This window comes from Pyrgilauda ruficollis, unplaced genomic scaffold, assembly GCF_017590135.1.
Source record: "Pyrgilauda ruficollis isolate IOZ18807 unplaced genomic scaffold, ASM1759013v1 scaffold34, whole genome shotgun sequence".
NCBI classification, from domain to species: Eukaryota; Metazoa; Chordata; class Aves; order Passeriformes; family Passeridae; genus Pyrgilauda; species Pyrgilauda ruficollis.
This window is the reverse complement of record NW_024524822.1, coordinates 4,158,955-4,302,803: the sequence shown is the minus strand read 5'-3', so window position 1 is coordinate 4,302,803 and position 143,849 is coordinate 4,158,955. Positions and strand designations below refer to the sequence as shown.

Below are 143,849 nucleotides of genomic sequence, written 5' to 3'. Positions count from 1 at the left end.
CAGAGAATGTCCTGTGTGCCAGAATCTGCAGATTCTGGGCCTCTGGGGGTAAGAAATGCTTCATAATGGGATGGCAATGGGCTCAATTCAACTAATATAAATAGGTAACTCCACAGGTCAATAACAGGCAACTGAGCCTTTTTCCCCCAGACCCATTTGGAAAGTGTATGGGTTAATTTTTATGCATGAAACAATGACATTTCCAGCTAAAGAATGAGCTGGACAGGCTTTTTGTCATGTGTACAGCAGTTCTAGTTCTTATTAAAAACAAAACTCCTCACCTTTGCAAGGTGGCTTTAAATCAGAACTGAAGGATTAGTATGGGGGGAAGGGGTATTTTCAGGGGAAATAAATTATTTTCAGATAAAGTAGTGTCTTTGTCCAGTAGGTTTTACTTTCAGATAGTTTAAAAAGAGCAGGGAAATACAGTTTTCTGGTAGAAAAATAAAGAAAACTAGTTCATCTGTCTCAGACTGGGTTCTCAGACTGGAATGGATGGATAATGCTCTGACTGGGAACAGGGATCAGGGTTAGGATTGAGGGACAGGAAGAGCTGGTGTCACCACGATGCCAATTGTACTAATCAGGAGGTAAATCAAAGATGCTCCTCTGTTGTGATGTTGATCCATCCATTCCTGATGCCTTTTTGGGACTACCTAAAAACAGAGCCCAGACAAAATTAAGGCAATAAAAGCAGGTATAATTATTGAAGGCCCTTCAGGTACATTTCAGGCTGATGAAGGCCCCTCCAGGGGCTACACCCAAAATGGATGATGGGTCACAGGTTTTCACACTTTTATAACTTTTGTCCATTTGCATATTGGGGGTTCATCTGCCAATTACAGCTTCAGCTAATGAAGTCATTTACCCCAAATTTGCTCCTCCCAACTCACTTTTGTTTCCATCTCTGGGGCCTGAGGCAGTGAGGTGTCCTTGATTGCCAGGCCTGGAGAGGAATTGTTATGTCTGACCAAAATGGGAAAGCAGCAGCTCACACTGTGTGTGGAGTTTAGAGTTATACACAAAAGAATTGCAGGATTACAAATAGATGGAATACATAAAAGCTGAAATCTTAAGGCATCATTTCCCTCAGCAGAAAGCTCCTAGTGGGAAGAGCAAGGAGGGGAATAACAGTGTTTGTTTGTTGAAAGGGAAGCATATTCCTGTTGACTCAGGCTCCATTAATGGCTCTCATTATTGCCCAGGGTGAGCTGTGGCACTGTCACCCCACTGCCATCTGGAAAAGGAAGGGAAGGAAAGCAGGGCAGGAGGGCCTGGGTGTCCATCCCTGTTCACAGAATTCACAGAATCACCAGCTTGGAAGAGACCTTCAAGATCATCAAGTCTAACCCATGCCCCAACACTTCAACTAAACCCTGGCATGGAGCGCCATACTCTTCCCAAACCTCATCCCTGAGCTTGTCCCGATCTGGAGGAGCAGTGCTGTGCTGGGAGGAGCCGGGAGCCCCGTGGCTGAGCCATAAATCTCACTCAGTCAGAGGGGAAGATTTATGCTCGCAGCCTGGGAACGACGCCCGCAGCGTTCGCGCACACACTCCGACACGCACACATTCCCTCCCGGCAAAACCCAGCAGCTCTGCCAGATCGTCGGAGACTGAGGAGAAGGTGCAGTCCCAGGGACAGCTAAATTGCTTTCATGACTTTCCAGCAGCATTTGGAAGACAAATTGGGGGCTTGTGTTTTAAATGTATCCCAAATTTGCATTTTGATTGGCTAGCAGGCCATGCAGATTCCACAGTAAAGTACTGATCTGTCAAAGGCATCTGACAGTTTTCAACAATTGCTGAAATGGCTTTAAAACAGACCTGGGAGAGCTGAAGAGAGAAAAAAAAAAATCAAAAACTTCTGCCTGATGAGTGAGTTCTTTCATCTGCAAAAACTCTCCAAGCCCACAAGCCTGAGGCTGACTTTAAATAGAGTCAATGGAGAAATATCTTCTAGACAGGGAGATGATGAAGCTCTCCAATAGTTGTTCTCCCTTTTGTTCGCTCTGTCCCTCTCTCTCTTACACCTATTTACCTTTGCTCTCCTCCTCCCTCTAGAAAAAGTCCTATCCAGGCTGGTGCTGGGTGTCCTCACTTCTCATGGAAGTCAGAGAAGAGTCTCACACTCAGCATCTGAGCTTCAGGTTGGTCCTGTAACCACAAGGTCATAGGAGCTTGTTCAGATGTGAGTGACATGGATGGTTTAAGGGAATTTCTGTAATAATAAAGGGATTTGTCCACCTATGGTATCTTTAAATAAGCCACAAGGGATTTTGCCACTGGGTTGCTTTTCACACACAACCTGGATTTAACCAAGAAACAAGATATTTCCTAAGGACATGTCCTAGAGAGGAATGAACAGCACTGAAATAGCACTTGACAGTGAGGGATGGAGTCAGTTGCATTTACAAGAATGATGGATACGGAAAACTAGAGTTTCAAGCTATCAAGACTCCAAACTGTTTCTGACTCCAGAGATTTAAAGATTTTATCCACTTTTTCATGTGAAAGGAGTGAGCTCATCTTTGGGTGCCTTTTAATGGATCAGCCCACTGACCTCTGCAGAGCCTTTGGGCCATCCCCATGCTGGGTGACATAATAATGATGGATAAGCATCATTTACCATGTTGGGGGAGAGACAGAGAAAAACATCAATGTTTCCCAGGCCTGTCCCAAACTGTGGAGCCTGGCTCTGCACCGACCTGCCCCCTTTCCCAGAGCAGGGAGCAGCTTCTCACCCCTACAGCACATTCCTGTCCCTGCCCCACAGCTCAGTCCTAATATGCCAGCACTTCTATCCTTTTGACCTCCTCAGCATTGCACAATCAGCCCACAAGCCTGTTCCTCCTTCTGCTTCAGCTCAGCAATGCAGCATCAGCCTTAGGCAAAACTCAGCTGTGAAGAAATGATTTCGCCTTGAGGCTGCAAACCTTTGGAGACAGACACGTAGGCTCTACAACCTCCAAAAGATAGATTAATCTGCTTGGTTTGGTTCTGCTTCTCTGAGGGGAGCTGACCTTGGCTGGACAACAGGTGCCCACCAAGCCTCTCTACCACTGCTCTTCTCAGAAGGGTGGAGAAGCAGGGAAAATAAGAGGGAAAAAATCATGTCAGGGTAAGGGCAGTTTAATTAAACAAAAGCATATGCCCCAAGCAGCAGCAAAGAAAAGGAAAAGATTCATTCTTTTCTTTCCATCAGGAGGGAGTAGGGGTTCAGTACATGTAGAGGATGTGCTGGAAGGCAAATATCATAGCAAATGCTCCCCTGCTTCTCCTTTCTCTAAGCTTTTACTGCTGAGCAGACATATAATATGGACTATCCATTTGGTCAGTTTGAGTCAGCTGTCTTGGCTGTGATCCCTCCCAAAATCTTGCCCATCCCCAGCCTGCTGCTGAGGGGGGAATGTTGGAGAGACTGCCTTGGTGCTCAGCAGAACCAACACACCAGTGTGTTACCAGCACCTTCCCAGTTACAATACACAGCCCAGCACTGGGAGGGCTGCTGGGGGAAAAATGAACTCCATCTCAGCCAAACCCCACTCACTCTTACTGGTTTCAGGTGAGTGCACTCCCCCAGCATGGCTCCTAGCAGAAATCCTGCTGGGTGCTGCTATGTGTCATAAAGCGATGTCTAAAGTCATCATAACGTGGTGGCATGTGGAAAGAAGGTGGGCACTGAACTCATGTGGGCTGGGAGAGATCGGTGCTACCCCTGGATTAGCCATAATGAGGTAATTGGCTGTGGGACATCCCAGGGTGTGAATTACAGGCCGAGAGGACAGCACACCATGATCCCCAAGAGCTGCAGGGCTTGGGCCCTCTGTGGTCTGTGTGTGTGGTGAACGTTCCTTTCATGCTTGTTCTGTGCTCTGTGTGTGTGGTGAACGTTCCTTTCATGCTTGCTCCAAGAGGGATATCCCAGGATAAGGAGATAAAGGAGCTGGTGTGGAGGTGCAGAGGAGGAAGAGCTGCAGCCAAGGGGCTCCATCCCAGAGCAGATATCCCCAAAGCTGGCTCCAGCCCAGCTCTGCACAATGATGTGTGGCTTTCCCAGCTTGTGTAAGCCTGGCATGAGCAATGGCTGATGAATCTCTGCACCACTTGTCTTTGCATGCTCTGGAAGAGGCCTGGGCAGATCATCCACCCCAATCATCCACTTCTCCACACAGCTCTGGCCTCTGCATGTCCCTGGGCAGCTCTGCCCCTCTTCTGCTCAATAAACAGCCCTGTGTTCCCTTATTCACTCCTTCCTCTGCTGTTCTTTACCATCTGACCCAGGCATAATTAGGGACTTTGCTCAACTATTTAATCCCCAGCTAAGGCCATTGCAGTTGTATCCTTGAGAGAGGAAGGTATTTTTCTCACTGCTTTTCCCCTTTCCCCAGGCCTCCCTCCAGAAGGATTTTCCTTTGACCTCAGCTAATGAAATGATCCAGATCAGTGACTGGGGAAAGCAGCCTCAGGACAAAGTTCAAGCCTTTTTCTTCTCAACAGGCTCTCTGTGACAGTTCCTATTCAGCACTTAGCAGGTATTTATTATTAATTTCCCATCTCTGTCAGAGTTGGATGCTCTTAGGAGCAAACTGGACATCTCAGTGGGTTAAACACAAAGACAAGGAGGAGGTTGGCAGGAGAAGACAATGTGACTCCCATGTGCAACTCAGCAATTACAACTAGATTGTTCTTTTCTTGTTCTTTCCCATTCTCCCCTTGTGCCTTGGTATGGTCATTGGTAGCAATTTGTGTCATGGCATCCTGGGCTCCCAGGTTCTACAAATCCATCCATTACTCCCCCAGAAACAAATCCCATCAAATCAACAGCTTATAAACTGCATTTCAGATATGTTACATGAGCACTGATTGCAAATCTGAAGACATTTCCATTTTGCCTGAGGCCAAGTTTTTTAATTTAAAAAAAAAGAGTGTTGTCAGGGTCTGTGCAAAGGCTCTTTAGATATTCCAACCAGCAGAGTTTATTTAAAAATTCAATAAGGCAATTTTCATGGCAGCAAGGAAATAGAAACAGTGCTGGTGTCTGTACACTCAGTGAAGAGGAAGAGGCAGCCAGGATTTCATCTCCCAGATCCACTCAAGCCAGACTTTGCTGCTGCCTCATTCTAACAGCCAAAAACTGAGGAACCCTTCCTGCTTGACAATTAAATTTTCTCCAACAGCAGAGCAAGGATTAGGGAGTGACAAGCAGGAATGGCCTTTTTAGAACAATCTGCTGCCCACGAGTCCCATTAGCTGACACAGAACGAGTGTTATCAGACTCGTTTCTTCATGAGGCTGCAGAGGACATACCTTCCTCTCTCAAGGATCCTGGGGCTCCCCCTGAGGCACCCCAGCAGATGGTGGAAGTCCTTTCTTTGGTGAGGGAGGGTGTTGGCAAGGTCCCAGTGCGAGGCTGCTCTCAAGAGCAGAGCCCCACTCATGGTAGAAGGTAGCAGAAGACAGAACCCCACAGTGGTGGTGAATTCTTGACTGCAGCCTCCTTCCCCTGTGGATGCTGAGAGAGCAAGAAGGAACCAGCAGCTGCCCCAGCCCCTTTTTTCCCAGCCCAGTTCTTGGGTATCTCTGTTCCTCAGAGAGAAACCTTCAGGTAAGAAGAGTGCAGCCAAGTGCCCTCCTCTCCTGAGCTTGGCCACTTCTGTCTCTCCTAAGTACCTGGTGGTTATTGTCTCCTAGCCACATGTGTGGGAGAAAACTCCCTGAGAGAAAGAAACAAAAGGAAGAATCCTAAACCCCAACAGAAAGGGAGGGGTTAACTCTGCATAGACATAGCCCAGGGAAGAGGACAGAAGGTAGGTAGGATGCACATCAAAAGTGGTTGTTCTCTGCTTCTGTGAACCATAAGGGCTCCTTGGGAAGCAGAGACAAAACTGAATTGCTGCTTTTAGACCAGAGGTGAAAAAACATCCCTGGCTGCTCTAGACCAGTAGCAAAGGCATTTCCTGCTGCCTTATGGCCACTGCTGTCTTCCAATCTGTCCTCAGCCAGGCACAGAGAATCATGCCATCCCCTCTCCTTGGCTTGGCATCAGGACACAGCTAAGTCCAGGCTTTGGAGGTTTGGAAGGTTCCCATCTCATGGAGAAAAAAATAAATTATCAGTGCTTAGAGGAGAACAGAGACTTCTGTCAGTATCCATTCCCTGGAAACCTCAGCCCCAAAACTCACCCCACCCCAGGAGCAGAGGCACCTCTGTAACCTCCTTCACCTTAAGCATTCAGGTCCCAGCTCCCTGCCAGAGGAACCAAAGGACTTTCTGAGCCTGCTGCTAAGGAGATCATTAAAACAAACACATGAACCTTTCCAGTCAGAGGGATGAGGTGGGGTTTTAATTAAGGTAATTATACTCAGCTGGATGGGCTATTTGCCGAGGCATTTAAAATCTCTGGGAGAGTTTAAAGGCAGTAGTACTGATAGAGCACAGGAAATTTACTGTTTGTGTGGACCCTTGGATTGGGGCTGCCAGCAGTGCTGGTGTCCTGCTCGAGAAACCTGAGGCTGCACTGGAGAGTGAGGTGATGCTTTGCCAGTGGCAAAGTCAAGGATGTCCATTCCTGAGAGGACATGGCTCTCTCAGGTCAGGGGAGGGAGTTCTCAGAGCATCAGCATTTTTTCTCTCAAAAGAGGACAAAAACTCATAACTTCAGAAATTTGAGGGCAGTAATTTGTGGGGAGTGGCTGGTATCTTTGTCAGGTCAGTTGGCATTTGGTGTTTGAAATTGAGTGATTTGGGTTGAGGTTTTTTTCCCCTTAAACTCTCACAGTGCAGCAATTTACAATTTCTGTATGAAAAGTCATTATAACTTGAAATTGGGAACTCGGCACTTCGATATTGTCACACTTGTGACAATTCAAAACTTGTAGAGGAAGGGTCAGAGCTGATCCAGGCCTACAAGAAGCTGGGATTTTGACAATCCAATGCTTTCCTATACAACCTTCCACGTGAATTTTCTAAACAACCCTGATTGAATCTACTTAATTCTCTTTTTCACTCTTTCTGGCTAAAAGTCACACCTGTCACCCCTTGCCAGAAGCCTGTGCTTCTCTTCCTTTGTAGCAGCTTTGGGGAGTTCTGGGGGTCTCCAAAGCTCATTCATTTCATTCTTTCCTCCTCCTCAGTGAGACAGAGCAGATCAATGTGACTTCCACTTCACCCCTTCCCATTGGGTGCTGCCTCTCATTTTGTTCTCCTTTTAATACCATCTTTATTGCCAGGCTGCTCTAATGCTGCTGTTTATTTATGGCTATTACTGAGATGATGCTTTAATTGTCGGATCAGCGCCTCCAGTCCATCAGGCAAAGGAGCAGCTCTTTATAAACATCATTTTTTTCTTTAGCTCTGCCACATGCACACACCACACACACACACAATTAGGAACAACAATGGTGCTATTCCAAATGAACCCCTGTGCAGCTCTTTGTGATTTTACCCCGTCTCAGAAAGGACAGCCTTTGAGTCTGTTTACTGTTCTTTCTGCACTGAGCATTTTGCTTTGTAGATCTGGAAAAAGGAAATTCAATTAGAGGAGTATTCAGGATGGTTTTTATATATATTTTCTACCAATTAGCATTTCATTAAGGCAGTTAAATTGCATTTGCCAGAGACAGACACAACCCATTGCAGAGCATTATTTTAAGATCCCATTTTTTTTTTTTTTTTTTTATCTTGCAGGCTGAAAATGAAATCAGGGAGTGATTGATTAATTATTAATTCATTACTGGTGATTGGGTTGAAACTGGTCAGAAGGGAAAAGTGCTAAGACACAATCTTGGTTTATGTCTTCAGACAACTTTATAGGGGTTGCCTGTGGTGGATAGATATCCTGAGGCCAAGTGGAGATGCTGGGGTGCCTTGGATGCTTGGTTTGCTTGCATCTGTTTTTGAGGACTGTAAATCTCATCCATCTCCAACCCCCCTGCCATGGGCAGGGAGAAATCTTTCACTAACAGCCTGGTCTAGTGGGAGGTGTCCCTGCCCATGGCATGGGGGTTGGAGTTAGGTGATCCTTTAGGTCCCTTTCACCCCAGTCCATTCTATGATTCTCTGATTTCCTCATCCTGACCTCCCTGCAGGGTGGAGGAGGTTGATAGGGAGTAGAGATATCTCATCAGTATCATTCCAAAAATCTTTTGGGCAAGAACCATCCTACTCCTTGGTTAATCCCCCTCCTCACCGTGATGCAGCTGATCAGGGGGATGAGCAATTGCTGCTGATGGTAGAGGGCACAAGCCCACGGGTGGCACAGGCTGCTGCCTGTTCCCAGCTCTCCAGGCTGCACCTTTGCCTGGCTCTAGCAGGTTAAGCTCAGGTTTCCTTGTCGTTCCTGCTCTGAAGGCTCCTCTCCATCACTCCTCCTGTTTGCAGTGTGGCTTTGTCTCTTCATTGCTCTCAAGGTCACCATTGATCAGATTGTGTGCACTTACATCTGCAGCCTTGGACGGGCAGAGGGAGGAATTGATTGCAGTCAATTCAGCTGCAGATTGAACTGTATTGACTTGTCCCCTATTCATGCAGACTAGGAGCTTTGCTACCTTTTAATTACCACACCAGCCCTGCCCTGCATCAATGGGATGGATGGGGTGTGAATGGGAGTGTGGGGGGATTGTATGGCCTTGAAAAAATCTTTGTGGGGTGGTGGATGTAGGGATTTTTTTTCTGTCAGGACCACAGGAGGAATCCCTGTGCTGAGGGAATAGTGCTGAGGGAATCCCAGGGACAGTGTCATCTCTCCTCTGCCCACAGTGGCTCTTCCTGGAGGAGCCTGTCACTGGAAGTGATTTATTCTCCACAGTGGGAGCCAAGCATTGCACAGAGAGGAGCACTGCAGAAGGAGGTGAGGTGAGGGTGCTGCTCCTTTGAACAAGACACACTTGGCCAGGCAGGCAGATGCTCAGCTGGCAGAGGTCACACTGGGAGAAACATTTTGCCTTCCCTGTCCCCGAGTACAAAGAGGTGCTGCTACAAGCTCCCACTGATCTCTGGATGAGCCCCTCTCCTCTTTAGCAAAGTGCTTTTCCCAAATCCTGAGTCCTCTCGTGGGGGAGGAAGAGCTGTTTTTGTGATCCTTGCTTATACCTATGGATCAGAGGAGGCTGGGGTGTGTTCAGCTGGCCCTTGTGGCAAACGAGCTGTCCATGATTGATTTCCATGGAGCAGCCCAGGCTCCCCAGGCTGGATTCTGCTCTGTCCGTGGGCTCCAGGCTCTGCCTGCTCCAGCTCAGTAATTCCCTGCTATCACAGAAAGTGCAGTTGGCATTTCTGAAAGGTGTGGGATTGGCATCTTTAGAAGACTGAAATCCTCTGTTCGTCTACTGAATTGATGCCAGTAGTACCAGCACTGGGAGTGAGGGAAGAGAAGTGATTCCAGCAGGGCTGGTGAATAACAGCTTTCTTAGCAAATTGAAAAGTTAAAAAAAAAAAAAAAAGGCAACCAGAACAACAAAATGACTTCTATTTAGGGTCAGGGAAAGTATTGCACTTATTTTTTTACCACTGGAACTATTTTGAGTAAGACAACATTAAAGGAAATGTCAAAAGAGAGTAATTTTCAAACAACAGCTAAAATCAACATTTTAAAGACAAGTGGGGGAAAAAAGGAATTTTGTTGATTTTCTTTTTTTTCTTTTTTTTTTTACTTCTTTCTTCCCATTTCCACTGTTTCTACAAAGAGATCAGAAATTCTTTGCAGTTTCTGATGTGACCAAGTAGTTCATTTACCCTCCTCCCTCAGACTGATGTCCAACACACTTTTCCTATCTCCAGGATTAAAGTCTAAACATGGCTTTTTTTATAAGGATGCTGACCCCAGGCTGGGTTTGTGCAATTCCTACCCAGTCATGGGAAACTGAACTAAGACAAGCAATTAATTTTTACATGAACTATGAAAACACCATCAGCTGGTGACCAACACAGGCCACAGCTTCCCTCTGAACCCAGACTGACAATCTGTAGGACCCTTTCCGAGCCTTCACCATGAAATGTAGGGGGTTTATTTTTGACTGACAGCGTAGGGAATGGTGTCCATTCTGACTTTGTAGGCTCAGATGAAATAAGGAAAAGGGCTTCTCTTTTTCAATTACCTGACAAGAATAGTAATACTTTATTTTAACCTTGCAGCAGGCAAAGGTACTTAGATGAGATATTGAATGTGTATGTGTGTGACTATGGTTTTAGTCCCTGCTTTCCAAATGATGTTTACATGGTCAGAGTTAGGGGGTTAGGGTTAGGGTTTATATGTTTTGCCTTAACAAAAATCCCAAATCCTCTGGACAAAATATAAACAGGCTCAGCCTTTCAGCTTCCATGCTGCAGAGATGGGGTTGTCACTGTTTGCAGACCAAGGACATCTCTTGACTATTGCAATCCAAATTTCAAGCTAACAGAGACACCAGCTCTCAAAAGCCCTTCCTCCTGCCCTTGCAGAGACCCTTCCTCTCCTCTTTGCAGCATCCCAAAGGCGAGAAGTGAATTCCAGCAGTTTACAACTCCCAGGGAGGGAATGTGCTGTGCTAATCTCCCCCGGTTTCTCGCTGTTAAAATAAATTCTTCCCATGTTAGTAAGACTCCCCCGAGGCCTCGGCAGAACAGGTGCTCACTTGACCCAAGTGTCACCTGCACCTCATATATCACATCAGCCCCAGGGGGGGAAAATGCAGCCAAGGCTCCCTCCCCACAGCCGCCCAGGGGAGGTCTGGCTCAGCACAACCACAGATGGAGCCCTGGGTGTGTGCTGGGAGCTGCAGGGAACGCTCCTCTCCCAAGAGATGGGATTTGCTCATTGTGCCACTTGGCCAGCCTGTGTGCTGCCTGCCTCCAGAGATGGATGGATCTTGGGATGCTCCAAGGGATTGCACACAGCTCCTGGCTGTCCAGTGTGATGTGAGGTGAGGCATCTGTCCCAAATGTCCTTCTACCAGGTGGCTGTGCACTGATTTTTGGAGAGGACCTCTGGATTCTTATGGCATTAGGCTGCATAACTACTGCTGCTGGTCTTGGCCGTGGAGCTGAGCAGCTTCCTCTGGCTTTGGTGAATCAGTGTTTTCTTGTGCAGCTCTCTCAGAAGTGGAAGGAAGTCAAAAATTGAACACTTCCATCCCTAGAAATGTCCAAGGCCAGGTTGGACACTGAGGCTTGGAGTCACCTGGGATAGTGGAAGGTGTCCCTGCCTATGGCAGGGGTGGAATGAGATGAGCTTTCAGGTCCCTTCCAACCCAAACCATTCTGTGATTTTCGGTTTGAAAAATTTTCTTCAGGGAGTGTGTTCCTTCCTGCAAAAACTCCCTCTGTCTTGTCCCACAGGAACCACAAGGTGTAAAAGTTTGCCTGAATGATGATGCATCTGGAGAAAAACAACTCAGCACGGGAAAGCCAGGACTAAGATGTGATTCTGGAGGTGTGAGGGGGAATATTATGGTGAAAACTATGGGGAACATCCTCTGTCCATGCGGTCCTGGCTGCCCACCACTGCCTACTGGAGCTGGGTTTACAGAAAAGCAAATCCTGCCTCTTCCACAGAAATTATTGGAGGCAGAGATGCCATAAAAAGAAATTAGGGGAGATTGCCTCAGCATTAATCAACAGGGGAGGGTAGAGAAGTGAGAGAGATGTAATTTTATCTGAATAGACCCACATTGCATCATTCCTGCAGTTTTCCCAAAGTCTCCCAGCCAGGTTATGCAATGATGGCTGAAAGCTTCGTTGACATTCCAGCCTTGCTCACTATGACCCAAACTCCAGGAGCACATGTACTTAGGCTCTCATTTTTGTCAATACCTAATTATGTGTGCTAATTATTTGGCAGGTTATTAATTATTTTGCTAATTATTTAGACTCTGCATGCGACTGGTCATTCCAAATGATGTACAACATGGATTGATTTCACACTTCATGCTGTGTTTATCCCAAAGTCAAAAGGGTTTATTTATATTTTTATTCACGATCAGAGACACAATTGTGGAACACTTGTTCAACACAAGGATCCTGGGAACTTCAGCTGGAATTTCTAAGGAGACAGCTCTCATTGTGTTGTTCCCTTCCAGGCTGTATGAGGCTGAATGGTTCTGTTTTGCTGAATGTAATGTTGCATGAAAACTTGCATTCACTTTTTATGAGCCCCTAATTGCAAGTGTTTGTGAGCCATCATCTAATATGGAAACAGGTTCAACAGGACCTTATGGTCTAAGTGACCAATCCTGCCTGGTATTGTGAGCATTCCTAAGCATCTGTGAGGATGGGAGTCTGGATTGCCATACTGATGGATTTGCACAGCAAAGATGCTTCAGAAAATTAAAATCTATTCATGGAATACTCTGGCAGCAGCAAAAAGAGTTTATATATGGCTTATAAATTCTTCACCAAGCTCTGAGAATAACTGAGTGCTTGCAGGAAAAAGGATTGGGAATGCTCACACAGGAATATGAGTGGAGAGGAATTGCTGCATTTATTTGGGGTGAAATGGTGAACACAAGAAGCAGATAAGAAATACACAGGTGCTTTCAAAAAGCTTCAGGATGTTTTTTCTGAGTGGCTGTTGGTAATTTATTTCTCTGCCTCACTTCCCATGTCTTGGCTGATGTGATACTCAATTCAAGGATGGATGTCCACTGGGGTAGGTGGGAAAAAGAGAAGGACAGAAAAGGGAAGTAGCTTTGTGTCTAAGCTGTGTCATAGTGCACGCTGAGGCACTGGAGAAGGGAGGACAGCCAGCTCCAGAGCATGGCTTGAAAAGTTATGGAAAAATTATTTTTTAGGATCTTTATTTCACTCCCATTACTAAGCCACAGGAAAAACAACCTCGTCTGTGTGGAGCTAAAAATCTATGTGTGGTTTTTTTAACTTGGAGCAGCCTTGCAAACTTTTCCTGAGGGCCACCTGTCAGGCAAAGGCTCCTCTCTGCAGCCACTGGAGGCAGGCTCGATATTGATATTATTTATTTCTCCCATTGCTGTAACCAATTAAACAAAAGCTTACTCAGTCCATAAAGAGCAACAGCCTGGGGAGAGTGGGAGGGAGAGGCATTCCAAACAGGCATTTTATCTCTGCCACACACTCCTGGGCAGGGGATTGAAGGTCAATGCATACACATCATCCTGGGCTGATTGCAGTGCTGACAGCCACTCGCTTGGTTTTATGAAATTATCAATTGATCTGTGATTGCAGAATCTAATCAAGGCTTGGGAAATACAGGTGGGTGGAGGAGCCAGTTGGGCTGGATTGTTCTCCTGCCTCTGGTTCTGTGGGAGGGGCTCTCCAGGAACCCTGGGACAGGGGGTCATGCACAACCTTTGCTATCAGCTGCCTTATTTGCAGATCACCCTGGATTTTGTGGTTTGTTTTTTTTTTTTTTGCTCACTCACTACTGAAATGACATAAAGTTGTGTCCATATTCACGTGATGAAGACACTCACTGGGGTTTGGTTCTGGCTGAAAGGTTTGCATACACAAAAGGAGTATCTGGCAAGTAATTAAAGATCACTGGATATTGGTAATTCCTATCCCCAAGAAGAAAACAGAGTTTTCTGGGGCCTGACAAAGGAGTCAGAGAGGAAGAGGGAACATCAGCAAGGGGAAATCTAAGAATTTGTATTACTTGAAAAAGGATGAAAAGTGCAAGGTTTATCACAAGTCATCCTTACAAAATATGGAAAGAAGGATTTCATTAGTGATGTGCACTGATATAATTTTAAGTGAGTTATTATAAATCTGATAATATCAATTGCTTTCAGGAAAAGACCCATATCCAGGTGCCATATTATAATTTGGATCGTTCATCTTCCAGCTACCTTTAGAAATCAAGTTTTCATGGCAGGAGAAAAAATAGAAAATGTCTTTTGACTATTTCAAATGATCAGAAAATAGAAGTCAAAATATCCTTTTCTAGAGTTAATGTTGTATTTTACACAAAATACCTTGCACAGGATCTAGAGGAAAAAAAGCTGCAATTTTTTAGTGCTTTAACTTAGCAGAACTAAACAACTTGTGTGGTATAAATTAATGGACTTTTTTCCCTGGAGCTTTCCCTTCTCAAGGCTGGACAGACCTGCTCTATCACCACCCTCTTTCCAGCAGGATATAGTATTTTCTAGCCATCCATACTATTTTCTAATCTAAATGCACAGAATTTTCCTTTCACCTCCATTGCTCTACCACTGAAAGTGCAGCAGTCAGAAGCTGGGATCAGCATGGACCAACCATTAATTAAAAGAATAATGGCAAAGATGTTATTTCTACACATTCCTGCATGCCTCAGCCCTCCAAAGCTGGGGAGCTTGACATGACCCAGTACTCCAGGTGGGGAAATATTGATATTTTTTCCTGCTCTGAATAACCTTCAGAAGACAGAAAGAATGTCCATTAAAGCCTTAGGAGCATTCTCCACATTTATGTAGCAAGCAATGGAATTATTCCATCAGGAAAAAAATTAACATTAACTGCAATAGGAGAGAAATTCAGAATTGCAAAGATCAGGGTTTTGTTGTACCAGGAGATGTTCAGACACATAAGTAAAGACATATTTGATCTGAGGCGCTTCATGTCTGAAAGGCAAGAAGAGCTTTTGGAATCTAGGATGTCCTAAAATGAAGACTCTGTTCTTAAAAGTAACAAAGAAACAATAATGACTGAAGACTACAAGACTTTTACAGTCAATAACAAAGGAATTTGGAGCAGTGGACTGTGCTGTGCTCTCTCTTTTGCTAAATAAGACATAGATTTTTTTTTTCTGCTGGTGTAAGGAGCTATGGACAGATTTTTTTCTCTTTTTTTTTTTTTTTTGCTTTATTTTTTTTCCCTCCAAATGAAGGAAGCAAGAAAACAGCTGTATTGTTTAAATCCCACCTCTTCATTTCCAGGACCATGGATCTAGCCAGAAGGCAGCAGAGATGGGAGAGGTTATCCCTGATCTAGCTGAGATGGCTCCAGCAAGCACATGTATTCCCTTTCCATGCACCTTTTAAAATGCTTTAATGTTTGATAAAACAAAGTCAAACTGCAAGGGAACAAAATGATTTTCATAAACATTGCTGTGGGCACAGGGGCCCTTTGGTAATAGAACTTTTATCTCTGTTTTTGAATCTTCAGGCTGCCCTAAATGCACACAATAACAGTAAGTCTTTCCCAACATGCACATTCTCCCAGAATTACTGTATTAAACAACTGTGTTAAACAGGTGGGGAGGGAAGGTATATCTCCTTTTATTATCCCTGCACAGAGAAGCTGACTGGGAGGAGCTGGCCTTGCTGTCAGGGATGGAGAAGGTCTGAGCCTGTGGAGGTCAGCTCGGACACTCATCATTTACACTCCGAGGCACTGTGCTGTGCTCACATAAAACTGCAGGTGCAGGGATGGGAATAAATGGGGATTTTTGGGGAGCTATGGTGGGGGAAGGGGCTTTTTATTTTAAGGGTAGAGATTTATACTAACAGGCTGCAAGAAAAACTGGGGAGTCCTGGGGATGAGGTTTCACTCTTGCTTAGAAATGCTAAAAGAAATCCTCCATCAGCAGTCTCTGCACAACCTGTACTGCTAATAACTAAGGTCAGGCTTTGGCTAAAGCTGAAATGGCTTTTTATCATCCCAGCTGAGTCACAGAACTGAGGAGAACTGCATGAGGATGGGGTGGGACAGCTGTCCTCAGAGCCTCTCCTTGTCCTGGCTCAGGTTCCTCCTGTAAGAGGTTGTGTGCAGGGGAAGGGGCTGTGGCTGTGGCTGTGCTCCAGGGGTAAAACATGGACATTCCTTGATGGCAGCCCCTGCTGGGGGAGTGTGCAGAGGGCTGGGACAGAATCCCACTGCAGTGCCACTCCCTGCAGCAAAGAGCCCACAGGGTCACACAGGGACCCAACTGGAGCCTCTGATCTCCTGCACATCCCAAGGCTCCAGACTGAAAGTTCCCTTGTCTTTGTTTCCAGTGTAAGTAGAATCCTGTGATTGAGAAGTGTTATTGAAACAAAAGCCTCTTCCATGTAAAGTTTGGGGTCAAAATATTGATGCTTTTAAATAAAATCCCATTCCATCAGGGAGTATACATCCACCTCTGTCCTGTAGAGATGAGTCTCTGTTTAAAAATGCTGCTGAGATGGGACATCACATGCTGGAAATATTTCCTGCCACATTGACAACTTTTTAGTAAAACTTCGGTGGAAAATAATTTTTAATTCTTCCTTTTCCCTTACAACGTAAAACTTTTGCTAGCAGACCCTCAAAAAAAAAAAAAAAAAAATCACTGGCAGAGCTGAGGTGAAGCAAATTGAACAAGCAGTTATCTCCAGGGCCTCTTCCAGACTCCCTTTATACAGAAAGCCATGATAGTTCATTCTTCACTTATTTCTGGTGATATGAAGTCAAGGGTTTGAGGTACTATGGACTGAAAGCTTCCATTAGAAGAAGGTTGATCCAAGGGTTAGGAAACAGGGGTGATATTTTGAAAGCAACAGCTAAATTTGCTGTCTGGACACATCTTTTCTATGTTACTTTACAGATAAGTGCCCTCAGTCTGCGAGGTTCTCATCTATAAAAATGATAAGAATATTTCCACCTTATCCTAAATGCGTTAGGAAGTAAATCTAGAAGATTGAGGCTTTCTGTGTGAGCACATATATCTACCTGCAGTTCCTCCTCCCTTTCCACAGAGACATGACTTCATTCTTGCAGCAGATTCCCCAGTAAGAGGCAAAAGTGTTGGCTTTACCCTGAACCTCCTTTTTAATTTGCTGTGCAAAATAACGTTCCAAAGATGACAGAAAATTCTGCCACCAGACGTGAAGTTCATGGTGCTCGCTCTGGCTGAGGCACTGCCTGGGTGAATCTGACTGTGAATAAGATCAAAAGAGGAGTTTGTCTGTCCACGTTGTGTGGATCAAGTGGTGCACAATGTAACAATGTGGGTCACACATCCACTGACTTTATCTATTAATTGTGGTTATAGATAATAGTAATGCATTATATTTAATATATAATTTGATTAAAACCTGGGCATTATCTATGTACTATTAATTATCAATTATAATTATTATTTGAATCTGAAGAACAATAATGTCTTTTGGCCTAAACAAAGGTACTTTCTTCTTTTATTCCAGAACAAGCTGATATTTATTTCTACATGGAGAACTAAAGTCTGAGATTGCAGAACTGGGCGGGGAAAGCTAAAATCTATTCCAGTGATCCGTGGGGCAATTCTGATTAATGATCTCACAGGTTTTGCTTGAGTTTCCCTACCTGCTGAAGTAATACAGAAACTCATAAGAGTGCAGATAAATTTATGTTTAATTGCCTCTAGAACAGAGGAGTTTGGAGGTGCACAAAGAAAAGTGTGCATCTCTGCACATTCTGAGGGCCTGGAAGAGGCTGTAATAGGATACTTTGCCCAGTCAGAGGATTTGAAACCATCTCACCTTCAGCATCAGGGTCAGAACAGCCCCATGTCCTACATGGTGCCCTTGGACAAGGCTTGGGAACTCCTCACTCTGTCACCCAAGGGACCCTCAGGGTGCCCTGGAGATATCAGCAGGCTCAGACCATGCTTGGAGTTATCTTTTGCACAATTTACCCCTTATCGTTTTGGTGTTGAATGCACCAATCGGGAATTTTGTCTGTGATTAGAAACCCACTTGAAATCAATGGGAGTCTTCCAGCGAGCAGAATTCAAGTGCAGGAGTTTGTGAGACTGCTCAGGCCTCTCTGGATGAAAGGCACAGCTCTGAAATGCAATTCAAAAAAAGTTCATTCTTCCACACATTCCTATTTACAGGAATATACGTGCCTCCACCTACTTCAGCACATTGAAAGGAATCTGCTGCAAGAATAAAGCTTATCAAAGCCTAAGCACATCACAATCAGCCTTCTGTGTAGATGCAAAACCTTACTGAGCAGCAGCAACACGAATTAAACTCAACAGAGGAAGACAGAGACTCATTAAAAGGCCTTATAACAAATCAGTTATCAGACATTTAAACTTGTTAGAATAAACCTGTTAAAGAAATCCTCAGCAAAGCTAATTAGGTCGTTGTTGCAGTGGCACAATGGTTCCCTTCTTCCACAGAAGACTTAATGGCAGCATAAGCCTGTTAAAGGCATACACTAAATATACAATAAGCCAGCTATTTATAGGATGCCTCAGTCAGTTCATCCTCTAAACCTGACCTACCTACAAATTGCCCCTGGTGAGAGAGCTCTCCTGGGCTCCAAATGCCTATTGAAAACCCAGGGCCATGTGCCTTGTTGTTTGTGAAAGAGACATCCATGGATGTGCCCCTTTTCCCAAAAAAAAAAGGGACTGGTGATGGCTGTGGAAGAGCGACATGATTGAGGGGTTTTTGTTTTCCTTTCTCTCTCTGTTGTACCCAAGGCACAGATTAACCAACAGAACCTATTCTCAGAGCTTTAATGACAATATTGATCGAGTATTGGTGAAGCAGCAAGGAAAGAAAGAGAATAAAAATAATTACTTTGCCCCTATAGAGTGTTTTTTGTCAACACATGTAGAGATGGATGATTTTGAGATTAAAGACATTTAACTGAGGTCTGGGACTGTGTTTTTTCCAAGTTCTGCCTCTGGTTTTGTGTAAAACAGGTTCTTTCTACATCCCTCTCATGAAGAACAGGGTCGGTTCTGCTTCCTTTTAACTTCACCTGTTGCTATACTGAGGTTTGTGAGGCAAACCTTAGAACTTCCCTCAGGATGATCTACAGAGCCCAAAGAGGCTTTGGTAGAGGGAGTTGGAATTCCCATGGAATTCCCATGGAATTCCCATATCCACACCCTGCTGGTGTTGATAACTGCAAACCACGGTGCTCTCAGTTGTAACATTGCCCATAAATACCTCAATATTTGGCTGCATTTGTGCCTTTATGTTGTGTAGGCAAAAAAACCAAAAAAACAAAAAAACAAAAAAAAAACCAAAAAAACTGGGTGGGCAACTGCAGTTAGCTCAGTCTGGCTTCCAGGTGGAAGTTACACAAACACAAATAATCCTGACAAGAGTATTAGATCTGTAATTTATCTCTTGTATTACACAGATGCAAGGAGAAGTGAGGAGGAGTAATGTGAGTCCCTTGAGAATATGTGTCTATCAGCAGCAGCAGAACTAAAAATAGATCCCAGGTGTCCAAGTTGGTCCTGAACATTTTATACAATAGATCACTCCCTCCAGAGGTGAGCTGGGTGATTTTCCTCAGGAAACATTGCAAGAGTTAAATGCTGACTGGCTGGGAGGGAATTGGTCTATAACAAACAGGGAAAGAAATGTTTATTCCTGGAGAAGGTGTCACAAGTGTAAGAAGAGCTTGAAAACAAGAACTGAGCACGACAAAAAGAAACACTTGACAGCCACAGCCCTTTCAGCTGCCTTGAGTGTGCAGAATTCATTGCTAGCAGAGACTGAGCTCAGGGTATGAGTCTACTGGGACACTGGGGATGACAGTGCTCTCCAGGGGACATCTGGGCTGGTTCAGAGCTGGCACGGGCAAATGGATACCCAGAGGGGAAAACAGAGGGAAAAAGAACCTCTAGTATTCCCCAGACTTGAATTTCTGCCTAATGTTTAACCCACAGAGAATGAAGTGATTGGTATGGAAATCTGAAACCTGCTGGTACCAGGGCAGATCTGGGCAGCAGGAAGTGAAGAAGGATTGAGGCAAAGTTCCTTGTTAGGAAAATCCCCATTTCCATGGAAAGGCAGCAGCTGAGTTCAGGACTGCTCAGGGAGAGGTGTGCACACACAGAGTACATAGCAGTCTTTGCTTTGGGAAGCATCCAAATAAAATAAAAGAACTGGAGTTTTTATACTTGCTCTTCAACATGCTGCTTGGGAAACAGTGCCATAAAAGCTGCATCTAAACAGCTGTGTTCCACACAAAGATCTTGGTCCTAGACACCTGGATGGGGTACACACACCACGGCTCCTGCTTGGTTTACCTGACCATGTTTCTGTAAATAGATTCCTGAATATTTTGATTTGTCCTTTCCTGCTCTGGCCACTAACCAGAACAGCCCGAGGGGCTGCGTTTATGCAGAGTTTTTTGTGAAGCACTTTCAACACAGTTCCTGAAAATCGATGGCATCACTTTGTCTTAACCAGATAAAAAGTCCCTATTGAAGGTGAGAAATAATATTGCTCAAGGCATGTGGTTACTGTGAGGTAACAACAGCTCCACTTCTCAGGGTGCTGGAATGCACCAGCCATCAACCTGGTGACTCATTGCATACCTGAGGCAAAATGCACTTATCTCAGAGTAGCAGCATGCTCTCAGACATGGCATTCCTCACTGATTCAGATTTTCTCCCAAATAAATAACAAATAATACCCAGTGGTGGGGTGGTGGGCAGCATGCTCTCAGACATGGCATTCCTCACTGATTCAGATTTTCTCCCAAATAAAACAAATAATACCCAGTGGAGGGGAAGGAAAAAAAAAAAAAAAGTTACTTTTTATTATTCTACCCCGTATGTTCAATACTTGCCAGGTATATTGGTTCGGGGAAAAAAAAAAAAAAAAAAAAAAAAGGAGTTACTTTTTATTCTATCCCCTATGTTCAATACTTGCCAGGTATATTGGTTCAAAGGGTGATGGTCTATTCTGACCTGGACTTCTGTTGTTGAAAAAAGTGCATTTAGGTTGCATGAATATGTTGGAACATGCTGGACTCCCATCCTGGAGATTTGAACCTTAGGCTCCAGAAAACATAATTTCCCTGCTGTGTTGTGTGGCAGAAAGCCAGGTGACTTGGCTGTTATTTATAATCCGGGGGAAAAAAGACAAAGCCACCCCTTCCAGATGCTGAAAACAACAGCCCAGAGAGTTACATTGGATCAGATCAATTGAACAGTCATGCAGTGGCAGTGGGATGTGTGTTTGTGGCATGGTTTGGATTTCTCCTGGGGGTGGTACCATTATTCCATGCCACATCCAATGTAGGGCCTTCCCTGCTGGATAGGGAAATCAAGAACAGAAGCACTGACCTTCTCACTCTCATCAGAATTAGCTCAGACTCTGGATGATAGTTGCTCTTCTGCAACTCTTTTAATCAAGGGAAACCCTTTTTTTCTCATGCCTGCTTCATAATAAACACGCCTCTTGCTTTGCCATCTCCTTGGCAGTGGATTTTATGGGGGCTCTGTGAGATATGAAACAGTTACAAGAACACTGATATGTTGGAGTGAGGAATAAGAAAAAAAATCCACTGAACATTCTAGTCCCTGCATTTGACTGCACATGGGTTTCATCTGCCAACCTTTTTTTTTTTTTTTTTTGAGTGGTCTGAAGTGCTGAGTGATTGCAGATAGAGGCAGAGTGAAGCTTGAAGCCTTCTGTGCAGCTCATGATGGGCTGGGAGTTACAAGTAGTTCCCTTTTGAAAGTCCTAGTCCAAGTTCAGAAGGAAACTAAACTGCAGGTGATGAATACTGATGACTTGTGCTTGGTCCCACACAATAGTAACAATAGTGAATATGAAAGACTGCTAATAAAGAATATGGATTTGTGCCTAAATGGGAAAATCAGCAGATATAAGCTCTAAAGGAAAGTATTCAAATCCTCTGGCTTCATCCTTCTAAAATTTAGGAATTCATCTAAGCACTGATTTGGTTCCCTTTAGAGTCAACACAGAGAGAGACAATTTCAGAAGGAAATTCAAGCCATGTCAAAGACACTGTCTAAGATAACAGGAAGATTACACCTGTAGAGTTAAAATTACCACTTTCTGTTAACTGCAGAGAATGTTTAGATGAATACCTGAGACCAAATGTCTGGCCTGTTATAATTCCCCACGAATCCAATGGATCAAATCATTAATTTGTATCATCTAGTCTTGGCCAGGAGCATATTGATGACAGGTGAGAAACAGTCTTTGGAGCTGGGAAACAACCAATTCTCATTGCTCTTTCTGCCCACTATATTTTCCTAGATTTGACCTCAGAGTGGTCACTGCCTTATTTTAAACTTCAATAAAAGGCACATCATTATTACTTCTTTCTCACAAGGCATCTGCTAAGAAGCAGACTAGCAGGAAAAAATATAATGAAAGCTAATTAGAAAGCTGGATCTCATGAAATTGAAAATATAATGCTGCAACCCCAGAATGTCATGGTGGTCAGAACAAGTGTCCTGAAAGGTGGATGCCCAGGACAGCTGAAGTTCAATTCTGAAGTTATGGCATTTCTGCCTTTGTTAGTTCAAACCTGGAAAGGGATTTTTCTAAATGGATACATTTGGGATATGTTAATGTAGGAACAATGAAAAGATGAGGAAGCACCTATTTGGAAAGATGAGTGAGTTCAGAATTTTTAAGATATCTAAGAATTGCACTGAGAATGATTATTGAGTTTAATGCAGGGGAACTAGAAACTCCTGTTAGGAAAAAAAGCCCAAACATTTCCCAACTGCTTCTTCCCACTCTGTTGGGACCTGCCTGCATTTTGTCTTGGGCAGGGATTGGGGCAGCCTTTCCCCAGCCACTGCAGAAGATTCAACTTAAACCTTTAATTCTGCATTTGGGGGTGAATGGAAAGAGGCTCTGCATGCTCCTTGCCTCTTGGCCTCACCCTTGAGCCCATTCACAGCCTTCTTGCTGCCATCCATTAGAACAGCCTGGTAGAGCCCTCTGTGTCACCCATCCTGCCTGGGGAACACTGGGACACTCCTCCAGGTGTTCAGGGATGCCAGCAGCAGGTGGATCTGGTTGGTGCACAGGATATCTCTGCAGCCAGCACAAAGCACAGTCTGGGTAAGATCTCTGCTTGCTGCGATATTGTTTGCAGAGGAAAAAGAGGAAATATATTTCACAAGAGAGTGGGAGAGCACCAGAATATCAATACAATGCTCACAAAGCAAGTTTAATCCATTTTTAGCCTGTAATAAACAATGAAGTCTGTGAAACCTTGACAAGAATACATTGTGCATCCTCAAGGAGGACAACACAACAGGATATGTGGGAAAGAAAAGTTTGCCTGTAGCATGAGAAGAACACAGAGTGGAGTCTGAATATCTTCACCAGCTCATGGGACTCTGGAGTGAGCTTTGCTGTAGAATCACAAACAGAAATGAAGAATTCACTATGTGCAGCTGGCACATACAGCTCCTTTTGCAAGAGATAATAATGGCACTTTCGGCTGGCCTGTTCGGGGTAGAGTGAATTTCCCCTCTAGCAGCTCAAAGGATCCTGTTGTAGGTCTGTGACCAAAATGTTTTTTGTTAACACACTGATCATTTCAATAATGAACATCTTGCTTAGCAATAAAAAGGGGAAAAAGAGAATATAGTTAGATTAGTCATCTTTTGTTTGAGATGCAGCTGGGTATTGGTCTACCTGTGGGACATGGTGAGTGGTTGCCTTTGTCTCACTTCTTTTGTTTTCTTTTAGTCATCTTCTACTGCTTCAATTTTGAAATTTCTTTCTCTTGATCATCAAGTTTTCTTGCTTTTATTTGCCCTTTCCTCTTCCCCCCAGGCCCCTGGAGTGCAGGCTGGAGGGCAGTCAGGGGATGACTGTGCTGTGTTGGGCTGAACACTGGGGTTAACCCACACCCACAGCACACCTGGAACACACCGTGGAAACCTCTTTGTCCATCATTGTGGCAGCTGTTAAGTGATCAACATGGACACTCCTCTAGTTCCATGTGATTTCTTCCTGAACTTCTAATAAGGAGTCCAAATAACTGTTTCCCCATCATCATGACTACCATAATTTTTTGTTTCCCAGTTGCATGCAAATTGGAGACTCTCTTTTCACCCCATGTGTTGTGAATTTCTGTTCTTCTTCATATCCTCTGCTGATGGACTGGTTTCTATTTTCATCATGGGAACAATATTATACTTCAAAGAAGTCCAAACATTGCTTTTAAGACATCTGTGGAAAGAAGAGTGAAAAAAAGTGAGGGCTGGATGTGCTAAAATTGTTAAAAGCTCAAAAAAAAAAAATTCCTCACTGGAAGAAGAAATAGAAATCCTTGTTCAATGGAGCTTTGCTGATTTGGGTGAAGATCGAGGCTTTGTTCATTGTACGGAGAAGGTGAGTTGAAATACTCAAGACTAAAAAGAAGAGACCACTGAAAAGAGAAAGCTACTGAAGTGAAATAATTTTGTTTTTAAAAATGGCATCCAGAAACCTTATCTTTGACACATAAGAACAGACACATAGCCAAATATGCTGTAACCTGCTTAGGTTTCCAAAGCAGCAAATTAAACCAGTGGACTATGCAGTGAGTGTCCATTCAGATGAGCAAAGCTCATTGAACACAACAATACTGTAAGAGAACATGTTGAATACTCAATGCACCAAATAATCCGCTTTCGATACAGAGACAGTCACAGCTTTGGGAACGAGGCAGGAGCGGTGGTTGTGTGACTGGAGGGGGGGAGACAGGGAAAACATTCTGGACTGGAAAAGCATAAGCAAAACTACTCTTTTTACATGGTTTTATGTTTCCTCTACTTATATTTTTATTATATTGATAGAAAATCTTATTTCCAGGAAGGACATCTGCCCCAGGAGTTGGTTGACTTGGACTTTCTGGATGGAAGTGTTACTTCATAGAGAGTTTTTATCAAAGAATTACAGAATCACGGAATACCCTGAGTTGGAAGGAACCCACCAGGATCATCCAGTGCAGCTCCTGGCCCTGCACACACACCCCAACAATCCCACCCTGTCGTTGTGAGTGTTATCCAAGCACTCCTTCAGCTCTAGCAGCCTTGGGGCTTTGCCCATTCCCTGGAGAGCCTGGGCAGTGCCCAGCACCCTCTGGGACAAGAACCTTTCCCTGATATCCAACCTAACCCTCCCCTGACACAGCTGCAGCCCTTGGGTGATGAAATGTTCCATAGGTCTGTGAGACCTTTGGGTGCCTGAAGAGAATCATCTCTCTTGCTGTCTCTCTCTCCCTCTTCACAGGAATATGAAATATCATTCAGGGTGGTGCCAAACCCTGCTAGACCAAATCACAGAAACCTTCTCAGGTGTAGTGAGGAAAGACACCCAGAACTGCTGCATTGGTTGAGTTGGCAAATCCCATGTGGCTGCACTGCAGCTTCATGGAGCCTTTGCTTTAATTTCAAACAGCCTCATGCAGGACACAAGGCTTCCCCTTCTACTTCTGGTAAATGCCAAGAGCATCAATGAAAAAACACACTGATGATAACCTCAAGTGCCATTTATTTGTTTAAAAAAGGGCTTTGACCTTGTTTATATGCTCTGTGTAAGACCCAGTTCCTGAATTTTCCCTGCTGTGGAGTTTCCTCTGTGGCCTTGCACCAGGGGAATCTATGAGAATCATTTCAGTCTTTTGGTTGAGCCAGTGTGACAGAATCTAAGGTGGCTCACTAGGAAGTGTGCTTTGTGGCTGAACAGTCCCTTGGAAAAAGGCACAACTCAGGAGATTTTGGTTGATTGAGAGATTTGGGTACGTTGCCATTGACATAAGCTGAGCTTCAGCCCCGTCAGAGCAGCGTGGAGTTAACAAAACAGCTTCTAATTCTGCTTAGGAAAGATTTGCTGAAGATTTAGCTTAAGACAATGTTCTGTAGCCACAGGGGATGGGTGAGAGAAGGACAGAGTGTCCTTGCAGGCCAGAGGAGGGCTTGTCCTTGCAGGAAGGAGGGCATCTCCCATTGCCCTCCTTGCCCCACATACCCTGCACGGGGTGGCTGATCTTTTCCCCGCTGTCAGCATCGCCCAGCCCAGCCCAGCCCAGCCCAGCCCCACCACTGCCTAGGGGTAGTGTCTGGCAGCCTCGGGGTCCCTGTCTGGAAGCCTCACATCACAGTTTTGTTAAGCTCTGCCCCTACCCTGGGCTGCCTTTGCTGGCCTGCTGAGGTTTATCTGGGTGGGTCATGCCCTTGAATCAGCCCCATCTCCATTCCTCATCCCAAGCCATCCTCAAGCCCAGCGGTGGGACTTTCAGCTGGGGGGCACAGCCGGGCCGGGAGAGCAGCCGGCTGCATCCTGAGGTAGTTCAGCTCGGTCCCGCTCGCCTCAGCTCAGCCTGGCTCAGCTCGGCTCGGCCCGGCTCAGCCTGGCTTAGCGCGGCCCAGCTCATCTCGACTATGCTCAGCTCATCCCGGCTCAACTCATCCCGGTTCGGCTCGACCCGGCTCAGCTCAGCCCGGCTCGGCCCGGCTCGGCTCGGCTCGGCTCGGCCCGGCTCAGCTCAGCCCGGCTCAGCTCAGCCCGACTCGGCCCGGCTCGGCCCAGCGCCCCTCTCCCGGCACGGCCGGCGCTGTCCGCGGTGCTGAACCGCGCCCGCCCGGCGGGGATGGGGAGCGGCTCGGCCCCGGCCCAGCTCCCCCAGGAGAGCCGGGATCCCCGAAGCGCGGCCGGGAGCTCTCCCATCCTGCTCTCCTACCAGCCGGGAGCTCTCCGGGTCCGGGAGGAGAAAACTGAAGGCGTGGGGGTAGAAAAAACGCAAAAATTAAATAGATGGGGGTCTTCCTGGAATGGCAGCCGGCCCCACCGCAGCCTCCTCCCCAAACCCCCTCGATCCCCCCTCGGCGGACAAGTTTCGACCCCGCCCGCAGCCCCATCCCGCGGCCCTTCCCGGTCTCACCCTCCCTTCCCACGGGCCAGGCTCCGTCTGGCCGGAGCTTAAGTCCCTCCTTTTTGCCCCCGGCCCCTCCCCTTCTCTAATTATGTACAAAACACTTCTTAGAATAAAATGGCCAAGCTGGGGCTCCGCCTTGCTTTCCTCTTCCCCATTCATCCTCTCTAGCCCGCTCCAAGCCCCTCCCCCGGTGGCAAGCCCAGCCTCTCGCTTCCCTCCTGGAGCTCTTTTCATTTTTATTTCTAACCCCCTCTCCATTCTCCCTGCTGCCTCTGCTCTTTCCCCCGATGGCTACGAACTGAGCAGCAGAAGAGAGGGGGGGCACAGGAAGGGGGGAAAAAAAGCAAGAAAAAGGAAAAGGAAGAAAGGGAGAAGCGGAATTTTTTTTTTCCTTGCCTCTGCCCTTAATGCCCGCGATCTGGATCAAGGAAGGGGATTTTCTGTCTGAGCATGAAAAGGACTGCTAGAGCCCCAGGATTTTCACGCCTGCAGTATCAGCCCCGCACCCAGTATGCGAGCTGGACAGAGAAGCTCTCCCACAAGTTCCTACCGAGCCGAATAAAACCCACGGGCGAGCCGATCTCCGCCACAGAGGGACATTAGCATCAGGTAAGGCGAGCGCTGCGCTGCGGCTGCGGCGCTGCCCCTGCCCGGGGCCGGCTCCCCCGTCCTGCCCGCGTTGTGTAACAGCCCCTGCGCCCCCCCTGCCCGCACCCCCGCCCCGGGCTGACCAGGGGCATGGATGGCCAGGTCCCGCAGCTCCGCCAGCCGTTCTGCACGCGTGGTGCTGGGCGAGGGGCCGAGATTCGCGCACTGGGAAGGATGGGAGCGCTGCTTTTTACCGGGGCAGCCCCCGCGGAGGATGGCCGGCAGTTGGGGTTCAGCCCCGGCCGCTGGGCTGGCGGCGAGGCGGGGTGGCGCTGGGGGTGGGAGGCAGCCAGGATCCATCTGTATTCCGGAGTATCGATACATCCCGGAGCAGGGGGGGACCGTCCCCGAGGAGATGGTGTCATCTCCACTTAATCCGCTGCTCCGCTTTCGCAAGTGACAAGCAAATCGCGGAGGAAAAGGAAAGTCTGTCGCCTCGAATCCCACACTGGGCTGATTGCCTCCACTTCCAGCGGGGATGGGAGACAGCGGCAGAGCCGGGGGAGGGTAGGCATGGCGGGGAGCTGCACCCCGCCGTGCTGGAGATGGGTTTTCCCCACATTCATTTCCCCGTTCGGTGCTGCTTGTGAGGCTGGTGTGGAGCATAACTTTGCCTTTTCCCAGTCCTTGTGGAATGGCGGGACGGAGGGCATCTCCATGCCATTGCATCATCCCCAGGGTCCAGCACAGGCTGGGTCTAAAGCCCCAGAGACCACCTGGAGAGAGGAGGGGGGTTATAGGTGTGTGTGTTTTGGCTTTGGAGAGTTCCCCCGTGCTGGTACCAGAGAGTGGGGAAGGGGAGGAGGTGTCACTTGGATGCAGTCTCCTCTTCATAGAGGGAACCCAGCAGCAGATGAAATGCTGGCAGAACTGGTGTTTGAATTTAGCCGTGTGATTGACATCTGCACTAGGCAGGATAGAAGGGTCCTTCATGCTTTACTCTGGCTGCTCATCTGGCTGCATAATAATAATGTGTTCATGGCAGTAAATCTGCTTTCCCAGGAGTTGTAAAGAAGTATTTGGGAGACAGTGAAAGGAGGAGGGGGCGAGTAAAGAGGAGATGTGGCTTTGGTGTAAGGAACATGAAAGGCTTTTGAAAAAAAAATTCCTTATAAAGGAAAAATATCGATCTGCTCTGCTTGCGAGTAGCAGACAGACAGCCCTGGACTATCTCCCTCCCACACACCCCAGACAAGCCACCGTGGTCTCCCTGGAGCATGTACACGCCAAGCACAGCCAGCACATGCTGTGGAGCTCACAGCCCACCCCAGGCTCAGACACAGCACCTCGGGCTCGCTCTGCTGTGGAGGCAAACCCCTCTCCAAGCTCTGCAGCCCCGCAGCTCCCGCACGCTCAGCCGCACAGGTGGGATCCACACACCCTGAACGGGCAGAAATAGCTGCATTGATATTCTTATTATGTAAATCAAACCTTCAGAAGTTCACACGAGCACACACATGCTGTCTTCTTTGCAGGGCTCGCAGTAGGTGGCTTGTTCCTCCAGTGTAGCTTTCTCTCTTGTAGTTGGCTCCAAGCATTGATTTGGGGTTTGTCTGACTCCAAAGCCCTTTGCAACTCAGCAGAAAACCCTCTACATTTGGTGTGTCTATGTTTGTTTTATGGCTCTTTGCAGATTCCCAGGACTCGGGAATGATTTCACTACTGGAAAGGCAGATGAGCAGCAGACAGGGAAGCAGGGAAATGGCTGGGGGAGCAGTGGCATTTCCATACTCATCATGCCTTCTCTGATCAAGAGCTGGAGTCTGAGAGTATTGGAAGAGCTCTGCTGGAGTTACATAGCTTTTAAATGTGTGTGAGTGTGTGTGAGCAGAGCCACGCACACATCTATGGCTAAAACACACAATGCAAGGCTCCACTTCAGTCTTACCCTGGTTCAGAGAAAAACCCTCCCATCCTCAGGGGACAGATACTCCCTTTGCATGCCCCTTTGATCAGAAACGACAGAGCGGGCACAGGGGAGATGATGTCACTGGTGTTAGAGGTGTTTAACATCCCCCTCTGACCTTCCTCCTCTTCCCCTCTTTCCATAGGGCCTAGTGAGGAGACAAGCCTCCAAGAGCAGGAATATAATGAGGGTGACCAAAGTCTGTGTTAAAACTTTGGAGAGGAGGAATATATGGTGAATTGGCTTGGTTTAGGTAAAATGTGTCCCAAAAGAAATGGCATGGGATTTGTCTCTGTTCCCTCCTAACCACCACTGTTTACTACGTTGCAAGTATGTGTAAGGCGGATGCTAAACACTCCGTGGGAATGGGTCTGCCAGCAGACAATAGTCATTGTTGTGTGTGTGACAGAAATAGTTCAAAGCCAAATCCTCCCATCTTTGCGCAGGCAGGAGCCCCACCACCTTCTCCAGGTGCATTGCTCAGGAGAGCATGGCAGGAACTGTCTCCAGAACCAGGGATCCGCACCCAGCTCCCTGCCCACCTCCAGGAGTGGATAGGGATTTCTAGTCTTTGCCCAGGACTTGGTATTTACAGCTGATGCAGAGATGTTGAGAAAGCAGGAAAAAATTGATCTGGGAGGGCTGGGAAAAATCGCTGAAGAACATAAATGAGGGTGAAGAACACCCAAGCACCATGAGACACGGCGTTTGAGGGTGGGAAATCAGGGAGGGAACCCCCAGGAAAGGAAACACACCCTGCTCAGCCCCGCTCAGCCCCGTTCAGCCCGGGTCAGCCCAGCTCGGCCCTGCTCAGTCCGGCTCAGCCTGACTCAGCTCGGTTCAGCCCCGCTGAGCCCCGTTCAGCCCGGCTCAACCCCGTTCAGCCCGGTTCAGTCCCGTTCAGCGCGGTTCAGTCCCGTTCACCCGGTTCAGCCCCTTGCAGCCCGGCTCAACCTCGCTCAGCCCCGTTCAGCCCCGTTCAGCCCGGCTCAGCCCGGCTCAGCCCCGTTCAGCCCGGCTCAGCCCGGCTGCGCCAGCGCAGCGGGCGGGCGGTGCCGCCGGGCCCCAGGAGGGGGCGCTGTGGCTCCACGCAGCGCCGGGCGCGGAGCGGGGCTCGCCCGCACCCCTGCCCGCATCATCCGTGCCCGCATCATCCGTGCCCGCAGCACCCTCCATCCCTGCCCGCATCATCCGTGCCCGCAGCACCATCCAGCCCTGCCCGCAGCACCATCCCTGCCCGCATCATCCGTGCCCACATCACCATCCATCCCTGCCCGCACCATCCTTGCCCGCAGCACCATCCATCCCTGCCCGCACTATCCTTGCCCGCAGCACCATCCATCCGTGCCCGCAGCACCATCCATCCCTGCCCACATCACCATCCATCCCTGCCCGCATCACCAGCCCTGCCCGCATCACTATCCGTGCCCGCCCTCAGCCCTGCCAGCATCATCCCTGCCCGCATTCCCCGGCAGCATCCCCTGCCCGCACCCCTGCCCGAATTCCTGTCCTCACCCCTGCCTGCATTCCCCGGCATACAGTCATCCTCGTCTGCATCCCTTCCCGCATCACTGCCCGCATCCCTTCTCACATCCCTGCTTGCATCCCTGCCCTCAGCCCTGCCTGTATCCCTGCCCGCATCCTCGCCCGCCTCCCCCGCCCCCGTTCCCAGCCGCGGATAAGGCGGAGGGGCCGGCGGTGGGCGCTCGGTGCCGGCGGGGCTCTGCTCCCGGAGCCCAGGTGCGGCTGGACGGGTGCGGGCCGTGTCCTCCCGCTACGGAGCAGAGCCTGCAGGGAGCCGGCCCGGTGCGAGCAGGGATCGTTCACCCGGTGATGAAATGCAGCTACTTCTGGGACAGAGCCCAGCAGCTTTTCCGTGCCAGCAAATACTACAGGGGAAGTGAAAAATCACTTCATGCATTGGAAGTGCAGAGATGAACTTAGTGAGGCAGAATATAAATTACCCAGACCGAGGAAGCTTGTGCCCAGTTGTTTGATTTACACCATCCTGCTTGCAAAAGTATCATGAGATTTTTAACAACTGTAAGGACCTTGGCCCATTTCCTTCCAGGCCACATAGAGCAGCTTTTCAGAAAGGGAGAATATCCACACACACAGATCTGGCCTCTAAACAGGTCCATGGACTGGGGACTGGTCCTGCTGTTCTCCCTCTCCCCTGGAAGATGGCTGCCAGAGCAGGATGCCAAGTTAGGGAATGGTGCTGAGCTGAGTCAGGGTAAAATATCTCCTCCCGGCAATGTGTGTACTCCAGAGTGTTCTTGGATGCCAGGGAAGGTTTTCCCCTGCCTGCTGTGCCTCTGCATGGCCATGGCCAGCTGATGTGCTGGGCCTGGAGCACGTCTGGCCAGGGCTGCAGAGGGCTTGTGGCTGCAGGTGGTGTGGAAAAGAGAAATGTTATCAAGGAGAGAGACCTGGAGAAGCAAAGTGGATATACCTACCAGGTACTTTTGTCTGGAGAGAGGATGGGCAGAGATGGACCAGACAAATGAGGTGACATTCCCAGGGTTTGGAGTAGGCACAGGACAGTTGTTGCTGGCTTGATGAGCTAAGCTATGCAGTGCCAGGGAAGGAAAAGTCCTGACTAGTGGGAGGGAGGAATGGGAGAAAGAGCAGAAATCAGAGGAGCAGCTGATTTAGAGTGAGCTGAAGGCTATTGAAGGACTTAAGTTTATTTCAGGAATGCTGGATCACATCCCAAGTGGAGGTGGCATAAACTGGGTATATGAACATGTAATTTTGGAAAGAAAACAAGAGTCAGGCACAGGATTCCCCTGGGCCTGGGCTGGGGAGTTTAACACAACATTTACAGCCCCCTGCTTGGGGTGTTGTTTTCCTGCAGCCTTGAGGCAGGACCTGCAAGCAGCTTCACAGGAGAAAGATGCTTATTTGTTTTTGCTATTTGTTCTTCTGAAGTCATGTGTTCTACATCCATTTTATTGTTGCCTGCACGGCACAGCTGGCAGAGCTCAGCTCGGCACAGAGCTGCTGCTGTGTCTGCTGCAGGGCTGGCTGAGTGGGACCCACGGTGGCACCCGTGGTGGTGGCAGGTTTCTGGGTGTTGACATAGCCTTCCCCAGTGCTTGAACTCTCACACATGTGATTCCTGGCTCCTGTTCCAGAAAAACAACCAGTTGCACTGCTGATGGATCACCTCTTCCAGTGGCAATAGGAATAACAGTAAGTCATAGAGGAGTGAATAATCTAGAGAGGGTCACCTGCAGAGGAGGATGGAGTGAGTTGCCTTTGCCAGACACACGCTGTTGTTCACTGATGGAAATGCTGGGCAGAGGTAGAAACTGACATGCCAGAAGCACCAGCAGAGCTTTGCAGCCCTAGAACAATTCTCTGTGTGCGTGTGTGTTAGCAGTGGGCACTATTTGGTGGAGTATTTCCATCACAGAGACATCTTCCCTTCCAGACAGTCGTGAATTACAGCAAAGTCAGCTCAGAGCTGACACACCAAGCTTGCAAACCAAGCTAAGAGGGGTTCTCACACATAAGAGAAGCTCCAGAAAACCAACAAAACCCCAACAATTTGCTTCAGGACTTTTGGTTGGATATCAAAAGAGAATATAGGAGTAGAGGGAGCTCTCCCTCCCGTCCACTCTCCATACTCCCAATTTCCAGTAGAGTAGCTCCAGATCCTGTAGTCTTTTCATGCCTGGGACCTGTCTCATTTCTGTCCTGACAGGAAGTACATCCTTTACCCATATTTAGAGAAGATACATCCTGAAACCTATGACAGGTCTTCTTACAGCCTGGACTTTAATACCTTTGCATATTACAGCTGGAATATGTTGTACAGCAAGTTCCTGTGAAAGCTCGCAGCCTCTTGCTGTAAATCACTGCAGCCTGTCGAAGCCAGGGCTGTTAACTGGCTCTGTGGTGAGTGAGGATCTCTTTCTTAGGCTTTGATTTAGAGTGTGATTTAGAACCTGGCCTGTGCTCTGGACTCCACTGTGTCCATCATGGTTTTGGATGCAGTTTTGGCCAGAAGTCCTGAGTCGGCACAACCGATCCCATTTAGCCATTTCTTTGCCCTGCCCTAGCTGTGTGTGTGGCTGTCAGATACATTGCTAACACTGGAGACCTCTGTGGTAATTTATCCTCGCAGCTTAGATGCTGACTTGCTAAGCAGGTGGAAGACAAGTAGGGTGAGCTTTAAAACCATCACTTTGTGCAGGCAACGCATTCCAGGTGAGGCTATGGGACCAGAAAAATAAATAAAAGGGATTTGTGGAAAATTACAAAGCAACTCAAACTAACCGGGGAAGAATGAACAGAAATGAGCTGTGGCCCCAGGGAGGAGGCTGGGAATTCAGAGCAGGCAGGAGGACCAGAATGAGCAGGTGTGCATCCTTAGCTGGACTTCTGGGATCAGTGGAACAGACACCAGCAAGGCAGGACGCGGGTGCTGGAGCAGCCGGGCTGCTCTTGGCGCGTGGCTGCTCTTCAGGCAGGTGCAGATGGTGAGCGGGTAAGCAGAGCCCTCAGACATATGCCGGGGTACATATGTGGCTCTGGGTCCCTCCTGGCTCAGACCACCTTCCTGCCTGGAACAGGAATGTTATTCCAGCCATTTCCCACACTGCTCTGTGCTGAGCGAGGTTTGCAGTCAGAATCAAAGGCGTGTTTTGAGGGAGCAGCGAGAGCTCAGGAGGTACAAGCTGAGACTGAAGAATGCCTAAGAAATACTGAGAAAGTCAAAGGGAAGAACTAACAAAGACAGCACAGTGTTTGTGCTAAAATTGTGAACAGAGAGAAGAAAGCAGCAACAAGGATCCCTATAACATAGCCTTAAGACGAGCAGCTATTTCTAGAGTTGCTTATTGCCATGTCGTACAAATTCGGAGTTGCTTCTGCAAAACAACTCCAGGCTTTGCTGTTTTATGTTGGAGAATGCTGATAATGTATTTATCTGCCATTTCCACTCTCCTAAAAGAAAATTGTAAAGTATTTGAAAATGATGGACCATGTTTTAGGCCAGTGAATAGATAAATCTGGTCAACCATGGAAAAGAGACCAGTTAGGATTTTCCCACAATATTTACCTAAAGTAACCAAAAAGTGGAAATTTGAGTTTAGAAATATTTAGATAAAACCCTTTTTGTACAATTAGAGATACATGTGCATCAATCCTTTTTGCTTTTTGGGGGAAGAGTTAAGGTGAAAAGACTGATTGGAGCTGGAAGTGTTGCTCTGGGAATTTGCTGGAGGATGAGGGATGAAGGAGGGATCTATTTTGCTGATGAGGTTGGATTGGGCCTTGTTAAGACTGGAAAAAACTGAGAAGTGTTCTAACCACAACAGTAGGACACTAAAGGGATCAGAAATACATGGATGAGCGCTGCCACTCCTGGGATGACCTTTCAGCTGTGTGGGGACGTGCAAAGTCAGTGATTGTCTGAGGACTGTCATCTGCAGTGCCAGAGGGAATATCCTGTGTGTGACTATTTCTTTATTGATTCCTTTCATGCTTTGTGTTTTCATAGCATTCTGCAGTAATGGAGTAAGTTACGAGTTATCTGTGGAAGTATTTTTTGGAGGGGGTTTAGATCTAGTACCACATAATTTCTTTGGGTGTCTCCCAGCTTTCTATGAGAAAGAGAAGGGGTGAATAACCATATCTCAATTTTCTCCTCTCTTTGTGACTGGATAGAGGTCAAAATCACTCCTCTTTCTCAAAGGCCTTGCTGCTGCAGGATCTGTCACTGAGTTCTCAGATATTGCTCAAAGTTTATCAAACACAGACTTTTTTTCACACCTGGGCTCAATTGCCACCGACCCAGAACAATCAGAACCACAAAGAGCCTGATCCTGCAACTGGAATCACACAGACAAATTTTTAATTACAGCCCCATGGACATAATGAAGCTGATTTCCAAGACCAAAGCCTAAGCAACAGCAAATCCATACACATGCTGAGTGCAGAGTGAATCATGTTTATGGTTCATCAGTATGCAGCTTCTTTGTTCCAAAATGCTGGTCAGGAAGGCAGAAGAAATATTCCCTGGGATATTATAAAGACTAACATATCATCAGAGGGAGAATCAATGGAGATTGATGGCAAATTAGATGGACACTTGAGACATTAAAAGGAAGGATGGAAAATAGAAGTGATATTATAATTGAACCATATTAATACATTTTAAATTGCTTTACAAATATTAACAAGTTAAATAAGGGAAGCCTGGAAATTATAGTTCATGTAGTCTGGGAAAGCTGGGAGTGAGGAGGGACATTCGGGTTCCAGTACAAAGGTAAATGAAGGTTAAAATGAAACGTGATCAGAAGTATTTTAACACTTTGATGACAGAAGAACAAGGGGACACATTAAAATTAAAGGGCACAACTTTTAAAGCAAATTAAAAGGAAATAGTCCTTTCTTCAGTGTATAGTGAAGGCACACAATTCCCTGCTGCAGGATGTCGCTGAGATGAAAGTCCGGATGGATTTGAAGTGTAAAAGGCTACATAACTTTGTAGCAATTAATAGCATTTGCAGCCCTGCAATCTGGGACAATGGTAATCAGGTCTCAGGCTTCAAAGCAAAGGATGACCATCTTCTGGGGTCAGGAAGGACATTTTTTCTCTGCATAAAAAGAACATAATATGGTTGGCCAGGTAATGTGACTGCCTATGGTCGATCCTGCTGGAAGCTAAGTCAGCAAGAGATTAGCAAATTGCTTCTGTGGGTGCTGGATTAAGGTATTATAAAAAGGTTTTCATCAATGCCAGACAGAATATCAATCCAGCAATCTCTTCTTCTGTGTCAACTCCCACAAAAGTAATTTCAGTGATTAGAATAGATATTGAAGTGGGACGTGAAACGGGTGGTTACAGTCAGCAGCAGTGACCCTGAGCTGCACAGCTCAGTTTCCTCTATCAGCACCAGCATCTGCAGGATGGCTCAAAGCTGGGATGAGCCTGGAGTCTCCCAGCACCAGGTTCTGTAGGGATACAAGCTCCCTGTGCCCAAGGACAGAGGAGGCCCTGTGCTGCCTGGACAGAGGAGGAGGAGAAGAAACAGGGAATGCAGTCACCTCTGCTCATTACCAGAGGAAATGCAGCACAAGGCTTGGAGAACAATTCAGATCCTCTCAGTAGAAGCATTTCAGTTTGCAATCTTGCCTTGACAGATTTTGAAAGTAGTTGGTGGCAAAAGGTAGCAGGACATTATAGAAAACAGGACCTTAAATACTGCCATGGGATATGGGGAACATTTGGAAAATCAGCCTGCAAAGTGCTTGTAAGATGTCATCTTAAAGAATCTGTCCAAGCTGATGAAGGGGTCTGTGACAGAGACAAGTGGGTGCATGAAATCCTGAGACTTAACCAAAGCAGCTTGGTAGGAGTGACAGGACAGAGATCAGCTATGGAGCCGTGTCCTCTCCCCATATTTTCCCCACAGTCCCATCCTCCTGAGGGTACCAGGGTGGCTCCCTGTGTCTGCCTTGTACTGGGCACAGTCCTGCTCAATCATCACCATGCTGCTGGGAGGGAAGAGGAATGTGCCTTTCTCCATAACTTTCCTGTCCCATCAGCCATTCTGTTCTTGTTGCTGGAGACAGAAGTTGGGTGAAGAGAAAACAAGGCTGTTGAGTACAGACAGGGAAGTTCAGCTTCAGCAGGTGACACTTGCTGAGGGCCACTTCTGCAGTGGCCGTGAGCATCTCTGGGTGAACAGAGAAGAAACTGTTCTCCCATGGTCAGGTAAAAAAGCAGTGCTGCCTTCAGAAAGGTGGGAAGGATGGGCAGCTGGTGGCTGTGAGGAACATCAATATCTTTATATCAATATCAGTATCAATAGATGGGATAAAGTTCTGACAGCTGTGTGGAGGGGAGGGAGGAGGGGGCAGCTGGTGCTGCAAACACAAAGTTCGCTGGTGGGACAGGTGTGAATGCTCAGACAAATTGCCACATCGGGAGAAACTATTCCTTTGTTTCCTGGATGGTAAAAAGAGAGAGAGAGAGATGTGAGTGGCAGGTGCAAATCTGCCAGTGAGGTAGTGAGGTGTTGTGGAAGTGTGATGGTTATTGTGCTCATGGCCTGGGCTGGGAAGGATGGATGAGGGAGTTTTTGTTCCGCAAAATTCACCAGAAAGATGCATGCATGTAAAAAAAAAAAAATAGCTGTAAGGTAGGACTGCAATTTACCTGCATTATTGGAAGATTGATTTCTGATGAAATGAGCAGAGAAAGGAGGGGAATAAAATTTTATGGATAGCAAGAATGAGGATCAGAGGTCTAAAATGGCAGCTGTTAGTATTCTTGAAGGATTGGTTCAAATGAGACTGCAGAAACCAGTGCAAGCTTCTGATTTCCAACCATCTGCATTTAGGAAAGAGAGGGAGAGCAGCAGGCTGGCCTCGGTGCAATTCTGCTGGATTTCCCCCGAGAATCAGAATCATCCCTGCATTTCAAGTTCCTGAAAGCCTTAAAACACTGACAAGGCTGAAAGGTGAGGTGAGGGTCGGATGCGAGAAGGGCTGACAGGAATAAGTAGATTGTAGTCTGGGCTGGATAATTCAGGGATCTGTAATAAAACTGCCCAGTGACAGTGAATAAAAGACTACAGGTATATTATGGTTTACGGAGCACAGGACAGATGTGTCTCTAAGGAGGATGAGATAAGGAGAGGAAGGCAGCAGTGGCTGCTTTGGGATGCAGCAGCACTGTGTGAATTAAGCAGTGCTGTAGTGAGATAGTTCAATCATGGTGCTGTCACTGACATGTTATATATGACCTTGAGCAGGTCACTTAGGCTGGGAGCTTTGCAGAAGAGCTTTTTAAATGCATGTGTTTCCATGCACAGGAGCTGAATCCCTTCAGTACTGCGGCTCTGAGCCCCAGCTCGCACAGCGGATGGGAACTACCCAGGGAACTTGGATCCAAGTTTGGCATGAGGGAAAATCGGGATTTTTTAAAGAATTCAGCAACCCCTGTCCTCAGGAAATATAATCCCCCAAAGACTGGTAGTCAGCTATGCTGACTCTTTACATTTCAATTGCTGGGCAAAAGCAGTGCTGGTTTGCCTCTCTCTCCCCTCCACCCCAGTAAAATGGCTCCTTCTTCAGAAATCTGGTCTGAATTAATCTCTCTCCTCATTGCCTAAGATCACTGGCAGAGCTGGCCTTTTACTGGAATAGATAAGGGAAGAACACACTAATTGCATCTGTTTGCCTCCCTTGCACACAGAAATGAGTATTTTACATACACAGTATATAAAATGAAGTTTGCAAGTGCACACACACAGAGAGACATGTGCATTGTGCTTTAAGAATGCTGAATCAAGGCTGCTGTTTAGTAATAATATTTTTCCCAACTTCAGCATTTGCAGTAAATAGCAATTAATGATAAAGCTGCCTGCATTAAATAGAACAGCAAAAGAGGCTGATGGGTCCTTCCTACCAGTGGATCCTCCTGCAGTGCTTCTCATTACTTTGTTAAGTTTGAAGACGGAGATTTTGTCCGTGGCTGCTCTGTTTGAAGACGGAGATTTTGTCACTGCTGCTCCTCTGAGGCAGCTCTTCTGTAAAGCCTTGACACGGGTGAAGTGCAGTCCCCAAACCCTCGTGTGTCACATCACAGGGACACACCTTTGATGCTGGGGCACGACCCTCCCTCGGGTGCAGTGGCAGTGGTGGATGGAAGGGCTGGGGACAAACACACTCTGCTGCCCTTGCACAGCTCTGGTCTCCAGACCTCCATCAGGAACGTTTGGACTCGGGAAAAGGAAATCAACAGGAGAGCTGAGACACACTCTGGATTTTATTTTTAGGTGTGAGTTTAAAATTCCAGGCACTTGAAGGGCTATCAGGACTGATTCCCAGCTCAATAATGCAGTATTTTTGTGTTCAGAGACTCAGGGTGCATTTTCCATGCCCCACAAGCAGAGTGTTGAAGCGTGCAGCATCTGCTGGGACAGTGCTGCAGGACTGTGGAAGATGACAATAAACCACTGGAGGATTTGTGCTTGCTCATATTGCCAAAACTGATGTTAATTAAGCAAAATATACCCAGAACTGGGTTACTTCTGAGGGGAAGCTTGTTTTCTCCTCCTGGAGAAACTCCAAGAGCAAACTAATACAGGGAGCTGAGATCTTTGGAAACATCCAGAGATATTTAGATGCTGAATTCCTACACACATACCTAATTTTCTTCAAATCCTCTGCATGCAGGGATTGAGCAGGTGCTGCTTCCCTGAATACCTCCAGGACCAAGACTACTGTGAGCAGGGTCCTGTGCTGGATCTTTTGGATCTGTCAGCAGCCCTCAGACCCTCAGGCAATGAAAGAAAAATGGGTGCAGACACTGCCTGAGGAGCAGGATCCCTGGAACAGGCTGTGCCTGTGTCTCATTTTGAGTGCTCTTCAGGGGTTTGAGTCAGGGATGGAGGGAGCTCTGCTGGTGTTTTTTTTTTTTTTTTGGCTTGATGTCACAGGCACTTGGACATCACATGTTCCAATTTTCTGTAGGGACTTTGTGCCTGTTTGGTTCTGTGGTGATTGGAAAAAAAAAAAAAAAAAAAAAAGGAAAACCAGAAGAAGTGAAAAGGAAAAATTCAGAAAAAAAGATAGTGAAAAAGGATGGTGTCACTGTCTTAAAATAAACCAGCAGCATATGGCAATTTCTAATGGAAAAAGTAAATTCACTTTCAGATTATTTCCTGGGAACTTTTCACTCATTTTTGATACAGGGCTTTGCTCATCTATTTTGCTGTAAATCTAATTATTTCATTTTAGGTTCTCTGTTGAATGCAGGTTTAGACTAGAAGACAGCAAAGGACTCTGAAAGTCACCAGCTTAAGGAACTCAGAGAAACTCAGCCTTGCTGAGATCCCTCATGTTGTTATGAAGATCTGGCAGACAGTTATTAAAATTCCTGGTAGGAATAGGTGAATAATGATTTCTTTCTATTTTTTTTTTTCCCCATCAGTTTGGTTCTGGAAGAAAAAATGAAGGGAAAAATTACTTTTAGGTATTCAAATATAATTAGTGTAGCAGGGGAAGAATGAAAAAGATTTTATATTTGAGACTAAAAGGAAAAGAGAGTAGAAAATAATTTCAAAACTTGAATTTTGTATAAATGAATAACCTTTTTTTTTTTTTTTTCCATAACTGTATTATTTCACTTTTGGTCGGTTTTGTTTTTTTAACATTTCCTTCTAGATCCACTTTATAGAAATCTTATCATGAAGCATTTACATTAAGAAATAATGCAGTCATGTACTTTGATTATTTTAATTTTTTCCCATCCCACTTTTTGACAGTAACTATGTAATGAATTCAATCTGAATTAATAAACATTGGCAGACAATCCCCAAGCACTTTTCTGAGCCTAATTTTAGGATGTGTTAAAAACAATGTCTCGCATCCTTTAGTGCCTATGATTGCAGTTTCCTTTCTGCTGCACACAGTTAAAGACAATTCCTACCTCAAATAACAGATACTCAAAGGGTCCAGAGTGATGGGAGATAAAAGGAGAAAATAAAAAGATTTGTCTGAAGTCAAAGTAAATCAGGAGCAGAGCCATATAGAGAAGAGTATGGTCTTGACTTCATTCCCTGATTTCTCACCAGCCTGAGGATTAATTATAAATCTCTTTCTCACCCATTAGATTTGTCTCATACTCCTTCTACTCCTGCACTTTCTCATTCACACCTTCAAGTCTTTGCTACTCTTCCTTTAATCCAACTTTCCTGACTCTCCAGTTTTTACACGCTTTCCTCTTTTCTCCTCTGCTCCTCCTGGAGAAGATTGCTAACGAAGTGGCAAGTGTTAATAACGTGTCTTGGCTGTGCCTGCTGTGATGGAGAAAGGAGGAGCAAGGTGGGTGAAGGAAAGCTGCAAAGAAGGAGGAACAGGATTATCTGAGCTGATTTCAGGCTCTGGATGAAGGTGCAGGAAGGCAGAGGAAGCCCCTGCACGCTCAGAAACCTCCTTGCAATGGGAGCAGAGTCTGAGCTGAATGTCTCAGGAGAACATTAACGTATCTGCAAGGTGGGACTTGTCTCCTCTGGGATACAGGGGCCAGAGCAAAGACTTCCAGGACTGGAGATGGGTAAGGGAACCAGCAGACCCCTGCCCTGCGCAGTGACAGGAGCTCGGACCAGGGCACCCTGCACCTGATTTGTGTGGCTGGGTTTGTGCACAGGGACGTGGGGCACTGGAGGAACATCAGCTGTGGATGTGCACATCCAGTGAGACTGGGGTGATGGTGCTCCCTGTGCTGGCTGTGCTGGCAGGGGTCCCCATCTGCTCCGGGCCACAGGGCCCCACCTGAGCCCGGGGTGTCACCACACCCCTGCCAGCCTCCTGCAGGGTCCCCTGTTTGTCACTGCAGCCTCTGCCGCGTGGTCCCTGGGAAAATCTGGGCAGAACCTGTGGGTTTAGGGGACTCAGGTGTTTAAGGGGGACATAGGAGAGCCCCTGTTTTGGGCTGGCAGCTGCAGCTGCTTGAGGAGCAAGGCTCAGCCCGCAACAGCTGGTGGGGACAAACTGTGTTGGTCCTGTGGGAACAAAGATGTTGTCTAGTCTGCAGGAGGAGGGACAAAACAAAGGTGTACATTAGAGGGAAGTTTCCTTGAGCTGCTCTGATCTGAGAATATTATACCAGGAATAAAATGTCCAAGAATAGCTGTCTGTCTTTGTAAACAATCACATAAGCCATGATAGATAACTTCAGGCTATGTCTTCATGAGCACAGCAGACTCTAAATACTCTTCTTTCTTTGGAATCTCCTTCCCAACACCTTTGATTTCACAGGGATAAGCCAGCTGTATTCCTGTTCTGCATTTAATTTAACACTTATACAAAATTATGTATCTAGCCAGCTATTTATTATCTAATTCGATGTCTGTAGTTGAGGAAAGACTATTTATCCTTTCCCACAGCAGTATCTCTTTCTCTGGCAGCTCTGACTAGCTGCTAGGTGCCCTGGGGAATGTCAAAGCAGAATTAATTAATCATGACCAGCCACTGAGGTATTTTTCAGATTTGGATTTGGCCAGCTGATTGCACAGGATCTTTCTGGGAGTTGGGCTGTTGAAGACACAAATGTGACACTCGCTCTGGATTGCTTTCAAAGTCACTTTGGGAAGCTGCAGAGGCATGCTGGATCCATCCAGGGTGAGGAGTTCTAGCAGGAGAATGTGTGCAGGCTGGTGGAGGGGACTGCTCACTCCCTTTGGCAGGACACCATGCCAGGGAAACTTTAAGGTACCACTCAGCAGGTCCTGTCCTTCCCCCAGCCCACAAAGGTGTGAATCTCTCAGCATTCCCGTGGAAGCCTTGTAGGCATTCATTCTGAATGTCTCCCTTGGAGCAGGAGGAGCTGTGATGGCACCTGGCATTTGCCAAACTGGAAGTCACCCCTGGGCCTGCCCATGAGTGATGGCAACGCCGGCCAACTGCACAGGCTGTGCTGAAACTGCACTGTTTGTTTTACAAATAGCTCTCGGTTCTTCCAGACCTTCTTGCCTCCCTTTGTAGAGCCTGGTTGAGCATGTGCTGCTTTTCCTGGTCAGTGATCTCGTCCTGGCACTGAGGAAAGGTCAAGTGTCCATGCCAGTTCTTTTGGATCTGTCAGCAGCCCGCTGACCCTCAGGCGATGAAGGGCTCGCTGTGATTTGCAGTGTCTGGCACAGATGGGCAATATCTCCCTGCAGGGGCATTCCTCCTTTCCAAAGACACTCCACAGTGTAACTTGGACTAATGAAGCATTTCCCTCAAGGACTCTTCCAGGGGGTAACTCCCTGCTCAGTTGTAGTGTTGCTGTCAGAGGGATGGGGCTCCAATACTACAGATGTGTTGGTGACAAGGGGTAAGGTCAACTTTCAAGTAAATTACCCACTGTTTTCAAAATTGATCATCCTCAAGCCTCCTTTCCTGCCTTTGACTTGTTCCACTGTTGCCTAACACAGAGACAAATTGAGGCACTTTGCTCCTTTCCCACCCCAGAGATGAGGCCATGAGCACAGAACCATCAGCTGGGATGGGATGGAGCCATTTGTGGGGCGGGGAGGTGGAAACATCAGCTTTTAATGGAAGTCTCAGACTCCAGCAGTGCTCACTATTACCAAGAGCTGTAATCCATAGTGACAGGCCAGCTGGAGCACGAGGACACTTCCAGGCAGATCTGCATTCAGAGGTGCTCTCCCAGCAGCTGCGTGGGGGAATTCAGATTTCCAACCACGGAGCCTGGTGTACCAGGCATGTCCCGCTCAGAGGAAAAGCAGAAAAGCCCCTCTTCCACTGTAAATAAATCTCCAGAAGTTGGGGATGCTTCTTTTTATTCCCACTGCTCTCCCTGGGAGAGGTGGTGAGGACTGATCCCTCTCTCCCAGGGTGCTGAGCCTTCCTTAGGAAGGAGCAGCCCTTGGTGTGTATTGGGACTCCTTTAACCCTGCTGAAAGGGAGGAGAAAGGTCGTGCATGGCCACAGTCTGCTCTCTCTCCATCCCCATCCCAACAGCCTGGCTGGGGTCCTGCCTCTCTCCATGCTCAAAATGGGCTCTGTGTCCTCCTCAGTCTCTTACCCAGCCTGTGGCTGCTCAGGGGACCTCAGGGACATTTTCCTCCCTGCAATGAGGAATGGATGCAGTTGCCTTGTTGCAGGCTCAGCTCCTCGCCCTCCCTTTTGTCTCTTGCTTTGCCCCTCTTTTCAACCCGCTTTCCCCACCACCTGCACAGACGTGGCAGCAGAAATTCACAAATTCACAGGGAGTGATTCCCCTCTGCTACATGCAGGGGAGCAGAAATGTGGTTTCAAAAAAGGAAAAAAAAAAGAAAAAAAATCAGGTAGACTTCCAAGAAGGAGGTGGAATACATCTTTTAAAAGTACGTAAGTGGTTTGGAAGACAGAGGTCCCAGGAGGTCAATGGTATTCAGACTTTTAAATTCCTTATGCTCATGAAAACATTGCATAAAAATTCCACTCTGGGAAAATCTGCATCTTCTTCCTCTTCTATTTTTTTTCCTTTAACAAGTAAAGGAGTTAGTTTTCTGGTGTGCAGAAGGGAGAGGAGCTGTACTTTGCTGTCATTGAGCTGACAGAGCTGCTTGGAAAATGGACAATTTCCTTGGGAAATTCTTGCCTTTGATATGTGGTGGTTTTTTTATAAACTTCAGTATGAAGGAGAACCATGATCCCACAAGGCTCTTATGACCTAAAAATTTAAAAGCAATAATAATTTGAGATCATTGATATCTTCTGTTCCTTAGTGCTGAAGCACTAAGATGCTGTGGGAAATATTTAGCATTGTATGATAATACATAAAACAAACAGCATTATGCAATGCATAATGTATTCTAAACATATATCAATACAATACACAATATGTAAAAATGTCAAAACACATTAATTGAAACAATACAAAAAACAATGTGTTTATTTCCTCAAAATTAAACATTTCAATATGACTGAAATGAAGAGAGAAAATCAAACGGATTTGTTTTGACACTTTAAATGTGAAAAAAGTTTGTCAAAATTGACGTTCCCATGCAACATTTCGATTTTGAGGGAGCTGCATTTTCCTGCGAAAAACTGTTCTGTCAAAATTTTTTGACCAGCTCTACTTAGAGTCTATCCAAACAGACAAGCATCACAGCCAAGACTCTCAAACGCTCCAGGTGGTCAGGAGATGGATTAAGCACAGAGCAGAACAGTCTCAGAGAAGGAAATAAATAAAGCTCCCAGCTAGAGGTGGCCTCAAATGTGGGTAAAAAAGGGCTGCAATGTTTGAGATGCTCAGACCTGGATGGTGTTGAACTTTAATCCTAGAAAGGACTGAATTCCTCCAGTTTTTAATTTTTTTAGCGTATCTGTGTCGCAGGACTGGTGCACTGATGGGAGAGGGTGTTTGTGATGCCAGTGCAGATCCTCAAGATCCTCTGGGATTTTCTAGTTCTTGGCTTTGGCTGGAGTCAGGCTGGTACCAGCCTTCTGTGCTTGACAGATTAATACTGGTAAGGATGAGATGGCTTTATTTTCCACATATCCTTCTGTCCCAGTGGAAATCCCAGGCTTAGGGCTCGGGGGATAGGTGGAAATGCAGTGCTGCAGGTAGATTGGCTCTGGGATTCAGGGCTGCTGACAACAGCTTTGGGTAGGAGTTCTCCCACCTTCATGATACACAGATTTTAAATCTTCTCATTATATAAATGCAGTTCCAGGTTAATGTGAGTTTCTAATTTAATACGCTGTTCCAAATTAAGAGTTAATATGGTATTTGATTATCTTTTTGCAATGAGATCCAACCCAAGGCTCATTGACTTCAATAGACTTTGCAGGAGAACCTGCAATGGCAGAGCCTGCACTCCAGATTTCCTGCACTCCAGATTTCTGACTTCTGCTGCAGAAGCTGCCCATGAAATGCTGTTATTTGGGGCTAATACTCATTCTAGCTCACTTTTCTAGCCTGAATTGAAGTGCAGTGCATTTAACTTCTCCTCTGTGTGTGGCAGGGCTGCAGAAGGGGCTGACCCTGGGTGTTTCCAGACTGAGCAGTGCCCTGCATACCTCGACCAGTGATTTGTGTAACTCTCCTCTAAGTCATCCCCCAGGCAGTTTCAGGGATATGGAGCCCACATCAGGGGCCAGCTGTGCTCACCCTGGCCCTACCAGCAGCTCTGCTCCCCCACAGAAGCCTGAGCCGTGCCACCCCTGGGAGGTGCCACCCTGCTTCCAGAGTGCCCTGGCAGGGGTGAGACAGTGGCTGCAGGAGCCAGGGGGACTAAATGCACAGAGAGTTTTATGGCCACTGCAAATTCCTCATCCACTCAGGGGGATAAGGAAGGTGGAGCTGCCCAAGGCTGGAATTTGCAAGTGACAGCTCAGAGTCCCCTTTCTCTCCCCTCTTCAGCTGCCCCTGCTTCTCTTGGCTCCATCCAGCTGAGTGGTGGTGAAATGTGGTGCCCAGAGGAAGCTCCAATGGTGCCTTTCATCCTGGCAGGCAGGCTGGCATTATCCAAGCAGCAGGAGATGTAGCAGGAGAAGGAATGGCCTGTGGATTTTAACCCCTTCTGGTCCTCCACTCTTAGAACACAATAAGCCAGCCAAAGGCTAAGCTCCTTTTAGAGGGACAAGACAAATGGGAAGGTAAACCAATTACAAGGATTAGGTAACCTCATCTTCTTTTACTGGAAGAAGAAGTGGTAGTTTGCATTTCCCAAGCCCTGTGGAGTGGGATCACTCCATGTGGAGCTTAGGTGGCAAAGTCTCTTCCCAGGAATGAACGTGGGAACAGAAATATCGCACAGACTGTCAGGTGTGGGATATGAGTTGACTTTCTTGGATTGGATATTACATTATTGCTCTCCAGAGAAGTTTTGGCATCACTTTTTTTTTTTTTTCCTTCAGCTTCTCAGCTTACAGGTCCCAATTGTTGCAATGGAATATTTTAGAAAGTCTGGCACCAGGGTGGAGCAGTTCTGAAAGCAAAAACCACGATTTCTGGACTCTGGCACAGGCTGCATTAAACTGAGCATTCAGATTCCTCTTTCCTGAATTTCCAGTAAAAATTGCAGGGAATAGTATGATTTTTGTTCAGTTTGTTGTGTCTGGTTTGCAGGTGTTTGTTTTTCCAAATTGTATGAAAAGTATTAAATGAATTTGGATATTTCCTCTTGTGCATAAATTACAAAATCTATTTCGACTCAGTCAAAACACACAGCTTAAGAAAACACTTGATTTTGATTTTGAATGTATGTTACTCAACATGTAATGAAAAACAAAATACAATCTTGAAGCGATCCCTTCCAAACGGAACACTCAACACATTCTGTTCCAAAGAAAAGCTGACTTTATCAAAACGCCTTTTTTTCCCCCCTTAAATCAACAAATTTCTACAAAGTGTTTTGCCTCTGATGAATTGGCATTTTCCTGACATGAAATGAGCAATCCAAACTAATTCTAAGCAGCTCTGTGGCAAGTCCCAGCTAATTCTGGAATAGTAGCATGAAGGTGCGTAGGAAGGGTTCTGCAAGGAGACGTAGCACTGAGCTGAGACGTAAGAGATTTGGGTTGAATTCCTGAAGCAGTTATAAAATGATCTGGGACAAGCCATTAATCTACCCTGTGTCTCAATTCCCATCCTGCTGAATGGAAAAAAGCAGCATTTCCCCATCTCCTAAAGCTACTGCAAGGATAAAAATCTATTAACACTTGTAAGATTAGTGGACTTTGATATGAGGTGTATAAATACTGAGGAAGACAGAAGATAGAGCTGCATTTTTGTGTAACTTAAAAAGAAATTATGGGGAAGTGGACTAACTAGGACAATACTTTAATAATAGTAGGAATAATTTCAACTTCAGGGCAATGCTTAATAGAAATCACTGCTCAACACCCGCCATTTTTTTTTTTTAATAAGCAGCTCAGAAAAGTGCAATTTATCATTATTATTATTATCATCTATATTCATTCTATGTCTGCCACTTCACAAATGAGAGGAGTTCCTCACAAACATCTACAAAAGCGAGCTCATTATCCAGTCTCCCTATTTTTAACTCTCATTTGTGACAATAGCTATCAAACTCTTGCCAACAGTTGGGCTGCTGGTGTGCTGACACCGCTGCTCCACAGCCCGCTGAGCGGGATTAGCTCACTGTTCCCTTGCCTTCCCCCATCTGTCCCCAGCCATCTGCTGTCCTTGCTCTCCTAAATGGATTCTGAGCTTTTTGGGGCATGGACCGCCTTGCTGGTTGCTGTCTGTGCAGCACCCACTGTTCCAGACTTGGATTCAGCAGGATTGGCTTCACAATCACAGAGTTGTGGAATGTCTTGAGTGGGAAGGGACCCACACAGACCAGAGTCCAGCTCCTGCCCAGACCCCCCAACAAGCCCACCCTGGGCATCCCTGGCAGCGCTGTCCAAAGGCTCCTGGAGCTCTGGCAGCCTCGGGGCCGTGCCCATTCCCTGGGGAGCCTGGGCAGTGCCAGCACCCTCTGGGGGAAGAACCTTGCCCTGAGCTCCAGCCTGAGCTGCCCTGGACCTGCCCCAGCTGTTCCCTCCAATCCCATCACTGGTCGCAGAGAGAAGAGATCTGTGCCACCCCTTCCACCTCCCCTTGTGAGGAACCTGAGTGCCACAACTTCTCCTGAGTCTCCCCTTCTCCAGTCTGGACAAAGCCCAGCAGCTCCTCCTATGGCTTCTCCTCTAGACCCTTCACCATCTTCACAATCCTGTGACACTTCACCATAAACCTGTCCCATGCATATGTGTGCATGAGCAAAAGTTCATTTTAATTATTTTCCCAGCCTATGGAGCACTGTGAGAAGGATCTCCTTTCCATCCAGAGCTCTGACCCAAGTGCCTGTGGAGCCTGGAATTCAGAGCAGTGGCTTTGGCACCTTAGCCAGTAGATTTATGATCAGGACTTTTGGGGTTTGACTCCCCCTGTCCAGCACCACCTGATTTTGTGACTTGGTGGAGTCACCTGCTACTCTTGCTTGGTTTGAAGCCACCTCTCATCCTCCTCATCATCACACCAGGAGTTTATAATTAGCTGAAGTGTGGGGACAAATGGGCTGAGAGCAGGTACAGAGCTGTTGCCATTACGATTCTTGCCTCCTTACAGGCAGGGAGTAATTGGAGTTTCTGCACAAAAACTGCTCTCTTTAGGCTGCAGTACCTGGCTGAACTACCTTAATAAAAGAGGGTTTGTGGGGTGGTTTTGGTTCACTGAATATTCTGACTAGATGTAAGCAAAGTGTTGATTAATTGAAAAGAAAAAAAAATATCTTTTCTCCTACAAATCATTTGGGGTCAAAAGTGATATTTTTATCACTGTTCCAACTTAAGGGCATGGAAAGACAAATCAAAAGGAGAAAAAGCTCCAGTAGTTTCAAACTGAGATTTGGAAACCCCCTTGGAGCACTCACAACCCAAACACTGACATCTCCCAATCATTATTTTTTTCAGCATGAGCAATTTGGCAAAAGTGAAGTGAATTTGTGGACTCTGTTGGTATTTTTGGAGAGGTATTTCTCATCTTCTCTCCTTGCCTTTCCTCACCCAAAAATATTTTGGCTGATGAATATCCCACAGGTCTAACCACTCAAGCATATTTAAAACTGGAGTGGTTAAAGAATAATGTAAATTCCGACACTGATCAGAGCAGAATTACTGAGATTTGGGGATGGATTAGCCAATCACTGCCTGAAATAGTGAAATCCCAATTTCCTAAGAAAATAGCTTTACAACCATTCGGGATTTTACGGTGTTGTATGCCACAGTCACCCAAGAGTCAGAGCCACTGCTGAGTTGCAGCTCCAGCCTGACTCAGTCAGATATCAGTGTCTGCAGTCTGAGCTATAAAGACATCTAGGTCAGAAGTGCCCAAATTCTGTTTTCTCAGAGCTCAGGTTTATCCACAGCAGTTCATATGACTTAAACTGTGACAGATTGGCTTCCCTTTCCATCCACATTGCCTGAATTGCTCTGGCCCTGGCAGAGGAAATGTGTCCCCTGCTTGGCTGGGTTGCTGGGCAGGGTTTCCAAAGGACAAGCAGGGCTGCTCCTGGCTGTTGTCTTTCCAATATTTTCATGGGCCATCTCTCAGTTAGGGGCAGGACAGAAATGTTACTGCTCCACAAGTTAAATCCTAAAGGTGTGGGGCAGCAATTAGCTGTCCAGGAATCTGAGTGCACAAACTCAAAGCAGGCATAGCTGAATAAAAGCCAGAGTAGCACATCCTATACTTAAAATTAAGGGTACCCTTAATCTGTTGTCTGAAATGAGGTCAGACATTCGTCACTTTCCAGGGTTGAGCTCTAAACTAACATAAGCTGTTTCATCTCTCCCCTGACACTTCAGTCTCTTACTAATTTATCAGCATCCTAAAGCCCTGTGTGAAGTTGCTGAAGAGCAGAACTGTTTCAGATACAAATAGCAATTGTTAGCCTCTTCCCTCTGGTAAATGGCAGCAGGCAGAAACCTCTCTCAACCTGCCAAGAACCAAATGTGGGACACAAGGAAGAATTATTGGTGCATGAAGCTTAAAGAGACAGGGGACTTATTCCTGTACTGCAAATAATGTGTTCAGTAATTTCTCTTTCCTGAGTCTGCATTTCTGGTGGAAATAGTTCACAACAACAAGCATGGGAAAACAGAAGGGATGTGTGTGAGATCCATTTGGATCTAATAGAAGAGATAAATGAAAGGTACAGGGGTTAGGGGAAAGGTAGAAAATCCCAGGAGGCAGAGGAGTGTTCACAGCAAGAGATGGAGAGTTAGAGCACCTGCATCCTGTCTGCCTGTTTATAGCAGGGATCTGGGGCTGCACAGCCTCCCTTGGATGAAACAGACCTTGCAGTATAATTTTGTGCAAAATCTATCACTCTGAGCTCTCCCACTGTATAAAAATTACCTTTTAAGTGGCTAAGTAGACATCCAGCTCTATTCTTTTCTTCTTATTTCAAGAAACAATGGGAGTAACAGCACTTGCCTGCCTTACTAGAGTGCTGAGAGCTTTAATTAATGTCTCTAATTCAATTTGAACTCCTTGGATAAAAGGCACTGCCTTGTGACAGCGAAGGTATTGCTGAAAATAGAATATAATTAACACACAGATATCAATCACAAAGAAATTAAGTGTACATTCAAATACAACTTGCACTTTACAGAAAATTTTTCCTCCAAGAATCCTGTAGACTCATAAGATAAGGAACATTTAATGTTCCAGGCTGAATTGGTATTAGAAAAAGGGCATCTTAAGCCACCTAACAAACTCCAAGGGGCTTTAAGAGGGATCTCCATATGCACTGGGGGATGTGCTTCCATGCTGGATGGTGCTGGAAAATGACTGTAGCATGACTCAGAGTCAGCACATCCAACATTTTCTTCTCCCACTGCTTGTTTGCTGTGAACTGGAGCCATGTCCTGGCTCACCCACGGATCATGTTTATTAACAGATGTGATGATTGCATGATCGTGTTTGTTGACACGAGCCAGAAGGACCCAGCTCCCTCCCTGCTCTGCTGTGCTTCTTTCTTGTGGAAATGGGCTGCAGAGCTGGGTTTTGTTCACTGCTGCCCTGCAGAGCTTGCTGAAATGGTTGGCATTCGCTGCAGGACAGAAACACCTTGGGAGCCACGTGGGCAGTGGGTTTGTGCTTTGGGAGGTGCTACAGCCCAATTCTGGCCTCCCCAACAAGTTATTGGTCTAAACAGTCCCACAAAGCCCATTGTGACTCCATGCTGATAACTGGAAAGTGCCACATGTAATGGCACTGCCCAAGGTCATAGAGGGAGTTTGGGACAGAGTTGAGCAAAACAGTGGATTCTTGGATCCAAACCCAGTGTCTGGCTCCCCCAAGCCTACACTTTAGTCCACAGGTTGCCTCTGTGCCAGATTTAGTTAGTTATTCTGGGGTCTCCCATCCCAGGGCTCTAGACTTGGAGGCATCCCCTCCCTGCTTCTTCCCTGGTTCCCTTTGCCAAATCCACAGAACATATTTCACATCAGTGGAGCCTCATAAAGACACCTGAAAGATTAATTTCAGATTCAAACTTGTTAGGAGGTTGATTGAATGCACCTCACAATATTGTCTTAGACACAAGGTAGTCCCACTTTAGTAAGCTTTATAGCTTCCATGGGGACCAGCCCTGTGGAGCGGATTAATCTTTAATGTGAAACAACATCTCTACAGCAGCTACAGGGGGGAAAAAGATACTACTAAAAAATTAAAGTTGATGGTGTGATAGTAGTCTGGACCCAGTTGTGCTCCACCATCCTCCATTGCCTCGGGCACCACTCCCTGCTCTCAGAACTGATCCAGGCAGCTTCCAGGCTGGAGATGTGATCATTTCTTCAGTGGTCTCAAGGCATGTTCTGCCCATATCTTACCTCCTGGATGAGAACATCACAGCCCAAATCATCCTGACTCCAACTGTGCCCCAAAGGAAAGGAAGAGAGGATGAAGAGTTGTGTGTGGGGATTTAGGGACTATCTTCTCTCTTTCACAAGCTGATATTTCCCCAATGTATAATATTCACGTGTAGGAGGACACACTGGGATTCCTCTGAGGCCCATTTTGTTCGGCTCCTCTCATATTTCAGTTCTCACTTGCACTGTGCTGGAAACTGGAGGGGGGCTGTCTCCCACTTGGGTACATAAGAGCTCCCTTCCTCTCTCTGCAACAGAAATTCAATAGACAGTGAAATATTTAAGGGAAAACTGATCCAGGCTGGCAGATGAGGGGAATAACTGTGGGTGAGTTTAATGAGCAGACAACCAAGGAAGCTGGGACGACATGTACAGAGCAGCTGATTGTAGTCTGCACACCCAGCTCATGGCAAATATGCTGAGTTTGCAGCTGATGGGACACGAACAGCCAGGCAGGGAGGGAGCCTGGGTGGAGAAGCAGTAGAAATGCACTTCTGAACTGGAATTTGGAGGTGCTGAGGGTGGGATGTAGCTGGGAGCTTTCCCCAGAAATCACCTTGGGCTCATGAGTGAGTGGAAGCAGGGATGTTCTGTGGCCCACTTGGATTGTGTTCTGTTGCCCTCAGGATGGGGCTAGAAACTCCCCTGTTTTGTGAGGTAAAGTGGAACCATTCTGTGTCTGGTGTGAGGGACTAAGCACTGAGAACTGCCCTGTTTAGGTCAGGGCAGTTTCACCCTGTTTAGGGGTGAAATAGGAATCAGTGGTGAAGGCTGATGTTAAAAACATGTCTCCAGAAAAGGACCAACAGGAACTGCAGGAACCATCAGGTTTAATAATAGTAATATTCCATCTGCAATTAGAAAGAATTTTATATGGGCTTAACAGAAAAATCAAACTTTGGCTGACTTTTCTATACCTGATTATTTTTTTCCCCATTTCTTCCTGTAATGCAACAGCTGAGTGTCATCTTTATGACTTACACAACTCAGTTCTGTAGAGTGCTGCTGAGCTTACTGCAGCTCCTCGAGCACATGCTGTGCCCACGTGCAGGCTCCCACTCTCTGGCACACAGAAAGGGCTCCTGAGCTGCCCAGCACATCCAGGGCTCCAGCCCACCTGCACAGCAGCTCTCACACTCATTGCCACGGGATGCAGCCCTGCCTTGCTCCAGGGAAAGCTCCTGGAGAGAGGGATGGCCACGCTGACCAGCAGCACCTCTGCTCTGTGCTCTGCTGCTCCCACCAGCCGAGGCTCACACACAGTGCTGGGAGTGCAGGTGCACCCCTAGCACACCTCTCCTACACTCCCAGCAAAATCTTTTCTTTCTGGGAGTTACAAACTTTTAGAGGACTCAGGCTCAAAACCAGAAAGTTTTCTGGAGATGTACAAAGAAGCCTGACGTGAAATCTCACTGTGGCAAAGCTTTGAGTAGCCTCATTTCTCCTGCTTTAAAAAGAATCTGCAGTCTCTCTGCACTGTGTTTTACAGAAACAGGTGGGTATCACCTGTTCTGAGCACAGCTTGTGCTCCCAGAGTCAGGGAGCAGCCTCAAGATCACTGCCAGCCCACACTGTTGGCACACCCTCCACAAAACCCAGAAGGCAGGAGGAGGAACCAGCTGTGAGCATGGAGAGGACTTTTTCCAAGCAGCTCCCAGGGGCGAGGAGCACAGCCCAACAGGCTGAGCTGCTGCAGCAGCCACATTGTGCTGGGAGAGCAGGAGGGGACCATCCTGGGTGGGAGGTGACAGCTAAGCAGGCCCCTCACCTGCCACCTGGGGCACAGAGCCAGCAGTGCCACGGTGCCAGCAGTGCCACGGTGCCAGCAGCCTGGCTGGGAGGAGGATGAGCCAAGGGCTGAGATGCTGGGAATGGGAGTCAGGAGAGCAGGGCTCTGTTCCAGCTGTACCCATGGCTTGCTGTGTAACCTTTGGCAGGGCACCTTACCCCCTGATTGCCTTCCCACTCATCATATGTCTTGTCACATGCCTGGGAGAGGAGCTGGCTGGCACGGGGCTGTCCCCAGCCTTGCTTTGCTGCTCTCCCACCATGGCAGTGAGAGCGTGCCCTGCTCCAGGTGCTGGGAAGGATCTCCCCAGCTGAATGTGCATGTTCAGCTGTCACCCTGCAGAGCCTTGATCTTGGGAAGAGCCTCGAGGTCCCCCCATAACTGAAATAGCAACAGACCCCATCCCCTGCACCACACACACTTCCCCAAGTCCCCAGCAGGAAAGCAGGGTGAGGACATTTTTATCTGTCAGAGTTTGGCAGGATTTCATAGTTGTGTGTGTCTGTGTGTGCCTGCGTGTCCGTGTGTGCTCGTCGCCAGACCTGGGTAATTATTTTGTTTTATTTCTTTTTTTTGGCAGCACTTAAAAGTAAGAGCTGGGTCTTTATAGATTGCTCAGGTTGCACAGAGTATGGATTACAGATCATCAGAGAGACATGAAAGCAGAAGACACGTTTCTCTGGCACAGCATTAAAGGGACAATAAAGGGGTAATTGTAGCCTAGGGTGCAGCCACCTCTTGTGCCTGGCCTTCACTCGCCTTTGCAGCACTGCGGAGAACTTCACGAGGGAAATGATGGAGGAGCTGGGGTGAGGATGTCTCAGGTCAGGACCTGGTTATTTCAAAGGTGGTATATGCTCAGGAGGTTAAAGGCACCACTTAAATACATGAATAAAACACTGCCAAATACTCTAAGGTGTAACACAGGCAAACCAAAGTCTTTTAATGCTTGATTTTTCACATCTGTTTTCACCTCGAGAGAAGGCTGTCAAAGGATCAGAGCATTTTTAATCTCTCTCTTTCTCTCCCTCCTCCCTCTCCTCCCCTCCATTTCTCTTTCTCTCTCTCTCTCTCCTTCCTCCTATCCCCTCTCTCTTCCAACAGGACTCCACAGAATGGAGCAAGAATGAGAGGAAAAAGGCAGACAGAAAAGCATGAACTGGAGGCTTGTTGAGTTCCTCTACCTCCTGTTTATATGGGACCATATACTCATACAGCCCTCCCACCAGGACCCAGCTGCTACCAACCAACATGTCTCCAAGGAGTTTGATTGGCTTATTTCAGACAGGGGGCCTTTCCACCACTCACGGAGCTACTTATCCTTTGTGGAAAGACATCGTCAAGGATTTACAACCAGATATAAAATATACAGGTATGTCACCTCCTGCGCCTTGGATGAGTTCTTGGGTGCTGGGAGCTCTGCCAGCTCCCATGGGCTGCAGGCTGGGAGTCAATGGGAGCTGCACCACTGTCCCCATTCCACCTGGAAATGCTGCTTTGGTTCCCCCCGGCCCCCAGCTGGCAATGCAAATTGCTTCAAAGGCTGGGGTGGAGCGCTCTGATAGTGAGATGAAGGCACTGCAGTGTCACGGCAATGTGCACAGCACAGAGTGAGATGAAAAGGAGCTGAGGGGGTGGGTGTTCTTCATTCGTGGTGACAGACAGTTCACAGGCAGGTTCCCAAGCAGCTTTTTCAAATCAATGGAGCTCTGGACAGCCCAAGCCTCTGTACCAAACTCATACATGTGAACTGCCAGTAGCTGCAGGTTCACATAAAGATGTCACCACGCACATCAGAGTGACAGTTCTCACACTGCTGTGTAGGAGCCTTGGCTGTGTGCTGCCTACCATGGATCCTTGAGGATTTATCTCCATGTATAAGTTGGACTTGGCCCAAGAACTGTGATCTTGATTTAAAAAACTGCAGAGAGTTAAAAAAACCTACAGAGAATAGGCAGAATTTGGATTTTATTTTGCCTTCTAGGTTTTAAAGCCTTAGTTGTTGCTTGTTTCAAACTCTTCTTGCCAGCTGTGCTATCTAGAACCACCCTTTTTCCTCCTCATTTTAATCTGAAAAGCTGGGGTGCTCACATGAACGCCCTATTGAAGCAGCAAGCACTTTGGAGTGAAGGGGAATAAGCCAGCAAGTGTCAGGAGATTTGTGCTGAAACCCAAAGAGACTGAAAAACTCTCCCAGCCACGTGTGCATTTACATAATTATATGGTCCTGTTGTGCTTCAGAAAGACACTTGCAAACACAGCCATGCAAAGTGGTGGGCAGGGAAATGCTGGTGAGCAGCCCGTGGCACTGTGCACATGGAGCCATGGACATGGGGAGGGGGAATTACAGGGAACCACAGGGAATCACCTGTGTGCAGGGAGTGTTGTCCCATGGGCACGGGGTCAGAGGCAGAGCAACAGAGATTTGTGAGGCATCAGCTCTGTGTGGGGAAGAAAAATGATTTGTTCTTGTCCTGCAGCCTCCAGGGAGTGCAGAACCCCCTCCCCTTGCAGCAGCAAGGGCAGGTTAAAAATATTGTCCTGGCTTGTCCTCTTCAAAACAGTTCAGGGGGAAGACAGCCCCAAAACCTAAAAGCTGTGCTGCTTTGCTTCCGCTGGTGAGGTCTCAGTGTCTGTGCACAGAGCAGCAGAGAAGATGCCTTTTCCCAAAAGCCTTTTTCCCTGGCTGTGCTCTGCCCAGCTCCCCTCCTGCCCTGCCTGCCAACACACACAGTGACCCAGCCTGCAGATCCCTGCCCTGCTCCTCGCCTCTGGCACTGCCTCTGCCCTTTGCTAAAGAGCTGTGCAGCCCACGATGCCACCACGGAGTCTGCAGGGGCTGGAGGGAGAGAGCCACACGATGGATGTGTTCAGACATAGCTACGAACTGTCACTGTGGGTCAGGCCACAGATCCATCAAGCCTGGGATCCTGTCTCTAAGCATCAGGGAGAAACGGGTCTGGAAGGACCTTGAGAGGTCATTTAATCTGTGCCTTTTCCCCAGGGCAGACTCAGACATACCTGTGTCACGTCTGCCAGAGGTTTGTGGGGAACCTGGAAGGTTTCCTGTGATGGAGGATTCACACCCTGAGCAGGCAGCCTGTGCCATGGCTGTGCCTCCTCCACTTTTATAAAGGAGCCAAAGTCTTGTTTACGTGTGAAGCTTGTGATTTGTTGTTTTATCTGTCAGGGGGTAAGGAAGAAATTCCCTTTTGGTTTGTAGGAAACTAAGATGAATTTGAAGTGTTACCTCAGTTCAGGATGAACTTTATCTATGGGAAGTGGAAAGGGATCTATTTTCTCTGTTTCTGCTAAGTGTTGTTAAACCATTTATGAAAGACATGTGGAGCAGGTGGAGAACACCACACCCTCCTCCCAGCACGGGAGGAAACAGGCATCAGCATTCTGTGGGCATGGCAGGTGCCTGAGAGGGGTCTTGCAGATAATGAGCATGCTGGAAAAGTCACCATTCCCAAAAAACCCCTGGAAATAAGACACAAATCCAGTGGAAGTGGTTAGGGTGAAAGTTTAGAGAGGACTGCAAGGGTACTGAGAGCATCTCATGGCCAAACACCACACACTGAGCTGAAGGAGGGGGCTGAGTGCTTGGGAATGCCACTCATGTGTGGTGCTTGGAGCTGCTGGGAGCTGAGCACCTTGGAAATACAGGTCTGGGACAAAGCTGCTCCCACTGTAGTCAGCTGAGGAAGAGGGAAAAGCCTCACGTGCTCCAGCAGAGCAGATGGAATAATCAGGTGGGAGTCTGGCTGGATGCTGGAGGGCTGTTTGTTTTTAATATCTGGCCCTGTTGGCAGAACTGGTCACTTAAAAACTGAGCCCATGCATTTTTAAAGGGATATCAGACTCAGCCTGGCTATGGAGAATTAGTGGAGCCACAGCCAATTCTCGCAGTTAAGAGCTAGACTGTGCACACACTCTCCCAGAACATTCCGTTTTACTGAAACCCACAGGGGTAAAATCTCATTTTGTGGGCTCCTTAAATTGACTCCGAGAATCTGTAAAGCTGTTGGGATTTTGTCAACTGTTTAATTCCGACAGAGAAGCCTCTTTCCTACCAAAAGATGTCTCTCAATTGCTCTTTGCACTAGGCTAGCCCAAGGGAGGCACATATCCTGCATTAAGGATATCAATCCTTCCCTTAGAAAAGCAGCTGATATGGAGCATGGGAATTTTCTGTGCAATCTTCTCCTTCAATGCCCCTTTCCTCCCATACTTTTTTAGGTTGGCTGGTTTTTAGTTTGTTGCTCTGTCAGGCAGTTCCTTGGGGCATGTGTGATTCTGCTGAGTGAGGTTTGGCCTGACCCCTGCTCTTCTCCCAAGGCTGATGCCAGCAGATCTCAAACCAGCCACAGTGACCAAGGGTTTGGAGAGGATGGGAAATCAGGCCAGAGGACTTCACCCAGCCCTAATGGAAACACTACTGGCTGTTTAGTGGTGATTTCCCTGGTGTCCTGCTGTGTGGGAACATGGACACATCACATTAGGGCCGTGTCATTTACGCTGGAAAACCACCAAGGCAAAGCCACTGGTGGTGCTAAGAGCAGCATAAGGCAAAATGCAGAATTTTCTCCTTTTTGCAGGTGATGCTAAAAAGGAAGGAACATAAAATCATGGAATAATCCTCTTTCTACCACTACTGAAGTCCAGAGCTTGTCAGAAGCAAGCACAGAGCCGGTTGCAGTGAGCAGGGTTATTTTATATTCTACATAAGCAGAATTGCTGTAGAACCTCAGAGCTGATGATATCTTTCATAGGAAGTCTGGATCCAGGTCTAGCATGGACAGACAGTTCACTGTTACAACCCCAAAAGTCTTGTTACCTCCTTGCATGCGTTTCATTTCAGTGGATTTTAGATCTCTTTCTTGTAAAACTTGGATTTTCCTGGTACCTCAGTCAAGGCTTGCACCTTGCATGTGGCATTAGGAGGAAGGCAGGCAAAGGGGGAGATGTTTTATATTAAATCATGAACAGTAGGAGTGGATACAATTGCATTAGGGAAGCACATTAGTCAGCATTGATTCATACTAATAAGGGTGGTTTAGGGGGGCCTCTGGCAGGAAAATGCTGCTTTGATCATTATCTGTGCACACTGGTGCTAATGCAGATAGGATGGCAGATGCTGAGAGTGGTTTGTGGGATGTCTGAATATTCATTATCACCATCCTTGTTGTTATTCCTAGTCATGAGAGCCTGGGGTACGAGGTACTGCAGGAAGGCTGGAGAACAGATGAAGCTCAGCTTGGCTTTGGGACTGGGGTCCTGCTCAGACCAGAAAACATCCCCGTTACCACTGAACAGTTAACAGCTTCAGCCCACTGCTTTGAAGTATGTTGTCATGTTGTCCTTTTTTTCCTCTCTTCTCTCAGAAGTTATTTAGCTATAAGGCAAAGCAAAAAGTGGGCTGAGCACTGGAATGCTCCATGCAAATTGCCAGGCAGAGGCACTGACAGGAATTTCCCTGATGATGCTGCTCAGCTGAAGCAAGTTCTAGAAAAAACAAAAAAACAAACAAAACAAAAAAACAAAAACAACAACAACCAACAACAACAAAACCCCAAACAAACAAAAAAACAAACAACAACAACAAAAATATTTCCTTAAAAGAAAAATAAAAGGCTTTGTTGTTCAGTGTCAGAGGTGGGAGGCAAAGAGGGATAAGGTGAGATGGGCTCATCCAGCTGAACAGAGGCTGCCACTGCCAGTTCTGTGGAAAACAGGGACAGGACACAGAGCTTTGGAAAGGGGAGCCCGCAGGTAGAGTGGCAGAGAGGTGACACAGGCAGGATCTGGATTTTTGCCCCAGGCTCGTGCTGTGGCTGTGGGTGAGCTCATTTCTGCGTGCCCCAATTCCCTCCCCACCCCCTGAGAAGGGGAGATGAGGAGATGACAGCACTTGCCTGCTCTGCATTGCTGGGCAGACTTAATTAAAAGCTGCAAGATGTTTGGACAGAAGGGACAGCAGCAATATAAAATGGATGATCACACGGGGCTGCAAGTGGAATGTGCATGTGCAAGAAGAAATGCGTATTTTCCATGCGTAGGAGATTAATTCCATTTTCTGAAATGACAGTGGGGATGGGAAAATCTGGCTCTCAGTGTAAGAGAGCAGGGAAACCCTGGGGTATAAAAAGGAGATCTGCTCACCTTGTAACTTCTCCTGCAGTGGGACCAGTTAGAGGCTGCCTAATTTCATGAAACCTGCAAATAAAGAATCCTTCCGAGACCTCTGTCAGGTCTGCTTAAAATACACCAGCAGATTCAAAACTTAGTGGGGGAGGTGACACCAAAGCCCATCCCTCCCTCTGCAGAGTGACAGGACAGAGCCAATTGCTCACCTACACTTGGTACAGCAAGGTCCCAGACAGTTACAAAGGAAAAGGAGCTTCTGAGACAGGAAAGGTTGGGAATAACTGGCTGCACAATCTGGACAGAAATTGGTTGAGATGCTGCTGGGAAAAAAGCTGATTTTTTTTTTCCTCCCAAAATGTTGTTTCCTCAGGAGAACAGGGCAGGTCTAGGACAAGTCAGTGCAGAGGTGAGAGGTGTCTCCATCCTTGGTGGCTTTTAAGGCTTGGCTGGACAAAGCCTCAGCTGATGTGCTCAAGAGCTGGTCCTGCTTCAAGTGGGAGGCTGGATTAGGGACCCCCATGGTCCCATCTAACCAACATTTATGTTATTTCCCTCTTTCTCCAATTCAGAGTGGACACTAAATTGTGTGCTCATAAAGGGATTTGCACTGGTGGATGCATTCAGCCACACTAGAGATTTTTATTTAGTCCTAGAAAACCCACAAATCTGAGCAGCTACGTGCTCCCTAAATGTGTCACTCCCTCAGTGAAGAGGAAGAGAAGGATCCTGAAGCCAGCATCTCTGCTGTGTACATAGCACAGGCTACAAGAGACTTAGAAATGCATATGCTGTTGTGCTGCTTGAATTTTCCCTTAGAGAAAAAAAAAAAATAAAGAAAGAATGGAGGAAAAAAGATTGGTGTCACAAAACTGTCTCACAAAACTTTCAAAGTTTTATGGCACCACAAATTAAAAACAATGAGCCAGATTCTCTGTGACATAAATACGTAAAACTGTTGACTTCAAGGTAAATTCACCAATTTATTGGCTGGAGAATGTGTTCCAGCACACCCAGCACTGCCCAGTGCACACACAGCCCCAGGGTTTGTACAGCTGCCTGTTCTGGCTGGGAGGACAACGAGATTATATAATTTCTGAGTAAAAGCAAAATGTGACTCTTACATCAGGCACTGGGCTTGGGCAAGCTGGTCAGTGATTGTGAGCATTTTATGGCTGGTGTTATATCAGAATCACAGATCACAGAATTGTTCTGGCTGGAAAAGTCTTCCAAGATCGAGTCCAGCCTGTGCCTGATGCCCACCTTGTCCTCAGCCAGAGCACTGAATACCACATCCAGCCCTTCCTTGGACAACTCCAGGGATGGGCACTCCAAACTTCCCTGGGCAGCCCCTGCCAATGCCTGACCTTCCTTTCCATTAAAAAATTCTTCCTGATGTTGTCTCCTGGCACAGCTTGAGGTCATTTCCTCTTGTCACTTGTCACTCCTGTCAGGGAGTTGCAGAAAGCAAGAAGGTCCCTCCTAAGCCTCCTTTTCTGCAGCTAAAGAAGACTCCAACCTGCAGAAGTTTGGCCTTTCCTGACTGGAACTTCCAGGCAGATTTCATGCAAACTTGTGATTTCCAGAGCTGAGGAACTCACCTGGCAGAAAAACAGTCTGGCAGGTAAAAAAAAAAAAAAAAAAAAAAAAAAAAAAAAAAATTAGAAAAGTTAATATTTAACTAGATCACTTTCTGGTCTCATTCATGCTGTGGTCAGGGGATAGCAAAGGGACAGGATTGTGCAGATGGAGGCAGGAGGGTGACAGAGGGGACAGGTGAGGCTGCTCTTTCCTGCAGCAACGTGCATTAAAGTTCTTTTAAAGTGGTTGTGAAGTTGTTTTGGTTGTGGTAAGTTCAGGCACAGACAGAATCTATAAGAGCTGCTTCCATTATCTTTTCTGGCCCTTCTTCTCTCCATTCCTCATTGGCTGTTTTTGCTGTCTCTTTATTGCACTGAATTTAATCTACTGGTCACTAGAGCAGTACAAAGAATTGATTTTGTGGTTCACTGGTTGTACGGAACAAAAATAATATTAAAAATGGGTTGATATGAAATGGATGTTTGTTCAACTTTTCAGTGAAATGAAAAAATTGAAACATTTCATTTCGGGCTCAGTGAAAGTTTTAAGCCGTGCTGTTTATTTTAACTTTATTAATCCAGTGGTTTTGGGGGTTTTTTTGCAATTCTTAAGGCACTAAAGTTCATCTCAAGACATGAAGTCAAGTAGTGCCACTTCAAAAATGTCAAAAGAGGAACATTTTGATTTTGAGTGTATTGTGTTTAGCTGTTTGTTCTTCAGTTTGAATTTGCAAGGAGTTTTTATAACCTTGAAAAAGGGAAGGACTGAAAAAAAAAAAAAAAAGACTGACTCTCCTTTTCACTCTGTGACTTTGAAATCTTGAAATTCCCTGGGGTTCAGCTTTGATTTTCTCTGGGTTCAGCATCTTAGGATAAAGAAAAAACCCAGTAATAATTTCCCCAGTATGGCTGGGCAGGAGTGAGAGCCAGGATGAGCAGCTGTGCCTGGGAAGGCTCGTGGTGCTTCCCAAAACCAGGCTGGGTGCTGGGACCCGGGTGCTGTGACAGTGACAAACTGCATGCCACAGCTGCACTCACAGCTCCTCTCTCACACACCCTGGCAGGTTTTCAGTCCTGTTCCACTTGACTGGATGTCTGAAGCATCCAAGAAAGCACCGTGAGCGTTCTTCTCAAACAGCATTAAGGTGATGCTTAGCTCAGGTATGAATTGATGGGCACTGTTAAGCCTTTTAATCTTTGCTTAGGGGTTTTCAGTTGTGCTGAAGTTCTGCTGACAAGTTTTCTTATTAGGGTTTTATGCTATGTGTTTAAAGGGGACAACTATTTTGTTTTCCAGTCACAGGCTGGAAAGGTTTTTTAGGAGAGACAGCATGGCAATTGAAGGACAGAGAGAGCTGAGATGAAAGGAGGTTCTTTTCTCCATGTGGAGTGAGCAGTGGAAATCCATACAGGCAAAAATACAGAATCTCCCTAGTTTATATTATGCCTGTAAATGAGTGATGTGCATTGGTTTGTAATCAGTAAATGCTGTGTAAATAAATGTCTGTAAACCAAAACCTGAAATCCATTTCCATAGTGCATGTAAACAATGAAGCCTCCTAGTGTTGTCTTCAATGTAAATGCTCATCTAAAAATGACATTACTACACGTTTATACAACTTTACGAAAGCCACAATTTACATTCCTGTCTCAGCATCCCTAAAAGCAGTTGGCAAACAGGAGCCATTTAGTGATGGGCATGAACCAGACAATTCCATCACACAGCATCTTCTTCAGTCCCAGCCTTCATTCTTCATGCAGTGCAGGGACTGCTGTTGTTACATCCCCTGCATAATGCAGCTCCCTGCATATGTGCAGCTTTCCATGGATTTGCATAAGCAGAATAAAGGCAGGAGCAGGGGCTGGCAGGGAATGGCTGGGGCTGAGCTGTGCAGAGCTTTGTCCTGGGCTGTCTGAGCAGGCACAGAGCTTGGCCCTGGCCAGACTGGAGGAGCAGCTGCTCTGGCTGCCTTTGGATTCGGATGGCGACGGCTTGGGAACATCCCTGGCAGCTGCCAGGCTTGACAGAAGAACACACCTCTCCTTCTCTTTGATATTCTTGAGAAGAGACGGCAAGAGGAAGGAAAAGTGGCACCAGCCTTTGGTATGCCTGGAGCTGCTGAAATATGGGAGCAGAAAATCTGTGCAGGCTCGGGAAGGGCAGCCCTGCATCCGAAGGCGGCAGCGCACGCCCAGCCGCGGGGACGGCGTGGAGGCAGAGCAGTGGATGAGTTCACATTCTGATGAGGCTCCTGTGGTCAGGACACACCAGTTCCTCTGGAGAAAAGCACTCCTGTGAGCTGTGTGCCTGGAAAGGCAGATCAGTGCCTGCCTGCCCTGCCTGCTGATCCAGGGAAGCTCTTAGCTGGATTGGCCGAGCGCTAGTGCAGATCTCCCGAGCTGCATCTTCCAGCAGGAAAATTCCCCTTCTCCATCCATAACAAAATATTTTGATCCTCCTCCCAGTGAATCCCAGAAGCAGCACAGAAATATTTTAGTCACTGAACCTTTCCAAAGAGATCTGCCTCCTGCTGGGCTTGGACAAGGATGTCCACATCCTGTCCCTTCAGAGACCTCCTGCGTGGTGGGGGAGTGTTCCCCTCCACATGTCAAGTGGAGACTGTGCCCAGCAGGGCTGCTCCCAGCATGCTGTGACAGCAATGACTCTGCACATTCATCTCAGATTCCTCCAGAGCAGCACACTATGGTCCAGTGGCTTGGGAACATATTTTAAAAGCTAACAAGGCAAAGAGAAGCTTTCCTTTCACTCTCCTTCTTTAAAAAAAATATTTTTAGCTGGGTTTTTTATTATTTTTAATAATCTTATTAATTCTGTTTTCAAGCCAGGCAGATGCTTATTTCAGCAGAGAAGCTGTTACATTAAAATAAAAAAGTCATCCTGTTAGATAGACAGAATAATTTTGTTCTGGCATAAGTAGCACTGGGAGAAGGCATTGTAGGGTTTTTTCTTTTTTATTTCTGGATCTCTCAATGTTTCCCTTGGGTTCCAGAAAGGATATTTTTTCCCCCTTTCTTTTTTGCTGATTGCTACCCACCAGGCTCTGTAAATGGAACAAGAAGTGTCCACCAGGACAGCTGGAGCCATCCAGGCAGCTTTCCTGGGCTAAGCTGCTAAGAGCAGGTACAGAACCCAAGGACACAAAGAAAGCCTGGAGTCAGCTGTGCCTGCAGCAGGGTTTGGGCCAGCCCTTTGTGGCAGGATCTCCTCTGCAAGCAGTGTGAGATCAAATATTCCTGTGCAGAGCCAGCACTTCCTTTGTGCCACTGCCCACGTGTGCCCGGGAAGGAGCTGACACAGCACCCAGGTGTCCTGGCACAGCCCAGCTTCCCTCAGGAGAGCCCTGGGCAGGTGAGATCTGCTCTGCTCCAAGGCACAGGGCTGATGGAGGCAGAATTTGGCTGCCAGGAGTGTGCACCGGGCTTCTGTTTGCTGGTGGCCAAGCCTGGGAGCTCTTGTGACCAAACCCCTTTCACACCTGCAGCTCTTCACCCTTCCAGCACTGCCATGGTGACCACAAAGTCTTTACAGGAAGCTGCTGTGAGGTTTCCTTCACTGTGGAATTATTTTTCTTCCTGGTCAAATACATCTCATCAAGTGAAAACCATGGAGAGAGGGAGGAGAGGAGATGGGTAGGGGTGGTGTTTACACCCACCCAGCTCTCTGGGCTGAGGCACTGCAGTGCAGGCTGCTGGCAGCCGCTGCCTCCCCCTCCTCCTCCTCCTCCTCTTCCTCCTCCTCCTCCTCCTTCTCCCTCCCTGCCAGACTCCTCACAGCTGCCTGGCTCTGGAACCACTATTCCAAGAAGACAGAGGTGCTCCCCATTCCCCACGCTCTGTGGCGTGGGAAAGCCTCTGACTGCTCCAGCACCTGCCTGAGGGGGAGCCTTGGGGTCTGGCAGCTGCCAGCAGGGCCAGGCTGGGGCTTCCAGAGGGGTGGGATCCTCTAAAGGGTCTGTGATGCTTCTAAATCAAAGTCCTGCTGACAACACAGAGCACTAAATGCCTGCCTGGGGATCTGCTCCTACAGTCATGTGACGACATCAGAATTTAAGCTTTAATTAAGAAATGAGTGCAGGCAGGGAGGGAAGAGTCTCTAGTCCTTATGGCTACAAAAGAAAGCTTGGAAACATGACCTGAGTGCAACCAACATCTGCTTTAATGTGCAGATGGCTCCCAGCAGAGGGGTGAGCAGCCGGGAGAGGAAACCATTCCATCAAATCCTCAATCAGGTCAAGCCAGCTTGTGCTTCTGCTTGCAATGAAAGAGCTTTTTTGGAGAGAGATTCCAGAAAGCTGTGCTATGACAGAATTAAATAGAATTGTGGAAGCCTAGAAAGGCTTGGGATCATCTAGTCCAGACACCCTGCCACGGGCAGGAATGCCACCCATGAGATCAAGTTGCTCAGGGCTGTCCTGCAGCTTTTCTGGTCCAGCTTTCACACAAGTTTCACAGGATAAATGTCTGGAGATGTGAGAGCTGCCTAACTGAACCTGCCAATGGTGCACAGCACTTTTTAGGCAGCAGCATGGAAATTCTCTGCTCTGGGGCTGAGGCAGAAGGTGTTTTGCCTCCTGGAGTTCCTTAGCACAAATTGAAGGGGCACATTTAATGTCCCCTTGTATCAACACCTGCAGGCCCCAAACCCTCCACTGTGCTTTCTCCTGCCATCAGTTCAGCAAAGGTAGGGAACAACCAGGCGTTTTAGAGGCCAGTTAAGGAAAACCCTCTGGGTTCTCTCAATCTCCCAGGGACACACAAGGCTTGTTGAAGGAGAGCTCCGTTTGATGGTTGTGCCCTCACTGGGGTCGGGAGGCTCCAAAATGCCTGATATTGCAACAACTTCTCATTCCCCTGAGTGAGTGTCATGGAAAACCTGCTGGAAGACTTCCCCTGTTACTTACAGCTGGGACCAGTTCTGGACTCTGACTCAGTGAAGCGTCCTGACACTTGGAGCTTGTCATTCCTGCAATAAACGTGTCTCTTGGCAAGCTGCAAGCTCAGGTTTCATGGGCTGGTAGTGACTGGCAGCTCTGCTGCAGCGTGGGCTGGATCTGAGTGCTGATCTGAGATCTGAACATCGCCGAGCACTCGGGGCATTCAGGTTGGATGAGGATGCACTGACCAGTGAGGGGCACTTCCACCCCATGGCAGCCTGCAGGTGGGAGAAGCTGTGCTGTCTCAGGAGAGCAAAGGTGTTTTATTGCCTGTGCATCCCTGCAAAATCGTTTTCATTATCCATGCATACCTGAAAGGTGTTTTCATTATCCATGCACCCCTGAAAGCTGTTTTCACTGTCCATGCATCCCTGAAAGGTGTTTTCACTGTCCATACACCCTCACCCAACCTCACTTTGCTTTCCCTCCCCTTTCTCTCATACTGGCTATTTCCTTTTCATCAAAGGCAAACCTGCCCAGCAAGCATTAGAAATGTCAGTGTTACCTTCCAGATCTTGACTGAAAACCCCAGAAAGAACATTACTTTTAACTCCCCTCAAATGTCTGGGGCTGCCCCTGGGGAGTGCAGGTGCACAGCCAGGGTTAGGCTAATCAGAGAGCTCGGTACACAGGGAAAAGCGTGTGTTGCATGGTTAAGAGCAAGCAGGAAATATAGGAATAAGACAAGAAGTTTAGCTTCATCTCTGATTAAAGAAAAATGAATAGTCCCACACTCCTTGTTCTGCTTGTTTTCCTTCCCCTGTGTTCCTCCCCTTCTCCCCCATTCATGTGCAGACTGTGAAAGTGTCAGATTCCCCCCTCCCACCCATAAAAGACTCCTCTCTGTTCCTTGGGAGTATTTGATATTTGGAGTCTGTGCTGTACTGTTCAGCAGTGAGTGTTGCCAAGTCACATGATGAACTGTATCTCAAGACTATTTAATATCTCTTCAAAGCCCACACTTTCAGAGTCCTGTGATTATGTAAATGTCTCAACTCAATTTTTAAAGTAAGTTTACGGCCCTCATAATTGCAGAGGAAAACTTGATAATACGACTCCTACATACTCAGAAAGCAGAAGGCAAAAAAAAAAAAAGAAAGAAAGAAAAAAACCACTGAAGTTTATCAGATTTTAAAAGTCTCATGAATTTTAAAAGCAATCTCTTAATTCCTTTTTTGAGCTTGACTCATGATTTTCAAACTGTCACCAGTGTGGCTGTAGGGATTGTAAGGCTGGTTTTTTATCTTATTAGGTAACTTACATAAAATATCCGAGCCCATGGAGACTCAGAGATGGAGTATTGCATTTCAGTGCCCATCTGGAGACAACAGTGTCTTTTCTTCTGTGGAGTTGCTGAGGATCTCCTCTTAATCCAGGTCTCCAGTCACTACTGCAGCATAAATATTTCCCCAAATTATATTAATGTTAATCATATGAATGAGAATAGCCATAATATTGATCTTCATAATACTTAGGTTATTAAATTTGAGTTTGAAGGTAGTTTTGTGGTGCGATTCATAACAGCAAATCTCCTCAGCATGCATAAGCAGGGAGAGCAGGCCACAGAGCAATAGCACTGCAAACCCAGAGAGAAATATATTCCAGAATCTTCCATCCTACCACAGGATTGCACAGGGAACAGGCACTTGTGGCTAAGTTAGCAATGCCACAACTGAAGTTTTGCTAATTGTTTGATGACCTCAGATGAACTGGATTGATCTGAAAGGAGAAAAAGCCCTTGAATGTTGAAACAAATTGTGCCAATATTTCTACGGGTATAAGCACCACTCATGGGCTCTTTATTCATCACAGAATGCTTTGGGTTGGAAGAGATCTTAAAAAAAACAAACATTCCAACCCCTGCCATGGGCAGGGACACCTTCCACTGTTCCAGGCTGCTCCAAGCTCCATCCAGCCTGGCCTTGGCATTTCCAGGCGTGTGGCATCCACAGCAATACTGCTGGAATTGTCTGCAGACACAGAAGCAGGGATGCTGGTGTGATAAAATGAAGAGGGATCTCCACTGTCACTTGCCTTCCCCAGGCGGGTTTGCTGAGGCTGTGTTGTTCTCTTTAGGAGCCACACACACTCCTAAAGTGAAGGGTGGGGGGCTGACAGAGCCAACAGGGCTCTGCTGGTCACTCAGGAATGACTCTGTGCCCACAGAAACACTGATGTTTGAGGTGCACGCAGCTGTTGAGGTGTCTGCAGCATCTTGCACAGCCCACAGTGGATTAAATGAAATCTGAGAATGCTTCCCTGTGAAATGACTCTGTAATAAGGGACAGAAATTACCAGCTCTTCCAGCATGCAAAAAAAGAGGAACCAAGAGTGTGCAAGAGGCTGAATGCTACTATATAATAAGCTTACAGGATAATTGCCAACTGTACTTGGACTTAATTTTCTCCTGCAGAAGAGTCATAAAAATAAGTTTATTGTTTTCACTGAGATATTTGGATCAAGTCTTTAAAAAAGACCATATTTTATCTCCCCCTTGAACATATCAGCTCTGTTGGTGACCATCTCCTACACAATTGTCAGTGAGCATCCAAAGGAAAAGATTTTCCATGCACAGTGGCAGTCTGTGAGCTGGCACAGAAGTATCTCAGCTCCCTGTCAAGGTCTTGCAAGTGTTTGTCACTCATAGTCTTAGGGAGCACTGAAAAGAGGAGCAGAACTGATGAAATTCTACGAGGGTGGAGGGAAACAAATAACAGGATGGAAAAGTCTTTGTAGTTTAGGTGCAATAAAATTGTCTCGGTGAGGTAGAAAAACATTTTCTCCACAGTAAGGTTTTGTCAAAATGCTTTATTTTGTTAGCTGTAGAGTGTCTCAGGCTGATGAATTGCGTTCAACATATTTTTGATATCCTAACTGCTCTGGTCACCAGTGACTATGGTGAGAGCAAGCGATCTAAGGAACGAGCTATTTTGACAAAATTTTGTCTGGTGAAAACATTACAAGCTGTTCCAGATTCTTCCAACATGGAACAAAGCCAGATTCTGCAGGCTTGAAAGCAGCTACCGAAAGGAATCCTCTCCTGGGCAGCTCCAGCCACAGCTGAAGCTGGAGCTCTCCCAAACGTGAGCGATTTAAGCTTTGTCTGGAGACACAGAACTGGAGCCCTTACCAATTACAGATGAGTTATCCTCAGGTGCCACGGGGAGAGTGCACAGGGACTGAGGAGTAAAGGATTAGCCAGCGCACACAGAAATATTGAGCAACTCACTACTACCTCCTATTGTGCTCGTGCCAGTGGAAATCCTTCTCAGAATGGCATATTTTATTCAATTTTTAAGAGCTCTCAATTTTTCACTGAGGAAGGGAAGCTGGAACAGCCTCTGATCCGTAATCAATCAGCCCGCCCTCACAGGAAAGCTCCGAGGAAGAGCTCTTGCTCTTTGGTCCTTTATCTTCTCTGAGAACTCAGAGATATTGTATTTCTGAATGGGATTGAGAGTGAGGGAGAGGGAAAAGCACAGCCAGGGCAATCCTCAACTAAATCTCACAGACCTCTGTCCTGTAGTAAATATCCTGTAGTAACTAACCCTAGGGACAGCATCCCAAACAACATTTCGCCAGTCAGAATTGTTCAGACTTAAAAAAAAAGGTATTTAAGCACATTGTGTGGGTAAATAACTACCTAAGTACCAAATTCCTGTAGATTTTAGGGGCATTACAAAATCAGGAATTTTTTAACAGGATCTGCTGCAATCGGAAATGAAGCCATCCATAACGTAAGCCATGAATTTGTTCTCCCTTGGTAATAAATCACAAGAAATACACAATGACAAAAGGAGGAATAACAGACATTCAGGGATCTCAAAGCTCTTTGCCGCCATTAGAGTTCTTTAGGATAGTGGAGGAAAAGGCTGGGCTTTGTTTGTTTGTTTGGAATGAATAAATTAATCATTAGTAAAATATTATGCAGTTCATCAGATATATTATTCACTAGCTATTTGTCAAAATAACAGCTCAGTCATATATCATCAGAACTAAACATTTTTAATGTGTGTATATCTAGTTCTGAGATGATTTATTCAGCCTTTTGGTGTTTTAGTTATTGACCAGTTAAAGCTCCATTCCCTTGGGAGGCAGAGATGTGGAAGGTTGGGAGCTCTTGGTGAACTTGGACCATCTCTTTTTGCTGTGGTTTTGTTCAGGACCTGAGAAAAAGCAGAATATTGCATCTGGGTTTCCTTTTGGCACTGCCTCAACAAATCAGCCTTAATTCTGATTATCTCTAGCCAGTGCTAGTCTACCTGAGGTAGGAAAATCCCCCCACTTATTCAAAATCAAACTGTGATCTGACTTCTCTGTGTTCTTGCAGGACCCCAACACCAAGGTCCTCATCCCTTCTGAGTTATCTCAACTGTTCAGGGTCTCCCCACCTCACAGCTGCTGCACAAGAGGGTTTAGGGCTCCCAGCTCACTGCTCCATGTGATAAATCACACAGTTTCAGAAATACTGGGGGAAGAACAGAGCAGTCTTTTACCAGGTCCCTCCCAGCTCCCTCTCCTGTGCCAGCGAGCTGGACTCCTTCCAGAAGTGCCTCAGCAGAGTGAAGCTACGTGACTGACACTCCCCAACTCCCCTTGTCATTCGTGACCAGCATCCCAGAAGGTTGCAGCTCCTTCCAGGCCTTTATTGGAGTCAAACACTGCAGCCTCTCCCCTGGGTTTTATTAGGGAAGCTGGTGCCAAATCACCCAGCTCCCTCCTACTCAATAAAAAATGTTTATAACCTAGTAAATTCTAACATATCAGCAGCTTGTTATGGAGGGAAAAGGTCACTGGGAGAGAAAGGAAAAAAACCAGTTACCCTTCCATTGGAAATGCTGGCTGGGTACAGACGAAGGAGTCAGCACCAGGAAAATATCTTTTGATATGATAAAGTCTCATAATAGAAAATGTTGCTGCAATACAGGCCTTGTTTCTTCAGATAAATATTTAATATAGATCACTAAAGATTAATCGAGTACAGAAAAGTGTCTCTCCTATGGTTGGTGTAAAGAAAACATCTTCTCGTTAATTTATTATGGAGCCTGAAATGAGAAAAATCCTATGGAGAGAAATGCAGGGTACGGTTTCCATAGAGAAGCAGAGCACCACACCAGAATTTATTTAGTGTGTGGGCAGAAGACTTCCCAGAGCCAGCTGCAGTGTGGCGTTCGCGTGATAAAAAATCCCAGTGTAGGAAGAAGCTCCCAGAGACACTCGTCGTGTCTTGCTGCTCTGAACCCTGCACATCCTGAAAGGGTGAGACCTGAGGAGCTGTGGGCATTCAGAGCCTGGCTGAAGACTGCACAATGTAAAGACTGCAATCCCAGCTGCTTCTCAGGAAAGGGCACTCAGTCCCTTTGGAGAGAAGTGGTGTCCCCAGCTCACTGTGAGAAGAGCAGCCCCTCATCCCGGAGGCTTCTTGCTTTAGCCAAGATTCCTGATAACCATGCCCCTTGATGGCCCAAGGCACTGTGGCATTTCACAGTGCTGGGCAGTAAGGAATTCAGGTGCTGCTGTGGGATTCCCATCTCCCACAGTGCTGGGATGTGTTCAGTTATTGATGCAGGGTGACCCCAACGTAGGAAATAATGTGCTCTGACTCCATGATTCAGAAGGCTGAACAATTGCTTTATTAAGCTAGGTTATATTACACTAATACTATATTAAAACTGTACTAAAAAGGTACTAAAGATAAACCCATGACTGTCTGAGTCAGTCATGACACAGCTTTGACCCAATTGGCCAATTAATCTAAACAACCATCAGCAGAGTCCAATTAACAAATCACTCTTGGTAAACAATCTCTATAACACATTTCACATGTGCTAAACAACAAGAGCAGCAAGTGAAGATAAGAATTGTTTTCTCTTCTCTCTCTCTGTTCAGAGAATGTGAATACCACATTCAGTCAGTTCCTCTGTGATGGGTAAAGGACGGGGTCCCTCTGCTTTCTTCCCCCATCCACAGAAACCATCATCCCAACGATTTTGCATCATTAAATAGGACAGTGACAGAGAATAAATCATAAATATCAGCAGATATGGTATGAAGGGGAAAATAAGAGTCACAGGCAAGGGAGGAGAGATAAAAGATCCAATTTCAGCTGAGACTGAAATGGAACAAAGAGTCAATGAGATGGAGAGATACACAGGGTTGTTCCAGATGGCCGGTTCCAGTGATGTGGAGCCTCTGGCACCATCAGCATCTTGTGATGAACTTTTGAACAAGGGGGTACCTCTTGTTTTTAGCTGAAGTGGGCAGGAAAATCCAGCAGACCTGTTTGTGCTCAGGAAATACAGGAGCTCCCTCCTGAAAGGTGTATTCTAGAGAGCAGAAACTACTCTGGAGAGAAGGAGGCTGGAACATTTTCCCACCTCTCCAAGAAGCCCATCACACCATGTCTAGTTGTTTCTACAGAGGTAAAACTTTATTTTTCTCCTCGATCTTTCTCTGTGGACACCTTCCCTGTTTAGGGAACATTTTTTCCAAGCAGTTGGCAAAATTTGAGCCTGCATGTTTAGCTCTCCCCAGGAGAGAGGCCGGGGGGAGGAAGGTTGACCAGTCAGACCCTCTGTGCAGGGATTAGAGCTGGGAGGAACATGGCAAAACCATGGCTAGAAGGGACGGTTGCCTCCATTTCTGTGCCATATGCAGCTCCAAAGGTGTCTTCTGGCTGAACTCACAGGACACCATGAAATCCTAAACCTCGGGGGCACTGGGGTGATCTCTTTGCAGTCTGCATCTCTCAAGTCTTGACTGCTCCCAGAATTCAAGGAACAATCAAAATCCTAAATAATAATCTTTTCTTGTTCTATCCAGGCTGTTGTACTTTATACAGGTGCAGATGAACAGCAGCTCTAAGCTGGGACTATCTAGAAAAAATACCAACAGATTTTTAATAGCAGTGGGGACTGTTGCAGTCATTTAACATGAAACTGTTCTGTGTGTAGAACATTTATTTGTGGCATATGGCATGGATCTGGCCAGGAGAATTGCAACAGCTAATTATTAACAGTTATCCCACCCATCTCACTCCCAGGATAACCCATAGCTGACCAAGGGGCTCCTGTTTTGTCCCCTGCAAGCACCACGACTGCAGTGCAGCTCAGTCCCTATCACCTTGGTCTCTGACTCTGCCTGTCATGCTCAGCACTCCCGCTGCAGTGAGCCACAGATATAATCTATGGAACACAAATATGATTTTATAATAAGTTTTCTATGCAGCCAGGATAAAATGCCAAACAGAATCAGAAAACAATCAGTCAGTGAAACTCAGCCCTGGTGATGAGTGCGCCGCTGGGCACGGTCCAGTGCCCAGGAAGATTGAGGCTTTAAATACAGGCACCACCTGCCCTTCCAGAGTCAGGGAAAAGTGAGGCAAGGAGAGAGCAGGGGAGGTGGGAATACCCAGAGTTGTCTCCTGTTGGGGATAAGTTAAACCAGGAACATCATCGGAGCTGCACTAAGACACTTTAGTGTCTCCCTGTACGTGGAGATGGGATTTGGCAGCAGCTGGGCTTTGGCAGTGGCAGTGGAAGGAGCAGGGGCTGGTGCAGGGACAGATCTTAGGGAGATAGACGTGCACTTGTTGTGGAGGCCTCTGGGTGCTGCTCTTGCACAGAGCCGGATAATCCCTTCCTCCACAGTTTTAGGAGCCTCCATGCCCTCCATTAGGTTTCCATGTTGGGAGAAGTTTACATCAGGTTCTATGTGCTGCCAAAGAATATGGTGTGTGGGACACTGTGTCTGTCCTGCTCTGCACACTGCAGGAGCTGGGGGAGAGAAAAACGGAAAGGAAGGCTGGGAATTATGAGGAGGGGAAAGAACTCCACCAAAAAGGAGGAGAAAGGAGAAAGCTGGACACCTTGGTGTGGAGGGAAGTGCTGAAACACATCCCACTGGCTGGAGCATCATTCAACTACTCTGGGGATTTATCCTAGTCCAGAGAGGGCAGAGCTGTATGCCAAGGATAATGACCTAGCCCAGGGCAAGGAAGCATCTGTTCTCCTGTTCCCCTTCCTCCAAGCACTTGCTCAGGCACTGGGGATTGTAAGGTTTCCAGTCAGTTGGAGAAAAGATCAGGACCTCCTCTCCACCAGACTGCAAAGATATTGCTTTTTATTTTCTGTTCCTGTGGTATTTGTAAGGTTGGGACATTCACATTTGCTTTTTTCCTGTCTTCTTTAAGCACTCCACGCTTGAGTCATATAATTGTATAACTCACAACTTCCATTTAAAAAATAAGAATAGGCTGTCTTTTAGGATTGCGGAGGAAAGCCAGAAAATACAAGTCTTTAAGTCTCAAAACACAGAAGGCAAATAAAAAGCATTGCAGATATTGTTGTTTTGCTCAGTAGATAAATATATACATATGCATGTGCTTCTAGATTCTGGGGTTCAGTTCATTCTTTGGGAGCAGAGGCTCAGATGTGCAATAGCACATAATCCCTAACTCAGGTGTGTGTGTGTCTGGAATTAGAATAGGAACTGATAATTTATCTTTGCCCAATCCTCCCCTCCTGAAACAGCCATGAGGGGAGGTTTTCCATGGAATGCCACAATGGTTTGGGTTGGAAGAGCCCTTAAAGATCACCCAGTTCCCATCCTCTGCCACAGGAAGGGACACCTTGGTCTCTCTTCAGCTTTTCTGTAGCACCTGATGCCTTCAGACTGAATTTTCATCCTCAGAAGGATCCTGTGTTTTAACACAAATGATGAAGTCTGCCATGAAAGAGAGCAGCACAGGAGAGAGGGGAAGAACCAACCCTCCAGGAGGTCCCACCCAGACTCAGTAAAGAATTCCCCCCACCACTACGTGGGAGATGACAAGTGCCAGGGCTGTGCATCTGATTCTCTCACTTTTGGACAGGTCCAACACCCTCCCTGTGGGCCCAACACCCTCCCAACTCTTAGAAATACCAGAGGAACAGAAAATAAAAAGCAATATCACTCCAGCTCACTCACTGCTTGCACATGCCTTTTGTGTCCTCCATAAAGGACTGGGATTTGGGAATCTGTGCAGTGGTGATTTCTAATAGCCATATTTCTGACAGGACGTGAGGAAATGGCCTCAAGTTGCAGCAGGGGATGTCTTAGGTGTTAGGAGTTGTGGAACAGCAGGCATTGGAGGGGCTGCTTAGGAAACTGGTAGAGTTTCTGACCCTGAAAGGGTTCAAAATTGTGTGGATATGGCAATTAAGGACATGGTTAATGGTGAATGTGGTGCCACTGCATTGCTGGGTGATTGTTGGACTGCATGGTCTTGGAGGTCTTTACCAAATTTAATGCTTTAGTGGTTCTGGGCCCTGTTTCTGTTCTCTGTAGTTGATGTGGGGTTGTGTTTGCACATTATCAGCTCCCTGAGTGAGGTGTGGAGGCAGGGATGAACTGAGCCCTGGGCAGGCAAAACAGAGCAGCAACTTCAGCCATGACACCACCATGTACTTTAGTCCTTGCTGGTGAAGTACTTTGCCCTGTCTCTACATCTGTGTGGATTTTCTTCATGGTTGTGCTATATTCTGGATCTCTTCCGTGGAAAACTTGTTCATCTCCTGCTGCTTTAGCTTCTCCATCTACAGTGACACATTTGTTTAAAGGTGCTTTGAGATCCACATATCAAAGTCACAAATAACAGCTAAAGAAAACATGACTCATGATGGGGAAATTGCCAAGCATGTGCCTGAATAACCAAATGCCTCAGAGCTTCTCAAACAGATCCCAGGAAACAAAAGCATTTGCATTCACAAGTCCCTGTTCACTAGCTAGGACAGGACAAAAATAAAGCTTTTTCTTTATGAAGTGTTGCATAAAAAGCATGGTTATCTTTTCATTGCAGGCCACTTTGCAGCATGCAAAGAGATTGCCTTTCTTCATGAGTTTGTGAATTTTTATTTTATTGCAGTCTTTTTATTTCCTCCATCAAAACATGCCTGAGTTTGAAATGGCATGACTAGGAATGAAAATTAAATACATCAAAACTGATTTTTGTAGAAATGAGATTTTGGAGCAACCAGGGAATATTCAAGGCTTTCTCACAGCTTGTGTTCAGTTTTTTTGCTAAAGAGGGATGTAGTCTGAGGAAATGGGTCACCTTTTTCCTAGAGAAAATTTCTTCAGTTTTACTGTAATTCTGAAATGTCATAAGCTTTTGGGGACTTTTTTTTTTCCTTTTTTAATCTTGAGCAAAGCACAAATGTCTCTGATTATGTATGACTCGAATTTTGCTGCAGCTATACTCTGCAGCCTAATTTTGTTTAGCCCTTAACCTCTTATCTTATGCTATTTGCTAGTCATTTCAGGCCCAGTCACCATCTGAATCCTACACTGAGAGGGAACATCCTCTGCATACAGCCACTGTATATTCCTGTTTGAATATTGAAAAGCAACCCTTGGCCAGTGGCCTGAGTGGAACAGCACAGCTTGGAAACCAAAGGGATGTGGAACCCCAGCTCTGAGGGTGAAGGCACACAACTGAGTGTCCTGAGGGACCAGGAGGAGGAACCACTGTTTTCTCCTAAACCAGCTCAGAGGAAATAATGTCCCAACACTAGGGAAATTAAGTGGCAAGGATCAAAGCTGGGGGGAAGTGTGGCTTTGTTTTACTACTTTAACACAGTTTTTGGTCGCTTGCTCTCTCCTACCTCTGCCATGTACTCCCAGAAGCTTCCTGCAATGCCCCTTGCAATGGCTGAGATGATGGAGGATATGAGGGTATGAAGGCATGAGGGTAGAAGGATATGAGGGTAGGAGGATATGAGGGTATGGGATATGGGATAATCCCATCCCCTGTGCCATTCTGAGCATGGTGGCCATCTGTTGGATCTTTGTGAGCAGAATGAGGGTATGGGATATGGGATAATCCCATCCCCTGTGCCATTCTGAGCCTGGATCTGTTGGATCTTTGTGAGCAGGCAGTGCTTAGTCTGCCTGTCCTGTTGCACCCCTGCAAGTTCTCTTCCCTGCAGATCCTCCTTGTGCAGCCCGGAGCACACCTTTCCACCTGAAGGGTGTCAGGGCAGGGGCTGGACCCTCCTCACTGCACTTTATCTGCACAAAACCCCCCTCAGCTGCCCTGCAGTGAAAGATCCCTGGTGGGAACAGGTGACTTTGCCAACTGGTGGCCTTTAGGCATCCCAGCCACCCACCAGCTCCTGCCTGGAGTGCTCAGTGGTGTCTCCATCAGCTGAGCATGACTCAGGGCCCAGGGGTGGGCAGCAGGGGACACTTTCCCATCACTGCCTGCTCTGCCCACAAGCCTGGCAGCTGTGCCCAGGTGGCTCTGCCAGGAGTGCCTGGAGGGTTCAGCTGGGTAGAGGAGGCAAGAGCAGCTTTGTATTTAAACATCATCTTCTGTTCTTTTTTTTCCGCCTCTTAAATCAGTGAATTTGAGCCTTTGCCAAGTGAGCAGCACAACTGACCGGAGGAGGGGTGATAGCTCCATTTTCTAACAACAGCTCGAGTTTTGAAACATAGCTGCATGCTGTGTTGGAGAAAATTCGGTGCTTTTTCTTGAGGAAAAAGGCAGTCAAGGCTAAATTTCTGATATTACTTTCCCAGTATTGACAAACACCGTGCTTAAGCTGCCAGTGGTGCAGCAGCCAGGTACCCTTACCTGCAACGTGAGGAATTAAGGTTCAAGGGGACATTTCTCAGTTTTTTCATCTGAGCAAACTGTGAATCATGATAAGCACAGAGCGAAGTTTGGGGCTGTGGTGTCACAGGCTGAGGTTATCAGCTTGCTACAGCTAAAATTAGGAAAAAAGCCTGTGGTCCACACACACCTCTATCTTCAGGAAATGAAGCAAATGTAATTTAAGGAAATTATTTGTTCCAAACTGTGTTCTTGTTACAGCCCTTGATTGTTGCTGTTGTGCTTCTAGGAACACTGGCAGGCTCTGAATCCCCATGGTGAATTTTGGGGCAGGGTAGGCGCCCTTGCTGACAGGGTCCATGGGGTCACCAGGACTTCACATGGGCCAGTCACCCCTGGGTGATTTATCTGCTCTATAAATTAAACTCTACCTGCCTGTCTTCCATTTCAAACTTGGTTACAAAAGATTTAGATATTCTCATGTACTACTTAGCCACAAGAGGAGGGACTTCATCGAGGATGTAATCCTCTAATCTACTAGAGTCCCAATAAACACATCAATGTGAAAAGGTCTGGTTTGTTAGGTGGTTTTTTGTGGATTTATTGTTTGTTTTGGCATTTGGGTTTTTTTTTTGTTGGGTTATTTTTGTGTGTTGTGTTAGTTTTGTTTGGCTTTTTCTTTGTTTTTTTTGGCTTTATTTGTAGTTTTTTCTTGTTTCCCCGCTCCCCCCCCAGCCAATAGGTACAGCACAAGACTGCATGGTTTGGGGCATTTTTTCTGTCTATGCCACCTGTTCCTATACAGCCTTATTTGTCTCAGCATCCTTGTGTCTTGGCTTCACTTCCAACCTGTTGCTGGCTGATCTCTGCCCTCATCCCCCTGGATTTGTGTGCAAAGGAGTGTCCAAGAAGGGAATTGAAAGAAGTGTGGAGAAGGGAACCTACAATCATGCCAGCTATCCCACATTTCCTCAATAATACCTCAAATTCCTTAAATGGCTCAGATGTTTCCATCCATTTCTTCAAAAGTGCTGTTCTTTGAAAGCTTGTTCTTGACAGCTCCTTGACATTCCAGGATCAGCTTGATTGTGAATTCTGGGTCAAACTTCTAGAGACAGAAATCCAGGAGACCCTGCTATGAAAAATAATATTCGTGTCGTTGTTTTGGTAACCAGAGAACTCAAAATGCCTGATTCACAGATGAGTTTCTCTAGGCTGTGTCAGGTATTTTAGTGGGAGAACTGTTCCTGCTGCCTGTCCCGCGATTTTCATCCTAATTCACAGTGAAGGACTGGGTGTCTCTGTGCTGTCCATCCCAGTGCTTGGAGCACAGCACCCTGCAGCCTGTTGGAACAGCTTCCCCAGCAGCTGAATAAACCACGTGTGGTCTGGGTGAGCTTTCAGGGAGCAAACAGCTCCGGAGCAGAATGTTTGCTATTATTAATAACATTTGTTAAGCTGCGGTGGTGCGAACAACGCTGGGAGCTCTTGGAGAGATGTCACTCCTGCTTCCAGCAGCTCCCATCAACCCCGTGGGAATTGCAGTGGCTCAGAGGTGCTGTCAGCCCAGTGTGGAACAGCTGTCAGCAGTCATGGGGACCCTCACCAGCACATCTGGGGGGGCCGAGGCTGATGGAGGCTGGCGTTGGGAAGGGTCTCTGCAGTGCTTGAGGTGTGGGGGGTTTTTGGAAGGAAATCTGCACATATAACCTTTCAGGGAGAGCTGGGGGAATGAATGTCCACGAGCTGTTTGCACTGGAACTGATGGGTGAGATGGAAGGGCATTGCAGCAGCCGGCTCTGGTGGGATTTGGGAACAGATCCACTGGGGCTGGTGAAGGCAGCTGTGTTGAAGAAGTTCAGAAGTTACTGTGTGTTAGTGAGGATGCATAAATCCATGACCTGGAGGTGATCCCAAGCAGCTGAAATGGTAGAAATTTACTCTGCCATGTTTTCATGTGTTTGGATTTGAAGTCAGTGCTAAGAATTACAGCCACATCCTGGCCATGATCACATTTAATAATAAACAAACTTAATAATGATCAAATTTAATGACCTATCTTTTAACTTTTCTTACCTATGTTGAATCACTCTGCTTTGAGTCTCTAATAATAAATTTATTTCAGTTTTTTTTCCTAAACAAATCGATCTTTTGGGCACCCAAGCCTTCCATGTTGCTTCCTAAGAGACCCAAATGCAGTCCTACCCTAAGAGCAAGCACAAGGCTTGGAATCACATTTGTCTGGCTGGATTTTAATTCAGTGCTGGCACAACTTGTTTACCAAGGGGCTTTCAAGGTCAGATGAAATTCCTCTAACTTTGAAGTAATTTTATTTCATTTTGATTCTTGCAACTGTCATGTTGTTCTGCACCCCTTTTTTACCTCCCACACCCCCTCTCTCCAAAAAAAAACCTCAGAGCTTTCTACTCTGTAACAATTTAATATCTTAAAGAAAATTATTAGAGATAGAAAACAAAACTCTAGAGCAGGCTGAACTGCTTGCCCAAAAAGGGGGAATAATTGAGGTTTCAGACACCTCAGCCAACACCAAGCACATGGCCAAAGGACAGACCAAGGGGAAAAGCAAGAGGAGATTCCTCCTCTGTCCTTTGGAGCCAGGTGGAGGAGGAAGTAGTCCTACAACATTGTTTAATTTCTGCCATAGGACTCTGCTGAATGATTCAAACTCTGATTGTCCTCCCCTTGGTTCAGTCCTACCCAGGTAAATGCCCTCATAGCAATAAAACTGCTGCAGACAGCACAGCATTTATCAATAGATCAATGGTCAATTTATTTATCTCATTCACCTGCCAGCTGTCATAAGTAAGCCTGTCTACCTGCCTGGTTGTTATGCAAAATGCTATGGGACTTTCAGCTTAAGTGATTTCTTTTTCATAATTCTCTGGAATTAAATTTTTAGGGTTTTTTGTTGGTTTTGTTTTCTTTTTTTTTTTTTTTTTTTTTATTTCTTCTCTCTTTCATGGCAGAGTTTCAGCCTCTGTCTAATTTGGAACTAGTTTAAATCTACAGACTGGAGGTTTTTTAAATAGATTAGGGGGGATGAGTGCCAAACCCTCACAGGAAACTAATTCTTGCAGGTCCTTTGAAAAGCTCAGCTTTGAAGAGTGACTTCTTCATGCTGGCCTAGATAGGGAAGAGGCCAAGCTGCAGAGGAAAGTGCTAAAGAAATATTGCACTGCTCAGCCTGGGGCTGTCTGGCATTTTGAGGGCACAGACTGGAAATGAAATATCACTGACCCCACCATAATCACAGATACTCCTATAAAGCCTGATCTGGCAGAACAAGATAAGCATTATAGTGCTGTTGTCATGCTCAGCCCTGTCCCTTGGCATTGTTTGCAGGATCCAGGGCTCACAGGAACCTGGAAGAGGCATCATCCTGAGGACTGGAGATAATCAGGACTCTGTGCAGCCAGTGGCTGGGACAATTGGGCTGGAAAAAGGAAAGGCAGAGCAAAACAAAACCCCCAAACCAACAGCTCTGTTGTGAGAGCATCTGGAAGGGTTCTGGAAGACTTAGGGCTAACACAGAACTTGTTTCTTACCCAGACAAGGCCTAAAATCTGTCTGGTTTGGTTCACACTCATTCTGACAGCTACTAATATTTGTCTGCAGCGCACACAGACATGCCCAAAAATGTCTCTCTTAATGATGGTGAAGTGTTTGAAGGAAAACAGGGGCAGAGACACCAAAATCCCAGAGAACATCCCTCTGACATCAGGGACTCCTGGTGACATCACAGTCAATTATGTGGGCAATAAGCCAAGGAGAGGGCATGAAATAATGTTTGTGTCCTGCTGTTACTGCAGAACGTGCTGCCTTCAGGAAGGCGCATCACCTTTGAGAGCAGCTGGTGACTTTCAAGATAAATTTTATTAAAAAAGTAAAGAGCCATGGAGCAGAAAGGAGCTGGTGCCTTGTCCTTGTCCCGTTCCCAGGGAGGGGTGGGGCTGCTCCTGTTTGAGTGTGCACTTGGTGGGATGCTCTGAAGGATGTACATCCAGCACCTGGAGGGGCTGGGCTGCTCTGCTCATGCTTTGTTCAGTGCTTCTGCTATTTTTTTTTCCTTTTTAAAACTGTCCTGATCATTATGAGGGTAGTTTAATTTTTTTTTTGTTTGTTTTTTTTTTTTTGTTTTGGTTTTTTTTTTTGTTTTTTTTTTTTGTTTCAAGCACCAGCCCCCAAGGTCTGTGCTGAACTTGTTTCCTTACTTACATGCTTTGGTTGTCTTGCCATGTGGAGATGGGGAATTCAATTTGATCTGATGGCCCCTCTCCCTCAGACTTCCCTCCCTGGGTAGAGATGCTCCCGCCCTTGGATCCTGCTGTCCTTCCTGATGGTGCAGACTGGGGCCTGCATGATGTACCTATTCCAGCCTCTTGACTTTTCCTCCCTCTTCTGTAGTTTTTTCCCTGTTTTTCTGTTTCCCTGGAGGGTCACAGTGCTAATGAGCACTGAGGCATTCCTAGTGGCTCCTTCTGCCCCTGAAGTGCTGGCCTTGATGGAAGCTCATTAATGCAGCTTGAAAGGGCAGTGTTTTCTCATCCTCAGCCGTATTCAAATGAAGTGTGTCCCCTTGCTGTTACAGCGAGGAAAGCCCTCAGTCTGTGCATGTGCCTCCCTGAGGCAGTACTTCACCCCTCATCCCTCCTCCCTGTCATCTCGGTTCCCCCTTCAGCACCTCCTACCCTTTCAGCCCTTGAAGAAGCTCCTCTGTTTTCTCTAGAGGGCAGCTGCCCTGGAATGGCCTGGAAGCATTTCCTGGCACAGCCCAAATTCCCTTGGGCTCTCAGCCCTGTTGAGACAGAGCCCCAGTGAGTGCCTCAGCCCACTACTCAGACCTTGGGTCAGAGTTTCTCCTTATCCCATCTCTGCCTCAGGGATACTGACCCTTCCTCCTCCTTGCTGAGAACTTTCTCATCTTTCCACAGCCATTCAAAGCTCCCCTGCTGGCAGAAGTTCAGGTCCTAGATTGGGATTTCCCCTGAGGGTCAGGGGAAACTCTGTACTGATCCCAGCTGTACCAATCCTAGCTGTTCCATGGGGTGCCCCTAATCCCAGTCGAGTCTTTGCAACTTCTTCACCTGGAAAAGAAGTGATGCACAGGGCAATATTTCTCTTTTTAAAATGCCTCAGTAGCTGTAGAGGCCTCAGCTCTGTGTCCCAGGTGGTGGCACAGAGACTGTGGTGCCACTGGTGGCTCAGAGAAGAGTGAAAGGCAGCCCAGGATGGTTTTGTGAGGAAAGGTTCCAGTACCCTTTTGCACCCATTATCCACAAATCCAAGGCTTTGGTAAATCCTCCCAAGAGTCACAGGTGGAAGATTTCAGTGGTCACAAACAGACAAGAGTATAGTTTACCTAACCCAGCACCCTGAATTCATTTTGGTTGATTTTCTGCTTCTGCAGAAAATGCAATTAAATCTAGAATTGAAAGCTAATAGAAACCTGTTCTTGGAGGTGTTTCTTCAGAGACTTCAGGAGTTTCAGGCTGGAACATTCCCTAAGGCCAGATCTATGCTGTTCCCTGCAAATATAAATTTTTTTTATGACCTCAATAATTCTAAATTATTTCAGTAGCCATATCTATTAATGTTAAGTCTATTTTCCAAAACTGTACCATAATCTTGGCCTCAGGTGCATCTTGCAGCAGAGGGTTCTGTAGGTTGCCTGGAAGATTGCTGGAATTAGAGGTTTGCTTTTCATGTAAAATATTGTAATTCAGACAGCCAAGTTTAAAATATATTTTTTTTTTGACATTAAAAAGGAAGCTGAACAAGGCCATATCATTTTCTTGACTATTGAGGTTGGAGCAGATGACCCCACTGGTGTTCCCTTCCTTTGATTCCAATCCCAATGAATCAACCGCACACAAAGAAATAAAACAGCCAAATGCTATGTAAAACCTATAAAAAAGCTTGAAAAATGTCACTAAGTAAATTCAAATAATGCATAACTTAGAGGGAATTGCAACTGGTTCGTGGATATTCTATGAGCAGAAGATAAACATCTAAGTTATTTGCATAAATTATTCATCGTAACATATTTGCTCAGCTTTTCTTGTCAGCTGAGAAAGCCACACAACCAAGCACAGGGAGAGTGGAGCAGAACTGGGCTTTCACCTCCTGATGTGCCCTGGGAGCAGGAAGCCCTGGGGAGGGGTGGCATCAGTAACAGCTGGGTGGAAAAGTCTCCTTCACTGTCGTGCTTTAGAGGTGGATTCTGCTCAGGGCTCATCTCCTGCATGGGTGGGGACTGGGATTGTCCCTTGGCAGCAGGAAAGGCTGAAGATATGACAGTGATTTCTTTTAAACTCCTGCTTTGGCCTTCTGTCAGTGGTTCAAAGGGTGGTGTTGGACCTGATGTAAAAAATGAACCCACTTTCCCTTTGGACTCATTGTTTATCGAAATGTCATTCTCCTTTCCTGCCTTCATTGCCCATCACTTCCCAGTTTGCCCTGTCCATCTCCACACCCTGAGTGGAGGCACTCCCAGGCTCTGGGTGCTGATAAATCATGGAATCCTGGAGTGGTTTGAGTCAGAAGAGACCTTAAAGCCCATCCCATTCCACCCCCTGCCATGGGCAGGGACACCTTCCACTGTCCCAGGCTGCTCCAAGCCCTGTCCATGTACACTTCCAGGGATCCAGGGACAGCCACAGCTTCCCTGAAGAAGAGTAGGGATCAATACCTGACCAGCTGCACATTTCAACTCTTTGCTGCTAAACTGTCTGTTGCAAAGCAGCAAAAGCAAACTTTCTGTATTTTATTGGGAACATGAAACATTCCCTGGACCCTTTCTGAAAACATGCTGGCTCTGGAGTGCTCTGGTCCCTCCTGACTTTATGGATACTGCAGGAATTGGAATGTGTGCTTGAGTTTTACAGGAAGCAATAATCCTCTCTTTGGAGGGGAAGCATGGATGACATTCTTCCTATGCTTGCTAGTTATGTTCTTTCTGGTGGAACATGGGTGTGCCTATTTATTATAAAACCTTGCCTGTCTTTGAGCACCCAGCTCTGCCTCTTCCCGTGCACTGAAACTGCTGAAGGGACCATTCCTTCCTCAAAGGGGATTTCCTTGTGGAACAAGGTCTGGGATTGGAACTCTAATCTGGGATGATTGGAGAAACCTCTCTGTAGTGTCAGAGAAAAACTATTTGTCTTTACTTTTTGAGTTTTATCTATCATTAAAATCAACTTTTACACAATTCTGGGACAGCAGAGAACACCCTCTGCTCCATAAAGGGAATACATTGGTCATGTATTTGTTATCTGCAGACAACTTGGGAGCCAATGATCTGTTTCAATCACTCCTTGTGTTAAGAACCCATTGTATGGGGTTTTTTTTTGCCTTTTGACTGAGGTTTTTCTAGGAAGGATGGATGTTTCTTCAGATTGCAAGGTTTGACACTAATGACTCTTGTAATGTAGTAGGAGGTGTGTTTTGTTTTGGCATTTTCACTTGGCTTGTGAAAGCAAGGAACTACAGAGGGGGCATTAGCTCAGGTGTAAGGAGATATTTTGAATTAAATAGCTGGCACTTTGCTACTTTGATGAATGTAACTGCTGTCAGGCAGCGTGGAGTGTTGTGAAGGGGCACAATCAAAATAAATACCTGCATAATTACATTAAGTCAAATAACCTAACACACACAGAGTGGACTGAGTACAGAATCAACCTGGGCAGAAATAATCTGGTTTGTGATCCTGACTTGCTGCTGAGTCTCTGAATGTGCCTGTGTGTCAGGGTCTGTGCCAGCCAGATGGGGCTGTTGTGCTGGAAGGACACTCCCTGATGGGAAGTGCTGCCTCGGGGCCAGGGGTTGTCATTCCTGGTTTGGACTGGGTTTTATGGGTTATTCACACCAGCCACAGAGACAGATTTTAACCCAGGATCCTGCTGGGGGTGCCAAGTCTACCTGGAGGTTTCCAGTCAGTCTTTGCTGGGTTACAGGGTCAGCTGGGTGCCTGCAGAGAGTGCCCCTGTCCCAGTTCGTGCCTCAGAATTATACCTGTGCCATCTAAGCACCCAGTCCTCAAATCCAACCCCAAGTCCTTAATTCTGATCAGTGGTCCCTTAACTTCTCATTGTTTTTACTGGGGCTGGCCTTCTTCTGAGGTGACTTCATTCTCTTGGAAGAGTTTCCTTGGTCCTTATCTTCATTCCACTTGTTTCTGCTGAATTCAGCTTGTTCTTTGTTAGCAGCACTAATTTTCTCAAAGAAGTTTACTCTTGGTCAGCTCTTGCACATGAAGGCTTCCTCTGCTGAGCCCCACTAATGCTACACAAGATTATTCCCAGAGAACACTGTTATTAAATTTCTTCTGTAACAATGGAATAAAGTTAATTTTTTTCCAGAGAGGCTGGTATGGGGCTGTGCTTTGGATTTTGCTGGAAACAGTGCTGATAACACAGGTGTGTTGCTGAGCAGAGTTCACACAGGTCAGGGCTCTTCTGCCTCTCATCCCACCCCGCCAGTGATGAGGTTGGGATGCACAAGGAGCTGTGGGGGGACAAAGCCTGGAGAGCTGACCCCAGCTGACCCCAGGGATATCCCACACCCCAGGACATCATGCTCAGCTTGTAGGGCTGAGGAAGGAGGAGGAAAGGGGGATATGAGGTGTGAGGAAGTTTGTCTTCCCCAGTCACTCCAGGATGGAGTCCTGGAGATGGCTGAACTCCAGACTGTGATGGGAAGTGGGGAATGAACTCCTTGTTTTGCTTTGCTTGCCTGTGCAGCTTTTGCTTTATCTGCTGAACTGTTTATCTCAACTCATGAGTTCTCTCACTTTGACCCTTCTGACTCTTCCTCTAGGGGGAGTGAGTGGCTGCGTGGGGCTGAGCTGCCAACTGGGATTAAAACACAACACCTATAATCTAAATAAAATATTTGTCTTAACCCAAGTTACAGGAATAGGTGGATGAAAAGTGACAGAGAAGCCTGTGAGCTGATGGTCTGGGAGATAGCTTAAGATAGAGCAGGTGCATTGTAGGAGAATGGGTATAAATAACATCCTCTCCTTTAAGGAAGGCTTTGCTCAATATTTTTTGAGAGACATGAATAGGTTTCTCATTTTTCAGGTGCTCAGCTGGTGATGTTTCAGAGGCCTGATTTTTAGATTGCAGGTGTGCAAGCTTTTCTCTAGGCATTTCCCTCTGTGTCATTTCAAAATGGATACCTGCAATAAAGAACTGCTTTTGCAAACATTAACTTTATTTTTTCCCCAGTTCCTCTCAGTTTAAAAGCATGGATTTGAGAATCACTTTGTTTTTTTTTTTTCCTAAAACAAGAACAAAACCTCCGCTTTCATCCTGGACTCTGCTTATACCTGAATCCATGCTTTTACATGGTTTATCTCAAAAATTGTTTTCCAAAATGCTCTTTTGCTGTACTCATGGTGCTGAAAGATGAAGATGTTTGGAGAAAATGTATTTTATTTAGCTTTGTTTTGCAAAAGTGTGCTAGGAAGGCTTGTGGGCATTAAAGATACAACAATGATCACTTTGGGCTAGATCCGTGGTCTAGACCATTTGCTGACAGAGACCAGAATTTGCTGCTTTATGGAGAAGTGAAAGACCCCAAAGTGTGGGAGGGTGAAAGGACCCTGCTTTTGTTTTATGGAAGTCTAGCTCTCTGACAAACACCTCTGATGACTCCAAGTGCATCTCCTCCCCAGCCTGATCCTTGTAGTGTATGGTTATTGTGCAGTAATGTCTCGCTTTTCCTCTTCTCCTCCCCTTCCCTCTGTCCAGCCTCGTGGCCTCATGTGTGTATCCACGTGGGGGTGTCCAACAGGCTTGGCCCCTTCTCCATCCTCCTTTCCCACTCCCGGTGACTCTCCCTGCCTCTCCAGACTGGGAGCCTCACCCCTGTTGTGTTCCTGTGTTGTGGCACAGGGAGTTTGCCCGTTGGAAGGTGAGGAACACAGCCATCGAGAGGAGGGACCTGCTCCACAACCCACTGCCCCTGATGCCCGAGTTCCAGAGGAGCATCCGCCTGCTGGGCAGGAGACCCACCACGCAGCAGTTCATTGACACCATCATCAAAAAGTACGGCACCCACCTCCTCATCTCTGCCACCCTGGGAGGTAGGTGGCACCGGGGCTGGCTCTGCTCAGGGGGCTCTGGGGGGTGGTGAAGGCACTGGGCAGTGCTGGAAGTGTGTCCAGTTTGGCATGGAGCTCCTGGGGTGAGCCCACCAGGGGTGAGGGGAGCAGGGCATCTGTTGTGAGGGACAGCTGGGGGAGCTGGGGCTGTTCAGTCGCCAGAAGAGATGACTGTCACTCTAGGACATGAAATAGAAAGACGTGGACACTGGATTCTCCAAGGGGAAAAGGAGAGAAGTTTAATTCTGACTCCAACATCTATAGATTTCCAAAAGTGACAGTGGATTGGAGGGTGACAGTGCCACCTCTCCAATGACACTGGACAAACCAATAGTCTATCAAATTTCTCCTCCTCCATAAAAGAATGCAAAACAATTAATTATTTACATAAAGTCTGCGAGAAAGTTCGTTACAAGAATGTAAATATCAGAAGGCTTAGAAGAACTCAAAAGAACAGGGCGACAAGATGACTTGAGAGGAGACCTCATTAATGCGTATAATTATCTAAAGGGGGGCCTAGAGCATGGATCAGGCTCATCCTGGTGGTGCCAGCCACAAAGACAAGAGGAACAGGCAGAAACTGATGCCCTGGAAGTTCCAGCTGAATGTGAGGAAGAATTTCTTGGGATCATTGGAACAAATTGCCCAGAGAGGGTGTGGAGTCTCCTCACAGGAGATATTCCAGAAGCAGCTGGATGCAGTCCTGTGCCATGTGCTCTGGCATGACCCTGTAGAGCAGGGAGGCTGGACCAAATACCCCACTGTGGTCCTTGCCACTCTGAACCACCTTGTGACTCTGAAAGCAGTGGGGGCACAGGCCAGGCTGCAGCTCCCCCTCCCAAAGCCCATCCATGTCCCCAAAGCCCACCTGTGTCCCCAAAGCCCACCTGTGTCCCCAAGGAGCCTTTGCAAATGAATTCAGAGTTTGAGGTGGGAGTTGTGCCCCTGTGCTGCTCTGACCACCGTGGCTGTCAGGAGAAACACGTCCCTCAGCTGGGGGACTGTCCTGCCAGCCCTGCACCACTGCCCTCAGCTTCACAACAGAACGTGTTCAGCCCTCTTTTTCACAGGATGAAAACAAATGTAGGGGGGAAAAGCATCCTTTCTTGCTGGAACTGGAGGAATTTTAAAGAGCTCCAGGAAAAGGGAGTTCAAGGAGCTGGGCAGGGAGTGTGAACAGAGGGGAAGAGATGGCCAGAAGGCTGAATGCATTAACATGGAGCAGACTTCTGGAAAAACAGCACTTCAGTAAAATTCAAAATGTATATGCAAGGGCTGCAGAGAGGTCTGTGTGTGTGCACAGAATGTGTCAGGGATGACATCAGAGAGAGCCCTGTAGGGCCATGAACTCCTGAGCAGGCGCTGCTGGTGGTGCTGCAGGAACATTTTGAGTAGCTACTGTTGAACACTGGAGGGGTGAAAATCAGCAGCTCCTATTGATGTTTACTCCTGGTTCCTTTTTCCACTCTGTATTATTTTCATGGTTCTTTTCCCCCTTTGGGGTGTGCCTTTCTTTCATTTAAATGCTTTTCTTCCAAGAACAGCTATCTGTGAGAAGGATTCTGCAGTGGTAAAGGTTCAATTTTACTTCAAAATTTGTTGTTGCTGCTTCTTTTAAAGTACCTCACCTCCAGCCTTGCCACATTGCTGCATTTGTAGTGAACTTTGAGGAATTTCTGGCCATCTGTCTGTTCCCAGAACATTCTGCAGACACTGGGATGAGATTAGATGTGTGCATATGATTCATGCACAAATTAGGTGGTAGGTAAATTGGCACAGTTCCCCTGAAGTCCAATGGCCTCTGGTGTGGTGATGTCCTTCAAAGATCCTTGGGCTGCTCTTCCAGTCCAGGCACCCAAAGAAGTCCATTCCACCAGCAAGAAATGTGAGAGAAAGGAGGTTTTCAAGCATTGAAGAACACAAGTGACTGCTTTCTTCAGGCCTTAATGAAGTCTGGGTAAAGATAAACTGCTTTTTATTGAGGAATTCACTTTTCAGGACCGTGTTTTACAGAGCCCAAGACAGCCAAGTAGAGATTTTTTTTTTTTTTTTTTTTTGCTGGTTTGTTTTTTTTCCATTGACATTCCTCTTTTTCTTGCCACTCACATCCATGAAAATTCAAAATAAGAAAGACCCTTGATGGTAAAATATATTTTTAATTTTGCCTGGTTGCTGAAGTTGTAAATTATTCACAGGGGCTTGTTTCTTCTCCTGATTTTACAACACAACAACTTTAAATATGCAGAGACTTGTAATGAGAACTGGTGTTGGAGGGGAGCACTAAACAGCCCACCAGCCCTGAGCATGGTGAGCAATGGTAGGGAGAAAAAGAGGATTTATCTTGGCAATGGCAGTCCCAGGGAAAATGCAGATGGAGCTGGGCATGCATTATCCATGGAGGACACGATCTAATCGCAGTCTGGGGGCTAGACAAGAGCTCTGGGGCATAAAAGCAGACATGTCCTGGCTCTCCCAGGAGCTGGTGTCTCCCCAGCAGAGCTCCAAGCAGTTCTGCCCTGGGTTACGGCTGTTTGTAGCCCAGCCTGGTGTCTGAGGAGGTGGCAGATAGTGACAAGCACGCAGGAAATTGCTGGCTTTGAAACGCCAGCTGCTGCACGGCCCCCAGGAGGGTGGGACATGGAGCAGCACCTGAACACAGCAGTTTTCACACCTGGCCACAGGAGGAACAGCTCTGGTGGCTTTCATCCTACCGAGCAGCCAGGGCCCCCAGAGCCCAGTGAAAACGCAGCTCTGCTCCAGTCTGCTTCTGACAAAGGCACTGGGGAAGGGTCACTTTGAGGGCATCCATGCTCTGGGATGGAGCACACAGAGCTGAGAGCCAATTTTCAGGAAAATCCCTCAAGGAAAAACAACTTTGAACATATCATTCACTTAATTAAAGGAGAAATTAAGACTTAATAATGCAGGAAAATTCTGTTAACCTCTCTTGATCCAAGAGTTGCTTTCCCATGTGACCCCTCCATGGGGATGCTGTGCTTTTCCAGCTCTGCACAGTGCTACACAAAATAGGTTTCCAGCAGCAGTGTCCCTGCTCAGCACCCCTCAGTCCTAGGGACAGCACTGCTCCTTCAGGAAAAAGCATTATTGCTCATGGACTTCTCTGTTTTCTTCCTTTTGAGGGAAAAAATGACAACTTTTGTGGGGAAATCACTGATCCCCACTGCCCCAGAGCACGGGGTTCTCTTCTCTGCTGTGTTTCTTAGTGCCTGGTTCATGTTGTGTAGGGACCAAATCCAAGAGGAGATCTGCTGCTGCCTGATGTGATTCCACCCAGGCTCCCAGCCTGCCCTCTGGCCCAGGATTCCAGCTTCAGCATTCCAGACTCAGCATTCCTCTAGTGAAAATGAGCCAGGCTGGAATGAAAAATTACTGATTTTTGTGCCTTGGCTGTTAATATGAGGCATTATTTTTTTCCAGGAAAAGTAGGGTTTTTCCCAGTTATTGGTGCAATTGATGAAGAGTTGATGGCTGTGAATCACAGCTAAGGGGAGCATTATCCCAAATCTTCCTTCTCCTGCCACAGACTCACAAAACAGTGGTGAAATATAATTTCTCATTTCTCTCTGCTGCATCTCCTTGCAGTTAAATGCTTCTGTTACATGAGAGATCCAGAACTTCTAGCTCAAAATACACCTTCCCACTGATCAAGCCTTTTCAGTGGCAAATGAGTTAATTTGCTAAAATTGACAAAATTCCTTCAAATCTCCCTGAAAAACACAAAGAGATGAAACTTGGAAATGCATTGAGTGGTCAGTGCAGTGACCACTGCTCCTCACACTGATCACTGACATTTTATTTATCACCTGTGCCTTGTTGGCTGTTTGCTGTATTCAACTGTTGTGTCTCATCAGATACAGGGGGTTAAATCCTCTGGAAGATGGATTGACTTTGTTTGTGTGGACAGAGCCTGATGTGGCAGAGCCTTGGTCCCTGCCAAGGTCTCCTCACAAGCTCCACACATAAAAATGGTAATGGTGATAAAGGAAATCAAAGCTGGTCATTTTCCAGGGAAAGTGTTTTTGTGAGAGGTAACAATAACGACATTGTTACTACCACAGCTTTGATAGTGGTGGAAGGCTAGTCTGCTATTTTCAACAAAATATTAAAGAGAAAGTTCTACATGCCTAACTTCTTCACTTAGGTCCTGCAAACTTAATTAAAAGATTTCAACTGATCAATTATTTTGATGAAAAGTACCTTCTTTCCACAAAAAAAAAAAAAAAAACCAACAAAAAAAAAAGGTGAATTTTTCATCTCAAAGCCAAAGGCTGAATACTCAATACAACTATTGCTTGAAAAACTGAAATCTAATAAAAATATTTTGATTTCCAGCCAGAATATTTTTGGTTTGTTTTCAGGCATTTGGCTTTCAGATAAAAGCTGGAAAATTTCCAGGGAAAGTGAGGGGGAGATCTTACTGGGATTTTGGCTTATTTTTTTCATACATGAAATAAAAGAAATAATTTGGATGAATCAAATTGTTTTAGCTAATAAGAATTTTAAAGAAAAGTAAGCCCTTGCTCTCTTAAAAAAAAATTATGCAAAGATGATGAAGAGTGAGATATTTTTTTGGCCTTGAAAGCAGTGGTACATATTTTTTGGACCATGCCATCACTGCCAGAGGCAGTGCATTCATCAGTGGTTCATCTATCAAATCAGAACAAGCACCATTCTTCTCATTAAGAGAGTTATGTAGAAATGGCACATTCCTCTTCTAGTTGTGTCTTCTCTTCATTTATTAAAATCCAAGTTTCACATGTTAAGGATGCAGGATGGAATTCCACTTTTTAAGACCTCTCACAATGTCAGCCTTATGTTAAGAATGAACTGGATGTTAAGAATGAACAGTGTCTCACCCAGCACAAATTGAATTATTAGGTAAATAGTCCTTCTGAGCTGCACGTCCTTTTCAGATGTGCTTTGTTACATTCAGGTCTCTGCTGATGTTTATCAGTTCTTAACTGCTTCTCTCCCAGATTCTCTGTGGTTTCATTTCAAAATCACCTGCTTTTGTCCCTTACCTTGCATGGTATTTTCACTCGCTATTTATATTCCCTGGATGAGACTCTGGGAGAGGAAAGAAGGCAGCAAGGGTGGTTAGTTCAAATTAACTTTCTTATTTGCTCTTTCCTCTGATTAATTTTCTTTACTCAACCCCTTTCCCTTCCCCTTTTGCAAGGCCACTGGGCGCTGAAGAGGTCCAAGTAACATTTGTTTGTCCACTGTGCCTACCTGCACACAGTGTTCTACTTGCAATCATCATCCCTTCCTTCTAGAAGTCAGGTCAGACAGAGACTTGCACAAAGTGAGATCTCCTCTCAGATGTGCATCATTCTGGAGGCACTGCCCACAGAGAGAACGTACCTCAGGTGGGACAGATGGGCTGAATCCTTGGTGGCAAAGCTCTGCTGGCTAAAAAATATCCAAAATGTTGTCTACTCAATTCAGTGGAGCTGCTTTACTTGTCTGGTGGACTTGGCCTGGCTGTCTGAATAGAGGAGGAGGCTTCTCTGTGTCCCCCTGGGGTCCTGGTGCTGGTGAGGAAGGGTGGATTCCTCCAAGAGTGCTCCAGGTGTTGGACTTCTCTTTCTTTAGGTGCAGCAGATGACACCATTTGCTCCTGTTAAGGTGGCCCTGCCTGGCAGCCTGAAATCTCCTTTTCTCTCTGCTGCAGGAGAGGAGGCCTTGACCATGTACATGGACAAAAGCCGCCTCGACAGAAAGTCAGGAAACGCCACCCAGAGCGTTGAAGCTTTGCACCAGCTCGCGTCCTCCTACTTTGTAGATCGTGATGGCACCATGAGGAGACTCCATGAGATCCAGATCTCTACCGGAGCAATCAAGGTACCACATACTGCCTTAGGAAGAGGAAAAAGATTGTCTGCCTTGTATGGATTCTCTAGGGATGTGGGGCAGGACTTTGCCAGTCTGATGTCTTATTTGGGCACAAGTTGTTTTGTTCCCAGGTTTTCTCTTATTCAGTTGAAGAATTGATTTCCCCAGGATCACTAATGTCTGAAAAGAGGTGGGCATTCAGTGAGATGGTTGTGTAGGACAGGAGACTTTCACTAAGTGTGACAGTGACTTCTGGAAGGAAGAGAGGGAGCAGAGGACCCAGATCAGTGATGGAGGTTGGAAGGGAAAGGCAGGTCTGTGAAATGAACAACCCTGTGCCACCTAGGAGTATTTGTCTCCTGGGGTGTAAGGCTGCCAAACATTTCTCAGCTGAATTTGCTATAAGAAATGGTGAAAAACTCACTGTGGCATTACTGAGGCATCTGGAATGAAACGGACTGAGAGACAGCTTGGGGGTTGCAGCAGGAAGGAAGGGAAGCTGCTCAGAGAATACAAAACAGGGAAAATGGCTCTGCAAAGGCTGCCTTCTCTGAAAGCAATCATCCTACACTGGGCAGGGATTTTATTGTTGCTGAGTTCACTCCAGGGAAGGTGATGTGGATGGAGTCGTCATTGTTAGCCATTTCTGAAAGGTTTCAGCTCTCGTTATTGTTCTGTGCTGTCTCATGGCTGAGGCTGTTCCCTTCTGGATGGGAAATTGTATTGAGATATTGAAACAGTGACAGCAGATAATCACCCGTGGTGAATTCCAGAAGGGCAGGAAACCAACAGCAGCAGCACTGCAGGTCATCTGTGCCTCCATCCATCCTCAGCACAGGGCTGCTGTTCACATCTGTTGTGGGAGCACCAGGCACCACTGTGGGCTGGCAATCCATCTCTGTTTCTTGCTTTCCAATAAGAGAAGCCAGGGAATAATTCCTCTACAGGCTTCTGATGTTCTCCAATGGAGATCCTGTGTGAGAAAAATCAATCTGCAGGATCCCATTGCCAAGCCCAGAATAACCTGAAATACCCTAAAGAAAGCAGCCATAATTCATTCTGATTTTTCAGCTTGAGACTGCACCAAACATTAGCAGGGTCTGTGCAGGGTGGGGCATTTTTTCCCAGCTAGGGAAGATGTGTTTTGGGTTATATCAGTTGGTGACAAGGAGTCCTTGAATTAAAAGATTTAAAAAGCCTGGGGAAGGTATGGTGCTGCAATCAAAGGGAACATTCTCTCTTTTCTACATCCTCTGTAGGTAACAGAAACTCGGACTGGCCCCCTGGGCTGTAACAGCTATGACAATCTGGACTCTGTGAGTTCTGTCCTTCTGCAAAGCACTGAGAGCAAACTCCACCTGCAAGGTAGGGCCCAGAAACCAGGGAGGGGGGTGGAAATGGGAGAGGAGTGCCCTTTTTCTAAGCCCTTCCCCTCTTTGCTGGGATTCTGCTGTGTCTGGAAGTTCCCTGCAGCTTCTGGTGGCTTCACACGAGGCTCAGCTGAGCAGAGCTGGGGCTGACCCCAATGAAGTGTCTGTCTCTGACACTGAATATTGATGGACTCCTGTATATGATACACACACCAACATAAAATAAAAAAAAAGTGACCTCTTCCATCAGTATTGAAGGAGAATTCTGCCCACGTTTCTCTGTCCCTCCCAAACTGCTGATTTGTGTAAGAGGTTTGCAGATCAGCTTTCAGGACTCTCTAATGACCATAATCTTTGGAAAAAGTCAAAGAGGTTTTATTTGGATGCTAGAAGCCATGGCTTCAGTCCCAGATGGGGAGCTAGTCCAAAAGTCAACAGACAGAGGTCATGGCTGAATTAATAAATAAATACATGCTGGTTAGCAAGAAGTCAACTTCAGTAGAAGGAGGAAATTCACTGGGCATGTAATTCATGAAGGTTATTCCCAAGTTTTTGACAAAATAAGGGAATGTGGGATTTAATTGCTCATTTGCCCAGATGGTTTTATTTCTCAAATCCTTGTACTTGCACAAATTTTAATTTTTCAGATGAATGGGCTACATTACATCTTCCGCTTTGAGTATAATTTGGCAAGTGCTGTTTTAATCTTTGGTTTCACAGAAACTGAGTTTCATTTACCAAGTAATGTTGTGGATATAATATTATTGTTGTTATTATTTGCCTTTAAAAATAATATGCAGGTTGTTTTCACTATGGCAGTGATTATCCAAATCACTGAGTTCTAGTTCTTACCTAATTAACAATAAGCAGTTTGAGAGGGTTTTACACTGTGATGATAGCTGCTGGTAATGAAAACCCAAGGATGACACATGAGATAAGTGGGGAAGCAGCTAAATCAGCAGGCAGCTTGGGTTATAGGCAGACAAGTGGGTAAATCAATAGACCTCTATTGCTTATCTGATCCTACAAGAGAGGAGATAAACCAAGAGAGGGGGAAGGAGGTGGAGGAAGAGGGAAAAATTAGGAGAGAGAGGGGATGAGGCTGTGATCTCTGATGGGAGCAGACAGAGAACCTTGGGGGTCAACCACACGTGGGTTTGATGGAGCTCCATGGCTGAACCCAGTGCAGGCAGAGGCTGGGGCCAAGCCAAAGGAGACAGCCAGGGAAGGGAGGAAGGCAGGAGCTCTTCCTAATAGAACAAAGTGACCTTTAAAGCTCCACCTGAGTTTTCTACCTAATCTGGAGTGTGGTTCTTGGGATAATTACCCAGGATCCTTCCTCTGCTCTGAGAGGCCTCATTACAAATTAGTCACAGGGCTGCAGCAGGTAATGGATCGTGACCGAGTCTCCTCTGATCTGATTAGCAGCCGAGCATGAGCTGCTGACAGAAATCCATGTTCCTGCCTTTGTGTCACTCCAGCTCTGAGCCTGGCTCAATAAAAGAGCAGCTTCTTCGTGACAGGGAGAATTTCTCTGTCTGAACTTGCTGCTGCCCAGCCCTGGGACTTGGGGTTTCAAAGCTGTGCCTTTCAGGAGAGACAATGGGTGAAATGTGATTACTCTGGTCTGGTTGGCAAGGTGGTGATCAGCCAAAGGCTGGACTCGAGATCTTGGTGGTCTGTTGAGGCGAACACCCCATGTGTGGAGACATGAGGCTTGACTCCATGTTTCTCAGAGGCTGATTTATTATCTTATATATTATACTAAAATACTACATTAAAACTATACTAAAAGAACAGAGAGAAAAGATGATCAGAAAGCTACAAAGAACAGGACTAGAATAGAATGCATAACAAAAATCTTGTGACTGCTCACAGCCTTGGCACAGGTGGCTGTGATTGGCCATCAATTGAAAACAATCCACATGGACCAATGGAAGATGCACCTGTTGCATTCCACAGCAGCAGATTACAGTATTGTTTACATTTCTTTCTTGAGGCCCTCAGCTCTCAGGAGGGAAAAAATCCCAGGAAAGAATTTTTAATAAAATATCATAGCTACATTGGTCTTTTCCAACCTAAATGATTCCATGAACCCACGTAGGGTTTGGGCAGGTTGATTTCGGGGAGGAAGGTGCAGGCTGACTGGTGCTGCACTTGTGGTTACTGGGACAAAAAAGAATCACTAATTTCTAAACCAGCATCCTTGTGGGCCCAGCATGCATGACATGCTCTGGAGTATGTATATGCATGTATATACACAATATTTATCACAGAAGGTCTCCCTTTTTCCCAGCACTCCCTGAGCAGGATCCCTGTGGTGATGCAGGGCAGGGTGCCAGCAGCTCTACAGCAGCCTCTTGGGAAAGGGGGATTGGTGTTCCCTGCACAAGCGTCCTAGGAAGAAATTGGAAAATTTGACTGAAAAAAAGCAACACTTTGAAAAATTTCAGGAAATCCAGATTTCAGAGGCATGTCCTGTTGTATCAATGCTGTTATTGAGAGTATATGTCAATATTGGAGCATAGCACTATTTCAGTGAGGTGCAGTCCTTCTGTGCTGTTCTAAACTGTGCAACAATAAACAGGAAATGTTGCATAGCAGGTATTTGCTACATCAAATATGGTCATATATTATAATACTATCCATAATGCATGTTGTATGCAATACTTATATATTATTAAATATATTATATTTAAATATTTAGTATTATAATCTTATATATGTGTAAATACCCTTATATATTATACATCTATAACTACATAGAGAGATGTATCATATACCTGCATAGCATATATGATAGTATAACATTAGAATTTACATTACAACTACTATTAAAGCTTTTTCCAAGATGGAAAGAACAGTAATGGCAACACAAAACATTTCAGCTTTTCACTGCAGTGAAATGAGGGAGTATGAAAAAATACATTTAGAAAGTCAAAAGTGCTTTTGGAGTCAACATGCTCTCACAAAATGCTTCAATGGAACTGCATTTTCAACACAGAACTCTTCTGTGGAAAATGTCTCAAATAGCTCTAATTTAGAGCTGGGGAAATTTACCTCTTTTAATGCAGGAAGCCTTTTATATACAGTCTAAAGCCAAACATCTATCTCTAATAGATTTTTCTGGGTGAATTAAGGACATGTTCCCTTGTCAGATACTTCATATTCTGCCTGTAGTTATCTAAGATAAACCTATACCAAATCTGTGCTGCTCTTCATTTTTAAAGAGGAACTTCATGCTTTACAAAGTGGCAGAATTCTCCTCTGATCAATAAATTACCTTCAAAACTAAGATCTTCAAGTCAGCAGCAAACTTTCTTTATGCATCTGTTATCAGCTCCTGAGGCTGCTGTTGGGGATCAGCCCATTCCTTGTGCCCCCTGGCTTGGATTGAGGGATTCTCCCCATGGAAATGGTCCAATATCCCAGTTTTTAAGACCAGCTTGCCCCTCCTCTTGGCTGCTGACATGAGGTTGTTTCATCAGTAGACAGCAGTGAAAGATTGAATATATATAGATATGTGTATATGTGGTTTTTTTGGAATGTTTGCAATATCCAAATACATTTCTTAGAGAACAACACAGCATTTGGGATATTTTATTAAGGTTGTGGCTGGCATCAGGGCTTTCCCTGCTAGCAGAAGCTGCTCAGTGGGGCTGTTATATTCCTTGGGATTACAGCTTTCCTGCTTTACAGGCAGCAACAGAAGCACCCAGAGCAGTGGTCTCAAACGATTGATGCTTTACTGACAACCATAACCCACAGAATTCCAGCAATATTTAGTCCCTGGGCATGGGAGAGAGCTACACATGAAAGAGAGGATGCCAGGACTGGGTGAGGTGTTGCTGCTGGCACAGAGCTTGTAAAATCTCTTGCTGAGATCGGATCACAGAGATGCTCAAAACTAAAGCAAAAAAATTGATATGAATCTGCCCTTGTCTGGGGATGATGAGGAATCTGTGAATATTTATGTGTATATATAAAAAAAATGTTTCTGTGGAAATAGGCACAGCTGTATTTCAGTAACACTGGTTTCTTCCACAAGGAAATTCCTGGCTGGAAGACGTGAGTCACCTGTAATCCCAGCAGCCTGTTTAAAGTCAGGGGGTTGTGTTTGGAGTTGCACACTGGTGCTCCAGTGAGTGGCTGGATTTGGGTGTCACTTGTGCAAACACAGCTGAGTGTGGGCTTCTTGTCAAATTCTTCAGGCAACTGATGGGTTCCAGCAAAACTGCTTTTCTGATGAAGTTAAGTAATTATAAAAGTGCTTTGTTGAGTTGGTGCTAAGTGTACAGAAATCTGATTGCCCCTTAAGCATGATATTATTTCTTACAAGAGGATGTTTTCCTGGAAATGTTATTTTTTTTCAGAAGTCATGAGTTTCATGGGCAAAAAGAGAGTATCCATGTGAAGCACTGTAGTAAAACATGTTGTGTTTTGGAGATTACAGAGTATCCATGTTTCTGCATCTGCTGGAATGCACAGTGGATGCCCCTTGCAATGGGAGGTGCTTTCCCTGAAACTTCAGTTGCTTTTTTCACCCCTAATCCCTCCAGAAAAAAAAAAAAATTAAAAAAATCTCCAAAGCCAGGACCATTTGTATCTGGGACCAAATCGTCTGTTGTGCTTTATCCAAGTTAAAATTCAAAGAGAAACTATGGAGGACTTAAGAGCCTGAGGTAATTTGATCATATTCAAAGAGCCAGAACAGGTTGCTCCTCCATGAAGCAGAGTGGAAAATGTGCTCATGAGACTTGGACCATGAATGAAGAGTCAGTGCACATCAAGAAGTCCAGCTCTGCTCTCATGTGAACTTGAAAGCTCAGTGAGTGCAGCTGCCTTGGGGCTCTCTGCTTCCCTTTGTGGATCAGCTCTCCAACAGCACTGCACTCTCATTCCATCCCGAAGGAAAGTTTGGGATCCTGGCAGGTGGGGCCATCACTAATACCAGTGTGAGGATTTGACAAGGGACCATCCCTCAGTAGTGGTTGTTTCAGATAAATCACAGAATTCCAGAATGGGATTGGAAGGGACCTCAAAGCTCATCCCATTCCACCACCCTGCCATGGGCAGGGAGACCTTCCACTATCCCAGGGTGCTCCAAGCCCTGTCCAGCCTGCCCTTGGACAATTTCAGGGATCCAGGGGCAGCCACAACTGCTCTGGTCCTCCCCACCTTCACAGAAGAATTTCTGGACAATTTCAGGGATCCAGGGGCAGCCACAGCTGCTCTGGGAACCTGTGCCAGGGTGTCCTCACCTTCACAGGGAAGAATTTCCTCCTAATGTAAAATCTAAACCTACTCTCTTTCAGTTTAAAGTCTCTCCCTCTTATCATTACAATCCCTGGAAAAGGCTGAGCTTCAGGACTTCCTGAAGACAGCAGGAAGAATTCTGAGCTTCTTGTTGAGACACATCTCAGAAAAGACCAAAGGGACCTCAAAATAATGATCCTCTGCAGGCTGGTTTTGAGGTGTTTGCAGGGATGCTGTCCTGGTCAGCTCTTTGTGTGTTCCTTCCAGTCCCCAATAGCAATGCAGAAAAGGCAGCAGGATCTATGCAGAAAGTGTCTCTGGACTGGAAATCCTTCCCTGTGCCAGTGTCACAAACACATTCCCAGCTGGAGGGTGCTCCAAGCTCATCCTGCCTGGGGGCTGCCAGTGGGGTCAGGCAGAGGGGCAGCGTGCTGCCACCAGGCACGGTGCTCACCCAGACCAGGGCCAGAGGAAACAGAGCTCCCTGTGCCTACCACAGCCTCCTGAGCCCCCAAACCTGCTCTTCCAGAGGGACCTCATTAAGGCTGAGGTGCTTCTCTGGATCCAAAAGCAAAAGGGTAATGGGGGTGCCAGGGTCACCACCTGCTGTTTTTCTCTTGTCTGAGGTGAACACAACCCATCAGAGATGGGCCTGCACTCCTGAAAGGGGTCACAACCCTTTTTGCCATTCCTGCACACTCTCATCCTCTGAATTATTGTCTGATTTTCATTCCACTCCAGTGAGCTGTCAGGCATGGGTCTGGTAATGCAGGGCAGCAGAAACACAAACAGATGGGTAATTGACCCGCGTGCCTTCATTACCCCGCAGCTCAGCGCTGCCATCAACTCCTCGCGCTGCCACTCCAGCCCTGGCCTTTTCCAAGGGGGGTCCCCTGAAAGGCTTGGAGTTATTGTCCCCTGCCTCGTGCTCCACAGACACTGACAGGGGCTGACAGGCAGCACTGGCCAGGTAGAAGCAAACAGCTGTGAATCCTCAGGGAGATCCGCAGGCAGTCTGGAGGAGGACGGGATGGAAAACCACGTACACCGTGCACGGGGCAAACACTAAAACTGTTATTGCATCCTCTGGTACCCGAGCAAGGGGGCACTTACACTGATGCCTGCACAGATGGATGCATACACAAACACTTGCCATGCAGAAAGGGACAAGGGGATAGATCTCCCTGCTAATGTAAGTCTGCCAAGCAACACTGAAATCATCGGCACTAAATCCATTTGCACTTTTATAGGATTTGGCAAGTAGCCTTTCTAGCAGGGAGCAAGCTGTGAAGGCTCAGGTGCCCAACTCCTGTATTTATGCTGTGGGAACTGGGCACTTAACTCTGCAAGGGACTTTTATAAATCCCCTCTCGTGTTATTTTCCTTTCTTCTGTTTTCTGTTCCTTTTTATTTTCCCTTTCACTGTGTATTTCCCTTTTTTCTGTGGAACCAAACCCATTTAGTATCTCTCAAAACAGGTCAGGACAGCAGAATGCTCATTGCTTCAGAACTAGCACTTGGTTTCAGGAGACAAAAAACACCACACCTGGGAATAAGGGAGGCTTTGCATTCAGGGTCTTGTACTGTGCTGGGGTCTGAGAATGGGGTGAAAGGGTTTTGGGAAGGGGAAGTTTCTTGTTACCTTTCTCCTGCATAGGAGATGGGCTCTGTTCTCAGCTAAATCACTACTTGCCCTGGAGGAATGCAATTTGTACCTTCTTTATTCATGACGGCTTTTAATTCTTCACTATAACTTTCTCAAGCTGTTAATGAAATGGCTTTTGAAAAGAGGAAAAAATACCTGAAATTACTTTTTTATTTCCTTTTTTTTTTTTTATTTTTTTCATCCATAATCCTGTTGTTCTCTCTCCAGGTCTCCAGATCATCTTCCCTCAGTATTTACAAGAGAAGTTTGTCCAGTCTGCCTTGAGTTACATCATGTGCAATGGGGAGGGCGAGTACATCTGCAGGGACAGCCAGTGCGGCTGCCAGTGCTCCGAGGAGTTCCCGCAGTGCAACTGCCCCATCACCGACATCCAGATCATGGAGTACACCCTGGCAAACATGGCCAAGACCTGGACAGAAGCCTATAAAGATCTGGAGAATTCAGGTAATTGAGAAAAACTCGCTTTTTCAATTTGTGGCAGGTCGTATCAGGTAAAAATCTTTTATTCCCTCAGTATAATGCTTTAGTTTGGCCAAAAATTAGAGGATATTGAACCCAATGGTCTTAGTCTTGAGGGAATAGCCTTTTTTCCTCTATTAAATACACAGACAGGAACATACACCACTCATGGAATTATGTGTACAGGGATATTTTCCATGCAAGTATATGTTTGTTAGTTCTGGCACAGCATCTTCACACAAGGTGCTCAAGAGCCACAGGCTGGTCTCATCAAACCCCTTCCCATCCCAGGGGATCTGACCCGGCACTGAGAAGGTGGGAGCCCTGTGGAGAGGGGAGTTCCAGTCCCACACTCTGTCCCTGCTGCACTCGATCCAAGCACAGGCCAGGGTAGATAATTATATTCAGGCTCCCTCCCCTTGAGATTTGAATGGGGGAAGGTGTTTTTCATTTGCCATGTTAAAGTGACATATTGCAGTGCAATTTCTGCCATATTCCACCCAGGGCTGGAGGCTTTTCAGGGCTAGATGGAGTGATTATCTTTATGTCTAAAGCTGCTGCATCTGATTCATCACTTTGATGCATCATGCGTGAACTTATCCTTTGAGATAGAAGTTGCTATCACAAAAGACTGCAGTATTAGTGTTTTGCTTCTTTGTTTTAATAAATATTCCCAATAACTTGAGGATTTTCTTCATTATGAACAGCAGAGGAGAAATCTCTGATGACATCTGAAGGCTTTTCCAATAAAGTGGACTGAAAGGCACAGGAGTGCTCTGAAAGCAAATACCATTTTGCACAGGAAGCCACTGAAAGCCCTAAACATTTGTATTCTGCTTCTGGTCTGTGTTGGATCCTCTGTTAATTTGAAAAAATTGTGCAGGGTGAATCAAGAGTTGCTGTGATTTGGAATAGTATCTTCAAAGTCAAGGAGGCTGCAGTGAACTGAAACTGCTTTGAATCAGCTCAGGAGATTTTTTAGCCCTATGCTTCACTGCTTGTGGGTAAATTGAGAAAAATAACATTGCCTTATTCTCGGCATTTTAGAATGGCTGGTCAAAAAATTCAGTGATTGTGGATTAAAAACAATGCCAACTTTTAATTAAGTCATTTGGTGGAGTTAATCTCTTTGTTTATTCAAGACTATTGCTTTCTGATGTAAATGGGATTTTAAATTTTTTAACACTGGCAAAAGGAAAATTTCATCTGTGAAAGAGATGTCTGACCTGTCAATTCCCCGTGGTGCCACCTTCTGCTGAGTCACTGCCTTAGGGATGGGGTGACTCAGCAGAAAGAGGGGCCAAGCTGCATCATGGGAGGTGTAGTTCCAGCCGTCAGCAAGGTTTGCTGTGCAGAGGAATAAAATAACCACAAATGCAAACAGACTTGTTAATTAATTGCAAATTCTCAGGGTTAAGAATGAACTATTCCCAGAAACAGGGAATATCCCCATCCATACCACTGACTTCCAGGCAGAGTTGTAAATAAATATAAATAATGAAGAAACTATGTTGGTTTTAAAGTACTTTTCTTTTTCTTCATCACCCTAATTTTAAACAATCCCATCCAGCTTTTGTTTTGCCAGATTTGCTGCTCATTTGTTTTTCCCCCAACGTTGCACTGCGGTAGCAAAATGTGCACACTGCACCGAAATTCCTGCCTCGCCCGTCTTGATGAAAAATGTACCACATTCATCATCACAGGGAAAAGAGCCTGGGCTCCTGCACAAAAAGGCTTTTGAGGAAATTGATTTATAAGGGGCGGGAAGCAAATGCAAGGCTTTTACTGCTGAAAGGTACCCGGAGTAATCAGCATGGTCAACAGAAGCAATTATACCTGATGGTGGTTTCAGAGGCCCACGGAAAAGAACAGAGTCAGGTCTGGGGAGGAGAAGGGCACTGGCAGCAGCATTAAAAACAGAGTGAAAACCTGAGGGATGACTAAAAAAAAAAATCTCTTGGTTATCTTTGGGGGAGAAAGGAGACAAGCAGATGTCCCACGGATGTTGGTAGTGCAGAGATGATGATTATTTTGATGAGGAGCTCGGTTACACCATGTGATGAGTAGGATGTGAACATCCACTTACCATCCATGTCAGGATGGGACTGACTAATGTACAGATATCCTTTGTTAGGCAGTGAGCATGAACTGCAAGTTGATGAATAATAGGAAATCTGTTATGCAAATATCTTTAACTTTGTACTATAGGATTTAAATTATCTGATTTTTTCCATTAATTCTATGGATTATTTCTTTTTTTTATTTGAAAAGATGTCAGCCTTTACAAGCTCTTCATTTCCTTCTGAAAATAGGATGAAGGAATTAAAAAAGAAAAAAAAAAGATTGGGAAAGGATCAGAAATAATGCAGACAATGTAGAGGAAAAGACGGCTATACTTCTTGTTGACTTGTTTGGGAAGTTTATGGCAGGGTCCTAGCCCAGCTTCCCTCTAGAAGCAGGACCACAGCCAGCACTAGGTCAAGTCAGCCTTGGTTTTGTCTAGCAGAGTCTAAAATGAGAGATTTTTATACATCTCTGATCATGTTCCAGCACTGCATTACCTCCAAGTGACGGAGTTTTGCAGTAAATCATTTTAATTTCTCAAGCTGCAAACTGCGTATTGCTCCTTGTTATGGAAACTGTCTCTCAAAAGAGGAGTTTTGCTCATATCTGTGAATACCTTTTGCTGTAATTAAATATCCCTTGTCCTCCTCTTTACCAAATGACACCAGTGCAGCTCCCCACCCCTGACTTTGCAGAACTTGTGCTCACAGCACCTGGGTGTCCCTCAGCTCTGCCCTCCCAGTCTCTGTTCATCCCTTTTAGGTGGATTCCCCAGGCGTAGCAGTGCCAAGAAAAGGTGAATATCAACTTCCCCAACCAGGATTCAGCCCAGTATGAAGTTTTTTTTTTCCAGTGAGAACAGGATGTTGACCCACCTCAGCCCCCAGGACCTTCCTCCGCTGATTGTGCCCAAGCCTGTGCTGACACCTGGGGTTTTTCTCTCCTGGTACAAAACATTGCTCTTGTCGTTATTGCATTTGATGGAGTTCTTATTGTCCCACTCATTGCATTTCTCAAGGTCTCACTGTGTCAAATATGGTTTTCTAGCATCAAAAATTGAGTTATTTTCCCCTGAGAAAGTTGGAACCATCTGGTTTTTCCTCATCTGAGGATATCCCAGCTGGGTAATCAGAGTCTGAGCAAACCACCCTTCTCAGGTAGGAAGGAGGGGCTGATCAGAAACAGAAACAGTATCAGAATATCTGAATGTGATGAAAAAAAACAAAAAACCTCAAACAAACCCTGCATAACGGTGGGTTTTTTTCATTATCAAACAAAATAAAATGGAAATAAAGTGATCAAAAAACAACAAACACAGGAAACAGCAACACTGAACAATATATTTTTCGATCAATTGGATTTGTTCTCTTTGGCTAAAATTGACACCTTGTGTTCTCACCCGAGCCCTGCAAACTATTTTATTTTATTTTCCTCATTACAAAATGCAACTCATTTGACTTCAAATGGAGTTAAATGAGAGGTAAGAATCAGAATGTTCTTTTTAAAAAATGCAAAAGCAGGACATTTTAACAGCATCCAAACCTTTCCTCTGGGGAATTTTTAAAGCTTTGTTTTCCCCCTTTTTTTTTAATTACACAGCAAAATGCTTTGCCTTCAACAACAAACAGCATTTCAGGACCAGCTGAAAAAAACTGCAAATGAGAACTCTTTAACTGAAAATGATTGCAACTCCCAGCTTTTTGTTTATAACCCTTAGACTATCACCTCATGTTCCAGGAAATTTCTCTGTTGTTTTTTTTTTTTTTTCTCCACCATGCACATTTTAATTGTGTTGTTTCACCTTGATATTCACTATAGGGGTTTTTTTTTCCTATTTGGAAGCAGCAACAGCCATGGAATTAGTGGCTTCCTGGGGCAGAGTGACAGAGCAGTGAGTTAATGGACATCACCTTCCCCTGGCAGAGCTGATGGCCTCGTCATCTCTGCTCTTTCTCCACCCTGCTAATAAAACCTTTGTCACAGCTCAGAAACCTCCGTATTTCTCCCCATTTTTTGGTGTGTGTTCCAGATGAGTTTAAATCCTTCATGAAAAGGCTACCTAGCAACCACTTCCTGACCATTGGGAGCATCCACCAGCACTGGGGGAACGACTGGGACCTGCAGAACCGCTACAAGCTGCTGCAGAGCTCGCTGGAAGCCCAGCGCCAGAAGATCCAGCGCACCGCCCGCAAACTCTTTGGCCTCAGTGTCCGGTGTCGGCACAATCCTAACCACCAGCTGCCTAGGGAAAGGTACCTCCATCCTTCCTCAGGCGTGGGGGAGCTGGGCTGAGGGGCTGGTGGAGCTGAGCTTGAGCTTGGGACTACTCCCAACAGGAGTGTTTGGATGTAGGGGGTGTTGGCGTGGATGCTTGGGGGAAAGGATAAAATCTGGGAGTGGGTTGAAATTCCTGGAGGTGTAGGTAACTTTTTTCACATTCCTGACTACATTCATATCCCTTCTGTGTGGTTTTACCTACCCAGGGGAAAGGGCATAACTTATTCTTTAAGTTCTGCAAGAATATGTTTAGTCTGTTCTGCAGACTAAGCTGCTTTTTTTGTGGATTTCCCTCAAGATCCACAGCTGAGCTTTCAGCCTCTGCTTGCAGTTAAAAGAGACATGTGGAGCACAAGGTGCTTCAGCCCATTTTTGCATTGTGCTCCTCAATATCTCTAGAGTAAAAGGAGAAGCTTTAGTTTCACTTGGAATATATCACATTTTTGCTGTGAGATGCAGCGTGAACCTGTAAAACCTCACTGAGCAGAAGCCTTGCAAGGTTATTACAGGTGGAGAGAGCAGATTTTCCATTACTGCTACAGCAATTATTGATATCTAATAATCCCCTCCTGCTGGCTCCTTTTAGCCCTAACCCATAGCTGAGTTGCTTCAAGTCATTTTTAGAGACTTACATTTCTGGATTTTCATAAACATCTCTTGCTGTGTCTTTCTACATTGTCTGGACTAAGCAATATGGAAAATGTTGGGGGAAAAAAATGAGTCTGAGTGCCTTTTCTTCCATGCTTCTCTTGGAAAGGTCAGGCCAAGGTAATATTTGAAGAGAAACTGTTTGTCCACTTCCTTCATTACCTAAATATTCTGTTTCAAGACAAAATTGACAGACTGACTGGTGTCTACAGCTCTCATCCAGCTCCCTGGCTGCTGAGCACGCTGACTTTTCATTTCATCACAGTGCAGCTCAGAAAACCCTTCCAGGGCTTAACACCTCTTTAATTACCAAGAAATCTCATGTTTCTAGACAAAAATTTGATGGACTTACTAGGGATGAGGAGAAATATCTATTAAATGTAAGAGATTATGAAATAAAGTCTTTGGAGAGCTTCCTAAATCTGGCCCATCCCTGCCAAGTGGCTGAGCTGTTCTGACCAGGCTGAGTGCTGGAGGAGCCACAGGCATGTCCAAGGTGGAATTTTTAGTTGTTTTTGAATTTTTAACAACAATAACAACAAAGTGAAGCAGCAGTGAGGAAATCTCCATCCGACCATGTTACTCCAAAAGATTCAGACAAATATGTCTTCAGCATTTATCATCTATTTTAAAAACCCAGCCAAGCAGAAAGGGAGCCTCCAACTACTACAATGAAATGTGGGGGAAGGAGGGTGGAATGGATGATGGCAGATGGGTTTTTAACTGACTGATGTGCTTGATTTGTTTAAGTCAACATCAGCAGGCATATTATAATTTCTTTTCTTGTTTGTCATTCTGCATCTGCAGCTAGGCAGGGGAGCAGTGTGGTGGGAGCTGTGTAGTGGAAGAGGTGCAGCCCATCATTCTCCTCACAGAGCTGGGAAATACTCTCATTTTCTAATTGTTGCTGTACAGAATGACAGAGGCTTATCAAGAATGCCAGTGGCTTTGAAAGGATGGCATGGTTCTATTAAGAGCAAGCCTCTCTCTCTTTAATACACATAATTGTAAGCCTGCATTATACATTCAAAGGCAATGTAAAAAAAAAAAAAAAAACAAACGAGATTGCAGTTGATTGTCCTCAGGGAAAGGAATAGTTGGTGTTTCCAAAAGGAAGATAAGAAAGGAAGAGTAGGGATTCTGGCAATTAGGCTGATTCTCCATGACCCTTTGCAATGGCTAAGGAGACAGAAATATTAAAAAAAAAAAAAAAAACAAACTATACATCTATATATCTATACATCTATATATCTATATATCTATCATCTATATTTTATCTATAGAAATATAGATAAATATCTAGATATATCAATATATAAATATATAGGTATAGACATATAGATACTGATATATTTGTTCTGTACTTCTTTTGTCAAAATCCAGGAAAGTTTACAGGTTTAAAACAGAGGCAAGTCTGCTGGTTGAAAAAGGAGACCACTCCTCAGTTAATAAAACTTTGATGTCGAATGATCACCTGTGATTTTATTTTAAAGCACTGGATGTAAAATAGAAATAACATCCAATGGAGAGAGGGGTTATACATGTTCTGGCTTGCAGCCAAAATACATCTCACAGCTGCTGAGGAAAAAAATAGCATTTTTTACTGCACTGTTCCATACAGAAAACCCAACAGTACCCCCAGAGCAGCTAGTGCTGGTTGGAAAGTGAAAAGTGTGTTTACAAAGGAAATTATTTAAGTCCCTGCCTTTTTTCCTGCAAATAAAACCCAAAAATCTGTCTGGCTCCCTGTTCCCAGCATTGCCAGGGAGCCACATGTCCAGTGAGCAACAGTCAGAAAACACTGCAAAGTAATTCTCACTCAGAGCTTGGCCTGCAGGTCATATTTATTTTCACTTTAGAATAATGGAATTATTGAGGTTGGCCAAGACCTCCAAGCTCAGTGAGTCCAACCTGGGCTTGATCCCCATCTTGTCGCCCCAACCAGAGCAGTGAGTGCCACATCCAGGCGTTCCTTGGACATCTCCAGGGGTGGGGATTCCCACCACCTCCCTGAGAATATTTTAAATGAAGAACAATGGCTACTCTGGCACAGGTTTCCAGCTGTTCAACAGTGGATCTTTCCAGCATCCTCCTGCTCTGACACCTCTTAGGTACAAAGCCATGACAGGGGTGTGTTTTAAAAAGTTACCTCCTGTCAGCTGAAGGGCTTTGGCTGGTCCTGTGTATATTCTTAACCTGTCCCAGTTGCAAGAAAAAATGGGGTAATTTATAACACTTCACTTCTCTCTCACACTTCCCATTGTCGTATTTGTAGCTGATGCTCAGCTCTGCCCTGGATTCTGCATTTTTATTTAATTACATCCTTTATTGCTGCCATCAGCAGATGGTGGGTAGTCTCCTGTTTCATTTTCTTGGTTTTTTTAGTCCTACTTGTGTCTTTGCTGAAAGCTAAGACACACACACACAAACAAACAACCTCCCATCCATCCTCCACAAAGGTCATCTGGGGAACAGGAAATTTACTGGTGTCCATTGCAAGATATCATCTGAGGTTTCTTTTCCATTTTGTTCTGCTGGCTGTTAGTATAAAGAAGGACAGAACTATCCAGTAATTTTTTTTAAGCCAGAAGACACCCAAAATGGACAGAATGTGATCACCTGACTCTAATTTATTCCATTCCTATGGTGGTCCTTGATCCAGCAACTCAGGGCATTATCAACACTTAAAACCTGTGTAAAGCATCAGTCCAGCACTGAACAAATCCAGGTGCATTTGACTGGCTTTCCAAACAGGAAGCACAAAGATTCAGATTGCTGAAAAGTGAGCAAAAATTCACCTGTGAGCAGAAGACAGCCTCAGCCCCCTGGGATGGTTTGGAAATGCTTGTTGCTGTCAGCTTGTGGCTGTGTTTTACAGCCACACTGCACTGTGCTGTCCCCTCCCCTCCGAGGCAGAGCTGTCCCAGGAATTAAGAGGAGCCCTGTGCACTTTGTAGGGACCAGGGCTGTCACTGTCTCCCTCTACAGCAGATGTTTATGGAGGTCACTGCCTTGCTCCCAAGCTCCTCAGCCAACCTTGTTCTTTCTGCCAGCAGAAGAGCTCCTCTTGGCTGGGAATAGGGGGAAGAGACCCTGGGAGCCCTGTACCACAGGAAGAATGTGAAAATTGTCTGTTCACATGTCCAACACTTCAGAATTTTTCTTCTAATGCCCTTCCTTTTTTCCTTGCCCTGTTTTTTCCTTCTTTTTACTCCTTTTCTTCCTGCTTTTCATTTCTGCCTGTTCTCTTTCAGTGGTTGCTGTTGCAGTTTTTCCCTTTCTCCACCCATTACTCCTGCCCACCGTGTTTCTCTCTCATTTTTCATTTTACCTGCACATTTTCCTCTCTTTCTTTCCCAACCTTTCTGCTTCTGCTCCTTGATTATTTCTTTCCTTCCAGTGCTTTCCTCTGTTTTACACTCTCATCGCTCCACTCACTCCCTCCCCCTAATCATCTTGCTGTTCTTTGCTGCTGTATCATTTAATGCCTTCTTTGATACAGCCTACAGCTTAATGATTATTCGGAGGTCAGGCGATGCAGGTGCCATGAATTTCACTAATCCAGCTCTGAGAGCCTCTGTCCATAATCACTCCTCCTGTTCTACAGGGGCTGAATCCTAATTTGTCATTAGCCAGTCCTCTCACTGCAGCACTACCAAGAACTTTTTGCCCAGAGGAGACAATGAAGTATTCATTAGCCAGGGGGGAGGTGGAGGGGAGGGAGCAGCGGCTGCACACAGGGTTCTGCTGAAGGCTGCTGAGAAAGGAGTTGCTGTACCCAGCTTTCCTGGGGCAGTGGGAAGGGAGGAAAGGGGGAAACAAGGCAACATGGAAGTGGGTTGTGCAAAAAGTGAATGTGGGTTGCGGTGTCATTTTCTAGGAGTCGTTCCAGGGCTGCAGGATGTGGGGTTGAAAGTGCTGATCCAGTAGCTGTGGGAGTGGTGGGGCTCAGGGGTGGGTGAGTGGGGCTGATTTTAAGAGAGTGACTTCAAGAGGTGATTATTAGCAGAAGACTTTTGGGGATTTTAAGGAGGAATAGTTTTAGCAGCTTTGTCTCTGTGCATCCTGGCTTCTACCCTCTTTTCTACTCTTCTGAGCTCTGCACCATAAGCAGAGGTTGCTGTTTGCTTTGCCTTGTCCTGTTATGGGTTTGTTTTTTAGAGGGTGGGGCCAATTGCCAATGACCTTAAGAGCAGTTTTCTCCTGCTAGCCTGGGAGTTCTGCTGCCCTTGTGATGTCCTGATAGCCCCCTCTGGCATGGCTTTATCAGCTCCATTCCCATGTCACTGTGGCCCTGCTGGGATCCGTGGCAGGACACAGTGCCCGTCTTGGCTCCTAGTGCAGATTGAAGAGAGAGAGCTCAGGTGAGCATTTCTACCTGGTAGCAATTTCTTGGAAGGATTTTGCTCATCACCAAAGGAGTAAACAGCAGATGAAAGATTCAGTCTAGAAATAGACTGGAATAGCTCCCAGAAGCCACGGCAGGGCATCGATGTTCTGAGAGCTCTGCCCTGAAAACACTGTAGCTCCAGCAAGATGCCAACACCAAGTCCCTGTGAGGCCTTACAGTGCTAATTCTTCCTTCTCCTCACCTGCAGGACGATACAGGAATGGCTTACCCGAGTCCAGTCCCTGCTCTACTGCAATGAGAACGGGTTCTGGGGGACGTTTCTGGAAAGCCAACGGAGCTGTGTTTGCCACGGTGGCACCAGTCTGTGCCAGCGCCCCATCCCCTGCATCATTGGGGGCAACAACAGCTGTGCCATGTGCAGCCTTGCCAACATCTCCCTCTGCGGCTCGTGCAACAAGGGCTACAAGCTTTACCGAGGCCGCTGCGAGCCCCAGAACGTGGACTCGGAGCGGAGCGAGCAGTTCATCAGCTTTGAGACGGACTTGGACTTCCAGGACCTGGAGCTGAAGTACCTGCTGCAGAAGATGGACTCCCGCCTGTACGTGCACACCACTTTCATCAGCAACGAGATCCGCCTGGACACCTTCTTCGACCCGCGGTGGCGCAAGCGCATGTCCCTCACCTTGAAGAGCAACAAGAACCGGATGGACTTCATCCACATGGTGATCGGGATCTCCATGCGCATCTGCCAGATGCGCAACAGCAGCCTGGACCCCATGTTCTTTGTCTACGTCAACCCGTTCAGCGGGAGCCACTCCGAGGGCTGGAACATGCCTTTCGGGGAGTACGGCTACCCGCGCTGGGAGAAAATCCGCCTCCAAAACAGCCAGTGCTACAACTGGACCCTGCTGCTGGGCAACCGGTGGAAAACCTTTTTTGAGACCGTCCACATCTACCTACGCAGCCGGACTCGGCTGCCCTCCCTCCTGCGCAACGAGACTGGCCAAGGGCCCGTGGACCTTTCCGACCCCACCAAGCGCCAGTTCTACATCAAGATCTCAGACGTGCAGGTCTACGGCTACAGCCTGCGCTTCAACGCGGACCTCCTGCGCAGCGCGGTGCAGCAGGTCAACCAGTCCTACACGCAGGGCGGGCAGTTCTACTCCTCCTCCTCCGTCATGCTCTTGCTGCTGGATATTCGGGACCGAATCAACCGCCTGGCGCCTCCGGTGGCCCCGGGGAAGCCCCAGCTGGATCTGTTCTCTTGTATGCTCAAGCACCGCCTGAAGCTCACCAACAGCGAGATCATCCGAGTGAACCACGCCCTGGACCTGTACAACACCGAGATCCTCAAACAGTCCGACCAGATGACAGCCAAACTCTGCTAACCCTGGACTTAGCAATGGACACTTTGGTGATTGATCCTTTTGCTGTATAAAAAAACAGAAAAATAAAACAAACAAAAAAAAAAAACCAAAAAAAGAAAAAAAAAAGAAAAAAGAGAAAGAGAAAAAAAAGTAAAAAGGAAGAAGTAAAAGTGGGGGAAAGAAAAGGGGAAAAATAAGATTTGTAAAATGTAATTAATATACAAAAGAGGAAAAAAAAGAGGAAATTCTTCATTTGTTGAAAACTAAACCCGTTCTAGCAGCTGTATAAGACTGTCAGGCATGTTTGTTATTTCTATAATCCGTCATAAAAGGGTAACACCGTACTCTCTCTTGACCTTGGGGGTGTTGCTTGCGAGTCCTCAGAGGCAGCAGAGGAAATAAAGGGAGGAGCAGAGAGAGGGGCAAACTTCTGTACTGAACTGTCAAGTTTTCTGCTATGCAGGTGCCAAGACAAAGAGACATACAAAAAAAAAAAAAAATCTAAGCAAACAAGCAAACAAACAAGAGTTATATGTAAATGTAAAAGAGCTACCATTATTCCTATAGTGGGAGTAAATGGTTAAAGATAAAAGATATTTCTTCTGTTGAGATTTATGCCAGCTTTATGTTGAGTTATTCCCGCAGCCTGTGCTGAGCTTTGCTGGAGGACAGGAGGGGATGGCCGCCCTTGGGGAGTCAAACTGATCCCTCCTTGGTGAGACCACACAGAAAAGGTAGAGGGTGGGTGCAGGGCTCAGGTGTCCTCACTTTGGGATTTCCATCTTGGAAGACATTTCACCAGAGGTAGAGGCTCAGCAGATGCTGGAAAATGGGATGTGTTGGGTTGTTTAGCTTGTCCTGCAGTTTGTGCCCCACACTGGGCTGGTGCTGCCTTCAGTGGTGCCAGAGAAGGAGCAGCACCTGTAAATCTTCACTCACTCATCTTTCAGGCCCTTCTACATATTCCTAAAGCAGAGAAAGCCAAAATCACAAAGACAAAGCTGAGTTTGTCTTTCTGCCTCTGGTGCTGGGTTTTCCAGTAGCACTGGGTAACCCTCATCACCACAAAAACTAAAGCACAATGCAAGGGAATACATTTCCAAGGAAACCTGGAGACACTGAAGGGTACATAGGTCATTTTTGTTCACTGGGAAAAGAAAAAATCCTTTTTACTTTCTTATGTTTCTGTGGCTGTGAATAATATCCTTGTCTCACTTACACTTTGTCCACAAAAAAAAAAAAAAAAAATACAGCAAATATATGAGAACATTTTATTAAAATATATGCAAAATTAGTAAAAAGGAGGGGTGGGAGGGAAGAGCACAACAACCAAACCTATCCTGAATTTGCAAGGATAAAGCCAAATTAAAAAGAATTGAGCTATCAAAAACAAAAAAAAATACTAAAATAAGCAAAAGGTGGGTAAAATTTTTTGAATGTGTGGGGACGTGTTTGGATTTAAACAAAAAGTAGGATGTTGAATGGAGTGTGTGAATGAAGGATCATCTGAGCTGGGTGATGAAGTCTGAACACTGTGGGAGGTGAGTAGTGAGGTGTTTTCTCTTAATTTCACTGTTTTTTTTAGATGAAGTTGATTGAGAAGTGCTAGTGAGAGACTGGAATTCCTGCCCTCCAGAAAGGGAGAAATAAATCTCTGATCCTGATGGCTTCCAGAGGTGGAGAAACATTCTGGGGAAAACAGGTCTGAGCAAGGGGCACAGTCCTGATCCAAAGATCAAGATTCAGGTCTGGCTCAAGACTTAACATGTTGATTCAACTGAGTTCAAAATAGTCTTGCAGGAATTTTGACTTTATTTGAAGACTTTGGCTGAGATTTTGAGAGTAACATCAGTTCATGCATTGTAGTGTTGGTCATGTGGCACCAGGGGCTTGGGCAATTAAGGCTGGTCTCACGTTTAATTTTTATGATTTAGGTTGTTCTCATCCAAATTTCCTGAGAAGGAACTGGATACCTTAAGGAAAATATACATTCACTGAACTCTCCTGCTGAGCTACCAATTGAGGGCATAAGAAAAGCAATTTGGATAATCAGTTAAACCCCAAAAAGGGGGATTAGTCACCAAAGTCTGTCTATCCAAGAATGGGTATCAGAAGAAGAGCTGGGTGAATTAAACAGCAAGGATGTTTTAGGGATATTTCCTTTAGTAGTAGCTTTTTTTCCCTACCTTGTATCAAGATCTCTCTTTCACATGGTCAGTCCACACAAGAGGCCTTGGGCTACCCATTTTTCCCACTGTTTGTTTTCCATTTGCTTGGTCTTTGCTTTGTGTAGCAGAAAATCATATTAGACCTTACTATTCCAAGAGTGTTCTTTATAGATGTGACATTTCTGCCTCAGCTTTCTGATAAGAGAACATTTGGCAGCAATCGTATGCATGGAGGTGAGTTTTAAGCAAATAGTAGAGAGTATTCATGGGAAATGAATGTCAAATTTGTAATTATCAGTAGAAATAATGTTCCTGACAGTTACATCCATCTAAGCAGGGAATAGAAATGTACTGTTTAAATTACATGTATGACCCAAAGAGCTGACACTTGAAAGAACTATGGTTATAGCTCTAAAAATACTGACTGCTGCCTGAGCTGCAGCCTGCATGCAATGATGGGATTTGCTCATGGCTGGGAATAGTGACCGTGCCAACACAGAGCGAAATTAATTCGATAAATTCTTTCCTTTGAGATAAGAATCCAGGTCTAGTGAGTAGAAGCCAAAGAAGCTGCAATTAAATCTCAGATCTCGTGGGTAACTAGCAGCACATTACCTAAATCTTGCCTGGTGTCTGTGGCACTGGTGGGGATCAAATCAATTGCCCTCATGTATCTTTAATGATGCCTTGGGATGAGCAGCCCCCAGCATTTACTGCCTTCAGCAGTGGGGGCAACTCCATAAACCTTAAGCAAGGTTTTGGGTGCCAACACAACATAAAATCCTGGCTGGATTTAAAACCAAGTGGATGGCATGGAGTTGAGAGAGGCACGTGAGGTGACATTCCCATGGTTGGGAAAGGGGAACAGTGCAGGGAGAGGGAAGGAGTTTTGGCACAGACATGCTGTCAGCATATGGAACTGACCTTGAGAGCACCTGATGGTGCATCTGGAAATGATGGCACACCAACACCACAAAGTGCAGCCACGTTCCAACATGGCTACATCAAATTTTGTGAAGCAACACAGCAAAAATGTCAAGAAGAAACTCCCATGTCCTTCAAGGTAGGGAAGATGAAGTTGTTTGGCAGCTCTACCACCATTTTAGGCTCACTGAGAAAATGGAAAATAACCCAAACAAGCCGATCAAATGTGGATGATTGCTTTTGATGCTAGGAAATAAATTAAACAGGGCACATGCTCTGCTTCCACTGCCCAGTCCCAAAAGCCCTTCCCCAGGCAAGGGGTAGTCTGTGACAGCCAGATCCAGAAACATCCCCCAGGTTTGGTTTAGGGAATTTGTTCTGCAGGCAATAGGAGATGCGGAGGCATGTGACATCTGTTTCAGCAAGAGAAAGCAGTTCAGACCCCCAGAGAGGCCATGCCAGTGCTCCAGTGGGGTTAATGGGCTCCTGAGGAAATGATGGTCATAAAAATGTGTTTGACAAGACAATGACTGGAATGGAGGGCAATTAACAGAGCAGAATTAGGTGGGACCCACAGAACCCCTTCACCATAAAGCTCGACCCCCTAACCTGCATGATCAGTGGGCACTGTTGTAGAGTTTAATGATAAAAGGGATTTTCAAACTCTCAAGTCAGAGTAACCATTCTCTGACTGTATGAGAACAAAACCCAGCTTCCTTCCTTGGCATGAGAAGGAGTTAGGGAGCAATCCATCAGATTGTCCAGCTCAGCTAATAGAGATGCTCCTACCAATTCAGGACAGATACTTGTCCCTTGCTGTCATTAAATTAGGCACTACATGAAAGCTTGGAGCTTCCAAATAACCCAGAGAAAAAAAAAGAAAAGTCAATTCCAGGTGTCCCAAAGCCAAAGCATGGAAAAAGCAGCAGGTAGGGCAGAATCCTGCTTCCCTTCAGATGCAGAAGACTTCTGGGACCATTTTCCTCCAGTCACGTGACAGAAATTCCTTGGGAGCTTCCTAAGAAATCTGCTCTTTTAAAATTATTCAAATTTAGACTCACCAGCCGGTGTGGTAGAAAGCAAAAGACGTAAGCAAATCTTATTAACATGCTGATGCTATGGCTTCAGGAGTGTGCAGAATGTCCATTTGGATCAGGGCTAAGAGCACAGCATGGAGTTGCCATGGAAACGTGGGGAGGCCATTAATTAGCTATCACATGGAATCATCAGGAAGAATCTGGACCTCAGCAGCTTTGGCCTCCTCAGAGGCAAAGGGCACATCCCCAGAGACCCCCCAGTCAGGCCCAGTGACCCCTGCACAGCTCCAGGAACAAGCACATGCTGGAGCAGAAATGTCCTCTTGAAGGGATGAGAAGTAGGTGCACAAGAAAGGGGAGGGGGCAACAAGCAGAGAAATAGATACAGCATGGAGATAATTCCCCTTTTTCTTCCCCTTCCCTTCCCAGGAAGCCTGGCTGCTCTTGTGTGGAAGAACACAAGAGATCTGCTGCTTTTTGAGCTGGCAAAGCTTGTGCCAGAGACCTCGAAGACATCAAGAGCAGCCCCAAGGCCCTGCAAATCCAATTATGGAGTTTGCATCTTCTTGGGTGGGCTTCACCTGGGATGAGGGAACTCCAATGCTCCCTAAAGCCATCCTGCTCCCTAAAACCATCTCCTGCTAAACCAGGAATCCCTTTCCCCAAAGAGAAACATGGGCAAGTAAGAAAGACTTCTTGGCCACTTGCCCAGCCTCTCTTCAGAGCCAGAATCCTGTAAGCAAGCTGTGATGGACTTCAGCTGCCATGGATGGGATGTTCTTTTTAGCTCCTTAGCCCACTTGCTAAAACACAGCTCAGGAGGACATTTGGCAGATGGTGCCTCCTGCACAGGGGTGTAGCAAGATCCCCAGCCTGGCTGCTCAGTCCCAGTGCTGCAGGAGACACGCTGGGTGCCAGTCCCAGCTCTGTGCTCTGTCTCCTAAAGCACTCCCCTTGAGGAATTCACCCTCATTGAGAGGAGGAAATGGCACAAGGAGGAGGTGCTGCAAGTCTGAGAGCAGAGACACAGGAGGACGGTCTGTGGTGTGTGTTTTGGAGAGAGGCTGAAGGGAGACATGGCAGACAAGGCATAAGGAGGTCATGGAGGAGGCATCTCCATGTTCCTTCTACCTTGAAAAATTTGAAATCATAGATTAACCCTGTTGGAGCCAGTCAGATTATAGACTTCTTGTCCAAGAACGCACATTTCAATCATCTCACCCTCATGATTTCTTTGCCTTAATCTAAATCTTCTAATGTCACCAGAATTATTATTCATCTGTGAATTAAATAAATATGGAAATCAGTGAGGACTAAAATACTATATAAAAGCTTTGTTGGACACTTCAGTCCTTCCTCCTGAATTTTTAACTGGAGCAAGAAGGGTGCTTTGTACAAATACATTGTTCAACCAAACCTTCCTTCAGTGTAACAAGAAAAAAAGGCAAATTATCCAAGTCTCTGCCCCTTGGATATTAAAGACATCTCCAGGAACTGCCCCAGGTACTGTTACCCATGTCTGTGTCCCCATCCTAAGTGTAGAGCAGTGCAATCTCCAGGTAGCTCCTGTCCACCTCCAGCACTTTCTCGTAAGCCAAGAAGGAAATCTGACCTTGTGTAGAGCCCTTAAAAAAACAGGCCATGGGTTCCTCCCCAGGAGAACTACAAAATGTATAGCTGCAAAAAATCACCACGGTAGCAGAATCTGTGGAGGAGTGAAATCTGGGTGAGATGACCCTGAAGAGATACAGGCAGGCACAAAAGAAATTGGAATACTGACCTCAGTGCTCAGGGAGGACTCCTTTCACCCCCCCAGCCCATCTTGTCTCTCATCACCTCCCTGTTTCAGTTTTGGCTCAGTGATGAACAAAGCCAGCCCATTAGATATTTATATATATATATATATATATATATATATATATATATATATATATATATATCACACATCATGCAAGCAGAGCTTAAAATAATATTTTAATGCTGAAAAAGTCAAATAAGTCAAACTGAACAAAAGAAAGCAAAATGAAATGGGAAAAGCACACCAGCTCCTTTTGTTTATTAGGGATGTTTTTGCCAGTGATAAATCTCTGTGAGATACCTTAATTTTTAACTACACAAGAGCTTCCAGCAGAAAATGTCCAACTGAATCCTTTTGGCTGAAATTTTAGGTAAAGATTTCTTGACTGACAAATGTGGGAGGGGTATTACTTTTTGAGAATCTGAGTTAGCCCTGGGTTTTAATACTGTCAGTCATGTTGTCTAGAACATAGATTTGAACAGGAAAGAGAAGTTCAGCTGGGGTGATTTTCCAAGACGCTCACACATCTCCTCAAACAGGGTGTGCCAAGGGGAGCTGAAGGTCAGGAGTTCTCAAAGCTGCTGCCAGGAACACAGGAAAGAATGCCTGGATTTTGGTGCTGCTGAATTCAAGTGAGGGAGCCAAGAGACTGACTGTGACATCAGAAACACAATTACACCTTCTGTGCTTCTAGATGCAGGGTTTGGTTAAGTTCTGATATGTGTATATTATTGATGTTTTAATTGATCTATTAATTTATCTATTAATCTACATTTTGAGGGTTCCGTGGCAGTCCAAGTCTCATTGTGTATATTCCTAGGCTAACACTGAATTAATACAAGGTTGCCACAGACATGGTCAATTTAGGACTGCTCTGACTTTAGAGGTGGGAAAAAGAAGTCCAAAAAGGACAGAGAGTGACTTGCTATGGCAAAGCCTGCACAGAACTGTGGCTAGAATCTCTCTGGAGTCTCAGGCCTAAGCCTGACCTTTGTGTGAAGATGGGGAGAAAGTCAGTGTGGGAATGGTTATTCCAGGTGTGCTTTATTTCCATAGCCAGTTCCTGGTGTCTGACTGCCCCACTCACACAGGCAGTGACTGACCTTGAGAAAGATGTACAGCGATGTGCAGACACGATGTGGGCTTTGTTTCAGACTTCTGACATCCCAAATGCTCAGGTCCAGCCTGAAAGAGAGTCTTCACCTGATTTTGGGGTGAAGTGACCCCCATGACAGAAATTTTCTGGAGATGAAGCAATCCTTATTCCAACCTGTTTTCTGGAGCAGGCTCCTTGACTGCATTCATCATCTCCCTCTTTGTGGGGTTGTGCCATAGTTTAGGACTGAATCTCATTCTGCCATGTGGTGACAGGATCCTATTCTACAAATGTCAGGCATCTAAGGGCTGAGATCTGGCTCTCAAACTTCCCTAAGACATTTAGACTCAGGGTTCTGTTAAGATACATTCCAGGGTGAGAAAGAAAAACCTGGATATTTCCTGAGTTGGATTCAGACACTAATTCTGACCTTTTGTGTTTTTACAAGCTACTCAATTAAGGTAGATCACTCCTGCCTCACTCCAGGATACTTGTGAACTATCTCCAGACTTTCATTCCCTCTTGATATGAAAATCTAATCATGTTCATTGCTCAAAATCAACTCTGGTTGAAGACTAATGCAAAAAGGCTCAGCTTAAGCAAGCAGCTTGTTCAGAAAATGTAGATAAGAGACCCTGGCGGGTTGCTTTGAAAGTCAATAGACTTGGATTTAGGAGGATTAGTGAAGGGCTCAGTCCTGCAAGGTGCTGAGCATGATGATTTGCATGACTGAGGGTCTGAACGTGTGTGGCAGATGTATGAAAGTCAAAGGGACTGTTCAAACCCCTCAGAGTTAAGATAATGCCCATACATTATTTTAGCCGGAATTTAGAGTTCTCAATAACTGGTAATGTGCAAGGAGAATCCCAGATGTCAGGGCTGTAAAGGCCCAGGAGTCCCAAGATCAAAAACCCAGCCTGAATTAGTTTGTTCATCTCAGCAGCTGGTTGGGAGAGGTGAGCCTAGGCAGCTGTGATGGAAGGTGCACAGAGCCTTCCAGCCCCAGGTGAACCATCACCATGCACCCAGCAGCCAGAGAGGGGCACAGTGTCCAAATGAGCACTGATTGCATCATTTCTTAATGAGAAATAATATCTCTGATGCAGCACTGAGGGACCTCAGTCACACACCAAGACCCCAGAGGAGCTGGCATTTTACTGAGATGGAAGAAAAAGGAGATCTGGTGTCACAAAGTCTCTCAGAAGAGCACTAATTAAGAGGAAGATGCATGTGGCACCATCTGAAGTTCCCAGTGGGTTTTCAAGGGTCAGTCCCATAAAGGTGGACCAGTCCTTCATCTGGTTTTTAGGGTGTTTTTTTGCTGCCCCTGGAAATGTTGGACAGGAGCCATTGCTTTCACCATTTCAGTATAATTCCATTCAGAAAGTATTTTTATGCCTCTCTGATATCTTTATAGAGTGAGCAGCATTTCCTTCAGGTCAGCATTACTTGTGCATTTATTACAGGATCCAGTTAATAAAAATAAAGCCAAACAAATTCAGAAGAAGAAATAGCATAAAAGCCAACCAGATGACACAGACAGGACAAACTCGTGCTCTAAAAAGGATTTGTTTAAAACAAGAAAGAGGGCAGAAGTAGATATTGGAAGAGTTGCCCATGGTCACAGAGTTTGGCAGTGACAGAGGGAAAGGAAGGAAAATCTGAAAATTGACCTCTTGCAGAGAGCTGCATCCCATGTCTGTGATTTTCAAAGTCTGTACCTAAAGGAGCAACAGTTAGCTGGGAAATTTAGGCTTTGTTGCCAGGGTGAAGGGAGCTAAGGAACCAAATCCACAGCTACTGTGTGACTAGTTGTGGAATAGCTCACCAGTTGTGGAATAGCTCCAGTTTATTTGAAATATCAGGCATTGGCCAGAGGCAAGGTATTTCAGACCAGGGTACCCAGCTGTTCTAATGGCCCTGGCATATTCTAACTCTCTGTGCTCTCCTGTAAAACAATAATGCTGTTTCTGCCATCGTTATGCATCACAAATCAATCTGGCTGCTCATGAACAGCTCTGACCTGAATCTGTCACTTTACAGCAACCTCCTGTAGGATTCCAGGTTTACAGCCATATAAGTGCTTTATTAGGCATGGAAGGCTGTAATAAGCTGATTAAGAAACCTTTCTTTTCCTTTTTTTTCCTTTAAAATACTTAACATATACTTTCCTGTCATCAGATCAGTACAAAATAAACCTGAAGCTTCACCCAAAATACATTATGCAAAGAAATCTGTCACTATAAAAAGCCTGAACCACGCAGGACTCCCTGTACCAACTCCTCTCTGCACTGCCTTGGCTGCATAAGAGGGAGTCCTGTTGTGGCAACTGTTAATTCTTTAAAAGCCTTGAGTCAAACCATCCTTTCTGTGATTCAGCTGCTGCAAGACACATTTTCTCTCTAGAAATGCAGATTTCTGGAGCAATAGTTTCATTCCAAGAAGGGAAGTTCTAAAGTTAAATGGAAAGCAGTGTTCTCAAAGTTTTGGATAAAAGGCAACCTTCCATCTTGTTTCATCTCAGAAATCTCAGGACAGGCTTCTTGAAGAGAAGTTTTTGTGAATGATTTAAGAGGCAAGGGCTTCTCTGGCTGGGTTTTGATTACTTCACGCCAGATGAGACAGAACCAGCCAAATGCTAAACTGGAAATGAAGTGTTTCAATAATTTCCCATTACAAATGTCAACAAAAATGATATTTTGCTGAATTTGCATTTCTGTAAGAGAAAACTGTTCAGCTGGGGAAAAATGAATTGGTCAGCTCTGTCAGCAGAGAGAGAGTTGAGAAGTGAACTTCATCCCATCTGGGCTAATGGGGTGTGAAAACTCGGCCTTGCTGAGTACATGTAGACTGTTCTTAGTGCTCCTGAGAGGCTTGGGGGAAGGAGTGATCCTTGATTGCTCTGTCTCCTGTCTACACAGCTGGAATGTGCTGCTCCAGGCAGGCACAGGGGGTGAAAGCCCCATGGGGTTGCTTTCTGTATTTCCAACTCCCACCCTGATTATCAGGCAGTCTGAAAAAGCTGCCCTCCATCACACATTTCCAAGGCTAATGCAGGGAGGGAATTAGCCATGAGGGCAATACATCACACCTCACCCAAACTGGCTCTTGCCACTGCTCTAGAAAATGATTCTGTGTGTGCATTTTTTCACCTCAGTGGAAGTAGCAGGGTTGTGTCCCAGCCCTGCTGGCACAGCACAGAGGACACGTCTGGGTGTGGTGGGAAGGAAGGAGCACAGTCTGTTCTGATAGTGGGGAAGAACTGTCCTGGATAGAGAGAACCAAACCTGGCAGACATATGGGTATCCAAAATAGACCTAGCAGCAAAATTTCCTGCAAACCACAGCAGAGTGCAACTTGGAGGGAACAAGGTGGCTGCTCCAAAAGGAGCTGGCTACTGTGTGGGATGTGATGGCTCTGGATACAGGACCTGGGAGCAGGATGGTGGCACATATGGCCAAGCAGAACAGTGTTTTTGCAAAACAGAAGACAGCGTTGTGAGGATCATCTACAATATTTTAAAGCACGACTCGACAAGTTGAAGCCCAACTTGAAAGGTTGAGAAGGTATTTTGAGTGTCACATTAGAGCCATTGATGGTGGCAGGGTTTTGCAGTGTGTGCTCTGCAATCAGGGGACAAAAGCCCCAGATATTTCTGGTAATCAAAGCCCATCTTTTAAATCAGTTATTGAGTTTTTCCTCTTGTCGCAATCACTGCCCAGCACAAGCTGAATTACAGTGTTCTTTATTAACCAGCACTGCTTGCTTCACCTTAATTAGTGCAGACCACTGGAGTTAAGGTGAATGAGGTGAACATTAGATGCAATTTTATCACTGATGTTGAAAAGACAACCAAACCTCAACTCCTCTCTCTGTGAGTACCTGCCTTGCCTTTGTGAGATGATCAATAGCCCTTCCACGGGAGGGGGTGGGCAAAGCACCTTTCAGAACTGATAATTGTGCAGGATCCAAGTGTTTTCTAATAAAATCTTTCAAAACCTTTACAAAATTTCTACTGAAGGCCAGATTTCCTGGGAAACCTATAATTATTCAGAGCATAAGAGAGAAGAGATGAGAGTTATAGGCCTGTTTCACTTAAAGAGGCTCAATTCAAACAAGGGACCAGAAAGACCAGGACATGGATAATCAAAGGAGAGTGAAAGAAAAGAAATGATAATAATAAATAATAATAAAAGAACAAGGATCAATATCTTGAAGGAAAAAAAAAAAGCGTTTAATTTTACACAAACCATAAAGTGTACACACATTCTGTGATTTCCCAGAGGTCTCTTAACTCATTATATTTTCTTGTAAAACCCACATCTTTTCACACCACATCTCCAGCTCCTGTCTTTGCAATACAAATGTACATCCAGACTGCAGGACACCCCAAGAGATTTATTCCCATGATGCTGCTATTCCTCTTCTTTTTTTTTTTTTTCATGTTCCAAAGTCAAATATTTATCTTTTGGTATCTTCTATGCTTTACTTTGGTCCCTGAAAGGGAGAAAATTCCTTTTCCTTGTCCTCACTCTGGAAATCCCTGAAGGCAGAGGCACCGTGGCTCTCAGTGAGGTGGCCAGCAGGATGCAGGGAGACAATCAAATTCACACAGCAGATGGGAAGATGGCTCCAAAATGATTGTTTTCTCCAAACTATGGCAACATGTCAACATATTGACACATTCAAAAGCTTGGCATCTTGGCAGGAAAAATGGTAATTCAGGTTGAGGAAGACGCTGAGACATCTTCCCTTACCTTTGAGAAGATCTGTTTTAAATTCACAGCTTACACATTATGGCACAGTGTGGTTTGTGCTGAATTATTTTGGAGATCTGGCCCTTTCTAGAAAAGTAGAGAGCCAAAAAAAGTGTTTTATACACAATATAGTTACTGCATCCCAGGCTTTTGTCTACAGCTTAAGAGAGGAATATCTGTGTGAGGCCTGTCCTAAGTTTAACCTGATCCAAAGCTGTTTTCCTGCACCTAAATTTGCCTGGACTGTTGTCCAGACAGTGAAAATGATGGTATTGATCCCATCTCCTGCTGACAAGGTGTGACATGGGTAATTGGTGAAGCTGTATGGCAGAGCGTGCAAAAAGAAAATTAAAAATCCAGTGATGTTCCACTCTCCCACCACTGGCAAACACACCCAGGCCCCTCAGGCAGCTCTGCCTGGGTCTTCTGCCTCTGATGGAGCCACTGCTCCTGCCCCACATGTGACACCCCATCTGTGATGTTCCAACCAAAGCTGTGTCCTCCTGGCCTCTCTGGTTTTGTTTTTTTTGACTTGCTGGCCTGGAGAAGCTCAGCTTGTCATCCTTCCACCTCCTGTGAAGGGGAGAGGAGACCAAAAAAAAAATAAAAATTAAAAGGATGAAAAAAAAATCAAAGAGGAGGAAAAATACCCACTTAGCAATCTCCTCAAATGTCCATACAAGCACTAGACTTTCTGAGGTGCCTCAGTGAGAGCAGGAAGGACTTCAGATGGGAGAAAAAGGGAAAGAAAAAAGTCCTTACACTGAAAAGTCACTTTAAAGAAGCCGGGGAAGGTGGGTCTGAGCCAGGCTGCAGCCGCCAGTTTGAGCTGTGCTTATCACTCTGTGTAGTTCAGGGAGCTTTCAGGTGATTGCTCTAAAAATACCTTATCTGCAAAGGTTGAAAATAATTTCTTCCTTTCTATTTATTGACCTCCCTCTTTACTTTATGACCTCCCAATCCCAAACATCTTCCAAGGATTTAAAAATAACAATCTGTCTTTCTTCCTGCCTACCTAATTTGATTAATGTACACAGCTCTGTTTAATTGGGTGTGTGTGGAAAATGAAGACCTGAAAGAGGAGCATTGCATCGCTGGTCTGACCTCCCAGAGGAGTGAACAACACTCCCTGCACACTGTTCCGGGGTAATTCAATGGATTCAGTGAGTTTTGGGTGATTCAAATATTTGAACACCCTGCACACTGTCCCTGGGAAATTCAGTGGATTCAGTGACTTTTGGGTGACTCAAATACAACCTGCTGTCCTTTGGGCTGCTGCTTCGTTGGTCTGAGGAAGAGGATACTAAGGGAAAGGGAAATATTGTTGACTCCAGATGGAGGGCAGAGTAGAGAGAGCAGCAAACCACAATCACTGGCTTTGTACATGGATTTATGACTGTACTTCATCCCAGGAGCCACTTTTCCTGGCTGTGCCTTCTCTTGCTGTGTGCATGGCCCAGTGTCTTCACAGAATGGGTCAGGCTGGAAGGGATCACAGTGCAGTCACCTGGCCCAGCCTCCCAGCTCAAGCAGGGTCATCCTGGAGGTCTTCTCAGACCTTGTTTAATTGTTGTCTCTCACACCATGAAGTGGCATTTACTTCTTCATGCTGATCTTCGGGCAGCAACAGGAAGAAATCTTCAGCTCCTCGGAGAGGATGAATTTCACAATGCTGCCACTTCAGACTGAATTATCTCTTTAAGGCACCAGAGAGTTTCTTTAGACATGGAGTTACATAAGGGAGAAGGCTGTGCCTGTGGGAGCCCTCAGGTGCAGGCGTGGAAGGAAGAGCTGTGCAGGATCCCTGTCCTGGTTGGATTTGGAAGGAAAATTCAGAATTACACTGTTCAGCCTTTGCTAGAGACAGGGTATTATTTAGCAAGAAATAGTATCAAACACAGGGGGAAAAGAGTCCAGCAGAATGGATACAGATGCACTTCATTTAATTTAGTACTTTCCTGCTCCTCACTCCGTGATTGGGGACACAGAGAGCAGCAGCCACTTCGTGCTGCAAGCACAGCTTTTTATAAGGACTTTGCAGTACCTCCTGCCCTATTAACACTTGCTGTATTCTACTCCCAGGCTTAATTATTCATCTTATACCCAAAAGTGCAGCAATGATTAAACTGAAGAGCAGTTAGGCATTTTCAAATTGAAGTAATGCTGCAGTGGTGGAGAGATGCGTGTTTCAAGGGTATGAGTTTGTCCCTCTCTCCGTGCCCAGATCTCCTCTCCACTGAGCTCTGCCTCTGTGCTCCTCCTCTGCTCAGCCTTTAAAGGACCTCTCTTTGTTCCCCTTTCTCCCCTCATCTCACAATTACGTCTTTTAGCTCTCTCACACCATTACCTTTCCCCTCTGTTGATTTGCCTCTGCAGCTGAATTTCCTCTAGTGCTCTCTCTGCAGGCTTGGATCAAAGCCCATTGAAAACAACTGAAATTTTCTTACTGACTGTTGGGAGATATTATTGAAAGAAGAAAATATTAAGAATAACAAAACTGAACTGCAGTTTTCTGTCTGTGGATTAGGGATGGGTCAAGTGACTTTCTGTTTCCAACAGCCTTTAATTTCTCTGACTCCATGAAACTTGAGCAAACCATTTCAGCACCATTTTTGAAGGGCAAAGATGTGCAGATTCCAGGAGAAAGCACAAAACAGTCCTTTGAAGTGCCATTAAGTGAGAAGGAAGCCAGCTCACCCTGCTCTAATGTGGAAATAACTTGAGACAAATGCTGGTGACACTGAAGATAGCTAACTTCTGCCACCACGAAGTTAGGCTTTCAGTTTAACTAGTCATTTAAGCCAGAAAGAGACTGTTACCTTTGGAGAATGACTCATCCCACCCACTTCAGACACTGTACATTAGGAGAGGTGACTCATGCTCTGGAGATTCCTCCCATTCTCCTCACAGTCTGTACAAGAGGTCTGGATCACTTGCTTAGACATTTAAACTTTTACAGGACTAAAACTGGGTAAAATTAATCCTCCCTTAGCTGAAGAAACCCAGCTATTTCTGTGCTTCACAATAAGCACTGTGATGGACAGCAGAGCACTTCTGCTCTGTGACCCTGCACACGGAGCTGCAGGATGGACCTCCTGTCTTGTCCTAACCAGGTCTGAAGGAATTGATGCTCAACAGGCAGGTTCAAGCTAAATATTCCAGGGAGACAGCAGGAATTCCTGCTTTGCTTCCTCCTACAAAGCAGTAAGTGGACACTCAGTGTCCAGCTTCATTTCAAAAACTTCTTTCTTCTCTTTTGCTGCCCCACTTGGACATTGCGCCCCTTGGTACCTTCATTTCATTGAGCTTCTCATCCTTTCTCACCTCATTCTATGTTGATGGCTCTAACAGGTTTGGCTTAATGTCCCTGACTTAACCAGGACATCCCAAGATCCGGGACAGGTGGGAACAGGGTGCAAGACCTGATTTTGTTTTCCAAATGTCCCTCCAGCTGGGCTGTGGTCACACTCCCTGCCTCTGAGTGGAAGGATCCAGTCCAGCACTTCACATAAATACTGGAGCACAGCCAGTCCTCTGGTGAAAGAGCATGAGAGAAGTGCCCAGCCTTTTCATTTCCAGAAAACCACATGATGGGAGCAAAGTTAGGACTTTCTCCTGCTCTCTCTTGCTGATAGTTTCTCCCATGCATTTTTTGTTGAGGGCTGCATCAGTATATTCCTTTATAGAACTGACCTGAAGACAAATGCACACAAGCTTTTCTTGCCTTCCCACTGCTATCTTGGAGGCAAGGATCCAGTTTTTAACCATATGACAGAGCTAGATAAGCTTTATAATAAAAAGCAAACAATGCAAGGCCAGCCCTGGGCGTCCGAGCCACGATCTCTGTTTGTTCAGCATTTTCCCAGGAGGTTGTGGGAGACACCTGTGAGTGAGGCTGAATGCAGAGAGTCAACTTTGCTGAAGCAAAGAGCACAGCATTCTGGGTTATTAAACCATTTGTCTTCCAGCCCTGGGGAAAAGGATTTTGCCACAGGAAGTCACAAGTGGGCTGAGTTTGTGTATCCCAAACCTGTTTCTCCCCATTCTGCTGCATCCCCCAGCGTGGCTCCGTTGTGGCACGAGCACCAACTTCTGGGGAGAAGGCAGCAGGGACTGAGAAAGGCAAAAGAAGGATGTGCCTGGCAGTTTTTGAGTTTTGAGGGTTTTTTGGCTTTTGTCTGTCTCATCGCCAGATTTCCCCTCAGTGTTTTTTGGTTGTCCATGATAAGTTGAGGGTTGGGTTTTTTTCAACACAGACTTATAAGAAGAGTTAATACTGTCAAAAATTTCACTTTTGCAGTAAACTATATTCTCCATGGCATGATAATGCAATATGCTGTTAAGTTCTTTCACTCAAGAGGGAATAAAGGATATTTGAGCATAAATGCATTATCCACAATCCACAATAGCACAGCCTATACCCCTGTGGATAATGCTATTAGTGCTACATTTCAAATTAAAAAGCATATGCTCTTCTTTCAAAAACAAGGGAGTGCTGCCCACTGCCTTCACTTGACTAAGAACAAAAGCTTTTAAAGTGATAAAACAGCATTCATTTGATAAAAACAACCATCTGTATCTGATTTAGATAAGTGTTCATATTTAAAGACAAATTGCTGTTTTGGGAAAATTAAATACAAGTGGGAAGGTTTACTTAATATGACCACAAATTGGTGTCTGTTGTCCCCAGCAGCACTAATCCAAATCCTGACAATAAACCCTGACCTTGAACAGCAAGTCTTGTACAAGGGCTCTTTAAATAATTTTCTTAAAACCCTTCAAATAAACACGTTCCCAAACTCACCCTCTGCCTTCCCAACTTATTAGTCTGTATTAGTTAAAGTGGGCTGCTTATTAACGCTTTTTTTTTATATCTTCAGAATAATTTGGAAAGACACCAAGCTCTTAATGTACCAGATTCTCATAATGCAGTGTGATATTAACAAACATCAAACTCCATCAATGATCTGTGCAGCAGGCACCCTTAAAGCATGTAATTAAGATAACAGGAGATAACATCAGCCACGGAGAAAAGAGAGCGGAGGAGGGAACACAAATGGAGTTTTTCTGAGGAGGCTGCATTGAGCCCGACTCTTTGAGGTCAGGACATAGCAGCAACATGGGAACACTGCAAATGGTGTGGTGATAGTGCACCAAGCTGAGATGGGCACTGTGAGCATCCTCAGAACCACAGCAAGGAGCCCAGCCAGGGTAGGAAATGAATATTCACATGCACACGTGTCCTCTTGGAAATGGTTGTGCAGGCTCTTGAGGAAAAGACCTCAACTGTTATAACCTTTCCTTGATTTTTAAATTGGTGATGAGTATAACAAAGACAACAGGAGCCACCTGTTAGGGCTTTTATCAGCAGGCCTCACAGGCTGTGCAGAGAGGGTCAGTAGTTTGAATTCCACACAAGTTATCTCCACAGCTTTATTTCCTCTGCCACACTGCTGGGCACTCCCAAAGGTGGATGTGCCCATGGAAGGGGTTGAGCTGCAGGGCAGGGCAGTGCTGGCAAAACACAGTGAAACCAAATTCAATGCTATTATCACTTTGTGCTGCCAAGAATCACCCAGAATCCCCCATCTGCTGGGCTATTTCTGCCCGCTCTAGGAGGAGAGAAGTGGGAACAGTACTTTCTTTCCAAAACGTTCCCCTGGGCTTGGAGAAATGTTTGTGGCTGTGCACACCTCCTAATCTCTTTTCTCTGGTAAATGGCTGGATATTTTTGTGCTGAAAAGTGTGGATGTATGTGCTGTTCCTTTTTCTAACATAACATCCATACACAACTGAACATTTATATTTAGCTGTTAAATTTAAGAAAAAAAAATTAAAAATCCCAGCATATCATGATAACAAGTTTATTTCCAACCAGAAGCTTCCATCCATTTGGGCAAAACTCGCTGCATGTCAAGGCTGTAAGAGACAAGGCCAAATACGTATTTTAAATAACATCAGAGAAGAGAGTTTACACAGCATATTTCAGATGCATAAGTCCAGGCTAATAAACCCCCTTTCCCTACACAGAACCCCCAGTGTCACGCAGAAAAGTAAACCAATTTGTCACTGCTGCTGCCTGGTGCCAGGATAAAAGTGTGTGCTATTCCCATCCCTTTGCCAGAGGTCATTGGATGCAGCGCCTTGAAGCCTGTCTGACGGAAAACAAACGAGTGCAAACGTTCTAAATGGAACAGAAGGAGCTGTCGTGACTGGGGGAAAGGCAGGGGGATGATATCTTTGGGGGGAGCAGGAGGAAAAGAGCTGTGCATGGTTCATGTGGCACAGGAGTGCTGTAATCCCTGCGCAGGGGGACGGCTGCTTCCAAGGACAAATGGATAATTCGTGTTTAGCTGGGGTGATGGTGAGATAGTGAGGAGCTCTGAATGCACTGATACAGCAATTAAGTGAGCTCCTGTCCTTGGGCAGCTGCTGAGGTTTCCTAAAAGTGCAGTTTTAGACAGCACTTCCAAGTCTTTCCTCAGCAGCAGCAGGGATGCACAGAAAATGTGCTCCTGTGTGTGCTGGCAGGAGCAGGACATCTGTCCAGGGACACCATTCCCTCCTCCAGGGATGTAGTCAGGGACCACAGAGCCCTGACCTGACATGTTCCCTATTCTAACCTGTCCCTCCAGAGGGTTAGACTGGATAATAATAAGAAATTCTCCCCTGTGAGGGTGGTGAGATTTCCCAGAGAAGCTGTGGCTGCTTCATCCCTGGAAGTGTCCAAGGCCAGGCTGGACAGGGCTTGGAGCAAGCTGGGCTAGTGAGAGGTGTCCCTGCCCATGGTAGGGGTTGGGAATGAGATGATCTCCAAGGTTTCTTCCAAGCCATTGTGTGATTCTGGGATTTCCTGGGAAGATGGAAGGACACATTGATCCTGAGCCCATGTCAAATAGAGAGGTGCATTTCAGTGTTATGGGCAGCAAGAAAAACCATGAATGTTTCTGTTGCCTGTAGGATAAATTAATCCACAAAAATGTGCAACTGGGTTTGTTTTCCTGTGCAGCTTTGACAAATTTGTTTTTTACTCTTATTGAACTAGATCCTTCTTTTTATATCCCAAAATGCCCAGGGATGAGTCCAGCGCTGCCTGTTTCAACCAGCAGTGCATGCACAGCAGATCTCTGACAGTCTGCAGAGGAGCAGCAGCACAACAGATGCCATTTTGGCTGACCACAGAAACTGGGAAAAGAGCCCCACAAAGCTGGATGTCTCACAAAGCCTAACAGCAGGTTCTACAAAGCCAGTGTTGTTCTCTGACCAGAAATGGATGGGTACACATGGGCACAGCTGTGGTCTGATGAGCTGTGGGCTGGGAGAGCTTTTTTGTCCAGGCTGATGCATCCCCACTGAGTCACTGTCCTGGCTCAGCATCACCCCCAGGGAAGTGACACTGAACCTGGGCACTGCCCTGATTGACTTCTAGCCACAGGTTTGTCAGGCTAATTTTGCTTTGTGAATTCTTTCTAATTTACTTGACTCATTCTGCCTTTCTGTGAGTTATCCTCCTCCAAGTAAATAATTATTTGTGTTTATTTGCTCAACATTTTTTTGTGGAATTATTGTTTTTCTGTGCCATAACTTGGTTGAATTGTAAGGTTCTGCCGTTGCCTTTTTTGTTCTGTTTGTAGTACATCCAGCACTTTGACTGGGGGCACACTGTCTCTCTGTGAGATATATCTATATATATAAATATAGATACATAAAATAGGCATTGCATTGTCAGTACTCTGCATCCCATGTTCATGTTGTGCTGGTTGGTTCTGACACAACCCAGAGTTCCCATGCTGAGTATCAACCACCTGATTTCATACACATTCCTCCATCAAAGCAGGTTGTTAGGGCTAAAGCTGAGAAACAAAGTCAAGTTCCTTCTAATTCCCCAGCAGTCATTTCCAAGCACGGGAAAAGGAGGTTCAGCCACTGAGCAAACAGTAGCTGTATTAATTAGGCTTCTATATCTGGAAAGTATTTTGAGGTATTTTCTCATTGTTATTTTGTTCCCTTTTGTGGAATGGCTGTGCCTCGTGACCCCACCTGACACTCTCACCACCATCCTTGCTCTTTCAAGGTATCTTTTATTGCCAGACAAAGGGAGAAATATCTATTTGAATGTGGCACCAGATAGTCCATTGCTGACATCTCTACAATAGAAAAAGGCCCTGCAGAATAAAGCCATCCTTGGTATTATCAAGAAGCCAGGAGGGGGCTGAGAGGACTGAGGTGTTGTCACACGTGTCAAGGATTAAAGGTTGCCAGCCTTGGCTTTGGCCACACTAGGGCAATTCTCAGCTGGTGTAAACTAAAGTACCTTCCACGAAACAGAAAAATATTGAACTATGTCTGTTATACCCCATGATTTCATTGGAATTGCAGGGAACATGTGATGGAAAGAGCCCTCAAAGGTCATAGCATCCAGTCCCTGCTATCTTGGGCAACTCTTCCACGCAAACCCACTCGAAAACTGATCAAACTTCATCATAAAACCCATCAGGCTGCTGCCTGCCACCCACTCCTCTTGCTGAAGGCTGTCCCAGAGCTTCCCTCCTCTGCTAGCTGCAAACCTTCCAGCTTTCAAACAGAATTTATTACATGGAATCCATCCCGGCTCGCTTTCTGAATGCACAATTTTAATCCAGCTGGGGGAGGAAGCAGAGGATGACGGGGCTTCTTTGCATTCCTTTTGTTGCACAAATCTGGGAGAACATTCCCGTGGTGCGGGGAGCCTACTGCATGGATGAGAAGTGGGGCTCAACTTTCAGTTCCTGCCTTTCCTCCTCTATTTGCAGGTAACTCACTGCACTATTGAGCTCTCTGCTATTTCGTTGTGTTCCTTCACAAATCACTTATTTCTTTTGTAGGCAGAGCTATTTCCTCACAGAAAGATTTATCTCAGGACAATTAGCTGCAAGGAGACAATATCTATGCCAGTTTGTCCAAAATCCCAGATTCACCACAGGCAGTTCACTCGCCAGGGGGGCACAGGAATCACCAGGCCAAACTTGGACATGGTTAAATGCTGTGAGCTCCAACATGAGGAGGAAGGTGGGATCCTTCTGCCTCATGCCCCCTGAGTGTGTTATGACCCTTTAACACGCAGATTAAATCCCACTTTATTCATTCAGATTCATTTAACTATGACATTTCATATTGGGTACACCATAATTTTGACCAGCTGGGAACATGGGACAACTTTAAAAACATCAGGAGCTTAAATGTCCTCTCAGTCTTAGCAGGTTAAAGCCTGATCCACCAGGACAACCTGAGCTCAGCACCTCTTGAGAACACTGTGGTTATGTTTAGTCAAGAAGACTTCAAAAGCTTGGACACACATTGCTTTTTCTCTCTGCATAGAAATAAACCATTTTTGACCAGCATTTTCACCTTGCTGAGTGTTGAAAATATCAAAGAAAATGTGCTTTATAGATGCAAAAAAATCAGCTCATCAAGAAAGATTTCTCCAGAGGGATGTGATCAGAGGGGAAATTCACTGCTGGACTTCCATTTGTCTGCAGAAATTATACCTTTGTTTTTGCTAGTTTTTTTAGGACTAAAATGACAGTGATTAAGAGATTCATTTAGTAAGCTTATGCTTTTTCCTTTCAGGCACACTCTCCCTGGAGGAATTAAATTGGAAATCCAAGGAGGCTTCTGAGGGTGGGGAGCTCAGAGGAGGTGTGGAGAACATATTTCAGCAGTTCCTGAGGTGGCAGGTAGTGATTTCAAGTGAGGAAGCAGGAGAAGGTTGGAGTCTCTGATCAACCCTGGCTGGCTTCCAGCTCTTGGGGCCCAGGAATGGATGTAACCATGGACCCAACACTGCTAAAAGGAGAAATTTCTCCATGTGAGGCTGGTGAGGCCCTGGCACAGGGTGCCCAGAGCAGCTGTGGCTGCCCCTGGATCCCTGGCAGTGCCCAAGGCCAGGCTGGACAGGGCAGGGAGCAGCCTGGGACAGTGGGAGGTGAAAAAAGAAAAGTCTCTAAATCACAGCCCCAGAATGATAAGTCACCAACTGGACCCAGAAGCTGCAGGAAGAAGTACAAACTCTTTTTGCTTTACTTTTTTTTATTTCTTTGTCTTCCTCAGACTAATTATTTCTTTCTTTCTTTCTTTTTGCCTTCTCTCTTTTCTCCTTCCCATAAACATTTCTTCTTCCAACTCTATCTCCCTCAGCACAATTTCATATTAACACCATCTTGTCCTCCTGTTCTGCTGCCTCACCTTTTCCTGTCCTGATCTGACATGGCAAATCCCATTCTCCAGCTGTACTCTTACTTTCACTCTTTATTCTTAAGCCAGTTCCAGTCCTTACTCCTCCTGCTTTGCCTCTCACAGCTTTTCTCTGCCTGGCTTCCAGGCTGTCCCACTCCTGGGCTCCAGGGACAGGGGATGCAGCAGCTGACACCAGGAGTTTGAGCCCGGACTCAGGTGATGCTGCCTGGTTGTGCTCTTTGGGAGCCCTGCAAAGTGAGGCCACTTAACCAGGACAGAAGAGCACACCTGCCCCTAACAGGCTTTGAAAATTGACTGCAGATGCGTGAAATGGGTCAATAAAAACAAGAAATGAAACTGATGTCAGAGGTTGTCTTTATTTGACAATAAATTGCTTCCTGTGCTCGAATTTCTCTCTCAGCTGGGAGGCCCATGGCTCTTGGCCTGCAGCAGAGAGAAATGAGTAGACAGAACAGGGGACAAGGGCCACCAGCTGTCTCTACCTTGCAGGTGACCCTGCCCAAGGTGTCCATCATTAAGCCAGTCAAAGATGTAATAATATATTTGTATTTAATGATTTCATTACTGCATGGTGGTATTTCAGATTATAAAATAATATCAGAGCAGGGGGTGTACATAATAACTCGCAACAAAAAGCAACACTGCTGGAAGATTTCCCCTTACAGGTTTATTTTGTCAAGTATTGTTCCACATTTACATTTTTCCCTCTCAAACTAAGAAATAGATCCTCCCTCTGCATTGTGAGCAGCACCTTTTGAAGACAAGAAAGAAAGAGTGGGAATAAAATAGCAAAACATAAAATAAACCCTGGAGCCCATGCCTCTGCTGCCATGTAGGAGGGGGTTTCAAAGGGAAGCATTTGTGATTTAGATTTCTGGGCAGCAATTCAGAGCAGCCCCACCACTGGCTCCTTCCTGCTGGAGATACTGAGGCTATGGTGGTGACGAGATTTGGGAATAAGCCCGAGAACAGCAACCCAAACCCTTCAGCTACTGAGTCACAGGAATTCTGCAAGTCTCTCCATGACTCAGATCAGGGCAGTCTCAGCCTGGCTCCCCTCCACATCCCCTGGAGGTGCCAAATCCTGCTCCACTGAGGAAACTGCCTCAAGCTGCCACTGTCACCCGCCAAGAGGGACCTGTAGCTGTGGCAGACAGCTGGATGTTGTCAATGCTTTTCCTACAGCACACTGCAGAGGGGCACAGCAGGGCCTGGGGGACACCTGGAGCAGCCCCAGGGCCCCAGGATGGGTTTTGCCAGGAGAAAAGGGATGTGACCAGCATCTCAGGGCCCAGCCTGCTGCAGCACCTGGGCAGCTGTGCCCATGGCAGGTGACATGGCACTGGGATTTTGTTCTGCTGCAGCCTTCTGCAGCTGCAGGCACTTGCTGTGTCACTGCCTCGCTAGGCTGTGGTCTGAAGGCATTTCTGTTGCTTCCAAGCTTGATTATGGACTTCAGTGGGGGAATTAGGGCAAGCTTTAATTTTTCCATAGCTCAGTGATCCTTTGTCTTCCCAGATAGTGACACAGTGAATTTCCACCTCCCAGCTTTGTTACTGCCAAGGACCACTGGCCTTACTCTGCTCCATGAAAAGCACTCTGTCAGCACAGCAAGGTGAACCCAACTCTCTGGTTTTAATTTGGATGAGAAATTAATTGCAATAAGATCCCTATCACAAGAAGCAACCCCCTACAGCTCAGAGATATTTGAGTGAGAGAGGTACTGAACAAGGGGAAAATATAATAACAGGGGCCTGGCTGCATGCTCTCCACCCCACAAGTGTTTATTAAAGGTGAATCCCTGAGGGTGTTTGGAATCCACCTCTGACTCCCAGAGAAAATAACATCAAATGCTTTGATGAGAGCGGCCTGAGCTTCCAAATTTCTGAATCTATATGAGTTTTTGAACTCCTGAGGAGATAATATATCCAGGTGAGAGAGGGGATGACTAACCTATGGACATCAACCACCAACACCAGCACAGCTGGAGCTTCAGGAGATGATGTGGATCACAGGGCACCCCTTTCACAGTCCTTGGGCTCCTTCAAGCCCTTCTGCAGCCCCACTTCCAAGATGGAAACAGCAGCAGCAGATGTGGGTGTGCCCTGGGATGGATGTGCTCCCCACCATCTCCTCCTGCTTTTTGGGGAGCAGGGCTGCTGCCTCTCACCCTGTCCTTGTGCAGCACAGTGCCCAGCAATCAGTATTTGGAAAACAGTTGACTTCTGCAATACCAGGGCAGGGCTTTGGCCAACACCATTAATGCCAAGATTAAAGACACATCATTTGAAACTGGAGACCACTGAAAGTACAAAAGTACCCTCCTGTGGCTGCCTCCTTCTCAATCAGTGATTCACTCTAATCCAAGTCCCTTCTTAATGCAGGATATCAGCATTTCCATTTTTCCTGGACTTTTGCAGTCCTATTTCTGCTCCCTTTGCTTGAACTCCGGGGTGGCAGGACCTCTCCTGACTCGTGAAGGTGTGTGCTGTCACAAGGTTTGTCATTTTTCCTTGTGCACCTTTGCTCTTATACAATGAGATCCAGACTGTATTTGAAGTCTTCACCAAACTTTATATAAATATCAAAAAACCCGGGGAGTTATATCTGAAATAATCTGTGTAAACATCTTCTGAAATTGCGCTCTCCAGTCACAAATATACCACAGCCTGACAAATATGATCTCCCTTGGGTTTGAGGAAGTGACAAAAGTTCTGTATCTTAAATTTCAGAAGATTTTTCCATTCTGACTCAAGTAATTACAAAAGTGTAAAGGGTAAAAATTTTCACCTCTGGACAATGCAGAGGATGAAGGTTTGGAGCAGAGGGATCAGAAATTAACAGGCTGAGGTACACAAGGGTCCTGAAAACATCCAAGCTGAAGAGATGCTTTCCCCCTCTCCATTATTTTGCCATCCTTTATGGTCTGAGATGAAAAGAAATTGCAAAATTGTTTCACAGTTTAATTTAAAACTGGGAAGTTACATAACTAGAGCCATAATGAGAACGGTGCCCGGACACACAAGGACAAGAACCTCCTGGGTCTGACATGCTGAGAACACCAGCAGGCCAGCTCATGCAGAAGCAGGACAGAGGGAGGGACCTCACCAGCTGTTCCCCACACAAACCTTGCGTAGTTAACAGGTGCTGTAAATGAAGCAAAGCCAACATGACAGTCACAGCTGCATTGGCTTCCTTGCTGAGCTGTCTCCTGACCAAGTGCAGACATCAGCATCCCTCCCCTTTCTGGGGCATCTCTGAAAGCCCCTCAGCAGCCCAGCTCAAGCCTGGCCTCTTTTTACTTTCCAGCCTCTTGCAAAACTCACAGCTCTGCCCATTTGGGGTGACCTTTGCTGAGCCATGCTGGCAGCAGCAGCCAACAGCTTCTGCTGATCCTGGGAGATGGATTCTCCTTTCCAATCCTTTTCAAGTTTTTGTTCTCTGCTGCTGCACAGCTCCTTTAATGTCAAGCAGGAAAAAAATAGAGCAGGTAGAAATGTAGGGAAATGAACTCACAGGTTATTGTGATGGAAATAGTTTAATTTCATTCAATTTTATCAGTAAGCCCCTTTCAGAATCTGTGGTGTCTGGGGCTCCTTCTCGTAGACAGCTGGTAACTCTGCACACTCTGTTCCCAGGGACAACTTCCAAGTTCACCAAGTGGAAAACAGGAGAGTGGGAAAGTGTACTAGTTTGGAAGCAAACCAGGGGGAGATCCCAAGTCAGGGCTACAATTTAACAGGAAAATTGAGATAAAGGCAATAATAAAGAAACACTGACAGAGTCAGGATGCAACCTGGCACCCTGTGTGTCAGGGTGGTGGCAGCAGTCCCATTAAATGGTGGCTGCGGCCCTCCTGCAGTGCCAGCTGTGGTTCTGCTGGAGCAGGGATTCTGGAGAAGGGTGGAGTTTTCCTCTGAAGCTCCAGGGGTGGTTATGGAGCTCTTATCCTCTGGGAATCCAGTAGAAAAGCCTAATGTAGGGTTCCAAGCCTCAGATTATATCCAGGTAGGAATGCTTGGCTCCTCCCCCTGGGCGGAGCATCTCCCAGTGGGATGATGTAATTTTATCAGACATGCAGGGACACTCAATGACCCATTAACAGAAGAGATCCCCCAGAGTTATCAGGGATGAGTCATGGAAGATATAAAGAACACTGCCCTGCCTGTTTTAACAGCTTATGATTATGGAGCTCTTATCCTCTGGGAATCCAGTAGAAAAGCCTAATGTAGTGTTCCAAGCCTCAGATTATATCCAGGTAGGAATGCTTGGCTCCTCCCCCTGGTTGGAGCATCTCCCAGTGGGATGATGTAATTTTATCAGACATGCAGGGACACTCAATGACCCATTAACAGAAGAGATCCCCCAGAGTTATCAGGGATTAGTCATGGAAGATATAAAGAACACTGCCCTGCCTGTTTTAACAGCTTATGAAGATGGTGATAGAATACATACTTTTGGTTGCATCTTACACTGTAACCTAAGGCAGAAAGCCAAGCTTTGCCTGCTGAGTTCTCCTCCCTGGATGTACACAGAGCATTCACAACTCTTCTGGTGGCCCCTTCCCTTTCCTCCTTTTTCCTACCCCTTCTTCAAAGCCCTTCCATTCTCTCCTCCACACAGCTTTCTGTTCCCTGCCAAAATTCTTGTCCAGGAGCTTCAAACTCTTTCCTGCAGGATATCACTTCATTGAGGGGGACTCTTTGCTCCCAGCTGCTGACATGCTGGTCCCAGGATATCAGTGGCCTAATGAAATAGATTTATTCCTCCATGCTCCCCTGCTGCAGTGGGGAGGTTCTCTGTAGTCCTGTGGCTATCCTTCCCTTTGCTGGAGTTAGTGGAGGCTGACTTGGGGCAATGAAGGGATGGTCCACGTCCCTGAATATGACCCTTAGTGACATTGAAGCTCCACAGGGATACAGGGGATGCACAGCCTTGGACAGGGAAACAAAAAACCAAAGTGACAAGCTGCATTTGGGAGAACCACAGGAATGGCTTAGAAGTGGACAGTGCTGGTAATAACTGAAGCTTGGGTTCCTTAGTATAGCCCCCATCTATGCTGATTACATTTCCATGCTTTCCTGCTTCCCCCTGGTCTACCCTACAAAGCCTGCACATGTCCCCTGAGTTGCCAGCCTGGCAGCCCCTGATGATGGGCTGCTGATCCCACAAACTGCAGAGCTCCTGAGCCTTTTCTCCTCCCTTCCAAACACATCCCTTGGCTCTGGATGGTGCAGGGAGCTTCTCACACATCTCTCAGTTGCCTGGTTACCAGGTTAAGGCTGGTGACAAAAGCTGGGTGACAGTTTGCTTAACACTGCTTCCTCCATGACCCGGGATCCAGCCCTCTCCCTTCCCAGCCTCCTGTGGTGTCAAGCCTTCAGATGCTCTTCTTCACACTCTCTCTTTGGAAACTTAACTCCTGCATCCTCTGTTCAGTCTGGTCTGTCCTGTAATCTCCAATGTCCTGCAACTGAATTATCTCCTCCCAGACCAATGTCCCCAGGATCTCACAAAAAAATCGGATTTAGTGCCTCCATTCTCAAGCAGGCTGTTGCAGGAAAGATCAATATTTTTTCTCTCTTCCTGTACTAGAAAGGAGATCAATCCATAAATCATTGATCCCTTACCTTATAAACCCCTAGCCTTGAGATGTCTATCTTGACACGTTCACTTGTGACCTCACAATAGGCTAAAGTCTCACTGTTGCAAGAGTGTGATAAAGAAATAATGTCAATAACAATGCACAGAACCACCAACATCTCCTCCCATCATTCATATGCAGATGATGCCCTTTAAAACAAGGCCACCTCTCCTTCCTTTATTTATAGAGTTGGGTACAACGTGGATCTCACATGTTCCTGTAACACAAATAGGACATGGAGGAGTGACAGGATAAGGAGGGATGGTGTTAAACTGACAGGGACAAGGTTTAAAATCAATATTAGGAAGAAATTCTTCCCTGTGAGGGCACTAAGACCCTGGCACGGGTTGCTCAGAGAAACTGTGGCTGCCCCTGCATCCCTGGAAGTGACCAAGGCCAGGCTGGACAGTGCTTGGAGCAGCCTGGGATAGTGGAAGGTGTCCCTGTCCATAGGACTTTAAGATCCCTTTCAAAAATCCTGCTAGGATTCTATGAAATAAAAGATGCCTTGAAACTCAGATTTCATTTATCTGCAAAATTTGGAAGGGTTTTCCATATTCCTTAAGTTCTTTCTGTGCTTTTGTCTTTTGTAACACCATTGGAGATGCTGAGTGAATGCACCTGCTTTTCCAACTCCAGAACTCCTTCTCAGAGAAGACAACTCCAGCCATTAAATTCTCCCCTCTCCTGGCCCAGTGAGATCCTGCCTCCAACACTTCATAGCATCTTCTTCCTTTAAAATGGGATATCCATCTCCTCAGAGCCAAAATCACTCTACAAAGGATTGGGCTGTTGCAGAGAGGTGTCTCAGGCACTGTGAAGGAGGAATTTGTCCAGCTGCAACCAGAGTGACCAAAACACATTCTATTCTTCCCCTGCTGAAGCCCAGAGCTTTTGGATGAATCTGAGCTTAACTATTTATAATTGACCTTTGCACAAAAGAACATGAAATTTTTATAGCCTAAATCCTCATTTATTAACTTTACTGGAGTGTAAAATATTGCTGTTTGCTATAAATTTGTACCAGAACAAACAATATATATGCTAATTAGTGGCTGTGCAGCCTTTTGGGGGTGTCTGTGCTCACCAGTCCTTTCCACCAGGCAACAGAGAAGAATGGAACAGACAGATGACAATTGAGAGGTTTGATGCTCTCTGTTCAAACAGTGGAGTCTGAAGAGGTGAATTAATGGTGTTCATTATAATGAGTCCATTTCCTTTTCATTTCCTTTAGAAATTAGCCCAGGTGCCATGCTGTGTCCCTGAGAGAGCCCATCAGAGGCAACCTGCTGAGATGCACCTGCAAGCCCATCACTCTGCAGCTCTTTCATCACTCCTTACTCAGCTTTCCCCTTCCTTTGCGTTCCTTCAGCCCACCCATTCATCTTCTTCATTCTGTCTCCTCCATCTTCACTTTGTCCTTTCAGACTTTTCCCTATTTTTATTTTTGTATTACTCTGTTTTTTTTCCCATCCCTGTTTTCCTATTTCCCCTTTTTCCCCCACTTTCCTTTATATTGTCTTCTGCTTGGTTTTCCTTACCAAACATTATCCTACTACTGCTTTGAGGATCTCACTGTTATTTTATAAACTTTGGATCATCCAAGGACACATATCCGTAAGGCTCATCAAAACTCAAGTGAAATAGAACCACAGAGGGAGGGAAATAGAGTGAGATGTGTTCAGTTTCCCATGGCTGAAGCAGCTATTTCATGGTTAGTTGGCTCTTGGTGCCAAAAAATAAGGTGGTGGGGATAATAAAAGGACCCTGTTGGAAACATCTCAGATTTCCAAGATCTGCAGTTGCATTTGATTTCTGTGTTTGCCCCAGGAATATCAGTAAATACAGGCTGGGAAAAGGAGTGGAAACCTGTTAGGAATGAACTTGGATGCTCACAACAGTGGCCCAGGGATGGGGAAATGGGCCAAAAGCCTTTTTAGGGTTCAGTGGTCACAGGATTCTGATATGGATCTGAAATTATGCTCCTCAAAATCCATCTTTCCACTTCTCCAGTCTCCCTGCACCTCTCCAGTTCATTGTCTGCAGGATGCAACAGGACACCCAAGGGAGGAGCATCCAAAATTGTAAAAAAGCTCAATCATCTGCGGGAACAGCACAAATCAGAGGGGCTGTGATCAAGGAAGATCTGGATGTAATAAACCCAATAAAAATGTGTGCATATTTCCCCTGGAGACAGATTCTGGAGGCTGGTTTTCATGGAATTTAGACCGTGCAAGGAATCTAATTGAGTTCATTGAATTGTGGGAAATTGCTAGGGATTTTCCATCAAAATATTTGCAAAGTGATAGTTGGTTTCTATCAAAATAAAAAAAAAATCAGCTAAAAAATACCAGCATCACAGAAATTGCTTCAACATTTCTTCTGAAGTAGGCAGGTACAAGCCCTACTCTGAAGACTGTGGGAGAGAATAATGTGTCCCAAAATATCATTATCATGAGCCAAAATGACATACCTGGAGGATTTTAACTTAAATTTCTTTTTTTTATTTTCAAATTATCCTTTTTTTTTTTTCAGCAAAATTGAATTTCTGTTCAACTTTTTCTGCTATCAGTCTTATGGATACATTGAAATATCTTAGTGGGGCAAAATTTGGCATGTGAATCAGGTCTGTGGTCTGGTATAAATGTTAAATAAAAATATTTCCCTAGACCCACAATCT

General features: G+C 45.8%; 1 protein-coding gene across 1 annotated transcript; it reads left to right on the top strand.

Moving 5' to 3' along the window:
• Positions 1–26,929: 26,929 nt before the first annotated feature.
• Positions 26,930–113,563, top strand: BRINP1 (BMP/retinoic acid inducible neural specific 1). The gene is made up of 8 exons (XM_041475011.1): positions 26,930–27,155; positions 54,899–55,166; positions 87,987–88,177; positions 93,891–94,060; positions 95,311–95,416; positions 102,551–102,787; positions 106,896–107,118; positions 112,390–113,563. Exons 2-8 carry the CDS (start codon positions 54,949–54,951, stop codon positions 113,528–113,530), a joined length of 2,286 nt encoding a protein of 761 aa, XP_041330945.1. The 5' UTR covers positions 26,930–27,155; positions 54,899–54,948; the 3' UTR covers positions 113,531–113,563.
• Positions 113,564–143,849: the final 30,286 nt, after the last annotated feature.

Excerpts from the sequence above, each read along its gene's own strand:
- BRINP1 (XM_041475011.1), top strand. The coding sequence starts at position 54,949 with ATGAACTGGAGGCTTGTTGAGTTCCTCTACCTCCTGTTTATATGGGAC. Across the intron at positions 94,061-95,310 it reads TCTCTACCGGAGCAATCAAG|GTAACAGAAACTCGGACTGG; the intron begins GTACCACATACT and ends CATCCTCTGTAG. Across the intron at positions 102,788-106,895 it reads TAAAGATCTGGAGAATTCAG|ATGAGTTTAAATCCTTCATG; the intron begins GTAATTGAGAAA and ends TGTGTGTTCCAG.